Here is a 136889-nt window from a genome sequence, read left to right as displayed (position 1 = left end):
CTTTTCAATTTCTTTCCCTTGCTTTTTTTCCTACTCTTCCTTTTTTTACCATTTCACTGCCACAATTAGATTCACTTGAGAATAATTTTACTTTATACAACAGTATTAAGGGCAGCAATTTCTTTTCATCACCTCCTTTTTCCCCTCCTCCCCCTCAAAATTTGCTTTAATGACTTGTCCTAATTAAGTTTGAACAAATTCTTTATTATGTTCCCAGATTTTCTGTGGTGTGATCACTTAACCTGCAAATTATAATTGCAGGTTTGGTACCCATGCAGACTGATTATTATAATTGGTACCTGCTACCTTCCTTTTAGTTTTCATTATAGCTTTAGAGTCAAGGAAGCTAAGACAGTTCCATTTTAGGAATAAACAGGATACACTGTCCTAAAAGAACCATGTTTGTTTTCCAAATCCATATTGCTTTCATATAATGTCTTTAACTTTTAAAAAGAGAATCTGCTGAGTAGTATCTGGGTAAGTGTTTAAGAATTAGACCACAGTTTAAAATAAAACCAGTACTTCTGAACATATTAGAAATGGACCAAAAATCAAACCAATGTTTGTGGGGCCAAAATGAGTTATTCTAGCTGAAAATTTGACCAAAGTTATTTTCAAGAGGCAGCTCTGCCTCACCATTGCATTGGTAAATCTAGTCCTCTCCACTGAAAAGATGAGTGAGGGATGGTGCAGGCCTCCTTGCAGTAACTTAACTTCCTTGCACCGTTCCATATAATGAAAAGAGCCATTTGAGACCTGAGCTAATGACTTCATAGGAATGCCCTGCAATGCAGATAAAATTCAAACCCAATTGATCTGAGTTTGCTTTTTGAAGGAAAGGATGAGCAGAAAAGTGAAAGAAGGCTCTAGAACAGTCAAAATAGGCTCCAAAAGCCTGTGCGTTGTCTTTAGGGAAGTGCATAAATCCTGGATATGGATGTAAGCTTCTTGCCCCTGCAAGGCTGGTTGGCAAACACCATTAAAAACTGCCACTTCTTTTTTAGAAAAATCATGCTTCTGTAAAAAGTTTCAGACATGAAAAATAAATGTAGTAATCTTCACAGAACTTGGCTTAAGTTTTAATTGGTGAGCATTTAAGATTTTTTTTCCTTTCATTCACTCTGAACTCAGGTAAAAGGGTTGAAGAAAAGTTACTGAATTAGAAAATTATTTTAAGCTGTGATATTTTTTAATTACCAGCACATCACTGATGCTGGATAAAAATAGAACCACATTTTCATCTGCTATAAATGGCAGAAGTCAATACAAACTGACACTGCTCTATTGCCACTTAATAGTCTGTATAACCAAGACATGAGGAAGTAATTTACAACATTTTTTATTTTTGTCTTTGATTGCTTGTAGTACCTCTTGTGCATTTAACATTTCATTCCCAATAGCACCCAGAAACCAGCTTAAAAGTTTTAAAAGTTATTGACTTAGTGTCTGTACCTATAGTCCTTTATTGACCTAGGTCAATAGTCAGTAGACATTTTGCTCTGATTTAATTCCAAACTTTTTTCCTTATCAGACCTAGCCTGACAATTTTGCTCTGCATTCTCATTCCTGAGAGTATGTTTGTATTTTATATTTCTGTCTGTATTCACTCCTGTGAAGTGCAGACTTGCCAATGGAACGGAGAGTTGCAAAGGTCTCCTACAGCCTTCACCCACACATCATTTCCAGCAGCAGGACTCTTAGTTTTGTGCAGGCTTGAGTCATGTGGGGCTTTTGCTGCATACTGCTATTGAGAAAGGCAGTTAATCCTACTGGTGAAATAGTTCTTGGTACCAGCACTAGCTCTGCCCTATGGCCATTTTATGTAGTGTATTCCCAGGTTAGTACAACTTTCTCAGTGCAGTCGTAACAGGGACGTTCTGCAACTCATCCAGCAGAGTCCAGCAAAGCAGTACTATTTTCTCCCTTCCACATTTCCTTTTCTCTCCAGCTATTGTCCTCCCTTCCTAGGGAGCTTGCAAGGAAAATTCTTTACCTGTTTTTCCTTCCATTCCCTTTCTGGCTTGCTAATTCCTCCTTGCTACTGCCCTGATGATTGCCAGCTAGCACACTATTCTCTCTCCTTTTCAGCCTTCCTCCTCCCTTTCACCCAGTCTTGTTTATAAGCTCTCTGGGATATGGAATCCTCCCGTTAAGTGTTTGCACAACATATTGCACTTGTGATTGCTGATAATTGTTGCAAGGCTATTGTTTATAATGCATGCAGTCATCCTAAGCTATTTGCAAGGTCAAAAATTCCCTATTTTATTGCATATTCACAAACTTTCAGCTAGAAAGCATCCCTGACTGTTGTTACCATGGCTTCGCATCACGGAAATAACAAATCACCCCCATGGAGCAAACTGTTTCCACTGGTTACTATGCTACTTTAAAAGGATAGAGACCCTGTTGCATCACACAATATGTCTAGATTAATTTAAAGCTGTAACAGTATAGCCACTGCCAAGCCTTTCACAATGGGTAACATGCTAAAATAATAAAAATTAGAGTGGGGTGTGAGGTCTGCTGAAAAGTTTATCATCTTAGTTGTTGTTACCTAAGGGGCACCCATGTCCCAAGAACAGAAAACCTTAAGTGATGCTGGGGAGGAGGCTTTCCCACAACCAGGGGCACAGAGCTGAAAGTTCCCTTTGTAACCCAGGGAGGGCCACTGCTGGGACCAGATGAAAGGCAAGCGATGGCAGCCTGGAGAGGGCCAGGTGGGGAAAGCCCAGCTGCCAGCAGAGAAGGAGACTCTGGTCTAGCAGGTCCCCATGAGTGAGCCACATGGCTGTATCAGCTCTTGTTGGAAATGGGTGGCCACCCCAGTACAAATGAGAGTGTTCAGAGCAGATCTACACCCTAAGAAGAGCCATGTTATTTAAAATGAATTAAAATACAAATCAGTGAAGCCAGACTTGTGCCAACAAATGGTAAAAAATGGCTGAGAAAGGCCTGATATCCACACGTCTACAAAACAGTTTCCTTCAGGAAGAAGTAGGCTGCTAGGTCATGGAGCTTGGTTTACTGATTGTATTGACACTGGCTTACTCAACTAATTAAAATCCTCATTAGTGATCTTAACTGAAAATCTGCTATTTTCAGGTCAGGCTTCTGCCTGCGTTCATTTGTCTGATCCTGGGGTCAAAGCGCAGGGACTCAGCAGCAGAAAATAGCTCTTCCCAGCTACCTCACCCTCTTCTGGTGCGTCCTTGATGAGAGACTTGATCTGTTTGACTTTCTTTGCCAGGTTGTAAATCTGAAGGCAAGAACTTCTCACTTGTCAGACACACAGAAGCTAATTTTCTCATATTTGAAAAATAAGGTTTCGGAGAAAAAGGGATTAGTTTTATTTATTCAACTATTGACATAAGTCTGACCAGTTTGTGAGCATAAACAGGGTGACTGGGTAAGTCAAAGCCAGAAGGCTTTGTTGCAATAGATTTTAAGCTGTATACACACAAGTGATAACAGAGCTCTAAAACCTATGACTGAGGTACCTGGCAGTAATACTGCTGTGTGAGGCAATACAGACTTGCCTGATTAAAAAAGGAGAGTGGAGGACTTGCACATGGAGGTGTACGGGACTGTATAGAATACTGTTAGAAGTCAAGTACTGAGTCATCAGCTTCCCCTAAAGCACACTGATCAAGTAAGTTTTTCGTGGCTTGCTGTCTTTAAAGGTCTGAACACCCTTGTGTTCTTCAGATAATCCGTTCACAGTATTGTGTTTCTGCAGTGCACTTCAGGATTTCTGCCTTTAAAGAGGTTTTTCTGAGCCACGTTTATTAAATACAACTGCTAAGATTCATGCTGATTGAAATAGATGAATCTCCGTCAAATATGCTGAATGTGCCTACTTAAAACAGAAATGGTACATTAGAGTATATGCCATCTACCTCCTCCCCATTCTTTTATGAACAGAGTTTAAGCTAGGTCTAAGAATATTTGATAAATTTGTTTCTGCAGTGAAAACCTTACCCTGTTATCTCGTCACCAAGGATGTTTTGCGGTTTGTTTGACCCAAGTTCGAATATGTTTAATCCACAGTTGCAAACACGAAAAACAAAATAGTGAAGAAATCTTCCCTTCTTTTTTAATTACTATATGGCTATAATGTATGACATCTCTTTAAACACTGCTGACTAATATTCTATTTTCTAATTAAGAATTATTATCAATTCCCCCTTTTAATAAAGGGAAAGTGCTAGTGTAAATTGCACTTTTATAGTAAATAGCTTTTTAGATGTTGCATTACTGGAGAATAATTGTATAGCACTCAGCTAACGGCAAAACTACATGTTTTCTATTGCTTTCTAAACATGGAAAAAAAGCTCTTTTCCAGATTACTGTCCTAGTTTCAGCTGGGGTAGAGTTGTCTTCCTAGTAGCTGGTACGGTGCTATGTTTTGAGTTCAGTATGCGAAGAATGTTGATAACACTGATGTTTTCAGTTGTTGCTAAGTAGTGTTTAGTCTAAAGTCAAGGATTTTTCAGCTTCTCATGCCCAGCCAGCAAGAAAGCTGGAGGGGCACAAGAAGTTGGCACGGGACACAGCCAGGGCAGCTGACCCAAACTGGCCAACGGGGTATTCCATACTATGAGACATCACGTCTAGTATAGGAACTGGGGGAGTGGGGGCGGGGGATCGCTGCTTGGGGACTAACTGGGCATTGATCGGCGGATGGTGAGCAATTGCACTGTGCATCATTTGCACATTCCAATCCTTTTATTATTGCTGTTGTCATTTTATTAGTGTTATCATTATCATTATTCGTTTCTTCTTTTCTGTTCTATTAAACTGTTCTTATTTCAACCCACGAGTTTCACTTCTTTTCCTGATTTTCTCCCCAATCCCACTGGGTGGGGGGGGGAGTGAGTGAGCGGCTGCGTGGTGCTTAGCTGCTGGCTGGGGTTAAACCACGAATCTGAATACTTTATAACCCTATATGGGTCATCTGGAATTAAACCTTTTTTAATATATCTCAGGTAGGCTATAATGACCCAGACATATTCTGAATCATGATTTCAGAGCCCAAAGAGAAATATCAGTCAGGGAGGGATGGAAAAAAGCCCTGAGTGAATAGAATATGTACTTTGTCACTAAGCTAAATGATGTATTAGAAAAATTATTTGCAAAAGAACAAGATGAAGTGTTTCTTCAGTCAAATATTTGTATTTCCTTATGTAATATTTCAACAGTCCTAAGTGATAACATTAAATTTTAAAAGCTGCATGGTAGCATTAAAAATGCCTATATTCTATTTTATTTTCCTTACTGAGTGTTTTCTACCCATAAACCCTAGATAAGAAACATCAGTAGAGCTGCATCAATCAACCCAGGGTTGTCAAAGGGGCTGAATCCCTGGCTGATGTAACCGTACCGGCCATTTCATTACATCAGTGTGAGATAAAGCCTTGCCAGTGCAGCGGTGCTCTGGAGCCAGCAACTACTGCATGCCACAGCTTGCAAGGGAAGCCATTCCTCCACTCTCAGACAAACCCTCAGCAGAAACATCCCCATGTTGCCCTGGGAAGGTCCATCTCAAAGCTTTAGGGCAAAGTGGTGACTGAGGACTGGTGCAGCCTGAGATGGACAAACCGCACAATGAGATTGCAGTGCCTGCATCCTCCTGAGCGTGCTGGGTGGGTGTGCTCAGCACTGTGTCCTGCACAGGATGTAACTATCTAATACGGCAAATTCCACGTCATCTGGGATATCTGTCGAGGCTGGGATCTGGCCGATGTCTGAGCCATCCTCCACAGCCTGAGCCCAGGCCCTGAGCTCACTGTCCTGCCCATGGGGAAGGAGAGGACCCTCAAGGGTGTCACCCTGGGAGAGCCACTGCAGCTATAAGCTTGAGGACTGCTTGTTTCCAGAGACTTTGTCTTCCAAAGACCACTAAGAATTAATCTCATGTTATATGCTCTATTAAAGATACATCATTAGCTTTACAAATGGCTTTCCACAAAGTATGTCTCCACTTGGAAGGAACAGAAAGACTCTGGTAGAGCCAGATGGAAAATATAGAAAATACTGTGGGAAGTTTTGTTGTGAAAGAATACATAATTTTAAAACAAAATGTTTCTTCTCAGTATTTTGAAATCAGACTATAAACTACAGGTCACAAGAGCTTTTATTCTTGGATGAGCATTTCCTAAATGCAGAGAACACCAGCACACTACAGTACCATTATTAAATACATCAGGCTTTTCCATGTTTCTCATGTTGCTGTAGGATCGAAAAAAAGGAAAGACATTTTGGAAACATATTGTCCCAGCTGGACATAAGAAAGTTCCACGGTATGACTTGATTTGGATGTGGCTGACTTCTGGTGAGAAGCAGAGAATGACACAACTTCAAGGTCAGGAAGAACTAGAGATGAAGAACTGCTGCAACTCCCCATGCTGCATCTTTATTATTATTAATTTTCCTGTGGAGAAGTTATATCTTTATCTTCCCAAAAATCCATGGTCTGCCCAGACTTCATCTGTCCTTACCACTCTAAGCTTTTAACCAACCAACCCTCAGAAAAAGTGCTGCCCAAACTTAACCCCAAACTGGTAGTTCCTGGGATCAGTAACCAGAGGCTCCCAAGATCCTTCTCTCAGATGTGACACAGTGAGACCATTTTCACTGCCATTTGCAAAATACTAGGTCTTTTCTCTTGTGTTCCACTAAGGAATACGACAGCTTTGTGGAACTTCTCCTACAAAGAACTTCTCCTACTGTCATCCCCAAACCCCGAAGAATTACAAGTGCTCATAGCACCACTTCAGTAAATCTTCTAAGTCTTAATACTAAATAATATTGTTAATATTAATCAGTTCAATACTGACATTACAAGCATCACAAAGGCAAACTACCCACCTGTACTATGTCCTCCATGAAACTCTAAAGACTTCCCTCTTGTGGACAACTTGGTCATATAAGGGCAGAATATACATCTGGAGATTCAGGGAACAAGAATTTGAGGAAAACTTTTGGCTGAAAGAAGACATCATGGGACAGCTTTAGGGAAACCAAAGAGAACTGGATTATAAATCATTACCCAAATAGAGGAGGCATTTCTTGGAAAAGGCCAAAGTACTATATACAGTTGTCTGGTTATTTAGACACAGATTGGATTCCCTACAGTGAACAGGACAGTGTAGGCTGTTCACTTAAACAGTATAGACATTGTATTTCAGCATTGCCAGTAGTCACCAAGAATCACCATCAGTAGCAGAAGTGAAAAAGGTCAAGATGTAGATGAGGTTAACAAATGTTAACAATGATCATACATTGATCATCACGTTGGGCTCCTAACTAAACAAAAAGATTTAGGGAGTAGGTTAAATGCAACACTGTTAGCAAATCCTCCCCCACAGAGTGATTTAATCGGTTGCATAAATGTCATTTTAACTATAGTGTAATCAACATACTTGGCACATGGTGACGCAGACCATACAAAAGCTAATGTTAGCATCATTTATCCTCTTTTCTTGCCGCTAGGACCTGTTATTTAAAAGGCAAGGGCATATTCTTTTTGTTTGTATGTATTAATAATTTGATAATATTTTATCAGACTGACTGCCACAAGTAGAAAAGCAAGATAAGCTGTCGGATACACACAATGTTGAAATAGTGTAGTGGTAGCAGAGTATCATCAAGCTCTTACACATCCTTCCCACTTGCAATTTCATGTACTGGAACCTACACAGATGCAATTGTTGAAAGATTTGTTAGAAGAAAGTCCTGTTTTGAAACAGGGCTCTCCAGAACCACCCTTCTAATTATGCAGGTCCCAACCTCACTAAACCCATTATGAGAAGCAAGCTGCCTGTGGCCAAAACAAACTAAATATATTTAGGCCCTTCCCAAGTAGAAAATGTAACCAACATCTCTCCACTACCAGCACAATAAATAACCCTTAACACAGAAAAATGAACTCCTATGCCTGTACTTCTGGGGACATAATACATTTCATCAAGTGCGTCAAATGCTTTCAGGGTAACTATGCAGGTGAAACTAAGCAACTGCTGTGCACCAGAAAGAACGAGCATATACAACACATAAAGGACAGAAGCACCCAGTTATCAGGGAGGGAACATTTCTTAGACAATAATCACTGCATTTTGAATGTCTTAGGCCTGAGCCTCAAGGAATCCTACAGCATTTTCCAAATTAAAACTTGGGTGCTTTCACAAATCTGCTAGATACCAAAACCCATGAACCCACAGAGAGTGCTTTTGTGAGATTAGAATCTCCCACCACCTTGATGTCTCTCTTCCTCAGACTCCTCTTCCTCTCTCTGTTCCCTCCTCTGCCATTCTCCTCTCTCTGTTCCCTCCTCTGCCATTCTCTTTCCTTCAAAAACATCAGCTACCTTCTCTTTGAGATGGTCTGAGACACAACTAATGTAATAACTATAAGGCAATGCTCTCAGCTTGTACTTAGCTTTGAAGTCTGCTGCTTCTATTTCAGACCTGAAGAAGGACTCACATGCCCAAAAACTTGTCTAATTTTGCCAGTGATACAAGCTGTTCTAATAAAAGATATCACTTCCACCAACAAAATCTGTCTTGATTATGTCTTTAGGCTGTCATAACAACAGCACCACCACCATTATTCTTCATGTGACACAGTCAATCAGTAGATATTTTATTTTTTGTCTTTCCATAAGTGATGCATAAAGCTAAAATAAACCAGGCACTGTTTTTTTTAAACTTACGGTTCAGAGAGAGAAGAAGAGAGCACTACAAATAGTACTCCAACCAGCAGAGCTGTAATTCAGACAGAAAGTGTGTGGGCAATGAAGGGGCAGGGGTGCGGGAACTTGTGGTTTCAAAAGAGATATGCAAACACCTGAATTAAAAAATTAAATTCAGAACCAGAGTAAGGTGAGAACAGAGAGGTATGTTCAACCAAGGACATCTAAATGTCAACTAAAGTAATGAATTAAGTCAGTATTATTTGTCGGAAACTTGTTATAAAGTTGAACTAAACTGAATACTATTCTTAATCAAACATAGAGGGTGTAAGGTTGAATACTTTTGCTTCCAGGTTTCTTTTTACTTCTTTTAAAGGCTAACATCTGCCAGAAGTGTCTTTTTGAGGAGAAACAGAAGAGAAAACTCAGCTGTAACAAGAGGAGGAGATCATTCGCCAAACAAACAGAGAGAAGAACACAAGCAAAGAGTGAAAAAGGACATAAGCAAAATAAGGCTGCCAAGAGAGGCAGCCTGTCAGCAGTGTTTGAATAAGTACACACTGGGGGGAGGAAATAAAAGACATGTAAATATTTTGACTAGATGTCCATAAAGACAAGAAACTGGTGACTCTTAGAAACACGATGTAGATCAAAAGGACCTGGTGAAGGAGATGGAGGGGAATGACACACGGCAGCGTTGTAACCTCCATCCAAGACCATACAGCAAAAAGAAACATAAATAATAGCTTTACTAATTATGCATCAGAAACAGAAATTTAAGAAAGCTGATTTTTATCTGCTGTTTTCACGTAATTTTTGTTAGAAAATGTTAAAATTTAATCTCAAGCTTCAGTGGATATTATAAACCCCACTTGCTTCTGGACCTGATAACTGTCTCACACATTCAGATTAGTTTAGTTCATTAAATGCCTGATCTGCTAAAGGTAAAGCAAACCCTATCACATGAAACTTCTTTCATTGACTACTGTATTGCTTTTAATGAGTAACAGAGACCTGTTTCCCAAGCATCTATTTCCTTGAGTAAGACGCCTATTTAAAGAGGTGCATGGGGTGATCTTCACACATATTGTCAGACGTCCAGCTTGGATCCATCAGAGTTTTAGTCACACATTCATTCTTCAGCCTTCTTTAAAGGGCAGTCATAACAACCAGACATCTGAATTCCAGCATAAGCACGTATCTGTACCAAGCATCATCTTCTACCCAGGTGCAGTTGTACTTGATAAGGAAGACAGAAGCAATTTCACAGCACTGTCAGCGTTATAAAAAGAGGATTAGTCGAAAGGATCAAGAATGCCTGTTTCAGTGCTCCACTCCATAAAGACACAGAACTCAAAACAAAAGCTTTGAGATGTGCATTACCTACTGTATTTGAAAGACTGTTTTGTGCTCTTCCTCAGGGTATTTGAGACATCAGTCCTGAGCTCCCCAACACTGTCTGACCAGCAGGGAGGGGCCAAGTCTTGAAAAAGGCACCAAACTGATCAGTGAGAACACAGTATGATCACAAGGTTTTCTGCATTAGTATTCCTCCACAAAATAACTCCCCTCAACTGCCCTGTAGGCGTTTCTTTTGTCTGTTTCAGGTACAGTAACCCTTGTCTTTGATCTTGTTCCTTTTCACATATTGCTTTGAACTGCCAGGAGCTCATTTTCATTTCTCATTTATATTTCAAAGTTTTTACACACTCATCCACACCGATGCTTGCTAACTCTCTAGCATCCCATTTACTTTTTTGAAGTTTACAGTTCTCCTGTAAAAAAAAAAATTAAAAACCTACAGAATACCTAGCCTTGATGTCACGAGTCTAATTCCTTTTGTTTCACCTCTTCAATTTTCACACCACCTAAAAGCAACTGCAATGCCTACCTCATTCTAAAACCATATACTGAGAGTCCCCCAAAACCTAAACTTTGTGGATTTTAAATTTTTTAAGTATTGTTGTTTATATAAAACTATGAACTTTAACCACAGTCTTGCCTTATGAAGCCTCAGCATCCTTTGTGACTACTGAGTCTAAGTTTTATTCCCCTGCAGCATGGACAATCATCAAGAGAGGGCCTGTTGAAACCCTACTGCATGTATAATCATTCTTTCTGTGGTTAATAGTGTCTCACACATCCCCACAGAGTAGTGAGCTAACTACACCAGTGGGTTAATATAAACCATTCAGCTTTTTCTCAAGAGACTCAACAATTGCTAAAGATACTAGCATGTTACAGAAAAATGTCTACTTTCCTAAAATAACGCTCCTATTTCTTGCTTTGTGGCCTATTTCTCTATTGATATATCTTATGTGAATTTCAGATGTAGGTAATTTTAAAATTGCTTCAATAAGACTGTTTTTAATGGTGTATTATGTGAATATACATCCTTAGGTCATTTACACATCCCTCTCAAAACTACGTGATGCCACAACAAAGCACATACAAAACCATAGTCTACATGCTGTGTCCTCAGACATGTCTAAGCAAATAAAGAGTTCAGAGCAAAACAAAAGTCCTTTAGGTGACTCTGAAAATTCCATCCTAAATCTCTTCCCTTTTTAATATTGAACAACTTTCATGCTGTACATTTCTGAAACTTCCAAAGAAACTCAAGAAATCTCATCTCTTGAAACATCTTATGCTTCCCCAAGGTCTATAAAGTTAAAGCATGAATAAAAAATCCATATTGTCATGGAAATGCATCAAAAAAGCTTTGCTAAAGGCAGACTCCTGCTTTAAACCTCCATGGACTTGGTTTCAGTTGAGGAGGAGTCCCTAGGTAGTAGCCCTTACTGGTGTCCCCGGGTAGCCTGTGCTGGACAAGACTACCACAGGCTTCAGAAGGACCTCTGCTGGCCTAAGGAATCCAGTGTCAAATCAGACAGATAGAAGTCATGATTTTATTTCACCACTTTTTAAGAACGCAGAACAGCCAGAGCCATTTTCTGGAGGTTTGGGGAAAAAAAAAAAAAAAAAAAATTACATTTAGCCAATTCATTGGCCGGTGTGTGGGGAGAAGATACGGCCTCTGGAAAACTTGAAAGTGTTTTTTTCATAAGAATTCCTGTTGGATTTTCTGGTCATGCTTCTCATTTTCTGTTCATGTAATCATATATTAACAAATTACTCTGGTAGCAGCTTTCCTTCTCAAGAATGAAGTGTCAACTGAGTTCATTCGTAATCTGAAATATGTCCACATAGGAGCCAAGCTTAAAAAATGCTGTATTACAATTCCAAAATCTTGCCTTGAAAATGACTTCTGGAATTCAGCAATTGTATCAGCTTATTACAGTAATGCAAAGTCTGATTGCAAATGTATGATGTCAATTTTTAAAAAAAACTATTTTGGTAAATTTTGTATTCAAATTGAGACAATTTTTAACAAAGATTTCATTACAGGTGCTCTCAAAAATGAAAAAGAAGCAAACAAAATATCAATATTTTTGCTTTTTAGTATTTCAAAGTTATGTTCTTAATGCTGAACATCCACAAGTTGAACAGTCTTGTCATTTAATATTTATAGAAATAAAATTAAACTCTTAATAATTCTGTCAATATAATAAACATTTTACTGAGAAACATTTATTTTTATGATCATTTATATCTTTAAACTGTGACATACAATCTAATTAGTTCAGGTCAGGCAACATGACAAAATTTAGCTCTCCTTCATTAGCTAAAATCTGTTTATGTACGAGCTCTTTCTTGATTGACATACATTAAAGCAATTAATGTACAAGAGAATTTCTCCTTGCTCATTGAAATGCACGTCTGTAATAAGACTACTATGCTGCTCTCTCTTAGGTAACCAAGCCACAATAATGAATAACCTTGTTTTCTACCAAAAAACAGATGAAGCTTTTTCCTTTTTTTGCAAGTAGTGTCTGTTCAAACAGTCATGTCATAATGTGGCACCTGATGAAAGGAACATTAAAACAATTTTGAGATTTGCAGTGGAAACCTACTGCAAATTGTCATGGCTTACCGTGCCACACAAACCCATAACACAAATACAATAAAAAAGTGGCCTGCAGTGGAATATGGCCCCAACATCAAAATTCAGCATTTTCTGTTCTAAAATGAATTATTAGCAATACTTGCAGAAGAGACTCCTAAGTTACACCTTTTGCTACCTTCCTTTTGAGGAACCTGTTGGTATGAACATGAGTCTAACATAAATAAGACTTGTGGACTAAAATCTGAAAACACTTGTACCAACAGCAGATTTAGGTATTGACATTTGCGCAGCTGACATCTCATTCCTGTTTCTGACCATGAGCAGACTGTGCAACGATGCATCCACCAATTAGATTATATTTCTTACTTAAAACTTATGATTAAGCTCTATTGATGGGTACAGACAGTTCATCGTTATTTTGTTCCTACCTGGCTGTGTGTAACTTTTTCATTAAAGGAGTGTTGTGCTTCTGCTAATAATGGCTTCTGGAGAGCAGTGCTTAGACACAGCCTTTCATTTATACAGCTGTCCTGCTTTCAGACCAGAGCAGAATTAAAATCTGGCCACCATGGACTATGAGCAGAGCAAACACACACCAGTTTCCACCTGCTTATCTGGATATACCATTTTATTTTTCCACAGTGACAGGAGATGCCTTGTCACATGCATGCTTTTTTTTTTTCCCAGGTATTTGGCAAAGCATTAAAACTGAGGGTCAGTAAAGTAATATTGTAGTAACTTCAATAAGGACATCTTTTGCAAGCATAATAAAAAGTAAGACTCAAAGGCTGCTAAGGCTGATAAGACTGAGAATCCTTACAAAAATGTAGTTGCTTAGACCAGCAAATCTGATATGGACATAGTTTTTATAACATCCCTCAGTTTTACACAAGTAAATAAAGTTTTGGCAATATTGTTCACTTGATCTGTCTAGCCACGGTGACTTTTATCACCTTAAGCACATACTTTCTATCGTGTGCACTTGTCATCTGGTTGAATTAAACAGATTAAGTTATATCCTAGTGGTAGTTAGTTTTGTTACGAAGCTATAATTTACTACTAAGCTGCACTTGCATGTCGTATTTTTCTCATTACTCTCTGCTCCAATTTGATAGCTCTTCTCAGAAGATGGGATTTCTAGAAAAAAACCAGATTCCAACTGTTTCTACCAAAAGAAGGTCTGGATTCAAGGAAAAAAAGTGTTTACTAAACACCAGTTACTACCAACTGCAGATTTGGTAATTTAAGATGAGCTCAGCTGACTTGTATGAAACAACAAATTGACTTACGGGCAAGAAAGACTTCTCACAACTCCCTGGTCCCCAGCTGCCCTGTTAGCAACTGAAGTAGGGTCAATGGTTTGGTTTGTTTCTCCAGAGGAGGGAGAGGGAAGGAAAAGGAGAAGGGATGTTAGTAGTTTTTTAGCATAAGCCTCCAAAAAGAAAACAGAGATTTAACATACAGAGGACTAGTAACTGGAGTAAAGTATGCTACTATTTAATTATAAATTACTACAGACAATATATAATGTGAACATAGGTTTAATAACAATGACTACACACTGAAAACAAAGGTATGCTGACCACACCAGGGAACCAAAGGACTTACCTGTGTAATAGAGTACACAAAACACAGACAAGGATGTTCGTTCTGTAGTAGGACCTCCATTGCGAGTAAGACACTTCAGTATGTCCTGAGAAACTTGGAAATGAAAAAAGTCTCTTCTGGTTAAAAATTATTAATTTTGCAATGAGTGTATTTTTTTGCTAAAGAAACTAATAGACCCTTTAATCAGCAAGTATGGGAAGTGTTAAAAACCAATATTGAGAACACTCCTTTTATTGTCAATTTGAACAGTATGTCTTACTTTACTTTCTTCTTTCTGGGCTAAACACCTCTTTACTTACGAGGTAAGTGGTACTTGTGCACCAGTCAGTTGAAAAGCCCTGTGATCATAAGACCATGAGATTTTCCAGTTATTTGAGTCACATTAATAACAGCTCAGCTAATTAGCAATTTTAAAAGGATCAACCCACTAACAAATTAAAAGAAGTATCTGTATACAAAGAGAGATTGTTCACTTTGGCTCCAGTCTTGATAGTAATAAATAAAAGCATCTATTGTGTGAAAGCAGGGAAATGTCTCATCTGTAGCGATAGGGATTCATTTTGGAATGACACAGTGGCAGTTTCTATTTTCTCAGTGTTTTGTGGAGTATGTTTTGGTTTCTGCTTATTGAGAGTGAAATTTGAGGTCAGAGGCTAAATGATGTCAAAATGCCTTCCAATCATTTGATGTGACAAGGCAGCTAAGCTGTTCAGGATGTGTCCCAAGCACTACGAATATGTGGCATTTAAGGGAATACTGTTGGTGGACTTACGGTTTCTGTCTGCAGCTTGTTATTCAAAAATAAAGTAACCAACAAGGACATCTCTGAAAATATTGCCATATCCCTCTAAAAGTGGAAATGCTTTTATTCTAACACAAAGAGATTGCCATAGAAAAAGTGATTCTAGAGGTATTGGCTGGATGCCCCATTGCCCCAAGCACTGTGATGTCTTTCATGGATGCTATGAAACATTTCAGTTTGCCTTGGATTAGGACACTGGCAGTACAGAGCATGTGATCCCAGCCTCAGCAAAGCATTCTTTCTCTTTGGGATACAGCTATGGAGTGATTTTTCCTAGGAGATTAGATGAATCTAGCTCGGGCATCTGCAGTACTTTTTTCTCTCACATAATGGAAAGCTTTTAATCAGAAATGCAACACAAGCTAGTAACAGGAGCCCTCTTGGTTTTCTCAAAGCAAAAACAAAGAAATCAAACCAAATAAACTCATTCCCTAAATATACAGCAGAGAATTCATGTAACTCAGAGAAAAAAGAGCCACATGTTCCAAAAAGAGATTGTTACCACACGTTCAAAAATTATTCTACAGGCAACTATGCAAGCTACTTGCTGGCATAATGTTATCCTTGTATCACAACTGAAAGCTTGTTAAAATGACTTCAGAATTGCTAGTCTGAAAATATCAGACTAGAGCACAGCGCTCTGACTTCCAGGGGGCTGGTATCAGGCACTGTGGAAATAATAGACGGCCAAAGCCACAGGGCCTTAGTCTGTAAGCGATGCCAAGAAATTATGAAGTCAGTAAATTTTGTAAGTGAACGCCAGAACAAGATACATAGACGATACATCAGCAACTTCCGAGAGGAAGATGATGGAAATACATTGCTTTTCCTGTATTAAAAGCTATGGTGGTCTTTCATTCAAAAATCTCTGTCATTATCTGCCAACACCTGTGATGAGACCTTTCTGTCATTGTTTCATGCTGAGCGCAATAACTCATTGCTGCTATCAGTAACGCCACAGTAGAAAAGGCAAAATTTTGGCTGGTGGATCTCCAAGGACTGATTTTAAACTTCCCACGAAGAGTCCAAGCACAGAGAGAGTCCTGTAGGTTTTGATTGTAGTTGCAATGATGTGCACAGTTATAGTCTGCTAAGATAAAGAGAGAATTTCCTAATGTGATGAAGTTTTGTTGTTCTCAGTTAAAGTATTTCTAAAGTGTATGTTAGATAAATCACGATGAATAAAAGCAAATAAAGGAAAGGTATTATCACGAACAAGAAGGAAGAAGAAGTCCTGTAGGAAAGTAAGAGTTTAATAGAAGTGACCTGAACACACATGTTCATACGCTGGTGGTCTGAGGGAAGAAGTCAGAGAACGGGATTGGAGAAATAAAAAAAAGTTTTAAAGCAGAGAGGAGGAGGAGGGTATATCTGACATCTAAAATTAAAGCACTGCCATAAGTATCTTCAAGTATTTAAACCAAAGTCACGAACAGCTGAGGCTGAGTGGAAACTTTTTTTTTTATAAAGAACGTAGCTTAAGAGTGAAAATAAATCAGTCCATATCAGATAAAGCAACTTTTGGAAAATAAAAATACAAGTACCATATAATCATATAATATCCATACAATCAAGCAACTAAATGCATAAAAAAAGTCTGCTTTTCATACTAAGAATTATCAAGATGAGTAATTGTAATAGTAATAACTAGTGATTCAAACTCAGAGAAAAAAAATAACACAAAGATGAAATTCAACACAGATAAAGCATGGCTTTTCTCCTTCTCCTGTTTGTGATTTATTTTATACCAGCTTTTCAATGTAGAATTTACAAGCATAAGCAGGTCAGGGACCCAAAATGACTACAAGTGCAAATAACCAGACTCTACACCATTTACATCACAATCTGCTGAAAATCCTTTGCTCATTTACCAATGTCTTTGCTCCCCAGCAGAGCTGCATAAGGCAACAGTCAATAGGAAAGATGATGCTTTTCATTAAACCAGCTGATACAGCTGAGGCAAGGAAACGTGACTGGCTCCAGCTCCATTGATGCAGGTTGCACCTAACTGGACTCTGCAGGGCAGGCAGCAGCTGGAAACCACTCCTGATTCCAGTCCCAGGCGGGTTATAGGAGCTGCAGAGAGTCTCGTACCTTCCCTACTCTGCCAGGTCAGTGCAAAATGAGCAAGCCTAAATTCTGCCTAAGAGGCCATGGAGTTTCAGCAAATTTGAAACAATACCTCTTCTGTTTCACCCGAATGTGCGAAAGCAAAATTGAAATGTATCTAACATGTAGTTTTGCAAAGATGAAGTCACCGATATTGATTACAACAATGTGTATTTCTGCCATTCTGCAGTGTGGGTGCATCAGGGGTATGTATTCAGATCCTGCATTCCCAAGTAGTTCTGGTTTATGTGTACTGAAATGCTAAATGCTTGCAATTGTTTGCTCTAATACACAAAGGCCAGTTGGCCAGCACGTAGAACAGTTAAGCCTTTATAGTTACTAGACTTAACGTTTTCAGCAAGGTTGAATAAAGCTATTATCAGTGTGACTTTCATGTGTTGTTTCAGTAATATAGCATGGGGCTTTTTAAGCAAATGCAGAGACCTATGCGTATTACTGAGGCTGAGCCCAAAACAAAGTTGTACCAGAAACATTAAGCCACTTAAGAGCATGCAAAATTAAGAGCCTTGTCTGCTTCTGTGCCAATTGTTCACAGTAACTTGTCCCAAGAGATTTTCATGCAATCCCACTGAGGAGCTAGACGACTTTATTTCCATCGTGCATTCATCCAAAAATATTCTTTGAAGATGCAAATCAGTACATCTGGTTACCAGCAAACTGTATTTGACTACTGAGATAAATACAGTCTGGGGGATGTAACAGCATCGGCTTTTATCTGGTACTGAATGCTGCTTAATCATTTAAAATATAATTATAAATATGTCTCCGTGTTGTAGTATTCCCCAAGATTACAATCCGGACTAAGGTATAATAGCACTAGATGCTGTAGGAACAAAGAAGAAAACATAACTTCTCCCTCAAAGTCTGTAGAATTCAGTACTCGAGTGACAAAACAAAGGACAGAGTGATGAAGATCATCCTGTAAGCACTAGAAAAATATATAATGTCATAAGCATTTTTAAAGCATTATTATTAAATATCCATTAGATTTCATTTCCCTACTTTTTCCATCAAATTAATTGTGTTTTTTTTTCCTTCAGACATAGCTGCTAAGGTGAAGCAAGTCTTACTGTTGGGGACATGTAATGCTTCATGGTTCATTTTGATTTTCTTATCTAATTTCACCATCACTGTGTTACTCATGCAGATTTAATGCAAAAATCAGATAGCCCGTTTGGGGGTGGGGTTTCTTATCTCTCTTCCACTTCTTCTAAAGTTGTTTGCGCTTCCACAGTTGAAGATTCCCTAAAGCCATAAAAACTACACCATCAAAATCACACGTTTCAGTCCCAAAACATGAGTAGGAGGTGGCCAAATGTTTAACTTTGCTCTACAGCCTGCTGAAAAAAATAAAGATTTTCAGTGGTGAAACTGCTTATTTTGACAGACTGGAATGCTCTCTGATGAATGAATGTCCTTGTATAATACTGACCTTTAAGTTTCTAATGAGCAGCTTTTTCTAGGCTTTCTTTTTGGAATTTATGACAGCTATTGCAGGTGGTCTGTGTTCTGGTTGGTATTCTGTTTCAAAAACATGTGAGCTTAGCAAATATTTCCTACTATTCTATTTTTCCTTTGTCTTACAGATTCTCTAGTTTAGATGCATTTGCCACTCCTCACCTTTGATATTAAATGCCCTTTGGTAAAAGAACGTATGAGAATAGTATTGCGTCAGGTAATTTGCTTGGTTTTAACAGGCTATATAATGCTGCCTTGAAATGTGAAGGCTGTAATGCAAATGAAAAAAAAATCAAAAACATATCTATACCAAAACACATCAGATGTACTCATGACTTAAAAAAATATGTAGGACTCCTCTTTTAGAAATTGTGATGGAAAATTTTACTACATAAATCTAAGGAGGGAATCTGACAATATTTGGATCCAAATTTTGCTATAAATTATATCCCTTAAGGAGCAAAACTGCATGAAAGAAATTGTGGCCCTTAGCATTTCACACTGAGAGGTCTGCGTTTACTCTCAAAATGTGTCCTTGAAGTTGTAATACATTCTGCATTTTCTCTAGCTTGAGGTAAAGAGGAACAACTGCACTGGAATCCACTAAATACAGCACATTTTATGCAAACTGCTGTTGTATTTACAGCAATGAGAGAGGAATAATCACGCATTCAGACAAATAATCCTTTAGCCCTCGTACAAGAAAATCAAACACAGGGACAGAGACTTTTAAAAAAAAGAAAAAAAAGATAAACTGTACCTCAGTGGATTGTGGAATAAACCATTTATTCTCAGATAGGAAAACATATAGTCAGTACTTATTTATTTATGTGCCTTTAGTTACAGGTTTTCTCAAATTGGTCCTTAAAAATACCCATCTAGTGCACTACATACTTTCTTTAGAAAAACAAACAAGCTATGAGTACAGTTATTACTGGCAAATGCTTCCAAAAATTTTGCCAAGTCACCACCCAGGTCAAATCCTATTCTATCCTCAAACACATGTAAAACGTAAAACCAAGTGCAAGCTGCAGACCGTTCCTGTGGTCTGAAAAACAAGACAGGACACAAAACAAAAGATTGAGTTACAAAAGAGTGAGGAAAGTTATGGTTAGGCAGGCTTATGAGAGGTTTGCTAATATATTTGGTACAGAACAGAAAATCCTATTGTTGTTTCTAAAGCTTTCTGCAATACCTGTTAATTGGCTGGTTTGCTTTTTGGACTGGATTTTGTAATTTTTTTAGGACACCTATGTGTAGCTAAAGCACACACATGCACATAGGCCATGTGAACTCCCTTTTGGTTCCCTCTCCTGTAACCTGCAGCCTCCACTTTCTACCCACTTATCCTATTACGGACTGGTCACACCTCTTATTTCACTATTTCAATTCCAAGATCCTTGCAGTCTTATGCCTTTTACAGACATGAAGCAGTTAACTGATGTGACAAGTAAAATAGCATGATTAAAAATAATAAGGCACATTCATATACAACTGCAAAGTGTGGTCAAAGTGTTGTCGCTACAGAGGTGCAGCTGTAACCAAACTGTCAGCGGGTACTCTGCTCTTAAAATTTAGAGATCTAACTTTTAAACGGATAAAACCTTTTGTATGGCTCTTCTTTTGGTTTCCTTTGGTGCCTAATGGAAGGAAAGGCAGAAGGTTTGAAATATGTATGTGGTGGGTGTTGGGTACTGTGAAAAGTGACTTCCCTTAATTTTCAGCAATTGCATCTCCCATTCTGTGACAAAGCTGCAAGCCACTGGCAATAGAGCAAAAATCCCCCTACGTTTGTCACTTAATTATTATTGGTCAGCTTTAGGAAATGAGAGTGTCAGAACAAAAACAGAGACTAACATTTTGATCATCTTGCAACAGAATCAAAAAAGCATTATGCAGCCCTAGCTACTCTCACTAAAAGTGAGATTGACCGCTACTTAAGTGGTTACAAGGATTAGTGAAATGCCAAATTCACAGTAACTGTACTTTTCACCAAAATATTTTGATCATCTAGTCTTTTTTTTTTCATTCTCACTTACAGAATTTGGTTTACAGCACAAGTTGAAAGGCCTAATCAGTAACAAGGCTCCAGGACAGCAGTGCCCACCCAAACACACAAGCACGCATCACTCTCCTAAGAATGTAATCACAAATAAAATGCTACAAATAGCTGTGGCAGATAACAGGGAAAACAGGAAAGAAAAAACAGCTCTGATTCTAAGACCCTACAAGTAATTACATTGCCCAGTTCAATGACTGAAAGCTTTTATTTTCCTTTTTAATTAAACACCTTTAAGACCTATTCCTGAATGCTCCACCTTTCACTACTTGATACCCTTGTTTTGTCACTCTCTCCTTCACTTCCCACTTGGGCAACACAACAAAAGTGTGATTCAAAGAAATGTGTGAAGTAGCAAAAGCAAAAGGATGCTTGTGACAGCTGGATTTTGAATAGATTAAAGGAGGGAGGAATGCAGAAGCCACAGCAGAAAAAGTAGGTTGGAGTACAATACACTGCAACCTATTGTAACTGAAGAATTTCAGCTGTTTCAACCCCTGGAGTTTTGTCCTTGTTTTGAAAACTATTGTTATCATTCTTTATATTATTCTTCAAATCCCTTGTGCCTTCGTATATGCCAGCCTCGAACAGTTTGCTTCACACACAATCCTCTCCTCGCCCTTTTCAAACACCCGTGTGAGTACACAAAGCTTCCCCATGGATTTGTCGCTGTCCCTAAGACACGCAACCTGACTTTCCTAATAGGCAGGTTCGAGAGTGACAGGCAACAATCTGTGTGTTTCATAGCAGAGGAACTGAGAAACATGAAATTCATGATGAATTCCATTGCAATTTTGACATCTTTAGAATTGTATTACTCTTTTTCCAACATCTCCTATGACAAGCCTCAGTCCTCGACACAGTGTGCACCACTGACACGGAGAAGGCAACATGCACGCACTGGCTACTGTCAGGAACAAGCTGCACATTCTTACACTTACATAAAAATGCTGTTTGCATCATGGCATTATATCTAAAAGACATTAAAGCAACACAACAGAGCTAGTCCCAAGTATTTAAGAAATTATGAATCAGACCTACAAAATACATGGAGTTGAAAATAATTTATATTTAAGGAGTTACTTTTGACAAAGTTTTGGTGCAATCAGAAGTATGACTGAGACACATTTTCCAGATGTTTGGGTGATAGAGGATTAGATGCCCTTTATATAATAATTTGTCTCCAGGAGCTGGACTTTGGTAAAATAATAAGCACAAAGAAAAATCTGGCAGTACTGGGGAAGGGGTAAGTTCTACTCTTTTAGAAAATACTTATTTATAAATAAAAATGCATGTCCTAGAGTCTGTATATATAGGAAAACTGTGAGGTAATAGGAAGCCTTTCCTAATTAAAAATTGCAGAATTGCTTCCCCAAAAATGAATGTGCACCTGGATAGTTATATATGATATAAAGTAGCATTATTAGTTGTTAACATTAATATTATCAGTAAGCTTAGGTGGGATTATTTACAGAATAAAACATTTTAAATGAACAACATTAAGAACTACTAGTTGTATGGGGAAGATATCTTTACAGGAATTTTGCTACAGGCTCAAAGTATGCTTTCATTTTGCTCCGGTTGGGTACTGAGCTCCATCCAACCCAGTGCTTCCACAGATCAGCATAAAGATGCTACCCCAGCACAGCCCTTTGGTTGGTTCTGTGTGGGCTGTTTACAATACTGAGGGTTAAATCTACTAAATATTTTGTTTTATCGTGGACTATCTAGTTTTTACAGAACGGCCATTTGGTATCATGTTGCTCTTGGAACAAAGTAAAACATACTGTGCAAAAATACAGAGATTAAGAGTTATCTATCAAATAAGGAACAAATATATATTCTCTATAATACCTATGTGAAGAACACTAGTGCAAATTTATCAGTGGGATGATACCGTAAGAGGCCTGCTTCGTCATGCTTCAGTGGCCTAGAAGCATGGTGGCATGGTTTGCAATTTTGGCATAGTTATAAGCATGTCGTTAAGATTGTTTGATAGCAAATTGATTAAAAGCAAGCCATTGGTCCAAGTTTCAAATAACAGTAATCCACAACCACTTTCACTCTGCTCTGTTGTTTTTGAATTTGCTCCTGTACTGCAGCATTTTGTATTTCAGCTCAGATACAGAATGCTTTTGAATAATTCATTCCTCTGTGCAGACTGTTTTGTCATTGTTATTTTTCCTTAACATAATACAAAAATAACCTAGACTTGGAAGGGCAGATGTTCATCTGTGTATGTAAGCACTGGCATGCCTCTGATTTTTTTCTTGCAAACAATAAGTATCTTGTGCTTATTACCAAAGGCAACTAAAGTTACAGCTACATCTAGGAAAGACTCAGAGCTGTCTGACTGCCTACCAGAAACAGTGTGCTTGTATTAGTAGAATAATCCATATACCCAGTATTTTCTATGAATTCTTTTTTTAGCCAACTAGGCCTAGTTTTATGGTAGAACTCTTAAAAACATAAATGAAATACATCTAGGCAAAATAACTTGCATAAAAAATAGGACAAACAAAAGTGATATTTATAAGAAGAAAGGTAGATTTGCATGAACTGATAATTTATTATATTTTAGGTTTAGAACATACAGTCAGTCCTGGTCAAATAAATAAAATAGAGATGCAACATTATGCAACAAACTGACAGTGTCTTTTCATAGAGCAATTTAAAATAATGTTCATATATTTTCCAAGTATATTTTTCATGAAAGCTTGTTGTTTTTATACAGGCAGATAGTGCCAACGGCTCCTTCAAAGGTCACACTAGAGAATTATAGAACTGCAAAAGGCAACAGAACTTCCAGACTAATTATATTTCCAAAAATACCATTTGCATATTTTACCTACAGTGTATTTATTATTATAATTAGAGAGGAGGTAACAATTTTGCTCAGAAAGAGGAAATTCTCTAAATAAAACCTCATATTCATTAAAGGCTGTAGCTAGTTAAATGTATGCACCATTAAAGACACAGCAGAACACAATCTTTACTTTTTACTTCCCTGGACGCTTACTCTTACTTGTATTACTTTACTGTGGATAATTTTGTACACTTACACCAGAGCAGTTCACAAATCCAAAATTAAATACAAACTGTACAGAAGATTCACGTGTTCTACTGCTGAAACAGTTGCCTCAGGGATTAAATTTATAAAGTTTACAGAACAGGTCTAGTATATGCCATAGGATATGTCCTCAGCCAGATCTTTGTACACACATGCTTATTCTTGCAAAGAAGTCTATGGCAATTTTGAATATATGCCTTTTGCCTTACTCAGGAATATGTCATAAAGTTTGTTTCATGCCTTGCAACATGCTGACTTCCACACATTTGTTGGAACCACCAAATTCTCCAGTTTCGAGTCTGTAACTTCTGGCCCTACTACTTCTCACGAGTCTTTTAAGCACTGGAAGCTGCTTGCTCCTTTACATCCTCTTTTCTGGCAGCTCGCCCCTTCCCAGTCTCACTCAATGGTAACTAGGTCCCGGTTAGCTATTCTGCCTCCCAGCAACATCGTCTTTCAAACACACTTGAGGTGTACTTCCCATTGCGGCAAAACAACAAAAACCTTTGAATGCTCAAAGATGATAAAGAATATCCAGTTTTCTGTGACAATTAGCACAGAGTCTGATTGTGGGTGATTTGACAGGCTGGAGTGGGCCTGCTCCTCCCCACCCCATTCAGTACAACTGCAGCCAGCTCCCGCCATGCATTCCAGCACCGGCCATGAGAAGGAGATAGCTGCTATTCCGTTAAGCGCAAAAGGAGACTGACAAAGTTGTACCATCTGTAACTGGAAAATCTGGATTTATCTTCACAATGAAGTTCTCTCTCTGCATTTTTGTGCATTCTTCTCTCTAGGTATTTGTAATCAGAATGTTTTTTATAATTTAACAGATTTTTACAAGTGTCTATACTAGCAGGTTTTCATGCCAGTATTCATACCTTTAAATGCCTCAGGAAACTGATGTTCCCACGCTCGCCGACAGTCAAGCAGCTCCTAGAAGGTTTGGCATCACTCCTATTTCATCTAAAGTCAGGTAGCACAAACTCCCAATTACCTTGCCACCATCTAATGCCTATTTAGAATTCTCTTCCTTTACCTTGCAAAAGACAATCACAATTGACTTGTTTCCACTAATACACAGAACACATTAACTGCTCCCACAGAGGGTTGGATCTATAAACTCTTATGCTAAATGCCTAGAAGACGGACACCATCAGCAGAATCCAGGCAGTTAATCCCTCCCATGTCCACCATTTTCCAGAGATCGTTTATGCCTCTACCCATCTGTCACATCATGATCTTTCAGGCTTTCTCCAATCTGATTTTATCCATCTGTTGAAGTAGTCCAGTGCGGTGCTAAGAAACGCCAGCTCCTTCCACATGCTAATGATGTTATCACAGCTATGCAGTTTACCACTGGCTGGGAGTTTTGACCTTGCATTGGCAGAATTCTTCTCCTATCCTATCATCAGAGAATACTACATAGACCCCTTTTGAGATATTCAGGCAAATCACTCTCTTAAGTGCAAAAGGCCTGTAAAGACCCTCCTGTCAATCCTTCTATACTAATAAGTTAATTCTTTGACACAGAAATTTCTGCACCTTTATTCTCCAGGCAAACTCTATTTCATTAGCACTTTGAAATATCTGAAGAGAACCACTGAAAAGAATTTTATTCAACAGGTGATGAAAAGATCCCAGGAACCTGGCAGATCTGCTCCTTTAAACTTGTTCCGTAAGCGTCTTTTCTTTGTCCCTCTTGGCAAATACCTTGATTTTTTGGCAGGATCTGTTATATCTGCAACAGAACTTCTTGAGATTCCCCTGTCTTTATCGTTCTTTTCCCTTGGCCAGGCAGAAAGTTGTTTTGCAGCTAGATTTCCTAGTTGCCATTTTGCTTAGCAGTATTGAGAGTAAATAACCTCAAGCTTTCCTAATCTCTCCCGGCCTTTCTTCAGCACCTCGTACTTCAGGATGAGTGCCACAGGCTTGTGGCAAACTTTCTGTTTGCTCATCTCAGAAAAAGTTTCACTGCACTGTTGCTTGCTGGGTCTTGCGGTTTGTACATCTTTCAGAGTCATTTAATGTTACAGGGAACAAGTTTGTTATTGATGAGACATCTGTCCTGGGTAAGCTCCGGTACTGAGATACTGTATTATTTATCCAGACAGAGTTGATCATATTCCTGTAAGTGACATCTGAAGCCTTGCAGGTCTATTTTCTACTTAGTTTGTACTTTAATCTCCTATTGCAGTGGGTGGAGGCATGGGAATCTTACCAAAATGTTGCAGTCATTTTCCTTGTTTCCCATGCTGTATTACAACGTGGGGGTTGTATTCAGCACCCAGTTGTTGTCGTTCTTCAGTTACTGCCCATGCCGCTTATACTGAAGAGGATGAAGCTCTCTTTTTCATGCTGTGTATCATGGCTTGAGACCAACACTCCCCTCCTCTGATGCTTCCATCTTATGTGTCCACAGGATTTTCAGGAATTCTGCAGTGTCAAGCTGGTACTAAACATATTTAGTTATCAGTCAGTTGATGAGGAGAAAGATTATGCTACAAATGTTAAAAATACCTTTGTGATTAACAAAAAAGCTATCTGTTTAATGTATTTTCCAACATCACTGGCTGAGATAATGATTTGCTGAGTATTTGGGGAAGAAAAATTTTTTACATTCAGTTGATTTAAAAAAAAATTATTTCTTGAACAAATGCACAATTTTATTACCTACATTAGTATAAAGAGTGTTAGCGAAAGAGATTTAAATTAGCTAATAGGCTAGCATGATTTAAAATTTAAAGATCTGGAATATACCTAGCAGCCAATAACTGCCTGAACCTGTTAACAGAAATGAACAGAACAGGAAATACAAATCCCTTCAAAATGTGATTTGTGTTTATATATGGGAAGAAATGTTTGCTACGGCTTGGTGTGTTTTATCCTCTTCTCATTTCTTGCTTCCTTTGTATTAAATAACTAAGACAAAGGTACATCTGAAGAAAATATATTTTATCGCGAGACATGGATTTGAAATAAATCCCAACCAAAAAACTAAGACATTTGAAAAACTCAGGCTAATAGGTAGAATTTCAAGGAACAATAACATTTTATTTCTGGGAAAAGCATATAATTAGTTAGAACTCAGGCCATCTATGCAGAATACCATTTCCAGAGAAGCCCCATGAGTATTTGTTAGGTTTATAATATACCCTTTTTCCAACCTACCTTCTCCATATCACAAACTTAAGGTCCAGTATAACTTTTTCTATTTTAAATGTAAAAGCATGCTGGGGAAAAACATGTCCTGATCATAGGTGTGGACACAGGTGTGGTTGTTTTTCTCTTCTACTCAAGGTTATGTCCACAAAGATATGGGCACAAACCAATAATAGTACCAGTATAGCTGAGGTTCTGTGTTATATTCTAGATAACCAGATTTGCTGATGGCAGGAAACAAAGGTGGCACTTAAAGCCAAATGTATCCTTAATGTGTTGCTTTTGAAGTCAATGTCATCCGACCCTGCCATCAAATAGCTAGTGAAACCTGGAAAACTTTTATTTGGCTATAGCTAGTTTCCTTGAAGCACGAGGCCCTGCAGACCTGGTGTTTTTGTATCTGGGAGGAGGCCGAGTCCTGACTATGGGCAAAATACTATGTGAAAAAAACTTAAGATTGCCTTTCAGTTTCTGTTGCATTTTTCTGTAACTCATTGTAAAGGAGAACACAATTTTAACACAACAGTATGAATATTCAAGTAGCATGAGTAAGCTGGTCAACATATAAATCATTCATGTAGTTTCTTGAACTGAAGGAAATATTTTTGGGTATAGAGTAAGCTATACACAGCTTCAGGTTGTTAATTCTGGTCTAAAGACATACCCGGTGCTGGGTATACTTGAAGAACACTGTGTTTAACCGGGCATATATCATCCTTTCTGAACAGAGATTTCATATCAATATTCTGTATTTCCTCAGGGGTATAACTCAGCTCCTGTGTTCTTTTGCCCTAAGTTTTTATAGAGCACATATCCAATAAACATAAAGCCATCCTTTCCAGTGAGAACCAGACCGATGCTATTAAACAGTAATTATTTGCTGACTAGTCATGACACTCTGTTGAACGAACGACCTAGCGGTGAACTGGACTGTCAGCTACCAACAGCCACCTCAGATACAGTAACTCTACAACCTTGGAAGATCTTGGTATTGTGGATTTATGGAACAGATTCACAGAGAAGACATTTCAAATCGTCAAGTTTAACTGTGTGAAAGGCTGTAATTGTTCAATAAATAAACAGTCATAGATTTTATTAGCATTCTCCCTTATCGCTTAGTAGACTTCAAGAGAGAAAACGGGTGTAAAGACATGGGCATCTCAGGTAGCACACCGACTACGACGAGCGGAGGCTGAGAAAGCTGGGACCGTTCAGCCTGTGGAGAAGGGTCGGACGGATCTTATCCATGTCCGTAAGTACCCGATGGGAGGGAACGAAGACGACAGAGCCAGGCTCTTCTCAGTGGTTCCCTGGGACAGGACGAGAGGCAACGGGCACAAACTGAAATAGAGGCAAATCCCGCTTGAACGTAAGGAAACATGTTTTCATTGTGAGAGTGGTCAAACACCTGAGCAGTCTGCTCAGGGAGATCATGAAGTCTCCATCCTTGAAGATATTCAAAACCCAACTGGCCGTGTTCCTGGGCCGCCTGCTCCAGGTGGCCTTGCCTGAGCAGTGGGTTGGGCCAGATGACCTCCAGAGGTCCTGCCAACCCCAGCCGCTCTGTGACGAGGGAAAGACTGGGTAAGAAATGATTTCTCCCCAATAGGCACAGCTGCCAAGTGTTCATGGTAAGACACAATTTAAATTAGCTAACAGAACTCCCATGAAGTGTTCCCAAATAGGTGGCTATTAGTCAAGCGGTGCCTCGAAGCTTTTTAATCTGGTTCGATTCCTGTCAATTTCCTCATGCGCATTTCACGTGTGAAACCTGACAGGGCACAGCAGGAAACTCCGGGCCGGGTGGAAGGCGGGGTGATCACCGCCATTGCCGCTGCCACCGCGGCCTGCCGTTAACTCACCTCAGTAACCGGAGCCCCCCCCCTCCCAGCGCCGCCGGCCGAGGCGAGGCCGCAGGTGTGCCCCTGCCGGCGGCGGGAAGGCGGCGCGGCCTGCGCGGGCAGGACCCGCGGCGGAGGGGCGGCGGAGCGGCTACGTGGGCCGCGGCGGGCAGCGGCCCTCGCCTTTCCCAGGGGCGGTTGTGTGCCTCTGGGGGGCCGCGGCGGCCCGAGGAGGTGTCTCCCCGCCGCCGCACCGCCTTCCCGCTCATCCTTCCTCCGCGCCGGTGCGAGGCCGCGGCTGCCCTCCCCTCCCCGCCGTGCCCGGGGGGAGGCGGCGCGGCCCGCATCCTCCTGCAGGCAGCGGGCGCGGCGCAGCCGCCCGCCTCGGCGCACGGGGCCGCGGCGGGGCCGGGAGGAGGAGGCGGCGCCCTCCGCTCCCCTCCGCTCCCCTCCCTGCCGGTGCTGGCGGCGGCTCCTCCTCCCGCGTGTGACCCGCTGCCGCATGTGAGCGGGGAGGAGGGACGGCGCGGCGCGGGCCCCAGTGTGGCGGCAGCGGCAGGAGGAGGAGCGGGAGCCGCGGCGCGGCGTCCCCCCGCAGCCTCACCGCTGGGCCCCGCCGGCGCCCCGAGTCCGCCGGCGCTCCCCATGCCCGTGTGGTGCTGCCGCTGCTCCTTGGCCGGTCACTTCAGGTGAGGCGGCGGGGAAGAGCGGCCGCTGGGTCGGGGCGGCTGCCTGCCGCCCCTTCCCCGGCGCGGGCGCCGGGGGAGTGGGGTGAGGGGAGCGGGGCGGGGGCGGTGCCGAGGAGGACGGCGAGACCGGCGGGCGGGCGGCGAGCGCGGCGCTGCGGCCTCCGCGGGGCTGCTGGCTGGTGGCGGGCGGCCGCGGCGCTCCCCGGCCCCGCACGCCCACCCCCGGCCCCCCCGCCCCGCTCCGCCCCGCTCCGCTCCGCCGGGCCGGCGGGCAGAGGCGCTTGGCGAGCGAAGCGCGGGGCCGGCGGTGGCGCCCGGGAAGGCGCGCTGTGACCTTGGGCGACGCCGAAGCGCAGCCTGGGCTGATGCTGGGGTTCGCTTCGGGCTTCGTAGCGCTGCACCCGTCGGGGATGCCGGTCCTGATAGGCATCGCTCTTCCCGGCTACTTAAAAAAAAAAAAAAAAAAAAACAACAAAACCCAAAACAGCCATCTGAGAGTGTTACGTTTGCTTCCCAAAGCGTCGACTGGAGACCAAATTTAAATTCCTTTTATATAACGAGTTTTCTGTTAACCACCCACTACAGTCAGTTTACTTAATTTTTTTTTTTTTTTTTTTTTTTTTTTGCTAAAAGTATGTAGGGAATTCTAGGATCTTTCAAAACTGCTACCTGGAAAAAGCATCTTTTATTAAAATAACTTGCAGCAAATTAAGGCAGTTATTATGAAAGAATTATTTTCTTATCCAAAGGGAGAAAAACGTTTATGTATGTGCTGTGTTTTTTTCTCTTAATGGGTTTTTCACATCAGTTAAAAATAAAAGTAATTAACTGAAAAGCACTAAAAAGTAAAAAAAAAAAAAAAAGATGAACATGTTTAGAATCTAGATGTTTGACAGAACGTGATTCTCCAGATTATCTGGTATGACCAGCAGCAGGTAAACTAAGCACGAGCTTTGGAACTGGCTCATCTTTGTGCCCACTTGCATCTCTGCAGGACTAGAGCCGTAGACATTTGGACCAAATCCCCACCACTGCAAAGCTATCCACCATGAGTCTTTATCAAGATAAAAACTTCTGGTACTTGGTATCTTTCAGTATTGTTCAGAGGTTAGGAAGAAGGTGGCCCCTAGCTTAAGATCTTACTGAGTTCTGGTATGATTTTCTTGCAAAGGAAGAACGTGCTCCCGACAACAGTCCTTCATCTGCTTTGTCTGGATGATAGCTGAGAAACTGCGTGTTGTATGTGGATGTTTCTGTGCAAAATTAGATTCTGTGCTAAACCAGTTGGGTAGTTTGTGATACACTGTCTAAGCTGCACAGAAGCAACATTTTTATTGTTAAAGATTCTTTTGTAGCCTACGGCACTGTGTATATATCCCATAAAAGAGGCTTTGAAATGTTTCTTTTGGTTTTTATCTTCCATCTAGCACAGCAAGTATATTAAAACCACACTAAAACATGCATGCTTCCTTTCAGCCTGTCTTTTGCAAAGCATAGGGTAGCATTGCCTTAGTTAACTTTGAGCAAAGGCCGGAAAATAATACAGTCTACCTGTGCCTATCTAAAAGCAGAGGTGAAAAAAGCAGTGTGATAATTAGATATCCTCTCTCTGACTTCTGCTCGTCTTCATCTAACTCATGCTGGTTGCATGTTATGTGTCTCCAAGATCACGAAGAGCTAATGTGCAGCTGTAATCAAACAGTAAGCACTTAATTTGCAAACATTTTTTGTTGTAGTGCAGGGAATGCAGGTATCAAGTACTTGCTTTCTGTAATAAATACAACCTTAGAATAGCTCCCCACTCTTTTTAACATGGAAATAACCATCAAAGAGATGTATTACATATAGTGTGCTAGTGCTGTTATTACTGTACAGCTCTGTCTCGAGTTTACTTCAGACTTCCCCATTGAGTAGAGGCTTTTGAAATACGTAGCAGAACCTTCGGTGTTGTGGGAGTTGAGATGGCGCATAGCGTACCTGGCTTCTTGAAGGCCATGGGAATTGGATCAGTGTCTTACGCTTTTGGTCCTGTGTAGAAAATAATCCCTGAAATCCTAGAATAGCTTTAAGATATGCAGGTTCTTAGGAAATAAGAGTACTTTTATTTATTAAGTTAATAATTAAACTGTGTTTGTAAAGAGAAAAATGTTTAGATTGGTTGACTGGGGTATTTTTAATTAAGAAGTTGTTAAGTTTTATTTTGAAGACTTAATAAAATAACTGCCAATAACAGACTATGTTTAATTTTCCCCTGCCTTTCTGGCTAAAGTGATAGTGTGCGCTTCTTCAGTGGCCTGGAAAGGCTTCAGAAAGGGCTCCTAAATAATTAAACAGGAAACAATATAAAACAAGTCTTCGTAGTCTAGAAGCACATTTAGATGGTGAAGAGTTATGAGGGGAACCTGAGTAGATGTTGCAGAGAAAGAACTGAGATATCTAGGAAGGTGAGTAGGGGTGAAAGCAGTCTGCCGTGCAGCAGCTGAGCTGACTGCATGACAACTCCTTTTACAAAAAGTTTTCTTTTAACAGTGGTAAAATGGGCTGTGTCTAGGGCTTACAGGGATCACACTTTTCTCCATCTTCAATGCCACTGCCAGCTTAGCAGGTAGGAAGGGATGCGAACGGCTGCTGTTGTGCATTAGCTGCTCCTTCAGCCTTTGGCTGGCCTTAATGTTGTTAATTGGCTAGGCAGTGTGTATCTCTCCTCTTTTGATAAGGATAATGAGGATGAGTTCTGCTGTGTGTGGGATCAAAATAATGCTTGTTGGTTATACTTTGGCTTTGTATAAACTGAAATTAGAAATCTGCAGCTCTGCAGAGCCATCTGTGCCTTTTTTTTGTCCTTCTGTAGACTTTCTAGGAGAAAGTGGACTTTTTAAAAATCTGCTGTTAGAAAAGCTGTGCTGAAGAGTAAAATTTTGTAGATTGGATGAAGCCTATCTGTTTTGGTCTCGGTTTTGCCAATTCCGTAGCTTTTAAAGTAAACTTTATTTTTGAAGAGACTGTTCTGACAACAGTTCAACTGTTTCATTTTAGTTTTCTCCCATCTGTCCTTCTTAATTAGAAGTTACAGCGGCCCTGAAACTGAAGGACAGCTTTTGAATTCCTTTGTCCAGTATTTTGGTGACAGCCTTGGGAGGAAGATTAAAAGAATGCCATTAATTGAAGAAACTGTTCTGCCTGGAGACTCACTCCTTACTCTGCCTGTAGTAATAATAGGTGAGTTTTTTCACTTTTAAGGTTCTCTGTCACTGCCATTGCCTTTATAGACCTTGTTGCATGAAGTCATTTATAGTTAAATAACTAATGCTTAGCATCCTTACAGTGAAGACGTTTATTAGAGTAACACAGTTGTTATGATTAATAACAGTACCATAAAATTATGTTAAGGGACTTGCTATTGGAGTATATTTTAATTCAAATTGTGCTTTGACAAAATGAGCCACATTATTTGGCAGCAGATACGTGAGTCTTAACGGAAGAACTGTTTTGATTCTAGTCTTGATCACATAGGGTTTGATTAATGTGATAGGTCTACTTCAGGTTGCATGGAGGTTGTTGATGGTGCGCCAGTAGAAGTTTGTGGGGTCAGATGGGACAGTGAAAAGCATCATGTAAAATGTCTGCTGTATGTTGGTTAGATGCTAACCTCTCTCATTAATTGCCTTTTTCTTTGTTGCATCCATCACTAACATCTGAATATTGTCCCATCTTTCCCGAATTGAATCCCAGTCAGTTCAACCAGTTTAAAACAATAAACTGTAGTCTTAATTAAATAGTTAAAGACTTGTGCTTGCTGAATGACAGGATAGCAGAGGGAGCAGGCTCCTTAGGTACAGAGCTTAATTGAGAGTGCCAGGATGATTTGTATTGGGCCAAGGTTTTTCAGCAACAGCTGCTCACCAGCTCCTTACTGCCATGACTTGATGAAGGGATAAAGAAAAGATCTGGAGTAAAGGAGGTTTTCAATAATCTAGTCCAAAGCTGTTGGGACTACAGCAAACCAACAGCTTTAACTGTACCTGCAAACAAGCAGAGATTCCAGAGAATGATGTTTCAACGTAATGTGCTCGCAGTAAATCTCCACAACTTTGAAAGACTGGTGTTTGTACAGTGCCTGTTGTCAAAGCTCTCTTCATGATAGCTTAAAATAGTGCTCATGTAATAGACTTACGTGGATGTGACAGACGTGAATCGCTTGCTGAGTTCTGCATCATAGTTGAAGAGCAACAGTTTCTTGGCATTTTGTCAACCTTAGTATAGGTTTGCCATATGGTTAATGACTCAGTTTTCACTGTTTAGTTTTTCAAATACGCATTATGCAAATACCTGTGCTCAATACTTATTTTGTCTAGAATGCCTTTCTATGTGCTGACACCAAACACAGCTGCCTTGACTATTTCTCCATGAAAAACAAATACATTGCCCAAACGCTTTTTCACAGACACGTTTGAGACACTTCACAAGCTGATCTTCTCCATTGGCAGCCTATTATCAGTAATTAATTGGCTGTCTGAAGAGCCTTAAAAGGGATCTAAAATGATTTAATAATGTAGTAGAAGAATACAAAAAGAGCTGTCATCCCCCCCATAAACACACACTGTCTACTGGTTTAATCTTCTCTGTGTGATTCCTGTACAGCTGGAGTTAAACATACTTTTAGCTTCCTAGTGCCGCCATCTTCTCATTGCACTGTTTTATTAATCAAAAAGAAAAAGATGGCATGTGTAAGCAGTTAACTTAATGATGGAGCAATAACTTTTTTTAGCAAGTTTTTTAGTAAGGGGAGCAATCCCCTTTTTTTAACTTCACCATCCCCTTTTTCCCTGTATGATGCCCAATTTAAGATTTGATTCTAAGCTTATGCTGCATATTGTACTGCAGTTCTGCATAGAGTACTAAGCTACTGTGGTAATATTAAGTAACTTCTGTGCTGTACCTGTCTTCAAGAAATTCAGAAGAAATGGATATATTCCGTTTGAATGAGTTGGGACTGAAGAATCCCACAAAATCCCACAAAAGTGGGAGCTTTTAAGTCTAGAGTATGTTCTGTGCTAAACACTTTCACCTTCTGCACTAGTTTTGATCATTACTGTGTAAACACTGTTTTAAATTTTCATCCAAATAATGTGTCTGTTACAGTGTTTGATGTTGATTATTTGCTTTAAATTTAGACACATAATGTAAAAATGATCGTACCGTAGTTTACTGTTCATTAGGAGAAGCTTCTGCTGGTATTCAAACAAAATATTAACTGCTCCTTAAATGAACAGGGCCATGGGGTTTTGTGGTATATTGATTGTATATCTAAAGTTTGTATAATTGTAGTATCTCTCAGTTGCGATCTGAGCTGTTATTGGAGGTATTGTGTGTAAATAAAGAGCAAACTCCTCTGGTATAAATTTCTCATTTTAAAAAGTTTTTGTTTGTTTGTTTGTTTTTTTCCCCAAGGATTTTCTGAGAAAATCATAGCAAGTCTAATTGCAGACCTTGCAGCTGAATCTTCATCTTGTGTGTTCTTGAGAGCATATCTACAAGGGAATTTCTTTCCCTTGGACTCAGTCTGCTCAAAGAATAGGAGCTGCGTTTGGATCGGCTTTCTGGATGGTCCCAGGGGAGTGGCTAGGGAGCTCAGTGACAGTAATTCACCTTAACATAATCCCATCCTCAGTAATTTCCTTGGCCCTTGCCAGTCTTTGTTTTGCAACTTTTGTTACCCATTTGGTTCTTTTTAGTCTTGCACAGTAGGAATAATCTTTAGCATGGCGTCCTTGGATATGGCACGTATTTTCCTCTTTCCATTGTGGATTAGCTTCCCTTACAACCTACTAGGAGAAAAAACCTAGCTGTGCACTTGTAAAAAAACAAATTTCTTTATTGTGCACAAGATGTAATTCTAAAAACGGGTAAGAATTTACTCAGTCATGGGAATGCTCATGAACTATTGGTATGATTAGAATGTTTTCACAACTTCATATGATATTGTTATGGATGGTTTCAGCGTATGGCTGAGGTTCTCTCGTGTCCATCTTATGTGGCAAGTGGGTGACAGGAGGGGGGGTTGAATCTGTTTTAAGCTTTAAATTCCTGGACTGAAGCATACCCAGCTATCTCATGCTGATCTAGTTGTGGGAGGGTAGAACAGTGTGAGAGTAAGGAAGAGCGTTTTCACTGTCTGAAAGATTCTTTATGGTCTTTTTTGTAAATGGCAAAATAGGAATCAAAGTGGTTTGGGAAATAATATAGGCAGGATCACCAATATTTAAACGTTTTATTACAGACTTTTGATTTAACTGTCTTGAAGATCCCAGTGATGGAAATCCATGGCTTTCCTAGACAGCCTTTTTCCAGTGCTTTGTGGTCCTTACAGTACACAGGCACTCTAATGCCTTTATTTTTGCCTCCATATTAGGATGTAAAAACTAAATTGTTTGGTAGGAGCCATTGTGCAGTCTCACATACTTACTTGGGTTCTAGGCCTTCAGAGAAAACATGCTTATTGAAGATTTCTTATAACTTAGCAGTCTCAGCCTTTGAAGAACTCATCTGTAGTGAGCCTAAATGATTTTCTCATAGCCCATGGCTGTGACCGGTCTACGCACACAGCGTTGTAATAAAGTATGTGATATACTGCCACTGGGGACCAGAGTGATGAGTGTAGCCTGGTGGAGGAGGAAGAAGAGATCCAGTGTATGAAGAGACCAGGAATGAACAGGGTCTCAGCAAACTGATGGGGGATTTAGGGACTGGGAAATCAGAAAAGGGAGAAGAGACAGGCATTGGAGAAATGGGATTCTTAACAGGTGATGGAAGTAGTGTCTGCAAAGGTGATGGGGAACAGGAAACGGGTAAACTCTTGAGATGGAGAGTTGAAAAGGTAGGAAGTAAGAGCTAACATCCTAATGAGTGCTATATAAAAACATAAATAAATTAGTAACTTTAGCTCGGGATTTGAATAGCGTCTGGTAAATGCCATGTGTGCCACTCTAGATGAAAACAAAGACAAAATACTGAATACTGCCTCATTAGGAGAACACTGTGCTTTTCATTCAGTTAATGAGGAAGAGGAGCTATAGGAATAACAGTACATAGTCATGTGTTTAAATTCTGTATCATACCACATACTTTTCTGACTTTAGCTTTCCCTAGCTTTCGATATCTGACTTTACAACATGAACATTACTTCTTTATTTGCATGTTATAAATATGGTCCCCTACTTTGTTTAATACTAGTCAGATAAATGGAAATAATTACCTTATGGTAATGTTTTGGTCCCATCAATTTCACATCTTTAATAACATTTTGAAAATACGTTAGTCTATTAAAATTGCAATAATGCACATATGTGAATTATAAAGTGCTACAGAAAGGATATAGAAAGATGTTTGAATTGATATTGTTGCTGAACGATGAATGTGGTCTTACATGAGTTTCTTGTACTTCACCACTTATCTACTGTATCTGTCTTCACTCAGCTTTTACATTGCTATTATGCTGTGTCTGTAACTTCTCATCTGACTTGCAGTCTTCAGCTTTCTGCTTGCCTCTTTCTTCCTTTCATTTTATGGGCAGACCTGAAGACCATATGCTCTAGATAGTCTTTCTGTTCTGTGTTTTACAGTACCCAGTGTAAATGGGAACGCAAAGTTGTAAGATGGCAATAATGTTCGGGTATCACTTTGATTGACAGGCAGACCAGATCTTATCCGTTGGGTCATTTTCACACAAGAACAGTGAATTTGACATACTAAATTATGAAACTCCTTTATATGCATTTTGTTTCATGGTGTAAACAGTCATATATATGTTCCTTGTTATCTGAAAAAGATTTTGCTCAGTGTATTTGGAAGAAGTTCTATGGTAGGCTTTATTTTACTCTGAAGTTTATAAGCTGCTTTGAATCAGGACACTATGGCATTATACTACTTCAGTATGATTTTGTTGCTGCTTATTTAGTGACTTACAAACTTAAGTTATTGACATTTTTACTGAAGCAGTAACTTCTTTCTTTAATAGGAAATGGACCTTCGGGAATTTGTCTTTCTTATCTGCTCTCTGGATACAGGCCATATTTATCTCCTGAAGCTATACACCCAAACCCCGTTCTACATACAAAATTAGAAGAAGCTCGACATCTTTCCATTGTTGATCAAGTAAGCTTTGTTTGCCATCTTGTCTAGCTCTTTTCCTACTGCAAGCTGGATTATGAAACAGTAGGCTTTCTTTAATGATCCTGTTTAAATGCTTTTGCAACTTACATAAGTAGTGCCACAGACAAGAAAAGGCTTAATATTCTCACCCCACAAAGAATTAGACCCCAGTAAAGCTCGGTAACTGTGTGGCCTCAAACAACTAGCTTTATCTCTTGGGCTCTCTTTTTTCTATCTGTAAAATAAAGAACAGTATATACCTTCTTCAGTAGCTTGTTACAAATTATATGTAGAGCACTTCAGATGAAAAGCAATGCATTTTAAGAACTGCTTATCCAAAAAAATTCTGCAGATTGCATTGTGAAGAACCAGCCTACTTACCTAATCTTATTTCTAAGGCATTAATAAGTTATTTTGTTATTCTATTAATTTAAATAGAATCAGCTCATGACCATTAGATCCAATCCTGGGGCATGTGGTGGTTTTTGTGGTTCTTGAGGGCTCTTTGTCTGTGGTGTTTTTGGTTTTACAATCTGCCCTTTGTTGTGTTCTTACTACTTGCCTAAAGTGTCTAAAGCACCACTTGGTCAGTGAGTAGCTGATGCAGGAATTCCAGCTTTCATGTCCTAGGATGTTTGTGTGCTATCATCAAAGAACACATGCTGCTAACATACTTCAAGTACACATACTTCAAGTTAAAATCTTACTAAATAGTGCAATTCTCATTAAGGCTTCATTTTTAGTAACATTATGGACATACATCCTCTGTAAACACAACCCATTTTTCTTTCCTGAACAGTATGCATCCTTCAGTGTTTGCGTTGCACTCACAATTGCTCTTGTGCTGTATCTGTTATCCTCGTATACATACAATTTTTCTGATTTAATTAGTTAAATTTTCTCCATTATTTTTCTCCGCACTTGTCCATTTGTTTGCCATGTTATCATTGATTTCTACTCTACTCACTATACTCCCAATGGATTACTTACAATGCTATCACTAAGTGTATTGCCTGGGTGACTAATTTATTTGAAATACAAACATGGATATGTGTTTGTAGTGGGGAGGTAGGGGTGGTTTCGCTTTGGGTTTTGTTTTGGATTTTTTTGTTTGTTTTTGTTTTAGTGCTGTGCTGTTTGCATGTAATGCTTATCTTAGGTCTCAAGTTTTATTTTTTTGGCAGGAGAGTAAGTTGCCCAAGCTTTTCGCTACAGATGTTTGTTTCATGTATTTCATCCTGCTGATATTTTCCCAATGACCTGCTGATATTTTCCCAATTTAGGAAGCTAAACTGTCCTGTCTTTGTTAGCAAAAATTGGCCTTACAGCCAATTCTTTCTTCAAATCTTTATTCTCTCTTCAAATATTTGCTATTACATCATGAAATTTTTAGAACATGGCTGATTAATAGCTGCTGAAATGTGAACATTTTACAAAGTTCTAGAAATTGTTCTCAACATTAACTGCTTTGTAAAATAAGCCTAGTTTTAATTAATTTTTAAAAATAATACTTACAATACCTCCATTATTTCAAAATATAATAAAGTTAGTGTCAGAACTACCTAAGAGCTGTCAAAAGAGCTTTTTGTACTTGATCTTTAAAACTTAATGTTTTTAGATTCCAAGTTTGCTTTATCAAAATGGGGCTCCTAGAAATACTAGCAATTCTTTGCTAAAAGCAGTCCGCTAGCTATAAATGTAAATGTTACTAAGTTGCTCTGATCTCTGAATGTTTATCCCTGTATTTCTTTTTCTACAGTGAATTTGAAATACTGACCTGCCTCGGTATTACTGTGTTATTAACATGTAATTTTTAAATGAGTGAAATGTATTATTCAGAGCTATAGAAGAACTGAATCATGGCAGTTATTTCTGAAGTGTTTTGACTGAATCTCTACATTATACTTTACTTAAAATGCAGCTTGAACTAACTGTGGTTTCTGTTGAAATTCAACTTCATGGTACGTCAGAATACCATGATGAACAGTAAAAGTTGCATGAACATACCACTTTTTTTCATACTTTAGGATCTGGAGTACCTGTCAGAAGGCCTCGAAGGACGCTCTTCAAACCCAGTTGCAGTGCTTTTTGATACATTGCTTCATCCTGATGCTGACTTTGGGTATGACTACCCGCCAGTTTTGCACTGGAAGCTAGAACAACATAATTATATTCCCCATATAGTCCTTGGTAAAGGACCACCTGGTGGGGCTTGGCATGTGAGTAAAAATTTCATACCACTTCTAGGGTAACTTGATAATTTTATGGTTTGGGGGTTTTTCTTACTGCCTAAGGCTGTTTTAGATAGTAATGGCAATTGCAGTTTCAGTTGCTCAATTACCAAAGCCCAGATATGTTGTGGAGATGAGAAAGGAAGGAAAAAGTTGTCCTTCATCTGGGGATTTGTGAGCATGACTGTTGTCTTATGTGGTTTATTACTGGTTTTAATTTAATGAATTATAATGAAGAGTATTTTCTATGACTTTTTTCTCGTCTGCATTGTTTCCAGGTGCTTTTCTACAAAATCTTAAATCTTAATGTGTTCATATGCTGTTGGTTTCACTTTTTTTTCTTCTTGTTTTGTATTTTAAATAACTTTTAGTTATTATTTATTTAGTTCCCCTTTCACTTGTTCGCTCTTCACCTCTGCTTTATTAGATCATGTAGTTGCTCATTAAAATAGTATCTAACTGTAACACGAAAATAGTTCATCAACACTTCATGTAATGTCCTGGTATTATGTTATGTCTGGTATTTTATTGCTCTAAATGAGTACAAGGAGAACTTCACTGTGTTTTACATAAATGTATCCATTTGAAATGTATCTGGTCATGCATCTTGGTTTTTTCTCTGTAGTCCATGGAAGGCTCTATGTTAACAATAAGTTTTGGAGACTGGATGGAATTGCCTGGCCTCACCTTTAAGGATTGGGCAGCTAGCAAACGCAGGTAAAGATATTGCATAATGTATTTGGGAAACCTAGTTGCTATAAGAATCCAGATAACATTAGTTTATGAACTGGAAAACATTCAAACATCATTGTTCACAGGAGGGCTTCTTTTTTTGTTTATGAAATTGCCTGATGGCACTGGAAATTATTCTGCTGTGTGTACTCTGATGGAAAAAAATGAACAATGGTTGGCCAGAGTAATTGCTTTGAGTGCATTGAAAGCATACATACTAGCAGTGGTGTGTTTTAGCAATGTTTCACAAAGAAGCACTGTTACTGTAAGCAGTTTCAATCAGAGTTGAGGGAAGATTGAGGGAGGAATTTAAAATCTACAGAAGTATTGGAAGTTCCTCTTTCAACATGGATGCAGCTTAAAGTGCTGTGCATACTAGATTTCTTGTAATTCAGGAAGTTGTATATTTCAGTATTTGCTTTTACAGGCAAAGCTGCAGCATCTGAAATGTTGCTATCTATGAACTTTAATTTTAAGAGCATAATTCAGTATTTCCCAATGTTATTTTCTAGTATTAAGTTTCTTGGAAAAATTTCAGAGACAAAAAATTACTGTCTTGTACAAGCTCACTGTTTTTATTTCAGTTATACAATTAGTTCACAAAGGTCTGTGTTAGCAGATGAACCTAGGAACACTACATAAGCTTTTTCTAAAATTTTAATTTTCCTGACTTTGTTCTAGCAAAATCAAAGGAAGTTGTTCTTGTACCACGTATGGCAAAAGAAGTAGAATTACTTGGGCATGTGTCTTTAAGGACAGACTTATTTCAGGACAACACTTATAGTGAAGAAACCATACCTTTGTTCTTTAATCGCTTTCTTAGATAACCACAGTAATCTTGCCTCCTTATTAACTGAAATCCCATAAGCTGCTTATTATCTGAAGCTAACTTGTTTATATTAGTTTTCAACAATACTAAACCAGAAATGCTGACCTGTTATACTCCAATTAAACATACTTAAAAGTATTGATCATAATGAAAACTTCTAGTCATGTAAAATAGTTTCCTAAGTTTCATTCTGACAGGTGTCACACTGTCGCATTATCCTCTTCAATAAATATCTCATCAGGCTTTTCATAGTAACCTGAACATTTAAAGGTACATATGCTATTACCTTGTTAATCTGTAAGAATGCGTAGCCCGATTTCTTGTAAATATGCTTTTAAGTGTAATTCAGTGGCAATCCTGATGTTCACTACTGTTTCTTTTGCCTTCTTCCTAGAGCTTACTTCTAAAGCAGCAGCAAAATTCATGCACCTGTTCAAAATAATTACATTTTCAGCTTATTTTTTATAAATGAGAATGCAATAAACATGGCAAAAGCATAAATGTAATACCAGGATTGCAGTGCAAAAATGTTTTTTATTGGACACTTGGACATCATCATCCTGTTTATGTAGTTGCATTACAGTTTGTCATACTTGCTTTGTTCATTCCTGTGATATGGAGCTACTTAATTTGGTACTTACTGAACTTATCCGTACCCAAGGGAGAGGTCTTTTGCAAGGTATAATGAAGAATACTTGACTCAAGTAATGTATCAAACCTAGCATTTCAAAATTAGCACTTAACAATTACTATGATACTTAATTACTTACATCCTAAGTAAGTGTATTCTCACTGAGTACAAGGTTAGCCAGTATTGTATTGCTCACAGTTGTGATGCTAAACTGGCTTTGTAAAACACTTCCATACAGACCTACCGTGATACTGTAGAGTTTTGTTATGCTTAGCTTGTTAATCACCATAGCACTTTACATTGTAAAGATTTACAACTATTAAAAAAAAGTTGGCTTGTCTGGTGTATCAGGAATCAAGAGAACAAATAAAACAAATTGAATGCGTTTAAAGATATGGAACTCGGTGTCAGTTACACTGAGCAGATTGAATCCTCTTAAATTTGACTGTCATGTGGTATGTCATGTATGGTATTCAAATTACCGATAAGGTCTAAATATTAACTGGAACCATTCAATTTTGTTTCAGAAATATAAAGAGTGATCGAGTAATACCAGAGGAAATAGCTTGTTATTATAAACACTATGTTAAAGTCATGGGCCTCCAAAAGAATTTCAGAGACAACGTTTACATAACATCAGTATCCAGGCTTTACCGAGGAAAGGATGATGAAGACAGAAATCAACTACATGAAAGTATTTCAACACGGCATTTGGAAATGGAAGATGGACAGAAATCACTAATTAAGAGAAACTGGGAAGTCAGGGGTTATCAGCGAGCAACAGATGGTTCTCATGTGCCCTTCTGCCTCTTTGCTGAGAATGTGGCTCTTGCCACAGGAACCTTTGATTCTCCTGGCCGACTACAAGTTGAAGGAGAAGACTTTCCTTTTGTGCTTCATTCCATGTCTGACTTTGGAGCTGCTATCAGCAAAGGAAAGTTACGTGGGAAGACAGACCCTGTGTTAATTGTGGGTGCTGGACTTACAGCAGCCGATGCAGTACTGTGTGCCTACAACAACAACATCCCAGTAATCCATGTGTTTCGTAGAAGAGTTACCGATACAAGTCTAATTTTCAAACAGTTACCTAAAAAGCTTTACCCTGAATACCATAAGGTCTATCATATGATGTGTACTCAGTCCCATACTGTGGACTCTAATCTACATTCTGCTTACACTAGTTTCCCTGAACACAATGTACTTTCCTTCAAGCCTGAAATGAAATGTGTTCTTCAGAGTGCCTCTGGACTGAAGAAAATTTTGAAGTTTTCTGTAGCCTTAGTTCTGATAGGTTCTCACCCAAATCTTTTCTTTCTAAAGGACCAAGGGCATGGCATAGGGCATCACTCTAATCAGCCCATCACATGCAAGGGCAATCCTATAGAGATTGACCCATACACTTATGAATGCACTAAAGAAGCTAACCTCTTTGCTTTAGGTCCTCTGGTGGGAGACAACTTTGTAAGGTTTTTAAAAGGAGGTGCATTGGGCATTGCACGATGCTTGGCAATAAGACAAAAGAAGAAACATGAATTGATTGAAAGTGGGGATGGAGGAGGTGATGGCGTACCATAAATGAGATATTAGAAACTTTCACATACAGAATTACAGACGTAGTCTAACAGAATACTCACTGACAGCGAAAGTTGATAGCGGTCACATTTCTGTTGTATACAAGTAACCTGCGCTTGTATTGCTTGGTAAAGGTTGCTGATACTACAATACTTCACCTTTTCAAAATACAAAAAATTGATCTGCTATTATAGCTGATCTCTACTCAACTGGAATTACTTCCAGATAAACAGCAAATGAGACTAACTTACATTGACCTGCCTGTCATCTCTTGCTCACCTAAAAGAGCAGACTTCTCTGGGAAAAGCAATGCCTATCAGAGTGGCTTTACATTTTAGTGTCAAATGTGACAAAATATTCTTACCATGAAATTAAAAATAACTTCTAAAAGCAGAAATCACTTTGCTTAGTACGAAGTGATTCTTGGTCCCAAAGCAAATTTGGAGCCTTCTGCTTGAAACAAGGATTTTATTTATTTGCCATAGTAATACAAATACTTGGAATGAGCACTTAATAAAATGTTTTTTACTAGATGAACGATTTCTGTAAGGAAGGAGTATTCCTCAACAGTTATATATTATCCTATTTGATAATTGGAATAAAAGAATAAGCATTCACATTTAATCTTTAACGCATGTTTTGACACAATTCATTAATGTTTTTTCACACTCTGCCTAGAGTCGGGTGAGTGTAGAAAGACTAACATGAGATGTTCCCCTACAGTGATATGTATATTTCTGAGAATACTCATTAACATAAACAATAAAGTACTGATGTAAGTGCTCTTATTACAGTGTCAATATAATGAATATCTAGTGTACTACTGAAAAATTAAGTACATGAGAAAACGTAAGGTTTTTTTGCTTCCTAGCTCAGGAAGACTGAATGGGATCACTTGACTGATGAAGGTGGGTGATATATATTCTCATCTCCCATTTGACCAAGTATTGGTTTATTTCTTTTTTTTTCTAGAGCAGCACGTAACACTAAAACTATTTTAGCCTGCAGTTTTTGAAACTTGAAAAAGGGTTATATCTCACAGCCAGCTAAAAAATAAACAAGCCAAACCCAAAACAAACATGCTGTAGTTCTATAAATCTTAAAGCTTGTTATGAAAGACAAAGACTTAACTTGTACCTACCTCTGAATTGAAGTTTCACCTTTCTGCTCCATAATGTAAGACCTAGATTTCATTTGCTGGGTTTTAGAGTAGTTTACCTAAACACACTCATGGGTTATTAACCATAGTGAGGTAAGCAACAGCTAGTTAGAAAACTTAAGTTATCTTCCAGAACTCTCAATAGACAAAAGTGCTTGGTTTTAACTGATTTATTACCAAACATTTTAATTCAGGTCCAATGTGATGGAATTAATGTTATTTAATTTTTTGTTTGGGGCTTTTTTGTGTCGAAGAACATCATGTTAGTTTAAGGTACTGTATTTGCATGATTAAAATCTCCGTATTAGAACTTAAATAGATTTTAAAAAGGAAATTAGGCTTAGACTTTGTGAAACTGCTAGTGCTTGCTGGTTTCCCACCTGTCTAACTTTCCTAAGTTGTAGATACCTATATGCAATAAATGCCTGTTTTTCTGTGCCTACTGAATTACGGGGTTCTGTGGCTACTGCAGGCCTTTATGCATCTGAGTAAGTTACTCAGACTTTGGACATAAAAGTTGAAAAGGTAAAGTGTGCAAGGATTAAAATGACTGTCTTTTCAATCGAAGTCCAAAGTAATTTATGAAATGATGCTACTACTAATAATAAATTTTTGTTTAGAGCCAACTTAATAGCATAAACAAATGAAGCAACATTTATATTAACTTCTGCATTGCCTACATGGTTGGATTTAACCATGCATTGTCAATACTAGCTAAGATACTTTTTTATACTGATATTTGAGCTGGTTTTAATTATGCTAAATTCTAGTCTTATTTTCTTCATAATTGAATTGAGATTCTATAATTTGCCTTCTTTGGCAGAAACTGTGTATATATAAATCTATCCTAAACCTGCGATACCTAATAATTTTAACGGAGAATCAGTGTTATAAGTGCTAAATACTTGATTATAGAACTTTATTGCAGTTAATATATTGGAAATACATCTGTGCTGTGATTAAATTACTTCAGTTTTGTGTCAATATAAATGTCCCAATACAACATACCGTGGCATGTTACTGATTTTTCATTTGTCATGTGAAATATTTAAAATGCCAACAAAACAAATGAAGCAATTTACTTAAACAGTTATTTTGCAGAAAGGGGGAAATAGCTTCAAACAGCCAAATCTCTAGCCTCAGCTGCTGCAGCTACTTACAAGCTGCGTGTGTTGTAGTTGACAAATTTGTAGCAGAGATTTTTGTCCTGTTATTACACAGGTATCTTTACTGCAGTATTACAGCACCTTGAGGTTCAACTGTTTCTGTTTTGGGGTTTTTTTGTGGTTTTTTGTTTTTTTGGTTTTTTTAATCAATCTTGCCAGTATATTTGAGATTAAAAAATCACATGTGAGACCCCTTAGTTGGGTACAGAAATTTTCTTAGTGGTCATGTTTATTAAGCCAGTATAAACCCACTTTTTTTCAACCAAGTCTTTACTAAAAAATCATCCTGTTTATTCTAGGAATTGCTAGGTTTAAAGTTGTAGCTGGACTTCCTCACTTTTGAGTTTCTGGGTTTGAGAGAAATTTCTGTTTCTCTCCTCTTTGGTATTTTGAGAGAGTAAGAGATGTAAAAATTCAAGCTTTACCTTAGGGATAGTTTTACCTAAAGCACTGTATCATACTTACTGCATTTATTGTGGATTAGATGTTGGCACTGAATAGTTGTCTTTTGGGGAAATACTTTGTTTCTCAGATTTAAAAAAAAACCCAAACATTTCAATTTCCTGTATGTTATAATAGTTCCCAGAAGGGAGACTGTTTGCTTCTTTCAGTGAGAAAGATAAGCTTTTAAACATTACAGATTTTAAAAGGATGCTTACTACTTAAGCTTTATTACTAAAATACAGACAGGAAGAATGTAATTTTTAGCTAAAGGAATTTAATTGGGATTTACAGAATTTGTAAAGGTACATTAACGCATACTGTGTATTTTCTCATAGGCTAGTGGGAAAATGTCTCTTACATTTGGGTTTCGTTCTTAATGCCGAACGTGTCTCCTAGCTAAATTATTGCCAAGATTATTTTAAGTAGTATCCAGCGTTGAACTGGGACTAAGAATTGTCACAGTAGCTTTCCCTAACAATCTGACTCCTATGTGATTATTTAACAATAGGTGCATGTTAATGAAGGTACCTGATGGGGCAGTAGGAAGCAGCACAGCCTTTCTTTTGGTTTCCAGTAGATGATTGATTTCTGCTTAAAACATTTTCCACAAAAGAGTAAGGCTAAGTTTTACCCTAGTGAGTAAACACAGAAATCCTTTCTGCAGGTAATCCAGAGAGAGTGGTGACAATAACATCGGATTCTTCTCTCTCTCTCTCTCTCAGGAAATTGCATTGCCTTGGGCTAGCAGCCTGGGCTTGCCAGTCAATGCATGGGAAGAGTATAGCTACACATTGAGTAAGGGACACCGAAGTGCGTCCCACAGCTGTAGGTCCCTAGTCCTCAGCATGTAGGGAATTGTTGGGGTATACTGTATTTTCCTTTCGGCCTGGTGAGTGTAGGCACCTTTTTTTTAATGATTAATTTCATAGAGTGATGGTTGCATAATGAAAAGTACTAATTTTGTAGAAGGAGGTGGCTGTAGTTTCTTTCTCTCACAGCTCAAGAACTGTGAAAAGAAGGCGAGAGCCAGAAAGCCAGAGTGCTTATTCAAAGCTGGAGGAAACAATAAATTAAGACTCAAACTTTGAGGCAGGCCTGACCTGCATATCCAGTTGAAAGGAAGAAAAGGCCATTTTTAGGCCAACTACACGAGAGAAAGAAAGGGTGTAAAATTTGCAAACTTCTCTTGAGTCCTCACTAATAACAGGCAATGACCAGTGAGGAACGATGGAAGCAAAGCAGCAAAGAATCTGAGCAATATGAACTGCAAACCTATAGGTGCTGAAGTGAATCCATGCAATGCTGATAGGCTGGTGGTCTCTCATCCTCCTGTGTCAGATCTGCACACTGCAACTTTAGAGCTCTGTCCTGGAGCTGTTAGTCTAACATGTTGCCATATATTTTTAATTGGTTATTAACTGAAGTTACGCTGAAGTGCAACACATACGTATGAACTACAAGCAACTACGGCTGGATCAGTAAGGTGGTGGCCAAGAGATGAGACTTGGTTCCTCTGGTACCATGTTTTCTACTTCTGAGAAAGCAAGCAGTTATTTTCATGTAATAGTGGAATCTATGCTTAACAGTGCTATCTCCCAAACATTTCTAAACAGCAAGAGGTAGCAGACATATGCCTTAAAAGCAGCAGATTATTTGATTTCATTATCATCCATATAGTAATGACTTAATTTTGAAGAAGTTATGGAACAAAAAAATGCTAAAAGGTTTATACTGTCACGTTTTAATTTAGATAATATTTTAGAACCTTACAATAACAATGTTCTGTCATCATTCTGGATTATTTTTTGAGGCGAGAGCAGGAGGGGAGCACAGTACCTCAACTGGATGCAAAAGCTTTTTGGACATTTACTTTCCCCTTTTCCCCTTGCCCAACCTGAAAGAAAAGTCATGCTTTGTTTGAAATAATCATAATACCTGATTCTATTTAACAGAAACAATGGAAACTAAAACATTCTTTCACAGAGAAAGGAAAGCTTTGGTGACGTAAGGGGCACAAATTTGAAGCAAGGATATTGAATTATAAACAGCTCTTCTTCTGAAAAAGACTGTATTTGGGGGAATATGGTACACTTAGGGTGTTTCAGTTTAGCTAATTTTTGAAGCTTGAATTATACAAGGAATTGTGAGGTCAAGGATGAATTTGGTGTAAGGAACAAGGATTATGGGGAAAGAAAGCATTTATAGTATAATTTAGTAATTATAGTGAAGCTAAGCACTAGCTTAAAGATGGCTTTGTCTTTGCAGACACTAGAACATTTCAGCTCAAGCAAATGCTGAATTTGAGATCACATTACACCTGTCTGCATGCTAGGTGATTTTCTAACAACACAAATTTTCTACTTATAGGGTATATTAAGCCAACTCTTAAAACCTAGTACTCATAAAAACCAGGAAAAAAGCTATACTTCATATTTGAAGCTCTCCTATCCTTTTGAAATTACTTGTTTTGGAGACTAAGTTAATCTCCTCCATCTCTTTATCCCGAAATCACTGACAGTGTGTGTCAGCCTACACTGGATGTTTCAGTAAACTAAAATTCAGCTTCCTGTTCCTTGACACCCTCTGTAGACTTACGTACCAGCATAAAAAAAATGAACAACTAGGTTTGTTATGTATTCACAAAATATTATGAAATCCTGGCATTTTTAGGTTCTTTTTTAACTAGGTGTATGAAGAAAAAATAGTTGTCCACCAATACAAAGCTAGAGACAAGGCCATCAAAGAGATTTGATACAGTACCAGGGGATACTCTGAGGAGAAAGAAATGGTTCATTTTTCAACCATTTGGATTCGAGGACCAGCTTCTATGTGAACACAGTTATTGCTGTTCAAGAACTGATCCTGCTAGCTTACATCTACCTGGCACAATTTGGAAAGTCAGTACTGTGATCTTGCTCATTTCTCTGTTAGGCCTAGTATGCTGGTTGCGGAATTCCAGTTCTAAATGAGATAAAGGCTTATAGTCATCTACCTAGATGTTTGTTCATGCATGATCCAACCAGACTTGGAGATATATGTAAATGTCATTTCTGTGTCATGCCTCAGCTTTCTGCTTTTGCTGGAGTATGCCTGGGTCGTACCCTTTTTTTAGATGAGCAATGTAAACGTGTACAGAACATTTGCAGTTAGCTGAAATTTATTCTCCTTTGGAGCTGCAAGCAACTTGTGAGCAAAACCTCAGCTTTGATTAGATGATAAACTACCTGAGGTTTGCATGCTAAGCTTGTTTTATCTTCATGTATGAAAAATGATGACAGGCTGAAGGTTAAAGGAGTAATATTAAAACAGTTTCAAGTAGTAGCCAATTATTCTGGTTTGGAGAGGTGGGGAACTCTTGAAGCCAATGGAAAAAAACTGGGGAGGAAGAGGCATTCAGAGAGCTGTAGTGTTCAGAAAGAGGGAAAAGGTGTTGGTTTGCATGGATCTGGTGTAGCCAGTGCTTGAGAGAGATTCTGATAGTCAAAACTGGGGCAGAAGACTAAAGCAAGTGGCAGGGAAAGTTGCTAGTTACGGAGATCTGTCTACAATTTTTATAACTATGTCACTGGGATGTGGTGATAGTGGTTATCAAAACACTGTAAGAGGAAGAGTGAGGAATAATGGTAAGGAAGACGGTTCAGGTTTTGCCATGTTTGGCTTAAGTTTTAAGGAGATACCAGAACACAATTAGAATTTGGAATCAAACACCAGCTGTGGCCAAATGTGACTGAAGCTAGATTCAAGAAATGGAACACAGCAAGAGAAGGGCTAGTTTTATGGGAAGGGAGAAAAGACAGGGTAAGAATAAGGACTGAGAAATCACCTGTACAAAATGGACTGGCAATAGGAGAGCTGAGAGGGGGTTATAGGTAGGTCTATAGCAGAGACTTCATCTACTGTCTCAGTTACAAACTGATGTTTGCTGGTAAACGTGTGGAATAGAGCCTCTCAGATGCATCAGGACTGGAGGTAATGAAGGGGGCTTAGCACTCTGCAGGAAGTCAATGGGGAGGTCAGTGGGCACAGGAAACTGAAGGAGAAAAACAGGTAGACTCACAGATGTGAACGGACAGAAATAGAAAACAAACTTCAACAGTGGGAACATTTTGGTAGTCTTGCCAAAAAAGGCAGTGGCTTCCCCAGCTGATGAAGGAAAGATGGGAAGTCAGCCGAAACTGGTGCAAGTTAAACTGAAAATTAAGCATGTTGTTCCTGCAGGGATACAGCACCCATCTGCTAGTTTATTGGTGCATGGATTAATTCAATCTGCTTTAAACTGTGTTCAGCTAAACTGCTGGATGCAAGACTGTATTTTAAAAGCCTTGCTAATAAAAAGTATATTTAGTTTATGTATTGTGTGCATCTTCTTCCTGTAAGCACGGTGAACAAATACATGCTATAAAAAACCAATCCAAACAAACCCTCAGACAAACTTTGTGTTACACAGAAAAATGCAAGAAACAAGATCTGAAGTTTCTATTTAGATGTATTTTTAGGTGAAGAGCATAATTTCGTCAAAAAGGTAGGTATGCTTGCAGATTGTGGTTTGAGGCAGATGAAAGAAGCCTTAGATGTCACATCTGAGTTACTGAACTTTTTTTAACCTTCTGATGAATATCAATAGCACAGAAGTTCTCTCAGAAAACTGGTGAACTGAATGTTGAAACCACAGGGCACAAGCCCCACAGAATGAAAATGGAGCATGCAGCAAAAGTTCTGCAGAATGCAAACTTAATGCCCTTGCTTGTGCTCACAGCTTTTGCTTTACCTATAAAACTGCCTTTATCACAACCCATAGAGTTTTCCTATTCCTACCCTTGATTCTCTAACCCAATCCTGCTCGGCAGGGGGGAGCACATGAGCAGCTGTGTGGGGCTTAGCTGCCTACTGGGGTTAGCCCACAACAGTATGTTTTACAAAAGAGACATCAGATCATTAATGTAATAGTTCCGGGGTAAGGCAATACTGATACAGTTTATTGGATATTCAGGCTCCCAAGACTTGGATCATATAATCATGTCCTTTATCAACTACCTCAGAAACTTCACTAACAAAAGGTCCAAACCAGTAAGGCAACAAGCATGTTTCCTCTAATGTCTGGAGCTGAAAATCATGACAAAAGTATGCTAAAATGGAAGGAAAGCTTCAGTATTATGAATAGGATTTATTACACGAACTTGGAGTTAGAATTCAAGCCATGGGTAAGGGGTAGAGGTTTAGATGTCTAAGCTTCTTTCTTAATGCAAGCATAACTTCATGTTGAAACAGCAAAAGGCTCAGGTTTGCTAATCTACAGGCTTCTCATCAACCAGACAGCAGATGCAACTGAATTAGAAACCAAACTATCACCTATTGGACACCCTCAATCTGGACCCAAAACAGGAACACACTGGGTGTTATCTTTAGCCAAGTGCTGATTCTGACTTTTTTTTTTTTCCTTGGCACCACTGTGGAAATCCCCACAATGCCCTTCCCTCTCGAGAGCAGAGCTGCCTGTGAAAGACTGCAAAGAAATCCGATGATGATGTTGGAAGTGTTGATACAGAGAAGACATCTGAAGATCTATAAATCAATCTCCAAGTGTTTGTGGGTGCTCTCCCAGTCACAGGGTGGGTGAGTCCATAAGTCCTAGGTCACTAAGTAACTAGAAGTATCGAAGCTGCTAAATTCAACTGTCTGGGGAACTGGATTTGAAGAGCCCCCCAAGTCATATAATGTGAATAGAAGAGTGGTCTCAGATGTGCCACCAGGGTTACTTGAACCCTAGCAGACTGCAGTCTGAGCAGCAAAGGACTCAGCATTTACTTTCTCGTAGAAGGCCCCTGTACATTGTATCTTTTGAGAATTTCTAAGATGAAATGACAAGTTCTATTTTTCACAACTGTAAACACAACCCTTCTGAAGGATCTTGTCCATTGATATTCTGCTATCCAAGCTATTTGCTTGAATTTAGTAACAGCAATCGAAAAGGTCATCCTCAGCAGTCTACAAGAGCTACCCTGTTGGACCACTGGGTCTTCAACAGGAAAAGCTGGAGATTCTCATTGTGACAGTAGAAAAACTCACCTGAGGGTGCAACAAACAGCAGTCAGTACATCTCCTCCAGCAAGTATTTTAAAACTGTTCTTCAGTGGTTGAAAAGTATTTGGTAGACAAGATTTGATTTGCCCTGATGCAAGTTACAATACCAAAATACTCTCACAGCTATTGCTGAACTCGGAGATATTGGTCTTGCACTTTGTGTATCACTCTGGACATCCCTGACCAAGGGATCAAGAGGATGCCACAGATCTCACAATGCTGTTCTTCAAATCTGATACACACAAGTGGCTTGAAACAGCTCATCTCATCTTGCTTGCATGTTCTGAGCTCTTGCCAGAGGAAGTAGTTTTATTAAGGAGTACTTAAATTCAATTACATCAACCAGATTACTTCCTCACACACCATCCTGCCTCTTGAAACAGCATGCAATGGAGCTACTGTCCTCTGTAGGGCATCTTCCTCTGCATGTGATGGCTTCGTACAGCTGAGCAGAAAGTCTGGAAGGCTTTTTTCACTGTAGTTCCATGGGAATCCCTCAAATCCAAATTCTCAGATCACTAAGATGAGCTCTCCTAACCCAAAAGTGAGTAGCTATTTCATAGCTTTCACTGTTGATACAGATGATGGAATTATTTTGAAGGGCAGATTTTTACATAGTGATTGCAAAATTTAAAGGCATGAGAGAAAGAAGTGGGTCAAATAATTTAAAATCCCAAATTGGGAGTGCAGTAACTCTTTAAGACTTTCTCTGGCTTGGAAATAGCTTTTAACAAATGGACATTCAAACTGATTTAAAGCTGCAAATGAAAATATGTTTAGGCAAGAGAAAAAAAGCTGGGCTCCCCCTGCCCCACCATCCTTGAATCCCAGAAACTATCAAATTCAGTCTTCTCCCCCTCTAACTTGAATCTCATTACAAATAAAAATAGAGTATGAGACATCATTATATCAGAATTTACACTTCTGAGGAATGTGCAAGGAAAATTTCTCATTTAATACTATAGGAAAGTACACAGACTCTCATAATCTGACGGTTCTCATCATGCAGCTTTTGGGCTTTCTGTATACATCTTTTGTTCTTAAACAGTGAAACACAGCTCTCTTCTGTTTGCAAAGGAAAGGAAATATGCAGAAAAAGAAACTGCACTTGATTCTCCCTCCCTTCCCAAGAAACCAAAATTAAAATGCTTGTTGCTCCTGCAAAATTTTTTGGTATCTTTTTTTGAGTTTGTAAGAGTGTTTCTAGTCTAACTGTTGGCTGTTGAAACAAATTTTGAAGACATAATAGGGCAAAAATCACTGCATTTTAGAATTTAAACATTAGTTTCAAATCTGCCATCACACAAAATTGGTGGCTGAGTAAAAATAATTTGATGTCACCAACTTCAAAAATAGGAAGAAGCTTGACCATGTTGATATTAAATACTTCTTGTTTACTCAGATACAAATTTAAAGTTTGCTCTAACTAGTTTATGAAGTCTTCAAAAACCTCCACCTCAAGACAAAATTAACAATATACAAAAATCTAATTAACAAAGCCTTTCTGAAAAGAAAAAAGCCTGATGCTAGCTTCCTTTTTTCCCCCAAATAGTACTGATAAGCAAAGACTAGAAATAAACAGCTTAAAATGAAATCCTAAGTATCTATTGTATTTTACTGATCATTACTCTGAAGCAAACTATGTTAAAGGTCTTGAAAATGTGCAATCTGTAAGCACCAAGCAGTGAAAGAAACTTTTCTTTAATAAAAGCAAGACTTAAAAACAAGTCTTACAGTAATAGACAGCTCAAATGTTCATATGTAGGTATATATTACACACTGTAACCAACAAACCTAAGGAACAGAAAGCAGTTTTTGCTAGAGAATCACTGTAAATTCAGGTCACATTTTATCTTCTCCTTTTCACATTAGGATCATACCTGCAACAAAAAAGAAAATTTGTCACAAATAATGAAAACCTTATGATATTCAAAGTTAATGTTATGTAAATAGCTTTATTATATATTCATAACAAGGGATTGGTCAGTGTTCAGTCCTTTCCGACTGCACTTCTATAATTAACTACAGTTGCTACAATTTGACCGAAGCTAGAACCTGTGCATGAACTAGGGATAACCTTTACTAAAATTTTCACTGACTTCCTAGCTACTTAAAATCTTTAAATCTGATGCATGAACAAGTTTTTCCAAGCCTTTAATGTCCCAACATTAAGGTCCTTACTAAAAAAACACCACAACAAAAGGGGAGGGAGGGGAAAGGGGTACTGTGTATTCACAGCAATGACAATATTTGGCCACAACTCATTCAGACAAAACCCTTCTGCTGCTTCCCACTCCCACATAAAGCAGTTCCTTGCCTTACCTTCCCCTTTATACAGCTTCCAATTGATTTTTAGTAATTTAGATGTACTTTCTGGATATACTAAATAGTTACCTGATCTACTGCAATATGCTTATATTTTTTCTCTGCTTGACACTGCTATCCCTTGGCCTTCTCTTTCTCTCCATTTGTGTTTCATCTCCCAAAATCCTGTGTCACTTCTTTGAAATTCTGATGTGTTTTGTATTCATGTATGAATAACTTATGGACACAACTGAATGATCAGGCAGTTTTACTTCCACTAATTCTGCTCTCGTTCATCAAGACTTTTTTTGCTTAGACAGGAAAATGTGACAACCTGTGAGCCAAGTTACATCACCACGTAACTAGAAAGGTATTAGAAGTCACTGCTGTTGCTATACAAGTCAGATTTCTGGCAAAAATGAAATGCGTAACCTTTGAAAGAAATGCTCTATTATTAACTGTTAATTAGCAGAACAAGCTGTTAATGCAGTAAGACTTTCTGAATGCTCTTACACATGCTGATATGCAGTATCATTTTTCTTTGATAGTGATTTGGACAAAAACATCCTTCTTTACCATACACATTTTTCTACCAAAATGCACAATTTTTAGTGTTTGTCAAACGCATGGCAGGTGAGAAGTCAAACATTGGTTGCTTGTTCCTTCACATAAAAATTAAGAAAATAATGAAATCTTTGCTAAACAAAATGAGATCCTTCTATAAAATCTCAAAGCATTTCTTTGAATTCATTGCTATAGCATTGTAACACATTAGTTCTAACATTTAAGTATGTCCTGGACACCAAATCCTATTTGGGGGGTGAGGGGAGGAGGAAGACGGGGGGAAAGATAGCAGATAGGAGAAGGGAATGATACATGATGGAAACCTGCCATCAGGACACCAACAGCTTCAACACTGTCTGTGACTTTATATGGAGATGCTGACACCGACAGTCATAAACACCTTTTTCAGTAGTCTCCCCCACCTCATCTCCAGCCATTTTCCATGTTAAATGAAGCCTGGATGATGCTTTCCAGACAGAAAGAAATCAAACAACATTATCAGAGAAAGGAAACCGTACAGTGCCTGTGGCCTGAAATGGAAGAAGGACTACAGAGATTCCACAACTGTGAGTGAATGCACAAAGAAACAAAAGACCTTGCTGGGAACAGGGAGTGAAGGATACAAAGGGCTATTACTGAACATAATCCATTTATCTGCAGTCTTAGCAGATAGTATGATATGCCTTCCCTTCCCCCTCTATCTCAGCATGTACTCAGCTGTAGTTGAGGGCACAGCTTTTCCTTCTAGCTCACCTTTACCTTGGGAGTAGTGCATGATTCTTTCTAATGGCATCTTCAAATGCAATTTCCATGGGAAATTGCAGCTCTTAACATTAGCATTATGCCAAGTAGTTTTACTCAGGATTAAGGACAAAATTAAAAGTAGGTTACAAACTGCTGAACATTAAATTGTGTGTTTTAATATTTTTGACTGTGGAAATTTCTTTAAGTACAACTATCCTAAATAAATTGGAGTTGAGGTAAGAACTTTTCTAAGCATGAATGCATGTGAATTATCTAAGTTTCCACTGCTGTGTTTTGAAAGGCTGAAAATTAATCAAGATATTTTGAACCAGTTAATACTGCAGCACAGCAATCAAGCTGCAACATGTTTTTATACATGTCTTCATAACTGACATATATTAAAGGCTGTACTGCAGGTGTGAAAACTGGATGAAACTTGGCTAAGAACTTTTTTTAATTAGAAAGTGGTTATTGTTAAATTAGGATTGCAGCTGAAAGTAACTGGACAGGATATCAATTGAATAGGACGATTCTCTCTTTAAAAGAGAGATTAGGAAAAGTGGTAGACAACTGAAATTGTTGAAGTTATTGAAAGAAAATTGCTGAAACAGGCTGTGTTTTAGTGGCAAATGTAATGAGTTATGGCAAAAAGCAATGGCAAACAGTCAAGGTGAACCTGGACCTATCAAGGAAATCTCTCAAACTCCTGTGACATAAGCACTGATTAAGACAGAATTAATGACTTCACTACACTGTCAAGAGCATAGAATGATCAGTGTGAAAATGCCTCCTCTCCTCAGTTTGAAAACTGGAAAGATGGTTAAGGCATTGAGGAAGTTTCTAACAAAAAAAAAAAAAGGTAGGAGCTCTTTCACTGTGAATGGGTTTGAAAGCAGCTTAAGGTCTCAAAGATAAGGGACACTGAAGGGCCATACTGAAGGATTTACTTAGGTTTGTGGTTTGTTTGGGGTTTTTTAAATTTTTGTTTTAAATTCTGGGCATCATTACTTCAAAGATCAAAAAAAGAGAAAGAAGTCCTGCCAATCACTTTTTCACAGAGCTAGTATTCTGTTGCTTTAGCTCCCTCAAGTGACTCGGCACAGGGACAGAGAAGTGCCATGGCCAGAATGAAAAAGTGGCAAACCCCATCACTTCTTCTTCACAGTTCAGATGACTGACTTAATTGTAAGACCAAAACACTTCATTAGGCTCTAGCAAACACTAATGTTGAAAAGCCTGACCCCAGAATCTCTTCTGGCCTTTGTGAACAATCAAGCTTGTGCATATGAGCCAGGAAATAGCAAAACTTTTGTTTGAGAATTTTCTTATTAAAAAATTGTAGCAAGTATGAATGAAATTGAAAGTTTAAGGCATAAAAAATTTGAGAGAAGTTGAGTCATTTTGGGTATATTCCATACATGGGAATACATGGAATGTTGAAAAGAACAGTCAAAGTAGTCTTTTCCAAAATTGGAATTTGTCCAAAAAAAAAGATGTGATGCAAAAAATAAACATTTTCTAAGTACAAACATAAAACTTACCTAAAGAGATCATCAGCAAGCGATTCTTCTCTTGCATGTCGGTTCTGTTCCTGAGAAAGTAAGTTTATTCAATATTTGATGTTAAGGATGAAGCTAATGAACAATACAGAAGAACAATATATCCTGCACTAACACAGCTTTTCTTGAAGAAGTAAGTTTTCTTTAAGTACTCCATTCAGTGCTTATTCACATTAGATAATATATTTCACTACTCAAATTTGGCTACTGCTACCAACTAATGGAATGGATTAGTTTGTGCAAGATATCAATCTTGGTCAGAAATACGCTTTTTGTTTTTTAAGCGTCATTATAGGAATAGGGAGATTTTTATCTGATTATTGGTGTGTAAAGGGAATTTTAATTGGCGTTATCTATACCCAGGGATTAAAAAACAAAGAAGATAATAAAAAAGTATTGAAGTAATGGGGTCTTGATCAGGCTGTGGAAACACAGTATGACCCATCAGCAAGTATTTTTAAAGAAACTATTGGCAAATGAAAGTGCTAGAGAACTGCTGTGATAAAATATAATATTGTTTAAAACTTTTACATACAAAGGTGAAGATTTTTACAATAGAAAAAAATATTTAATTTATTCTTACTGTGTCTCTTGAGTATACTCCAACAGAATTTTACTCAGGTATTTTCTGTTCTGTTCAAGAGTAGAATATCAATTGTACTGTGTAACAATTTGAACACAGCTTACCATATTGAAGTTCTCCTAGCTTCCTGTCACATTTTTAGAAGTCACAAGTTTCCATAATGGTTATTTTGCTTATTTAAAAAAAAAAAAATCATTCTCTTTTAGGTTATTGATTTTGTTTTAAATCCATACTTCTGATTATATAAATGTTGCATGTAAAATGAATTCAAATACTCAGCAAAAAGATGAGCCTTACCACTGACCTCTGACTTTCAGTAACTTTTCTAATGTGTATGTTCCTATGAGCATATGTGGACAGCTAATTGGCTGAGCTTTTATTTCAAAAATAAAATTCTGAAGTATTTCAGTAACGACCACAGGTTGGTATGACCACTTACGTAAGTCACGCTTTTGTCTGATCATCTTTAAGAAATAATTCCTTACCTCCATTTCTTGCCTTAACCATTCTTCTAGCTCTGAATTCTTTTTAGCATGGTGAGCAATCAAATCTGATCCTCCAATAATGTATGGAAGTTGTCCTGCCCCTGGATAAGCTACCTGTCAGACAATAAATTCTTATAGTTACAATACAAGGTAAGCACACTGCAAGTAAAAGGTCTGTTTTAACAAATTCAGAAAGTCTATTCAGATAGCACAGAAGAAAGTCAGTCGGTCTTCCTTTGAATAACATTTGTCAGAGATCATATTTAAGACATTGAAGTGAAAAAAAAAAATTTAAAGAAAGCTATTAACTCCCTCCTTTTACCAAAACAAAACAAAAAAAATCTGACAAGTTACACATGCTAAATAAATTTGACAGTACATTAAAAGGAGTTTGAAAACATTATGAACTGATTTTTACTGATAATTCTATTTTATCATCAGAATGCATAAGCATCTATCACAAAATGGTGGAAAAGATACTATCAGAAATTTAAAATGTTATCTGAGAGTATACTCCCAGAAAGCTGGAAGTTGCATTATGTGATTCCCGCTCTCTACATAATATTTTACTGAAATGCATTTCTAGTAATCTTATACCATATATATATATTTTATTTTTAATATGAAGTGGTATTTTTACATTGAACACAGAATCTTCTTGAAATTATCTTCAGGACCCAAGCAAGCAATAATCTTACTTTTATAAGATACTAGATTTAGTTCTATTTAGAAATCTAAGATTTAGTAGATAAAATGCAAGATTCTGAATCAGCATATGCTTTATACGTAGGTCTTTGGAGAAGTCAAATTGCTAGCTTTTGGAGGTACAACCGGAAGTTATGGTAGGCATCGCTTAAAAACTTATTCCAAGTAACAGCTTGGAATAGAGAGTACAAGTATATTTAAACAATCTAGCACGAGGTAAGCCTTTGTCAGCCTGGTACTTCTTCAGTCAATTTAGCAAAATATTTGTTAACAGTATAATATGGTATTTAAATTGTTTCTTTCTGTAGTTATTATTAGTTTAAAAAAGAAAATCTTTCATAACATTTTCACAATCTTAAGGCAATACTTTTTAGTATTTTTAAATAGTGCCATCTTGTGAACATTTCAAATACACACTAACCTTTTTGAACATTTTGAAATTTTTCTTTCCCCCATAGCTGGTATTTCCAGTAAGCTGACTGTTCTGTCTCGGATGGCTGACAACCAACGATCTAAACTCAGTCAACAGAAGTCTGCTAGGAAGATTGCTGGAGTCATCTTGCAGTTTGTTGTGGTTCTTATGTGGGAAGAAAAAGGAAGGAGCACTTCAAGTGTATAAACAGACATACAGCATATCTAACAGTATAAACTTCAACAAAAAAAATTTATGAACACAGCTGAAGCTAAAGTTAGGATTACAAAAGGGCAAGGGGAAGCAGGAGCAGTGCTAGAAGCCAAGAAGATGGATGTACTTCTCAGCCTCCTATTATACTACCAATAGAGCTGGGAGCTCAGTAAATTTATTTCTCTCATATTTACATCTGTTGAAAAGATAGGATCATTAAGAACTGCAGTAATAATAATGAAGTCAGTGTACCTCATTTCACTAGGATTTTACTTCAAGATAAAACTTCAAGTAAGAATTTTTTTTTTTTTTTTTTTTTTTTTAGTTTAGCTAATATCTAAGAACTACTTCTCCTCTTCTCCATTTTGCCTCTTACCTGGACTAATTTAATCAAGTATGCTTACTCTAATGGAAACTCCAGCTAACTCAACGGAAGACAAAGCTGAATGTCTTCAGCTCAGTTCTAGCCTACAGATTTACCATTTAGGCCAAATTTAGGGCTGTAAGCTGGATCTGATCAATGAAGCAACTTTTTCTTGTACGTGAAAATGCTCATATGCCATCAAGTTTGCATGCATGCTTTGCTGCTTGGGGCTAGATCTATGTGGATTAAAAAGGAAGTCTGGGTGCAGGACAAGTTCACAAGTAACATTAAACTATCTTCATGGACAGCTCCAGCCCAGATGCAGTACAGTGGTTTTATAGCAAAGTATAAACTAAAAGTCCCTTAATCGGAGCTGACCCTGCACTTTGGTATGCTTCCCTCTTCTTGGACTGTTTTCTGTATATATGTGAAAAGGTTTTACAAAAGCTTTTATCCCGCCCCCCTTCTTGACTGGCTACACTCTCCTTTGTCTCTTCAGAATCTTTCCATTTCAGTTTCATTTAGCTTCGTCTCATTTTCCTCTGCCTCCCCTCCTTCCTTCACTCATCTCACCTATAACAAAGTTAGGACACTATTTACTGTTAATCAGTGTATGTTAATCTATTTTCTCAATGGTCCATCTCTTCCATTCTAGTTGTGATCTCCCTAGAGCAGAGAAGGAGATTACACGTTCTTGTCTGGTCTTTAAGCAGTAACCTAACAAAAACACCAGTACAAGTATTAACTGGATTGAAGGGTTAATAAAATTACAATAGGTTTCTGTAGTTTCAGTCATCTTAAGTATTCATCCAAATGCCATTACAAAAGCATGCAGATGAACTACAGTTCGCTCCATCTTTTCACAATCAGTAATTTGGACTGTACTATTCAAATTTACAGGGGATTATTTTAAGGAGTACAATCTTCAGAACCTGCTTTACTCTGAAACAGGATCCAGGAATACTGTGTTCTTAAAAGCAAAATTTTGATGCATTTTCTTAATGCTTCTCAAAGTTTGCTGTTCAAACTTATAATTAACTGGCTTCTTACCAAGACTGGTGACTCTTGCCTGATCTCACTTTTCATTTCTGAAGTTAGAACGGATCCAAGTACCTCTTTTTTCTATTTGACTAAAGATTATTTAAAATGTAACACAGAAATTAAATTCAATGCAAATTTAATTACCTAAAATATTTTCTGCTCTTTACAGTGGAATAAGCATTTTCAAATCAATTTAAATATTTAGACAGAAAAGAAACTGCACGGTACTTTTAAGTTTTTATGAGTTTATGTAGACTGTAACAATTGTTGGGGGTTTTTTCCTATTAAAAAAAAAATCACTTTTATTTTCTCACTTTTTTTTTCTTATACCATTAGCAAGTTTTATCCATGTGTACAATCTTCAAAGTCCTGCCAAGTTCTGGAAAGTAACCATAAAAGCTTTCGAATATAAAAAGTAGCATTTTCAATTTCATATGTTAAGTGCACATGTGTGCACAAAGGACATTTCATTACTAGGATAGGAAAGTATTCTGCAGGTTGCTTTCCTCCTATACTTTAAAACCAGATTTGGCTTTCATAAATTATTTTCAGTGGTTGAAAAAAATCATATCAGCTTTATGCACCCTGTAGTTTTTGAGTCAATTATTCACATTCTCTGTCTTGCCAGATATACAAGGTACATCTACACTTAAAGAAAACAGGTAACATAAATATGTCCATGAAGCTCTATCATGAAATCTCCTTCCTATTCCACTGGAAATACAATTTACATGAATAAAATAGGTCACTTAATTAAACTATTAGAAGACTGTTTGTCAGCAAAAATCTTTAAGTGGCCATCTGATAAAGTAACAGTTTAGTTATGCGTAAGAATTTGTTTTCCTTCATGATCCTGACAAGAAGTTAGACTAGAAAAACTTCCCAGGCCATAATAAAATTCAAGACTATTCCAAGGAGCCATTTTAGTCTCTCGGTACAGTCAGACCTGGTAGAAAGCACCTCCTCAAGAGCAAGAAACAAAGATTCTCTATAATTGTAAAACTTACTTGTCTTTTAAAATTTGCTTGTTAGTAACACAAAAAAAATAGCATTATAACAAAGTTCAAAATTCACACTTTGCCAGAAGCAAGTTCCAGTAAAGTATCAAGAGAAGACTGTTAAGCTGGTCTGAGCTAAGGATGCACTGACAATTACGAATTCTCATCTGATAAAAGGTATCCTCCAAATTCCAGTTACTCAATCATACATTCAAACTTTATTATTACAGCATTTAAACACTTCCTACACTGTAGAAGAACTGACTGGACAGTAAGCTTTAATATACATGTATTTTTAAAATAGACAATAATTAAACCTGTTCCTTCCCTCTTATTCCCCTCTGCATAGTTCATAGTTACTTTGCTAGAGGTCTCAACATTGTTTTCCTCTACAAACCTGCTTTTGGTTTTTTTCTCTCAACAAAGTGCTACTGTTAGCTCAAAATGTATCGTTTTCTTCATTTCTCTTAGAAAATTGCCTTATTCTCAAAAACAAAACCAGAGAAATAATCAAGAAAACTAATCACAAGCTGTTGTTTTGGGGTTTTGTTGGTTTTAGTTTTGGTTTTGTTTTTTTTAAGAAGGCATTAGTGATTTGAATTGCCTCATACAGGAATTTTAATAATCTTTCACATGACATCTAGAGATTCTTACTTTAAAGATGTTGGACACTACTATGGTATTCAAAAGAAGAGGGCAACTAAACGTTTCTTCAGAAAATTCATTACATTAAGATAATATAATTGAGTATTATTTTAGTATAAGTATCAACATTATAATTAACACAACAATATACAATATAAGAAGTTTTTCTTGGGCCAGGGATATATTATGCTGTTCTACCTACAGTACTTCAAGCAAAAAGAGAGGAAAACTTTCAGAATACAAGCAGCTTTCAATTCACAAAGAAACAATGTCCCGACGAATGAAAAAACATTTAGATAGGTGTAACACTGCAATGTTCACATGTAATAGATACATCATGTCAATTTTTAGTTCAGAGTGATTTGAGAGGTTTAAGCAAACAAACTCTACAAAGCCACTTTCTGCATGCAGGCAGCCTCATCCTTAAAGGACCTATCTGCAACCTTCTAACACAGCTGTAAATTTCAAGATTAGGCACATGAGAAGAATATAACTTACCAATATTTTATTCTCCTCTCTCTGCTTCACATTTGCTTCTTGAATCCTGCTTCCTTTGGCTTCCAAACATATTTTTTTTTGTGTATTTCCTTGAGCTTCCTGGTCATGATCTGCCATTTGTTCTTCCCAGTCTAGGTCTCTGCTTCCAAACACAATTTCTAGTGTCGCTGTATCTTCAGGTAAATCATTCAACTCCTTTCTCTTCTTTGGTACATGCTTTTCACTAGAAGTAGCTTTAGTGTCTGTTTTATCACTTGCTAGTTTGCCACTTTCCCTCATAAGCTTTATACCTGTGTCTTCTAATGCAAAATTTGGGTTTGGGGCCAGGATGTTATTTTCCTTTTGATGCTGTTGTGCTTCACTTTTCCACACTGATGAAGCTGTTGGTTCAATGCACTTGGAAACAGGCGATGACCTCTCCTCCAGTTTTGCTAGCTTGGGTAGAGATGTTTCTTCTCCTTCTTCAGCTCTTTCCCTTAGCCAGAAGGTAATTACAAAAGAAAGAAATTACAAAAGCATTTCTGAATATGCCTAGCTTCATCCACAACATAACAGCTTCCTGGGTTTTTTGTGACTGCATTATGAAATTTGAATATAAGTACCCTTGAGGAAAAGCTTGCCATTCTAGGAAGCTGACCTAAAATTACCTTTTTAAGTATGTTTTGAATTAAATGTACATCCCTTAAGTTAAAATTATTTTCTAGAAACAGCACCAACATAACAATAAGGGAAGTAATGTCAAGAACATTTCAACATACCTTTTTCTAGCTACCTGGAAGTAATTTGTAATTGAGTTAGACTGGTGACGTGAAGCATGCTCACTAGGTTTACCAGCTTCTGAAATTTCAGATGGCGAGACAGGATGACTTTTTTGACTAAACCCAGATGTTCTGTTCACTCTAGATATCGATGTTCCTGCATTTATGGCGCCACTTGTGCTAAGGTTTTTCTTCACAGCAGTTATATCTTGGAAAGCTATTTGCCCTCGTCCATCCATCTGGGGAGTATCCTCTATCTCCATACTACATTACAGAGAAAAAAATATGAAGTGAACACACAAGAAGTTATCACAGAGACACACTGTAGAATATCACTTTTTTAAAAAAGCTGTACTTGTACTTTGAACATACTTATAAACAATGTACGTGTGCTAAAAACAAATTGTAAAATCTGCTATAATAATATTTTTATAATTATGAAATGGCTTGAAAATTTGTAATAGTTAAGACAGTCTAATCAGATATACAGTATCTACATTTGTATCTGAGTCACACAAGTCCTATGTGATGTCTTCAGTTATCTACCACTCAAAAGCAGAAATAGCACTGCAGACAAGTGGCAGCAATTTAGTAAGTGCCATATCTAACACTGTATATCTTTGTTCACAGCAATGATACAGTTCCTCTGCCACAAAAGATTGCTTTACTTGCAAGTATTAGCTTAGAAACTATTTCCATGAATACTTTACCATGTCTGCTCTTCTATTTCTGTATCAGCAACATGTACTGTGCTGTGATCTGCAGCAGTTAGCATTATGGTTTCATCCACAGCCAGACTCTGAGAAATGGCTCGCCCTGCAGCAGCTGATGCAGGAGTACTTTTAGTTAGAGCTGCAAGATTAACACAAGAGAAGGATTAAAAGGTTATTATCAAATCTGTGTTTCTTTGCATGTGTTATCAAACATCGGTAACTGATCAGGTGAGATTTTTGTAAAATTGTCTTAAAGCAATTTTAATCAAAAAATTAAGCAGATTTATTAATTTAAAAAACCTGAAAGAAACAGTTCTAAAGGACCATATTCTGGGATTCAGTTTTAGTTAAACATTCCACTTAATTAGGTCATGGAATTTTAATTAAATAAAAATGAAGCATAATGGGAAATCGTATATTAATATGGACATAATATAATCAATAAATCATGCAACACATATGTTATGCATAACTATCAAGAGCACAAAATTCCTTACATTTACTGCTTTATTATGATCTCTAACATGTGCTTATTATATTTGGGATTATGTCTACTAATACAGAACCAATATTTGCTATCAAAAAAAACTTAGAATAAATGTTTTCTACAGCCAATTTCTCATAATCCCCATAGTCAGGGGATTGCCTTAAAACATCGTTTGCTGCTATTTACTTACATTATTTCTCTGTAAAACAGAAAGAAGGAGCATATACAACATCTTTTATATTGTCTGCCCTTTCACTTGTCCTTGTCTTCATACACTTATGTCTCCTTCAAGCCAAAGGATACTAACATTTACTATTTAACATATGTCTCTTCGTGCTTCTAGGTACATTTTTTTTTTAAATTACTACTCATCTCTCAGCCCTTTACATTATTCCTACATCTCATTCTGACTGAGACTATGATGACAGTATTATCCTTTCAGAAAACCCATTCTTTATACATTCATTCATTAATTTTTTTCTACCACTGTAACCTGTAGAGGAATAACCCATAGACACACCTAGGGTCTCCTACTCGAGCAACTATGTATTACACACATTGCTATTTGTTGTTCTGAGACAAGATCAGAGGAAGTCGTCTTGTTTACAATCCCTTTGATTTTCAACACACACAGAAGTTTTTATAACTCCCAAACAATAGCTTTTGCTCCTTCTTAGCAAATAAACTCTAAGCATAGCTACCTTTAAAAGCCTGATAACACAGTCTGTTTACCCAATTGAATCATGCAGCCTGGAAACAAGAATCAGCATGTCTGATTTGTTCAGATGTCTGCAGGGTCAATATCTTTAAATTTAATCTGAGAATTAATTTATTTTGTATTGTTTTCTAAACTAACTGGATAGACAACAGATCATACACAAGTTATTCATACAAGAATACCAGTCAACCAAAATATTTTTCAGAGCTCTGCCAGTACTGCATGTGTATCTTTCTCTCTTCAAAATACATTTTTGAGTAAGAAATGTTCCTGTAAAGTCAAATCTATGGGGTTTTTGTTTGATTTTTTAAGAATTTGTAGGATTTTCTACCCAATACAGCACTTCGTAGAACTGCATAGAACCTAGAATTATACACATAACTCTGACAATTTTATAGAAACAAAATATAGACTAACAATTTTGGAAGAGGCATGAAAAGAGAATTAGACAAACAAAACCTCTTTCTGTCTCTCAAATTTTTATTACTCCTGTATTAGCAAATACAAGTCAAGTTTCAAGTCGAGATTTGGAATGTCCACCCCCAAACTATTACTTTAGCAAATGTGGCAATCATGTCTCATTGGTTTTACTTCTTATGTCAAGATTATGTTTGATTTTGAACTAAGTGGGGTGTGGTTTAATTTTCCTAAAGCAAATTCATTTTTGTGCAAAAAAAAAAAAAAAAAAAAAAAGCAAGCCTTCACAAATTAATTCTGTCCTTATTCTCTCAATTTCTAACATTCATCTTTTACCTCCCTATTACCCCCGTCTTTTCATAAAAGATAGGAGAGCATGGAATTCAAACTACCACATCCATACTAATTCAGTGGCCACTAAAATGTGAGCTTCAGAAGCTTGTTTTCAAGTACCTTTCCTTTAAAGATCAATGTACTATGTGTCTGCTTTTTATGCTAATTTTAGATCTGCTACTTTTTTATTTACATCTAAGAGTCATATAATTTTCATTGCAGTTTATTGCAAGACCACTAAAAACCCATTATCTCTGCAGACTTGTATATGTTTTTCATACAGTGTCATTCTGTTTAGTGGTCTTGAAAAACAAAACAAAAGAACTTGAACATTAGCAGTTGATGCCGCTGTACAAAAAGAAATACTGCCTCTTTAATGCTGTTAACTTATTACTACCCTTGTTCCAATTACCTTTATTACTTGGCTGCTTTTGAGGGTTGCAGTATTTTTCTGTAGACATGAAGATAACTGCCAATCCAATTTCTGCCTCGGGAATAGCCCTGAGATCCTTGCTGTTAATATACAAATAAAATAAAGACAAAAAAATAAAAATGTTTCTCAATACAAATTCAAATATGAATAGGCAAATGGGCACAGATATGACAAAGTACAAAATGTTCCATTCCTCCTTTCGTGAAACATCAATCTACACTACAATTTTTCACAATACAGCAAGTCAACATAATTATCCATCATTATACCCACGTCTTATATGTATGAACTTCCACACTTCCTGCTGCTGTAGCTGTTGCCCTAAAAGCTGATTCGTTACCCTGTGTGCAATATACAATCTCACACACTCAGGAGAGATACTACTTTTTATTCAGGTCTGGGTGCTCAGTGGACTTTCCCCAAATCAAGCACACCAGATTCATCAGGTGTGTCTTTTATACAGTAACAATTGCACATAGTTTATTAAACTACTCCTACCTAGTACATATTCAAACTATCTAATGCATATGCATAGGCTTATATAACCACAACACATCAAATGCCTTCTCTGCATGCGTGGGGGTCTCAGGTGGTCTTTGGTGGTAATCTGGGGAGGTATCCCCTCCTCACTATGACCGCTAAGTTGCTCTGTGCCAGGTCAATGGTTCGTTTTCCTGCCAAGAGGGACGTCTCATCAATCAGGAAGAATAGAAAGGGTCAGAATGACCTTGGCTACTTCTCTGGGTATTATTAAAATTGTTTGAAGTTGAAAATTATTAACTAACTTAAAACAGGATTTTCTAATCTGCAACAGGATTTTCTATATCTGACATCATAGCCACTGTCTAGTCCCACTAATCTGGCCAATGCATCTCTCCCTACCCGATTTCTGGGCATTTCACCAACTGTGCTCTACCTCTGATTCAAAAACGTGTGTGAACGGAAAAGTGACTTGAAAGATTTGAGCACTTCTTACAAGTCTGTTAGGCACCCCCCCCCCCACTACAGCCATGAGAAGAACTTGAATACAGTTTTCTCTATTTAGGAGGAAAATTCAGGGGAACTAGGTTTATGTATCAGGTTAAAGATTAGGATTTTGCTTTCTTTCACTGTTTTAATCAAATGGCATCATGAAAATCCTAACATCTATAAAACACGCAGTCTGCCCTCTCAAACAAAACCTACCACCACAGCAAAAACTCATTTTCATTAAACAGAAGCTGCTCTTCAGAAACACTGTATGCAAATAATCAGGCAGCAATGAACCACACGACCTCAAGGTGCCATCTCATCTGTTTCCCGTGAAATAAATACATATATTTATTGAAAAATCATAGATGATCTATCTTCCACCCTTAGAATATATTAATTTTTAACTTATTTTAAACAGTGGAAGAAAAACCACTTGCTGTCTGTAATTTCAAAGCAGCTTCATTATAATAAATTTTTGTAGAATTGGGTCCTCCAAAAAAAAAAAAAAAAAAAAAAAGAAGGAAAAAAAAAAAAAAAAAAAGGAAAAATGTCATGCTTTAAGCCCAGCCAGCAACAAAGCACCACAAAGCCGCTCGCTCACTCCTCCCCACCCCCGGTGGGATGAGGACGAGAAAATATGAAGAAAAGCTTGCAGGTTGAGACAAGGACAGGGAGGGATCACTTGCCACTTATGGTCACAGCCAAAAAACAGACTCAACTTGGGAAAAAAACAAAATCAATTTGATTTACTACTAATCAAATCAAAACAAGGATACTGAGAAGTAAAACCAAATCTTAAAACACCTTCCTCCCACCCCTCCCTTCTTCCTGGGCTTAACTTCACTCCCAAATTCTCTACCTCCTCCCCTCCAGAGGTGCAGGGGGACAGGGAATGGGGGTTGGGGTCAGTTCATCACACGCCATCTCTGCCGCTGCTTCCTCCTCAGGGGGAGGACTCCTCACACTCTGACCCTGCTCCAGTGTGGGGTCCCTCCCACGCGAGACAGTCCTCCATGAACTTCTCTGGCATGGGTCCTTTCTGCAGGCTGATCTTCAGTCACAGGCTGCTCCAGCACAGGCTTTCCCATGGAAACACGGCCATCTTCGGGGGCATCCAACTGCTCCGGCGTGGGGTCCTCCCCGGGCTGCAGGTGGGCATCTGCTCCCCCGCTGCCCTCCACGGGCTGGGGGGGGACAGCCTGCCGTCTCACCAGGGCTGCAGGGGCATCCCCTCCTGCGGCGCACCTCCTCCCCTCCTTCCTCACTGACCTCGGTGTCTGCAGAGGGGTTCCTCTCACGTTCCAATCCCCCTACTCACTACCGGTTCCCCTTCTTAAATCTGTTCTCCCAGAGGCGCTACCACCGCCGCTGATGGGCTCGGCCCGGGCCAGAGGCAGGTCTGACTTGGAGCCGGGGGAGCTTCTAGCAGCTTCTCACAGGAGCCATCCCTGCGGCCCCTTCCCCACTACCAAAACCCCACCAAACCCGAAACAAAAAATAAAACAAAAACCTCATCAAATCGTCACAGAACTGCCAAGTCCTTTCTTTCCTGCTTCAAGAAATTTTAGTTACTATGCTAAATACTTAAAACAATGAAGAAAATGCCCTCTTTATAAGCATCCCACTGCTTAAATATGTATGCAAACACCGTGACTAAATCTCTGCAGAAATTCTGAAATTAGCCTACCGCTGTACAAGAGAACAATGCTGTACCTTTGCAAGACGGTCAGAATGGAATCAGTCCAGTTTCTCATGGAGTCAGATCCTGCGATCTGAGAGTTCGTCAACCCCACATCAACAACACAAACTTCGGGAGAAACTAGTAAAGATGTTTCCTTTCTTCCTTCTGTCATCAACTTTGCTTCCCCTCCTCCAAGAGTAACTGCTGGACCCAGTTTCTTGTGCTAAAAAGAGAATGCAAATTAAAAAAAAAAAAAAAAAAAAAATCTTAAAATATAGTCAGTTTAGAAGTATCAGCATAATGAACTATCAGCATAATGCTTATCACTGATGCACTAATGCAGATGCGATGTGTTCTGTTTCTCCCCCTCTATTTCACCTTGCTTAGGCCATTGTACTGTAAGACAATAAATACACAGAAATACTTCTTTCCTGATGAACCCAGAATGAGTGTAATCACAGAGAACAGAATCTGTGTTTAGCTACCCCTGCAACATTTTTGCAATGTAAAGCTTGATTACCTGCTTGGCAGTTAGAAATACAAAAGTCTTTCCACTGAATATTTTTTTCCTTTCATGATGCCCAGATAAATCCAGTTTTTCAGTGCCAATGGAAGGCTCATCAACTGGAGGATAAAAGCTGCAAGAACAGAAAATTAAAGTTAAAAATTCATATTTACCTACCAGTACTGACTCATAGTCCTTTCCATTTCAGAGTAAAGCTCTGAAGTTAAAATACTGCATTGCTTTTAAAACTATTTATATAAATAGTTTTTCGAGGTTGTTAAGAAGAAAGAGAGCCTCTAATTTCTTGACATCTAAGGTAAGACCAACACTTTCTACTTCAGTAACTAAGAGGACAACACTTTTAGGAATGCATTCGACCTATCCACTGTAAGCATCTGCTGTACACATATCCACATTCTCCACTAACAATACTGACAAATGAGACTGCAATCTCATTCTGCACTTACTCTAGCAAATAGTAACCTCCCCCCACAAAATTACTCATCTTCCTTCCTCTAGCCTTCAGGTGGGGACAGCCATCCCTCCTTCTCTTCTATTGAATCAAGAAATTGTGTACCACCATACTAGATGACAACTCACTAATATGACAGAAAATAAGTACACTTTTCTTGCTGGTGGGATAGAGAACTGAACTGATTCTCCCTGCAGATGCTCAATTGTTTTGTCCAATACAAGAAAAGTGACCAGTGCAGCTGGGGAACAGATGAGGCAGAAGTGAAATTCTACCCTGAAGCTCTCATTTTTGTCACAGCCTGTGATCTCAGCTCCAGTTAATGATGGCATGCCCACATCATAAAAAGCCTCTAGAGTTAAGACAAGCATCTAACTGATAATTTCAGGATAGTATTTACAAGATCTTTGAGCCATATATTCACTACTACAGCAGTTCTGACAGAACAAGGTGAAGGCACATGCTAGAGAGAAGAGAAACTATAGGTCAATTTTAACGATATTATACTATATCTGTACCCAAACAGCAGTTTATGTACGTACTCTGGCTGATCATAGAACTACTTACCTTTATTCTGACTGGTGATTATACGTCCTTCTCATACTACTACACAGGAAAAAAAAGTGCTGAAACACACTCCCAAAGTCTGGTTTAACAGCACAATAAATTACATATATCCGCGTATACATACATATACATGGATATGTTTTAAAATTTTTTTCTAATTTATGCAAAGATGAGCTGATTCTAAGCAAGAAACATACTCCATGAAATGCTGAAATATTTAGGTTTCTGAAAAAAATGCACTATCTGTAAACATATAAACATTCTTCAGACACTGTGACTATTCACATACTTATAGCTGAACACAAGAATAAGCATGTGAATTTTCTACTGTAACCAAATATGGAATTCAATTATGATAGGCTAAAACGTACTATATAATTACAGATAATTTTAAATAATCTTTGTTCTTTTGTGTTCTTCAGGATCAATTCCTGAAGCTTTATGTACACAATGGAAATTAACCAGCCTAAAACCATCAGGTTTGGAAAAATGAGCATTTGATAAGTTTCAGCAACCTATACAAGTCTGTTTACAAAAATATTGTTGCATTGAATTTGAAACAGATATGATAAAGTCTACTAGTTGTAAGAAATAGGGTAACTCGGATATTAGTTATCAGGCCAGAAGACTTCTGATACTAAATCCCATAGTGACAGTTATTAACCTAATACAGGGGACAAAGTCATCTTTAAAGACCAAGGGATAAGTAAAAAGAGAGAAACAGAAGTTTCCATTACTTTGGAACTGGACTATAGTTTCTCTATAAATACATTTCAAACCTCTGTTTTTTAATTTCAGCAGGAAACTTCAACTGATCATCTCCTCCTCAAAGAAACCTTTGATTTTCCTTTGAAACTCTTATCCAATGCTGATCTAAGCTTAAAAGGCAAGTCTTTTTCAGTCTTAGGATTCTGAAGTGCTCCTTGTACACTCTCCCCATAAGATTTGCAGTAACGCCATTATCCAGAAGAGACCCTCTACAGTCTTGAATCTTTCAATAAACAGATTTTGATTCTTGATGAGTTTCTGTTAAAGGCTCAGTTACTTTCCTGCTTTTTTAAAGCCCTGCAGTATTTACACTGGACTGCTGTAATAAAACATGTTATTTCATACAGGGCTGCATTTATGCAGCCATTAGTGAAATCTTCAGTTATTGTTCTTCCTTGCATAGGTTATCAGAGAGTACGAGAGGTAATATACTTCACCATAAAAAGCCTCAAGTAAGAAGCCCCACATTCATATGCAAACTGCAGGTTTGCATTTCTGTGAAGTCTTAGTATAAACACAAAGAAGTTTTAATTATTTTTTTTAAAGTTTTTATTTCTCTAAGATTTTGGGGGGATCAGATCTACAGTAGTAATCAAGATTTAATTAAGTGTCACCCTGTATTACCACATCAATATACTTTTCTTATTTCATACCCAAACTACTATTGCCCAAGGTTGTTTAGTGTCTTGCGGATGTACCAGCCCAGGTCAGCTCTAGCTACAGTGCACAATGTAGAGATTCCCTGTGAAAGTTAAAAGTATTTTGGGAAATTGAATGCAAACAGCTGCTAAGCAAATTTTCAATATCTTCCCACAAGCTACATCTTAAAAATATCACCTATTTAAAATACTGTAATTATTTTAAATATAGATCTGCGTATTACACCAGCTGTCTCATTTAGCTTGATGCAGAACTCTCTCTTTGAAAGCTACATAATGGATGTATTACTACTGTCACTAACATTTAGTCAGCTCAATTCCTCTGAGGGTCTTAACAGATAGCAAAAATATTTAAGAAAGGGAAACATATCCATCTGGTTCTATTCTAGGGAGCACTTAACAGCTCAATTATACTGTCACTTCTATATTAAAGGACAGGACAACATGCACCCCAGTTTCAAGAGCCCAAGCCACTGTTTGCTTGTTACTGTAACAGACAGTAACAGCAGCCTTACAGCTAGATAACATTAGACCAAGCAAATTTCGGATTGCACAACCAATTGCTAGCTTTTGATGGTTTCTACTACTTGTACTTAAAAAACAAAAATCATCCAGAAAACCTTACGTCCTATATTTCAGAGAGGACTCTAAATAGTTTGTTTAGTTTCCTCACGTTCTTATAAAACAATGTAGAAGTATAAGAAGAAGGAAAAGTTACAGTTCATGAAGATTCCCCCTTTCTTCTAGAAATGAAGACCAGATGAGCTTTAAACCACTCACAGATGACTGATTTGACATATTACATAAACCCCAACAAATGTAAAATCTAGTATCTAGAAACTAAAGAATATTTGCTACCAATTGCTCCAGATTGGCACCTGTATTGTTCTAACAAGATACTGTCACATTCTGTGAAATATATTTTACCATGTAGCAAGCACAGCTTATTGCGAATCCTCTGCAGCTTTGCTTCCATTACCATGTGTGCACCACTGAGATTTGCTTAGCTGTCCTTTCCCCCCCACCTCCATTCTTCAAACTATGCTACCGATAGTTAACAGCAGACCCACTAAAGAAAATAAATTAAATTGCTATGCCCTGACAAATATGTATGTATGTATATCCATACATATGTAAAACCAACAGTGACTTCTATTCTTCTTCACCACTGCTTTCCCCCAACTCTTATGTCTGGTGTCCAGCATCCACCTAGTTAAAACAATACATCCAGAAAAATCATAATGTCGTGAATGCATTTAAAGTAATTGCACAAATTTTTCTCCCTGTTAACTGACATTAAAAGTTCAACATGTTATTTTTCAAATGCCAAGTACTCTAACAATTTTCATTCATTATGTATTTCATTTCACAGTATCTTCCAAAGCATGCAAAGAACAGAAGTGATAAAAAAGAAGTACCCATGCAGTTTACCTTTCAAAAATACATGATGGAAATTTCTCACCTACATAAATCATGTGTTCATATAAAAAAACAAACCCAACCCAAAAAACAAAACCACAAAAAACCAAAACCCAAAACACAACTGTCTCCCTTTTCAAGGTAGAAATAGTAGCAATACAAGCTCAGATGAAATTCTCGCATACAATAATGGGATTATTTTACTCTTTTCTACATAGAGAAAATAACCAAAAGGGCCATTCTGCAGTATGGGTTTATTCCAAAGTAAGAATTCCCTTTTCAAGTTAATTTAACCACGAAAACAGTGAGCATTTTATTCTCATATAGTGATGACCAATGCATATTAGTCTCACTTCATCTCCTAACAGATAATTAAAACCGCCTGCTATTTCAGGGAATTCAATGGTCAGGCTAACTCTGTTTTGACCAAAGTTTACTGTATATAACAGTATAATAACAAACTGCGTACTGGGAAAACATGTCTACATAATGAAATAAGCTTGGTATAATTTCTTTTATAAAAATATAATTTTCTTTATTTAAACGTATTAACTACCAAAAGAGTGTAAATGTTGCTTCAAACATATCAACAAAACAACTTCCTATTTAGAGCCAATAACATCTCTAAGCATACAGACAATTCCAAGGACTCATTTTATAACTCTAGGGATGAGAGCAAGAAAATTGCCTGAATATTAAAATGTGTGTCATATTAAGCATTCTTCCACAAATAAGGTTACATAAATCACATATTCTGTCAAGTATGATCAGATAAGGGTGTAGTTATTTGATAATCTAACTCCCACAAATTTAATTGTGACATTGAAAACATGTTACTTACCTTTCATGATTTGGCAACTCTTGCCTGGACTGAATAGCTTTGATTAATTCAACAAAAAACTCTGGTTTTATAATTGGTCGACCACAAATCAAAGCACATATAGTCTGAAAAGACAGAAAAATATGTATTTACTGTATGGAAGAAGTTCAGCTAGAATATGGTTCAATTGACATAAGCTTTTTAAGACCTTACAGGTGGAAAACATCACACAAACAAATAGAACAATACTGAATTTTGCTACTGAAAACCAGGATAGTTTTGCTTTTAATTGCCGTCTTGACCAAAGTTATGAAAATGTACAAGGCAACTGCTGAAAATCAGTAACAGTCTTCAAAACTGGCTTTTTTCATTTTCTTTCCCTCCAACTTCCCATCAAATACACCTCTTTCTAAACTTGGAAGAGTTGACTTCATGGCTTTGTACAGGAAAATCTTGAGCAGGTCTAGAATTTAATTCGCATTTATGGGAAAACTGCAAAGCAATGCTATCAATATGCAAAAGCTCAACATACCTTAACAGTAACTTTTACTGATACCATTACAAGATGAGTACACTCTTTTGTCCATTCATTCACTACAAGACCTCCAAGCTGCTGGATGGCTTGATTTAAAGCAGTTTTCTGAGCAACATCTAAACATGAGGAACAGACAACCAAAGGTTCATACTCTACTCTGAAAAGAATAAGTAGAAGAGAATTGCTTTAGTTATTTCAGCCAATCATTATGATGAACAGACCTGACTTTAACTATCATGTTTGTATCTCAGGGAAATCGGGGCGGGGGGGAGACGACAAAAAAAAAAAACAAAAAAACCCCCACCAAAACCACCCCATAACTCTTATCTAGATCAAAGACTGTGCTTTAAAATTTCCTGAAGAAATTAAATACTGATTTTTACTCGAAAAATTGACAACATTTTGACTTGATGTCTGAAATATTTCTAACAACTTTTGGGTCTTTCACAGACATCACATAGAATTAGTGCTTCAAGAATACCGTAAGGTGAGGGAATATCAGAAGAAATTGAACACGTGCTTCCAAAGGCAAAAGTATGCTCAACAGAAAAGTCCACAAAAAGAGATTAGTATTTAAAAAAATGTAAGTGTTGTAGAATGCAAGTTCAAGTAACTTTTTTTCCTAACATTGCCATTACCCTTGACCTTAAGCCTACTTATATTTGTAAGTCTTCTATATGGAATTACAGCATGTAAAATTCCATTATTTGATTTGGTTTAGTCTACAAAGCAGGAAGAAATTTAAATAATCTTTCTGGTACAACAGTCAAAATGTATCTGGTCTCACAGCATGATTTCTGTACCACATTTCAGGTATGTTGATACAAAATACCAAAAATAATTTATTACAATAAGTGGAGGAGAATGCCCTTTTTTTTTTAATCATATAATACCAGCAGCAGTGACAAAACAGTCAAATTTTAAGGAACAAAGCCAACTTCTGGTTGCTTTAAAATTGATTTTAATGGTCATTAGTATTTGTTCTATCTACCTGCCACTTTACTTGCAGGAGTGCTTCACATATTCAAACAGATAGCACTGACTACCATGTTAAATTTGAAAAATTAGCAAATTGAGTTCACTAAAGAGAACGCAGGCATACGTCACAGCAACAAGCATTCAATAGCTAGTGCTGCACAAAGCATCCTCCAGCTATCTCAGTTCTTTTCTCATTGCATTATCAACAGCTAACAAGGGCTCAGACAAGCTCTCTCACTACCCTAAACTTTCCTCCCTTCTTTAGAGCCATTTATGTTTTAGGATTTTGTTCGTTGCCTAAGATAGCCTGAAAACACTCACTGTACATGATACATCTTCTAAAATGCCAATGCTTTACTATGAACAATTTTAATCTCCTAAGTGTCAAAATAAATTACATTATAAAAATATGTAATGGAAAACTATTGCAGAAGCAGGTATGGAACACAGGCAAAATATTACTCATCTCCTTTGCTTTCTAAAAACTCATCATTGCTGTATCGCTTGTCAAGTTGTATGATGTGCAAAAACACTCTTTTCAAAACTGCAATTTTCTACCTGATATTTTATAAACAAACCACTTACCTAAACTTGCTCTCAAAGACTCCAAAGTTGATTCTGTCACCAGACTGCAAAGACACTGAAGTGCCATTGAGTTTCGACCCATTGACAAAGGTACCATACTTAGATGTATCTGTTACTGTTAAAGTAGGGACTGAGAGAGATTGGCTCTGAAAATAAACATAAAAAAGCCATTATAGTTTATCATAATGAGATAGTTTTATCAGAAATGGGTTACTACCACTATGGATCAAAGCAGTAGATAAGTAAGAAAAAGCCCACAAAATACCACACTAAATAAAGACCTTGGACAATGAGGCTGGCTATGTGTAATTATCCATCTTCTGGTTTTCACTGTGAAGGAATGAGAGTAAACACACATATTTTTAGCTTCAGAACTTTTGTGCTGCTTACACTCACTCTTTTTGGAGGCTGTGTAGGCAATCATTCACTGGCCCAAACCCTCTGCTAGTGTGATTTACCAAGGCTCTGAGATTTATTATTGCTGCTTTCACCTACTATTCAGCCCTTGCATACGTGCCCAAGTCACTTTCTCTCACTTCCTTCCACAGGCACTGCTAATCTTCCACAAGCTGCAGGGCATAGTGACAGCAGTTATGTCTTGAGAAGAGGTTAGACACTGTCATATTTCCCAAATGGTTCACCAGCGAATGAGAACACTGTCAGCCTGTTTTTATGAAACTTTTGCTATGTAGTTATACATTATTTGCAGGATTAAAAGGACAAATAAATTTTATGTATTTAATTTCAAATTCTATATATGGTTACATTAATGAAATTCCTGCTGACTGGCTTCAAAATGTCCATAAACATTGCAACACGTAAGTGATCATAGAATGGTTTGGTTTAGAAGGAACCTTAAATATCATCTAGTTCCAACCCCCCTGCCATGGGCAGGGACACCTTCCACTAGACCAGGTTGCTCAAAGCCCCATCCAACCTGGCCTTGAACACTTCCAGGGATGGGCCAGCCACAACCTCTCTGGGCAACCTGTTCCAGTGCCTCACTACCCTCACAGTCAAGTACTTCTTCCTCATATCTAAATCTACCCTCTTTCAGTTTAAAGCCATTACCCCTCATCCTATCACTACACTCCCTTGTAAAAAGTCCCTCTCTGGCTTTCTTGTAGGCCCCCTTTAGGTACTGGAAGGCTGCTATAAGGTCTCCCCAGAGCCTTCTCCATGCTGAACAGCCCCAGCTCTCTCAGCCTGTCTTCATAGGAGAGATGCTCCAGCCCCCTGATCATCTTCATGGCCGTCCTCTGGATCCAAACCTAGAGGTTCATGTCCTTCTTACGCTGGGGGCCCCACAGCTGAACACAGTACTCCAGGTGAGGTCTCATGAGAGCAGAGCAGAGGGGCAGAATCACCTCCCTCTTGATGCAGCCCAGGACATGGTCAGCTTTCTGGGCCGCAGGCGCACACTGCCAGCTCATGTCCAGCTTTTCATCCACCAGTACCCCCAAATCCTTCTCCGCAGGGCTGCTCTCAATCAACTCATCACCCAGCCTGTATTTGTGCTTGGGATTGCCCCAACCCAGGTGCAGGACCTTGCACTTGGCCTTGTTGAACTTCATGAGGTTTGCATGGGCCCACCTCTCAAGGCTGTCAGGGTCCCTCTGGATGGCATCCCTTCCCTCCAGCATGTCGACTGCACCACACAGCTTGGTGTCGTTGGCAAACTTGCCGAGGGTGCACTCGATCCCACTGCCCATGTTGCTGACAAAGATGTTAAACAGCGCCGGTCCCAACACCAACCCCTGAGGAACGCCGCTCATCACTGCTCTCCACTTGGACATTGAGCCATTGACCACAACTCTTTGAGTGCGACCATCCAGCCAATTCCTTATCCACCAAGTGGTCCATCTGTCAAGTCCATGTCTCTCCAATTTAGAGACAAGGATGTCATGTGGGACACTGTCAAATGCTTTGCACAAGTGCAGGTAGATGATGTCCGTTGCTCTTCCCTTATCCACCAATCCTGTAACTGTGCCGTAGAACGCCACCAAATTTGTCAGGCATGATTTGCCCTTAGTGAAGCCATGTTGGCTGTCACCAATCACCTCCTTATTTTCCATATGCCTTACCATAGTTTCCAGGCGGATCCGCTCCATGATCTTGCCAGGAACAGAGGTGAGACTGACTGGCCTGTAGTTCCCTGGGTCTTCTTTTTTTCCCTTTTTAAAATGGGGGTTATGTTTCCCCTTTTCCAGTCAGTGGGAACTTCCCTGGACTGCCACAACTTCTCAAACATGACTGATAGTGGCTTAGCCACTTCACCCACCAGTTCCCTTAGGACTCACAGATGCATCTCATCAGGTCCCATGGACCTGTGCACCTTCAGGTTCCTCTCAGACCTCATCTTCTCCTACAGTGTGCAGTTCTTCATTCTCCCAGTCCCTGCCTTTGTCTTCTGTGTCTCAGGCGGTGTGGCTGGAGCACTTGGTGAAGACTGAGGCAAAAGATGTGGTCAAGTACCTCAGCCTTCTCCATGTCCTGGGTAACCAGGCCTCCCATTTCCTTCCAGAGAGGGCCGACATGATAGTAAATTGCTGCTTGCTAATTCTCCTTGGGACATTTTTATTTTCAGTCCCCTAAGCAAGTACAGAATGAATGATGTGAAGTGAAACACAAACTAAGCCTGCAGTAAGATAACAGAAGCACTTTGCAGAAACAAGACCTAAAACTTGCCTGTGTAATGAAAGTTAACTGCATAATTTTCCTGCTATGATTATTTTAATACAAATTCCTAGCAACTCTCCACTCTGGGATAAAAGGGAGCTTGGACCAGTAGAATTATGCCACTAAATTTCTCAACACAAGCAAGCAACCCTGAGAAAGGAAAAAAAAAAAGTCAGGATTAAGAAAAGACAGGTGATCGGTGGTTCTACTCCAAGCATAAAACACCAGTGAGAGCAAAATGAGAGTATGTATGGTCATGGCAGCCTGAATTATCCACATAGCATATTGATAATGCAGTAAAATGCTGGCTACTTACAGGGGTTGTTTCAGGACGATTTACTGTCAGAACTGCATGACTTCGACTGATGGACTGATCATCCTGAATTAAAATTGCACAGTTTTTGCGTCCAACAACATATTCTGTACCACTTAAAAGCCGATATGGCTCTCCTGAAAATAAAGAAGAGACAGAAAAATATCAGTTTACAAAAACCTCCAAAATACCCAAAGCACTTAGGAAACATTCAGAAGTTTGTAGTATATCCGAAACTCAGCTTTGTCACACATCATTTATTAGGCTGACTAGAATTATGCATTTAGTTTATAGACAAAATCTCTTTCTTACCCTTTCCCTCACTTTGTCCATTATAAAAATGATACATTTTATGATAAACAAAGCAGGTACAAAAGTGGCAGCACACTTTTTTCAATGACAATATATTTTTACTAATACTCTGCTACTTTGCTTATCTCTTGTATTACTTGTTGAAGACTGTTACACAGAGAAGGGAAAGAAAAAAAAAAAAAAAGACTATGATGTAAGATAGCTTTTCCAAAACACAAGTTTTAAGGGTACATAATTTTTTGAGGGTACGTAATTTATTTACATAATTTATTAAGAGGTTCAGAGGAAAATGTCCTCCTAATGAATGTAAGGAGATCTTACATGTAAAGATCTTACATGATTTACATTTACAATGTAAATCAAACTGATAATAAGTTCAGTCTCTGACCTATGCTTTGGCTCATTCTTGGTATCGGTCATCTAGACCACATGGTGGCTTTTCAGTGAATGGCTTGACTACAACCAAAAGGTGTCTGTTACCTACCGGTCAACGGAACCAGAAATGTTTGATGAAAATGAATTAATAACTACAGATCAAATTCTAGTTATCAACCCTGGGCAAATAACTTCCCAAATATGAACTGCACAGAAACAATTATCCTGAATACAACAACAATACCCGTGTTTTGGCTCTTGCTCAAGAGTTTTCCAGGCAGTAAGAGATAACTCACTTCATTTCAATAGGATTAGGTACCATTGCCAGTAGGAGATAAACCAAACATCCAAAATTCACTCCCAATGAATTAGGAAATAAAGAGCAGATGCAGTTGTGATAGGACTGCTTGTTATACAGAAGACAAAACATTTAAGTCAAGAAGAAATTTGTATATTATATGATACCTATTATGAAAGTTATCAATGTATCAAAGCTCCTATGGATAAGGAAACTGATGAAGAAAGGTACAGCGGTAACTCAGTTTCAAAACTCTGCATCCAAGAAACAGTGTGATGCCTTAAGTTCAACACTTGGTCCCTGAAACACCAACATAGTATTTAGACATCTTTTCTGAAAGGAGAGACTCCTGAGGTTGACTTCTGCCTCAGGTATTTTAAAGCAGCACTCTGTGACCTGCTTCACTGGCTGCAGCAGCACCTGAAGACATCCCACGTGGGCTGGCAAAGCGAAAAGCCCTATTAAATTTAACGGGGGCTGTGGTCTGCAGTGCTCAAGGGAAGAAACGGAGGCTCAGCCGTGGACAACGCCCAGAGCGACGAGGACTTGTGTCACCGCTGGTCCACACCGGACCAACGCAGCTTTGCCCGAGGAGCGCGGACAAGCAAGCCCGACTGAAGACCCCAGTGGAAGCCGAAACGCCGGCTCCCGCCGCCGGTTCAGCTCGGCAACCGAAGGGAACGGCCGGGCCGGCAGGTTCCGGCCTCCCGGGCCGCCGCGAGCCCCCCCCCCCCGGCCCGGGGACCGGCAGCGCAGACGCAGGCTGAGGCGGGGAAGGGCGGGCGGCCCGCGGTGCCCGGGCGCTCCCTCACCTTTTCCTGCGGCGGGCACCAGCTTCCACATCCTGCAGAGCGGCGAGGGGCGCCTCAGCGATGGGCGCCTCAGCGCTGGGGCGGGGGGGGGGGGGGGGGGGGCGGCTCTGCCCGGGCGAGCCGGGGCAAGGCCGGGAAGGCAAGGGAAGAGAAGAGAAGAGAAGAGAGGAAAAAGCCCCCCGCTCGCTGCTGCTGCTGCTGCTGCTGCTGCCGCCGCCGCCGCCGGGACCGCCACGTCCCTGCAAGACCCGTGCCAAGGCTGCGGCCGCGCGGTGGGAGGGGCGGGGAAGGGAAGGGAAAGCCGAGCGCCGGCTACCGGGGGCGGGGGCGGGAGCAGGAGCAGGAGCAGGAGCGGGAGCCAGGGCAGCCGACACGCATGCGCAGCTGGAGGGGCGGCCTCCGCAGGCCCGGCCTTGGTCGGGGGGGATGTCCCTCGTCTCTCCGCAGCCCCATTTGGGGCTTCCCCCATTCCCCTGTCCGCGGCCCAGGGCCCCGTTTCAGCCCCCGGGAGCTGCCGGTCACCCCCTGCCCCGTGACAGCTTATGCCGGAACTGACAGCCCCAGGCTGAACCGAGGGCCCCGGGGCAGGGTGCAGGTGGCGGCCCCAGGCGAGGCTGGGCAGGGCCGGCAAGGCCTGAGGAGCACCCGCCAGCCCGGCAGTGTGTCCCTCTGTCCTACCCTTCATAGTGCGCTAATATCCCTAACAAAATACATTGCATGCGGAACAGGAAATACTACACAGATTCATCTCTTAACTGACAGCAACTTTTGGATGAAAAGAAGAAATAAACTTACTAGAATTAGTAAAAGAAAAAATGCCTGGGAGTTTAAAGGCCATTTGGCCAGTTACCAAAGCCTTGCTACTCTGTTACACTGAACTTTCTGGAAAGGAACAGCAGAGGACAGGTATGGAGAAGCCATACCTGCGTGACTCCAGTCGCACGCATTAGAGGTACGGCTCAAAATACCCATTTCTCCTTGTGCTATGCAGCTCACAAGGAGCAGGGTGTCAAATTCCTGATGTCCATAATCATATCAGCCAGCAGTTGGAGAGCAAATGTCTTCCTATTGGGTAATCGGCTTGCTTCTCAGGTAATGAATATTGGTAATTGTTTGCCCTTTATCTTTGCAAAGCAGCAAAAGCTTTTGGAGGTATGTCCACAGGTAGTTAAGAAGTTGTAGCATCAGAAAACCCGTAGAGTTGAAATGGAGTGGGGGAACTCGGGATAACATTTTTCTAACAGGAAAAGATTAATTTAAAACATAGAGAAATGTGAATATGAGCTGTCAGTCAGAAATGTTGTTTCTGTAGAATCATAATCTGTTTAATCTCCATGTGTTAAGACTTTAAGCATCCTTTGTCCTTAAATGTTCACTTAGATACTTTTTTATAGTTTCTCTCCTACGCTTCTCCTAAGATAAATGATCCCAGTCTCCTTAATCTCTTTTCTTGCTAGTTTTCTTCATCTTCTTTGCTTGTTTTTTTAGGCCCTCATAATTTTCCAATTTCAGCCAGTTTTTAGCTAGGGTGACCAGAAATATAGAGCGTATCCCAAATGAGACTATTTCTCAGCTTATAACTGTACTTAAATATTCTCTGTATTGTTGTCATTATTCTATGTCTTATTAATGCTGTTGGCTTGACTTTTGTAATCACAACCTCATATAACAAATCATCATCGTAAGAAACTGTATGAGTCTTGTAAACCCCATTATAATGTTTATACTTTCAATTTCCCTGCATTTATCCATTTTTATTTTATTTTCTGGTACCATGCTTTCCCATTCATTTACCTTCTAGACTTGAGTTCTTGCTGTCTCTCTGATCCTGATTGACCCAACTGTCCTCTAATATTTGTTGATTTTCTACTTGTTCCTTTTTTCAGTTCATAAATAAATGATTCAGCAGAGTCTGAAACTCAGAGACTATCAGGGCAGAAAGAGGCATTTCAGATCTTCATATGGACTGCAGGCTTAACTTGCATATAACTGGTGATATAGTACCAGAGTTGACTAACCCCTGCAAAACAGTATCTAAACAGAATATTGAGGTGATCTATCATTAAACTTTTGCCCTTAACCTGCAGAAATGCAGGTCTGTGTTGTGTCCATGCTGATATTTTATCCCTGACCCAGGATTTTTTTTTTTTTTTTTTTAGTAGCCTTTTGTGTCAAAAGTCTCTTGGACTATTTTTAAACTTTATCATCAGATGCTATGCATTTTTTTCAACAAGGTAGTTTGAGTAGCAAAACCAGCATTTGCATGCAGGTTTTCAATCAGGACTCAGGTTTCTGCTGAGCTCGATGTTATGCCACTTGGCCAAACCCTTGAAGTCTAAATTAAGCCTGCCAGCTCTTATATATTCATTACCTCTCAGGCATTTCTGTAAGAGATTATTGAGACATAATTATCTTTGCAGAAGACTAGTGCTAGTCAGACACTTTCAGATCATGCTTTTCTAGGTGTTACAGTGTTTAATTACTTTTTCCTCTACAGATGTTAGATTTACAGTCTTATAATTTCTCATGTTACCCTAGAAGGTTTTTTAAAAAACAGGTATTTTCTGCACTTTAAACCTCCTGACATGCTTTAAACCAGAGACTGCATCTTAAACCAGAGATTGCATGCTTTAATGTTTCAGTTAACCTATTCTTAAACTCTTCCTAAACTTGTAAATAAGTATCACCCAAACTGAAGCAGGATTTTATAAAGTGGAGTAGTAGCCTATTAAGCCGATTTATTTTCCTTGCAAAATGCAGGTAGTCTGCCTTCAATTATATTTTTAGATCATGAGACATGAAAGTGTTACTGCAGTTTTTTAAATTTGTCTGCTTCCTAGTCTCAGAAACCACCTTCTTCTTATTACCAAAAAGTAACATGTCTGGTATAGAAATTGCACCTCGTCAATGAAAGTTGCTGAAAAACATTTTCTGAAATTTAGTTTGGTTGTATCTTCTTGTTCACTTTTACCATGACAATATGATGATTCTTTCAGAGGCAGCTGTTTGGCACATTTGTATCTTCCAATGCATAAAAGGTTTGCTTTTGTGGTTTGTTTCCTCTTGCCTGTTAGCTTCATTCCAGTGAAGCTTCCTAAATTCTGTAGCATTTGTCAATTTTGAAACATTTCTTGAACTATATTCACTCCCTTTCTCCAACTTAGATTTTTTTGTTCAGTGATTACATAACTCTTGAGACTCAGTGTGTTTTGAATTAACTGATTTTAATGAAATGTTACTATCTAAACCTTACAGTGACTCTTTAACACCTACCAGATGTTTGACATACAACTTTAATGGTATTGTGGCAACTACTGCTTAGTGGTGTGGCACTATTCCTTCAGTGGCTGCCAGGCAGTATGCAGGACTAATAATGATATTATGTGCTGTAGAACTTACCGTACCAATGGAGCATCAACATTTTTTTTCCCTGAATGTTGAACATTGAGCTGTTTGACCAGTTTTATACAGGGTGCTGATGACTAAGCTGTAGGATTTTAATTCTGATGCTTCTGAACTCCCATAGCAGTGTGTATTCAGTTTGCCCTGAATTCTTAATTCAAAAGTTGATAGTGACAAGTTTGTTGTCTTTCAAGCCAAGTTTTGTAACTGCGTAGATTCATTGTCGTGGTCTCTTCTCCTCAAAACCTGCAGCTTTATCGAATCCATAGGTTCTTACAGCTACCATGCTAGTCCCCCACCTCCTTTCCCTGCCATTCCTTATGGCCAGATACGACTCTGCAGGCTTCTCTGCCGTATTACCCAGGCTGTGCAAAAGGGCGGGTATCAGTCAGTCATTACCTTTCCGATCAGCCAGTCTATGTGCTCAACACAGGTAAATCAAATTTGTTATCTCAACATAATCCCCTGTAGATTAACATGGGTTAATGTTCACAGGCTGCTCAGGCCTTTTCTGAACTCCATTGACAGTGCTGAATTTGAAATGAGGAATCTTGGTCTTTCTAGTAAACCTCACAGCAGTCAACAAGATGAAAGGTGTTGGTGTGTGCGGTGGAGCCAGCATGCAGCCCCTCTGCTGCTGCCCTCAGGGACTGATCTGTGGATGCGCTCAGCACAATCTCACCCCAAATCAGGCCGTGTGTTACCCACCCCATTTGAAATCCCAATGAGCAGACTGCTGTGCCATTGCTTTTCTCGTATTTCTTAAACAACCCTTTCCCCAAAAAACACGTGCCAAGAACTGGCAAAACTGGAGAGAAGCCATGCTAAAGGCAAAAAAAAAAAAAAAAAAATAGTTATTTAGTGTCCTTCAAATAGCATTGAGTAAATAAATAATTTGCAAAAAACCCCCACCCCAACCCAGTGAAGCATATAAACTGAACCGAGCGCAATCTGTCGCTCGCCGCTGGGACGCGAGGCCCCGGGGCGGTGGTAGTGGCCGGGCGAGGAGCGCCTGGGGCGGCCGGCGGGGCCACGATTTCGTGCTGCAGCGACCACCTCGCCACGGGCAGCGGTCCCCTGCCTGCCCGGGGACGGCGGGCCTGCCCGCCGACCGGACCGCCTCCCGCCCGGGGCGGGCGCTGGCCCCGGCCACGGAGCAGGCGCACAGCTCGGGGCCCGCGGCAAGGAGCCATGGCCGCCGTGGTGAGGGGGGGGGCGGTGCGGCGTCCGTGGCGGTGTCGCGGCCTGCTTCGCTGGCACCGGGCGGGTAAGGCGCTCCTGCTCTGGTGGGGCCGGGGGTAGTCGGCCGGCGCCTACGGGTGTGCTCAGCGACCCGCTCCCCCGGGGCTGTCCGGGCGCACTTGTCCCCTCAGAGGGCACGGCGGGGACCTGCGAGCGGTGCTGCCCGTCGGGCCGACGCCGCCCGGCCGCCTCACGGGCTACAGCCCGCCCCCCCCCCCCGCCCCGCAACCGAAGCGATGTCGAGGGGCGGCCCAGGCTTGAGTGGGGCTCCGGCTGCTGCGGTTTGGGGAAACAGCCAAAACATCTGCCGAGGGTGGGGACGACCCCCGGTTCTCCTCGGTTCCCGGCGCAACCCGCGCTGTCCCTGTCCGCCACGGAGCCCTCGCAGAGGTGCGGCCTGTGCTCCCAGGGATAGAGCCCCCTGCCCCGCCGCGGGGCGGTTGCCGCTTCTCTCCCGTTTCGGTAGAGGCTGTGGAGGCCTTGTTACCGCCCTTTGATCCTGATAGCAAAGTTATGCGGTGCCATTTAGGTGAAATGGTTTGAATGTTGCCGTCTGTCCGAGCAGTGCCACGGCTGATCTGTGTGGGTGTTGCAGGAGGCCGTTCTAGTGAGTTCTGTCCAGGCACAGTGCTTCTTACCAGCGAGTGCTTGTGTACTTCCGAGAGGGCCTTCTGCGGTAATTTCAGGATTCTCTTCCACCCCCTGGGTGAGGGTGGTTTTTTGTGTTGTTCGTTCTTGGGGGGTGGGGGTGGGTTAAAGCTGTTTCCTGGCTTCTTTATATGTCTGTTTACACCTGAGGTTTAACTTAAAACCTTGACCTTAAATAGTGGAATGATTAAATTGAGTGGATCCTGTCACAGAAGCTGCTTGTGCAAGCTAGTAATGAGATGATAGCAGTCTCATGAAAAGATTGCTGAATTATACCAACTTTACTGGCTGCTTGATACCACTACAGTACTTCATTAGTCTTGGTGCAGTCTTCCTGCCTGCCTCATCTTCCTCCCCCAGGCATGGGGAAAGCTGCTTGCATGGTTTCTGTAGTGGTGAGCAAGAGGAGTGGGCTGTGTCCGTCACTAACAGAGCACCTGATCAGGGAGACTCAGTACCGCGTAGGGATTATCCCCGGTTACCTCCTTATACTGGAAGAAGAGGGAGTCCAAATCCCGTCTTGGTTTGCATGAGCTGAAGTTCTCCAGGGGGAGGAGCCCTTCTCTCTCCCTGCATACCTGAAGAGAGAGGAGATGAGTAGGGGACTACTGAGAAAGACCCAAAAGAGAATCTTCACACTCCCCTTTCCTGGAGGTTTAATAGTATTCTGGTACTCCGTGAAAATACGCAAATTTTATTTTCGCTGAGAGAATTAAAAAAAAAAAAAATCATCAGTATTTTACAGACATTCGGTGGCAGACCTGATCTGTAGGATTTTGTTATTCCAGAAAAATGTTGTGACATTCTTTGGATTTTCCATTTGGTCTGCTTGTGTTCCTTAGAACCACCACCTTTCATTTATTTTTTATTTTGTGAGAAGCTGTGGTGTCCAAGTTCCAGAAAGAATCCCTGAAGTACACATTTAATATAAATGCTGTGGGACTTGCTGCACTGCTTTACTTTTGTGATAATTTTAGCTTTAGTTTGAGCTTTACTTTCTTAATTTTGTTCTACATAATGCCCACAACTCTTCTTCATTCTTAGCTTTTGTTTCATCATTTCTTTGGAACATCAGCTTCATTAAATGGGCAGTGTAATTCCATGATTACTCTCTGTTTTCACTTGTTACTCATATGCAAATGTATTATCACACAGAAGGATTCATATGCACACTTTCTCAGGCCAGCTTTAAGCTCTACGAAACTCCCATCCCTGTGCATTATAGCTGCGACATGTACAGATTATGCATAAAGTACAGTACATATATGAATCTGAAACCCAAATCCTGCTGGAAATCTGTAATTAGTTGGTAATGGTTTTCCACACACTTTAGTAAAAGTGACAGACGTAAGAATAACTAACTTTCAAAATAACAAAAATCATGATTAAAATATTTTTTCAATAGTTCTTTACTTGCAATAGAACGTCTAAAAATAGCTTAGGTGCTTTCCTAGTCTAGTATTAGCATTTATGTGAAGGTCGGTGTGTTTTAGTATAATACAATGTAATTGTTCTTACATTCAGTTTATAATAAGGCAGTTATGGTTGTTACTTCCACTGTCATCAGAAAATCTAATCTTGTGTAACAGTCCTGTATACAGAAATGAGAAAAAACTAACTTTCCTCCTTTTTTTTTTTTTTTTTCCCCCCCCCCCAGTTTTTCAGCCGTGGGCCAAATGTGCTGCATCAAGACAGCAATGCACCCCAAGCTGCATTCTTTTCACCTCTTCAGAAGGTGATGTTGCCACCAAATACCTTTCAAGGAAAAGTGGCCTTTATAACTGGTGGAGGTACTGGGATTGGCAAAGGGATGACAACAGCTTTGTCCAGTTTAGGAGCCCAGTGTGTTATAGCAAGCCGGTAAATATTAATGGATGTTTTAGAGCTTTCATTTAGTACTGAGTGCTGAACAGATCTGTTTTCTTCTTCATAATGGATCTTGTTTTCTTCTTCATAAAATGGGTAAATTTATTCTATTTACTCGGTTTCAGTACACTTTTAAATTATAATGTCATATTGCAAATACCAGAAACTTGCAGATCATCTACAAGTGTCTAATGGTGTAACCAGCAGTAGGAAGAAATAAACTAAATGCATTTCCATGAAATGTGGCAGCAAAATAAACAACCTAGAATATTAGACATAAATTCAAACAAAGCCTAATAGAGAACACAAAATTGAAATGGCCATTGTTGAACACTTTGAATGTATTATTGCAGGTGTTCTTGATACAGATTTGAATTGAAGTAAAGAATTAAAGCCATTCCTCCTAATTCTTGTGACTTTAAAAACAGCCCTGATTTTCTCTTAATGAAGATGATCTTTATACATTTCTCTTAAGTAGCACTACAGTAAAGACTAGAAAAAAATCTCATTTTTAATCAAAATAAACAACAAAAGTGTCGTGACAGTTGTCCAAATGGTGGTTTATTTATTTAGTTTTAAATCTGAATATGCGTGTCCCTTCTAAAATACTAGTAGAGTAGTAGCTAAAACTAAGTTTGTTATGCTCATGTACTCGGAATGAAAATATTTTTTCTAGCTTACCATGTTTAGCTTAAGATAGTCTTTTATTGTAGTCACCTCTGAGTTGCTTTCAAGTAGCAGTAACCAGAAATTACTTAGCTTTAAATAGTTTTCTTTCAGAAAGTTAGTGACTAAGTATAGTTTCTATCTTAAAGCGCAATTTTCATGAAAATTGGCAACATGCATGCGCGCATACACATATTAAATGGTATTTTAAGGTTTAGCTCGTATTTGCTAAGAAAAAATCACCAGATTTTATTAATCTGAATTGTAATTGCATTTAATTGAAATTTAGTGACATTGTATACTTATTTCTAGGAAGCTTGATATTTTGAAAGGAACAGCAGAAGAAATTTCTTCTAAAACAGGGAATAAGGTAAATTTTTACAGAATTGTGAATATGTCAGTTATTATGCTTTAAATGATTATAGGATTTTTATGCATTTATGTGCTTCTGTGGGCTTGTTTAATTTATAAGTGATATGGGTTTGAAGTCTTACAGCTGCCTTTCTTTTATTATATAGGTTCATGCCATCCAGTGTGATGTGAGAGATCCAGTTTCAGTTAAGAATGCTGTTGCTGAAATAATCAAAGTGGCAGGACATCCTGATGTAAGTGTTCTAGTGAAAGGAAAGAACTTTAGTCTTCATTACTGAAAATACTCTGTATAGTAGGCATGAAGAAAATGACTGATAGAAAGTTAATGGAATCTAAAGAGACACTAGACAAAACGTGGCTGTACTTCAAGATAAAGCTAACATTCACAGTTAGACTGGTTACTGTCTTCCTGTGGTTCTTAAAATGCTTAGCGGCCAAATAGACAAAACGTTGTTGTTCTTACTCTAAGGACTAACAGTTTCTTTGTAAACAGTGGGACAATTATGATGGGATTCTTTGAATTAAGTGAATGGAATATTGCTGTTAAATCCTCCTGAAAAGGTGACTTACTTGTGTTGGTACTGGATTACACCTGTTGCTTATTAACAGAATGTTTCACAAATTAGAAATGGAAGTAATCATAAACGTCTTCTTTGGTTCTTGCTTAGCTTATTAAAATACACAAAGAAGGTTCCAACTTGAAAACTAAATTCTCATAAAATCAGGAAAAAATCTTCAGTCAAGCTAAGCATCTGTTTTTTAATAGTTTGGCACAAAATACAGAGCTCTCTACATCAGACTGTTGCTTTGAGAAGAGTGGTCTGGAGGAGTCTGAACAATGATAGGCACCAAACTCTGATTTGATTGTGAGAAACAATTCAGATTCTGCTAGCTGATAGAAAGTGTGATGAGAGTGTTAACATCTATGTAAAGGATAGTCAGTGAGATTTAAACTGTTTACTGTAGATTTATAACTGTCATCTGTGTGATGTAGACACTTTGCATTCACCAATAGCTTCCTGTGGACATGGAAGAGTACCTGCTGAATTCTAAATGTGCTAAGAAGTGGAGAAACTATTTCTCACAGCTGTATGCTGTAACAGTGCTGTAAAATAAGACAGTTTACTGTCCTGATTTTGTAGACAAGATACTCTGGACATTATTTTGACTGCTAGTTACTGCAGTTTTTGGTCAAAGCACATCTGTCACCATGATCTCCAGGTTTTAAGTGCGTGTAGAGAGGGAGGAGACTTCTTCCTATATATTATGTGTTTAGTACACCAGTAATTTTCTGAATAAATACTTCCCATGACTTGTTCTTTACAAGCATTTCCTTTCTCTTTAATTTCACATATTCTGTGTGTTTAAGAGAGACTGCAGAGTAAATTGAATATTCAGTTCTTTTTGTCTGGTTTTTGTCTTAGTGACAGACGTGGCATGTAAGTTTATGAATACTGCAAGCCTGAGTGTCACTGCCACTGTGCATTTAAGGTGAGGTCTCAAAGATAGAAGTTAATGGCAGTATCATATTCCTTCTATCTTTGTTTTGTTCATTCTGTCCCCAAGACTGTTACACCCAATTAGAAAGCAGTCATTCTTTTGTCATATGGATTGTTTGGGCAGTCATATGTATCTACATACCTCAAAGACTGTATCATGCAGTCTTTACTTCACTAGTTTTATTATTGTGTCTTTGCTGTATTTATTCAGTGATTCAAGTAACCTCGTCAGTATCTTGAGGTGTTTGGATTTTATTTTATTTTTTTCTACAGACTGTAGGGAGGCCTTTAAATTGTATTTGCCATCTAGATGTATAATTTATGGCTGTTGTATTGTATTTGTTTTATATTCATGCAATATGTACTGTGCTGTGTTTTGTTACTGAAAATTCTAATGTCTTAATTTAGCCCAGAACTTCTTCAGGACAAAGACTTGGTTTTATCTGCAAACATCCATGTATCTAGGTACTATTCCATAAGTAATACACTGTTTTATTGCTTCAGTACATTATATTATTATTAAATACACAAGATCTGGCCACATAAGTTTTGGTTTAAAAACTGCTTATGTGATGCTTATTCCCCTTAAAAATATATATCTAACTGCTAGCTTGAAGGGCTAAGCACAAGATATATCAAAAGTATCCTCTACCTAATTATTGTTAGTAGAAAGGCAACAAGTGACAGTTATACATCTATTTAAAAAAGGTTTTGTACTAGTTGCTTGCAGTTCACTAAATCATAATATTCTGTTTGTCATGACTGATTAGACTTCCTGTTATGGAACAGTCAGCTAATCCAGACTTTAGTCATCAGGTTACCTGGACTTCTTTTGCTTTTATTCCCATGCATCCATTACATTAAATATGATATGTTATCTTGACACTCGATGGGGACAAATTTATCTGTTAGGATACACCTCAGACACTATGGAAAATAATGACTTAAGTCACTGTCTACATTTAAAGTTCCTCAGTACTAGACTAGTAACTACAGCAGTTTGGAAATACAGCTCATTTTCTGTTACTGATACATATCTATGCTGCAGATGTTAAAATTTCTGATGGATTATTTTCTCTCTCTCTCTCTCTCTCTCTCTCCCCTCCTCCGGTACCTTGTTTGATGAGGATATTTTTACTTTTCTACCATAAACACTAAGAAGTTCCTTCTAAATTCTTTGCTTTTCTCTCAGGAAGAGTTGGTTTTAGTTAACTCTTAGGTTTTCCTTCATGTGTTTCAGGTTGTGATAAACAACGCAGCTGGAAACTTTATTTCCCCTTCTGAAAGACTTTCTGCTAACGCATGGAAAACAATAACTGATATTGTGCTTAATGGTACCGCTTTTGTAACTCTGGAAATCGGAAAGGAGCTCATTAAAGTACAAAAAGGTATCTTAAGATAAATGGTAACTAAGCATTGTGACATAGTATTATTACTTCCTTGCCTTGCTATTATTATAGCCAGTTTTGAGAGTTTGAAAAGAAACACAATCTTTAACATTCTACATATTTTCTAGAAAGAAACTTCATTTTCAGTAAAGCCGTACTTAAATATCACACAGTAGAACTGGCTAGCAGTTACTTCATTGTTGAATCTGCCCTTAAAATTGGATCCAGAGGCCAGGAGGTTGAATATAAAAATCTGATTGCAGAGTTTGTACTAGTAAATGGTTTTTAAAATTTAAAAAATAAGGCTTTGTTTAAAACATATGCTGTTATTTCTTTTGAGTCTTCTATATCTATGTTGGTTTCATTGAACAATTGAACATGTGGCATTTACTTAAATGAACAGCAAGTCAGGATATCGCTTTGAATTTTCCTCCTACACTTCAATAAATAAAATTCACAGCTGTGTTATATGACTAATTGCACTAGAGAATATTACCTTTGAGATAATTTGAAAAAGAATTTCAAAATTGAAATCAGTGTTAGGTTTTATTTTCTCAGGTATAATTCTTAGTTCTAGACTACCTAGAAGTTTAATCCAATATTTTAGCTTTACCTTAAAAATACGATAGTTCTTTGATGTACTATTTAGCTAAAGATTTACTTAACCAGATTATTGCCTTTAAGGGAAAGATACTGTATGCCCTTCTGTGTTATATTATAGATATATACAAAGAACTGCTTTCATTTTACATTATCTTCTAGTTATGAATTGAAAAACATTGAGCTTATTTTTTTAATCAGAATGATATAATCTCAAATAGCGTTTAAAAGCAGTGAGGTATATTATGGTTTTCCATGTGCCCTCACTTCTGAATCATGTTTTCTAGGTACAGCCACTGTGTTGAAATAATCCTTTTGTGCACTGTATTTCTCTTAACTCCTGAATTAGTTGAATTTCTTCAAAACTCCTCTCCAAAAAGTACTCTGGGTTTATACTATTTAATGATAACAATATAAAGTTGTTTCAGTAAGTCTGTAACAGTTTTGGTCAGTTGACAAGGTATTCCCCGCATATATTTTAGCAGCACATGCAAAAATCCTTTCTGCCATTCTAGTGCTAATATTACCACATTAAAAACCCATCCCCAACTCTGACTTACTGTATTGGTATGACTTTATGGCCTGTCAAATGCATGCAGTGTCTCCCTATAGTAATGTGAAATACAGCTTTAAAAATGCCTTTGTCTCTGCTGCTGTTGAATGAAAAACTACTTTTCTTGCTTCCACCCTCAAATTTGGCAAAATCCAGAAGTCATTCACCTTCATGTTGTCTCTCTTCCTCTCACTTCTAAGCTTCCAAAACGTGAATTTCTTTTGCTATTACTTGCATGCCTTCTTTCTAGGGGATTGCATCTGTGAGCAAGACTTTTTATTTAAGGCTTTCTTTAAGACATATTTTTGCAAGTAAATCAAGTGTACCTGTTTGTCCTGTCATTCTCCACCTTCATTTTCTTTTTACTTGCTTGTTTTTTTTAAGTTTGAGCAGAGACCTTAGTTTCTGAAGTGATGGAGATGCTACCCAATGCAAATATTTTAGAACAGTCTGTGAGGATGCTATACATCTGATAGTTTCTAGAAGACTGGCACATCCTTTAGGTCTGCAGTATGATCTGTGTTAAACCTAATTTAGTAAACAATAAAAGTGCTCTGCTTTCAGACTCTTAGGTTTGTACTGGTATTTAAAACGGATTTGTAATCTGCTAGTGCGTTATTTATGCACTAAAGTTTTACAAAATGAGAGGATTTAATTGGTTAGATATTGTCCCTTTTATGATTATAGGCTTTAAAAATAAAAATTGTGCATGAACTGAAGTGTACTTTAAACTTCAGAGCTGTAAAGTTATCAGTCATTCTTGCTTCTGTGTTAGGTTCACCCAACTCACCTCTATTTAACCTGTATTTTAAAAATTCTATGGTTTAATTCTGCAAAATGTATAATTAACAATCAACTCTAGATAACTTCAAAGTTGTTCTGTGGTTTTTTGCCTGTGTTGATATTTCTTTTCAAAGTCTCTTGCCGTAGACTATTTTTATAAAGAGGGTTTCTGGATATCTGCTGGCATTTCTGTCAGTGCTTGTTTATGGTTCCCTTTAGTTTCTCTTACGTAACATTACTGTAATTTTTTAATTGAGTCTCTACTTCATCATCACATACATTCTATAAGTAACATTGTTTTAGAAATATCCCTTGGGAAGCTATTCTAATTAAATTATTTTTAAAATACAGTAAGTAGAACAGTTATTTTAGATACTGTGGCGTAAGTAGTGAGCTGTTGTCCCTTGTCCTCCATTTCCAAGTTAGAGTAAGTTCATGCTAGTCATTGATCAGACAATTAGAATTTGCAGGCTTCTATAAAAAAAGAGATTAAATAAACAGTTGCAGTTTCCATTATTTTCCATAACATTTTTGCTAAATCTGTCATAAAATTTAACATATAAAAGAAAGCAGTCTTTTTATAATACAGTTTGTTGTGATACTAATGGGAGAAAGTTATGCAGGTTAACTTTGTCGTAAGCTCTACTGTAGAAAAAGCTTCTGAAAACTTCTTAAAAAAACTCCTCTTTTTTTCTGCATAAACTTTAACTCAAGGCCTAAACTGTGTCATTTTAAGATTATGCCAAACCTAATTGTTCATGCTGATTTTTTCTATTTTATGGTTTTTTTTTCAGCCAGGAATTGAGGAGATTAGGGCAAATTACCTGGTTAGTGACCACTAGGCTAGTGCACCTTCTAAAAAGACACTGTAAGATCTTAGGCCTTCATTCCACTTAGACTGATTTGCACACATAATTCATTATCAGTAGAAGTCTGAGGGTTTAGACCTTTGGAAGCCTAATCAATAGCTATTTACACTTACATGGAATAACTCTTAACATTCATGGAAAAGAGGGAGCTGAAATAAAAGGCTTGAAAGCAAGGTTTCCAAGACTAGATTTTTAAAATATCTTTTTACAACCCAGGGTGAAATGGCATCCCTAACACTTGAGCTGCAAACTTCTGTACCACTGAGGTTGCTTTTACCTTAAGTTCAGAGTTTGATCTTCATGCATTTTTTGTTTGTTTGATGTGTGGGGGGGTTTTAATGTTTTTGCAACTTCCAGGAGCAGCATTCCTGGCTATTACGACAATTTATGCAGAGAGTGGTTCAGGATTTGTGTTGCCAAGCGCCTCTGCCAAAGCTGGTGTAGAAGCAATGAGCAAGTGAGTAATGTAGCAAAATGTGTGTTCTGCTTTTCACATCTGTGAGGTAGGTTAATTGGTGTATAAAAATGGAGCTAGTTGGTATAGTCCTCCTGTTTCACTGTTTCATAGAAGAACCTCCCAGCCTCCAGTATCCTAGCAAGAAAATAGTATTCTGTCACCTTACAGAAGGAAGTATTAACTGCTATTATTATGACGATTTTTATCACGAGGATGAGTAGATGATTTTTATCACAAGGATGAGATAGGGGTAAGTGGAACTACTTTTGGCAATAGCAAGTTATAGAATTTCAGTTACAGAGTTTCAATAAACAGATTTTCTTGCATTCTTATAGGCGAGCCGGCACTTAAAGACAGTTATTAGGGCAACTGTTCGAGGTCTATAGTGCCTTCCACTTTCTTTTGTTTCAGGAAAAGATGTGCTTGTATTTGGATGGAGTATACTGTTGCTTCACCTATCTAGTTTCATAAAGAAATGTTTCCTGTCACTATTTTAAATTAAGGTCTGCAGTTATACTTAATTCAGAACAGTATCATGTGACGTATCCATGTTACTCAGCAAACAAAAGGATTTCTATCATTATTAACTATAGGGCAATCCTTCATAGCAAATAGATCCTCCTCTGCACTTCAGCAGAAGGAATTTAGGCAGCCTTTTAGTAACTAGCATTCTTTATCCAGAAAAAAATGAGGGAATGAGTGATGGTCTTGTTTTCTGTTCTTTAGAGCTGTAACTGAAGTGTGTACTTTTCAGAGACTTTGACCCAGCTAATTCATTCACTGTAGTAGATGATCTACCTGGAGTACTGCTTATGCAGAGAAAATGTTGCCATAAAGCAAAATTATTCTACTGGTCCGATTTTAGAATGTAACCTCTGCTTAGTGTTACTTCAACACATCTAATGTGAGAGCTATGTTGAAAATGTTAGGAATGTATACTTGTGGGATAATCTAAATTACCAGAGAAAGGTGGTAGCCTAACAGTTGTTTGTCAAGGAGTTTAGGTGCCAAAATCATCTGTATGATTTGCGAGGGAGAAAGAATTGCTTCTTAATGTTGCTTTATCTATGATGCATCTATTAAATCAGTATTCCTCTGTTTATGAATGTGATTTTTTTTTTCTTCTCTGAAATGTTTTTATTAAGAACAAAAAAAACCCCCTTAAGTAGAAAAGTCTGTTTCAGGAAAATCCTAGTATTTACACATTTGATTCAGTTTTGAATACTTTTTTTTGCTGAATAGCATTGTGCTTAAAATACTGATGTATTCTGTTAATGAATTTTAGGTCTCTTGCGGCTGAATGGGGTAAATATGGCATGAGATTCAATGTGATTCAACCAGGTCCAATTAAAACAAAGGTACATAGCATGAAGTGAAACACAGCCTTGAATATGCTTTGTAGTACAGACTTAACTTTAAGATAGTCTAACCTCTTCTATGACTGTTAAATTCAAGTATGATTTCCTTGGTAGTCAAGACTGTGCTGGAATATTGAACACACTACCTCTCAATTTTTTTGTAAAATAGAATTTCTTGAACTTCTGAAACCTGCTACTGTCCCTTCTACTACACTAATATAAATGAAACCTTTTTTTAGTGTTTTAAAGAAATGATACATCAAAATATTTAATGTTGCTTCTTACCAACTCTACATACCTAGTTTGTCAAGTGAAGTGAATTCTTAGACTTGTTGGAGTGTCTATTTCTGCCTGAACTCCTAATTCTTAAACAAAACAACTCATCAATGCCAAAATTTCAGAATCTCTTTTAGGTATATGAAAAGAGAAATTCACTAGTTTTGTTAAAAATCACAAAACTAGAAAGAGAAAAATAAGTCAGCAAGGAAATGTGAAGCTTTGATATGAGTGAAAAGGACTGGAGAGTTTGAAGGAAGTAATCCAGACCAGCTGGAACAGGAAAAAAAAAAAAGAAAGTAGTCCTGCAAGAGGGGAGAGGAGGATCCATTTCACATTGAATCAAAATATTACAATTATGAGCAGTAACAGCTAATAATGGTATTACTACTGCCTGTAAAATGTTTCACAGTTGGTTTTGCTGTTGTTTTGGGGGTAGGGGTACAGGGTTGCTGCTGCTTTTTTTTCTTTTTTTTTTTTTCCTTTTTTCCTCTTGTCAGTATTAGATGCTACATTGGACAACTCAGTTTTCCCTTTTTTGACTGTAAAGAAAGGTAAGTGCAGTATCAGCAGGGTTATAAGAATGTTGAAACAACATGACAGATCAGACCACAAGTCCTCCAGGCCTTGTATCTGGTGAATTTTTAGGCAAGAGTAGAAGAAAAATATTTCATGACATTTCTTCTTTGTCTCCAGCCTCCGGCAGTCTATGGCCCAGGGAGTTTGATACAGTTGGTATCTCTTCATATTGTAGTCATCTTGATGGATTTTCTTCTTCCATTAGTTTGTCGTGCTCCTTTTGAATCTGTATAAACTTTTGGCATCCACTATATCATGTGGCAAGATCACTTTGATTTATAGATTCTTATAATTTTTGGCAAGTTAACTGCTTTAAATGTCAATATTGCTACCTCCCCTTAATGTTTCTGATTTAACTTAATAGTGTATATCCCACTTGAGATGCTGTGTGTTCATAAGAAAGTACTACATTTGTCATACTGGTTCCAAGTTAAAATTTCCCTGAAAGCATAAAAAGGCAGATAGGCTTTACTTAAAACAGCATATTGCAAAATCAAGGCTTTCTGTCTTATGGACTACATCCATGTCTTTAAGAAACACTGTTGTGAGTCATGATAGGAAAAGAAAAAAGTGTACAAGTGCAATACTGTTAAGCTTATAAACTGGCATTTAAAAACATGGCAATAGAAGACTCAAATGGCATGAGTACAGCCATGATTACATAAATTACAGTGTGCTTTAACTCTCATAACTGAAGTAACTTAACATAAATGTTACTAACACATTTCTGATTTTGCCTGAGGAGGTTGTTTCCTTGTGGAGGAGCCAGGACGAGCAAAAAACCTCTTCTATTTCCCATGCCATTCTAAGCTATTCAAATACTAGAACTTCCAGTGACTTAGTTTAGTTCTAGCCATTGATGCAATTTAACTGAACTTGATATTTTTTTTCTTTCCAGTTTTACTTACTCGATGTCATGTATAATTTATTTCTGTCGCTTTCCTGCTCCTCTTCTCCCCTCCTTCCTCTCCCCTGTCCATGGAGCAATTTTGAGTCTTGCTTATTTCCTCAAATGTTTATCAAGGGTTTTTAGGAAACAAAGATTTCATAGATAGATGGTGGGTGACTGTCCCAAACATGTTAAATTCCAGCTGATATTTCTCAGTAGATGCCTATCAGTGCAACAGGGATAAATTATGTTTTGTTTCCTACTTTCTTCTTTTTCATCCTACTGACAAACAGGGTATAGACTGTTTATTCACAAATGTTAACTTCCATATTGTTTATGTGGAGTCAAATCTCTGTTGGATTTCAATTTCTGATGTAGTTATAACATTCTTTTTTTTCTTTTTTTTTTTTAATGTTTCTCTTAATTCTCAGGGTGCTTTTAGCCGTCTTGACCCAACAGGCTCATTTGAGAAAGACATGATTGAGAGGATTCCCTGTGGTCGTCTGGGAACTGTAGAAGAAATTGCAAATCTTGCTGCCTATTTCTGCAGTGACTATGCAAGCTGGGTTAATGGAGCAGTGAGTTTTGGTTGATCTTGTTTATACAATTAAACTGATGATGGTCTGAGTTTTGCTGATACTTTTTAAAGCCCTGGTTTCAGAAATGAAACAAAACCAGTTACTTTGAAATTCTGTACCAGGATTATTAACCTTTTAATTGTAATGCATAGTAGTTAGTACCTTTAAAAAGAACTTCTAAAAGTGATTGAATTACATTATTTTGAGCATGGGTTTTTCTGATCCAAATCAATAAAAATTACTTTCACAATTCATAAGAAAGGAATGCTATAGAAAACTTACTATTATTAAATACACTGTTTATGCTTTTTCTAGGTTATTAGAATGGATGGTGGAGAATATGTTTCTATGGCAGGAGAATTCAATGATTTGAAGAAGGTATTCAATTCCTTGCTTGCTGTTTTACATTCAGACAAATACTTAGATGTGTAACTATTATGTGGAATTCCAATAAAATGTTCTTTTCTTTTATTAGGTTACCAAAGAGCAGTGGGATGTGATCGAAGCAATGATTAGAAAAACAAAAGGCTCTTGAAGTACCTAACTGTATGGTGGAGTTCTTTGGAAATGAACCATGACTTTTTCATTAATATTTAGAAATAACCAATTGAGAAATAGCCTTCAAAGTATTTTGTATGCTAGTTTCAATAAGATATTTTGAAATTGTCATATTTTGAATATAGCACGTGTATTTTTCCCAATCTACAATCTAATCTGTTGCCACTAGTGAACAAAGGTTGTTCACTGAAATTTTAATTGTTTTTTAGATTATGTCTTACATAGCCATGCTGTGGTCTACAATTAGCTGCCTTTTTTTTTTAATATTTTGGAGGGGTGATTTGTTCCTCAGATATATGCAAGTGTCTCTTAATATTGTAATTCAAATAGCATTTCAGGACTACCATAACTGAATATGATTGCTAATCTGAGGAAAAACTAAGAAATGAAGTCCTAATCTTCACACTTCAGTAATAAGTCCTAAACTTGCAAATAACAGAGTTTCAATTTATCAGCAGGACTACATACACGGAGATAGGATGTAACTCCTATGGTTACTTACAAAATCTTGAAATGCATAACCATCTTGGTCTCATCTTCTGTTGACATTTCCAGTCTGTTAATTATCTTATCCTGAACTTCAAAAATGGCATTTAAGGACTAGCAGTGCCTTTCTAAGGAGCTTACTCTTTGTCATGATTAAGTTAATGTTCTTGAAAATGAGAAAACAAAAAATCATTTGCTATTAACGTGTGACTAGGGCAGTCTCTCCATAAAAAATGGTTTACTTAAGACTAATAAAGGACATCAGTAAATTGGGACTGAAAGCGTTGAAACCTCATTGTTTCATTTGCATTCACAGACTGGTACTAAAGAAGCTTTAAGATGTCATTACTTCTGAAGCTAGTCAGTTTATCCATCCCAAATAAGCAGGTGATTAAAAAAAACCCCAAACCAACCAAACAAAACCAAGCAAGCAATGTTTATTGCTGTCCTTCTTTTAGTATTAATACATTTTCCAGATTAGGGAGTTGCCAGTTGTCTGTCCCCCCTGCTTCAAATGATGGATGGAATTCTTCAAAGAAATTAACAGGCTCTGGCCTTTACAACCTGAAATCCATGCTTTTTTTTTTTCAGTTTAAACCAAGCTCCAGACTGTCCACACATACAAGCATGGACATAGCTGTATGTGCTTTGAAATTGATGCAGTGATTTGAGAGTCAGGAATATAGAAGCAATTCAAGGATGTCTTCCTTCAAGTGCTGGCATTGCTTTACCCACACTTCAGGCCATGCTTACATTTGCCAGCATCTGACTTTTGAAATCATTTGATGCCTTAATACAAAGCTGAAGCAAGCTAGTATATGTTCTGCTGAAAGGGTGGATTATATTAGTGCAGGCTTCCATGTGCCAGCTCTCCCTTGAGAGTGGTGGTCCTGTGGGGGATTGAACAGCATCTGTGCCACTGATAATAAAACAAAGCAAATGTGTTTATCATAGCAGCCTTCAAGGTGTCTCTTGAACATAATGTAAAGCTTTTTTATAGCATCTTGGGTTTTGGTAGGTCTACTGTCAAGATCAAATTCTGACGTGATATCCATGTCTTTTCCCCAAAAAGTGATTTAATTGGGAAGTTAGGCTCATACATACTGTTCTTTGCTCACTGTTCTTTGCTTGTTGTCCTTTGCATTTACTTACGTTTTCTCTTTGTGTGGGACACTGTTGCATATATAGCTTTGACACTTGAAAAAAAAGTTTCAGAAAAAAAAATTCAAAGGTATGTTTGTGAGCTGTGGTATGATCAAGTATTCCTCTGTGGTATTTAGTAGGGTATCCTCTGGAGATGGGCTATCAATAAAAAATAAGTTCCCACTGCTCTCTTGCATCCATGGGTGTGTACAACTTCTGCTATAGGAAAGTTTGTCATGTGGTTGAAGTATAGGACAGAGATAGGAGATAACCGTGTTCAGTGTCCAGCATTGTCACAGACTTTGTGTGACCTTAAGTTATTTCTTTTGCATCTGAACAGCAGTGCAGGTGCACTTTGCAGCATTCCCTCAGGAACTGGTCATCTGAAGCAGGGAGACTGGCACATTTCCTTTTAGCTCACAAAACATAGGTCCTGGGTGGGACACAGGTGGCAAAGATCAAGAAAAGAGGCACAGTTCCAGTCTCAACATTAAGTTAGGATCAAGTCTATACTTGGCTTTGGGGGCTGGGAAGCACTGCTGGCTGCCACATATTCTTAATCCATCTCCCCTGCATATAAAATAATAGTAACAATACTACATTTTTTTTAATCTTGCATACTTTTTTTTATATTCCTACATACTATTTAATGTATTTTTTAGATAGTGGAAGCAGAGGCATTTTTTTAGTGGGGGAAGGGTGAGATGGAAAAGGAAGGGCAGAGGAGAAAAGAGGGATAAGCCTAGCCCAGCTACAATTATTTTTTTCCAAATATTTCAGCAGTCGGTACCGTGGTGCTTGGATGTAGTGCCTACTGATACAGTAAATGCCAGAAATCCATTATGTGGCTTTAAACACATAGACCCACTATTCTTTGGCTTAACCACCATTATAATACTGCTTTGCCTGCATATGTCCTTTGTTTAGAAAGTAAACTTTTTGGAGCTCAGTTCAAAAACGTTTCTCTTCCACAGCAAAAGGCAGTGGGCTCCTATGCAAAAGTGCTTAAAGAATTTCAAGTGCTTTCGTAGTTTAAAATGAATACTGCTTCTTGACATGAAATTAAAAAATGAAAAGATCTTTGACTTTCCTTCATTGCTTTACTCATCAGAGAGATTCATGCCATCTCTGCATCTAGGAGAAACTCAATTTCATTCATAGTGAACCTTTCAGGGACTGAAGTTCTTTTCTGAACCATCAGAGTTACTGGAACATGTCCTTTAAGGGTGGGTTTTTTGGTTTATTTGATAAGGTCAGAATATTGAAGGGAGGCCTCTTAAAGCCTGTCTTGTAAATAGATAGTGGATATTTATTCAATAACAGAACATTTATCACTTACAGAAACAGGTATTGCTTCCGAAGTATCTTCTTCTGCCTGTTCACTGTCCATAGCTAAATTAATTATTAATTGTAAAGTGACAACAAAACATTTTTAAAACATACGTTCTTCAGTGATAGAACCAGAAAGTACATTTTAAATTTTAATGAGCAACTATAATAAGAATAGTGTCTATGTTATCTTACCTATACCAATGACATCCATTTCAAACTGTGCCAAGATAGTTGCTTTTAGATTCTGAACATTCTATCTTGACAAGATGTATACAGTGTATTGATGCAGGTTTTAGAAATGGCATATAATGTTTTAAAGAGTTATGTGTTACGGCATAGTTTATAAAATATTTCCTAGTATATAGACTTAGTTAAGTGAAAAAACTTAACTCGGATCTAGCCGTCGATTTCTGCAGGAGAATGGAATAGTCTGGCTTGGATTCATTTCCTTCATTAAAAAAATTGTTAGACTTGTTAGGGACAGGAGAGGAACATTACTATGAAGAGGTGAACCTTGAACATCTCAAGTTTATGTTTTACCTAAATACAATTTAATTGTTTGTTACTAAAGTAGCAACACATGACATCTGAACTCAGGGAAAGAACAGGAGAAAGTAGCTTTGTAGTGACTACCTAACCCAGGCAGTGTCTGGCTGGGCTTGGAATTTCCAAAAGAACCTGTTCCTAAAGGCTCATGAGGATCAGACTGTCCTGAAAGAAGCATAAAATATCCCTAAATCCCAAGAGGTGCCCAATCCATAAGCATGCTCTGCAGCTGTACATTGCGCACACTTATCACAGACCGCAATAAAGCATAGTCATCATGGCTACTTTATTCCAAACATAGCAAAAATGGCAGGAGATTGTATCCACATTAAGCACACTGTCTTACGCTGACATATTTACCCTGAGACCCTTACATTCCTGACCCTACCTCAGATTGCCAGTGAGCCACAAGGTAAAGGGGAGTATGAAAAAAGTACTGCTATGCGGCATAATAATTTTATGGAGATGAAGTTGGAGGGACAAGAAAGTGGAGAAAGGAGTCAGAAATGGTGCTAGTATACATTGGAGATCGCTAAAGGAGTCAGTAGGGTTGCAGAGGCAGTTTAATTTTCATGGATCACAAAGAAAACTTCCCTGGAATCCAAATACCTTTTTTAAAATTACTTCTGCATGACCCGTCAGTCAAAAGTGTTAATGCTTCCATGAACTCAGATGAGAGACACTTGCAAAGGAGGATCCATTGTCTATTTTCAACTGGAAAGTACATCTTGTCTGCCTGATTAAATCTTGAAATCACCCTTTTTATTTCAGCTGATGATTTACTGTCTTTGAACTTGTTACAATTTCTTAGATTGATTCTGTGCTGTAAAAGTGGTATTGTATTGTAGTAGAGGCTTATAAACAAGTTACGAAAATCATTTGAGGTTGCAAATGAAAGAGATTAGTTATATTGCCTCTGCGCGATGATACCAGAACTGCTGTCAGTCTTTGGTTCTCCTATATCTGGGAATTCCCTCCTCTTGAATATTTCAACTGTTGTTGAGAATATTGCTATTATTTACCAATTCGAGAATCTGCTTTATAAGCAGATGACACTATTTGAGGGAACTATGGGTTCCTACCTGTCACACTAACTTTCAAGTTCATTGGTACATGAACTGCTCATTTATCTTTCCTTTTTTTCACATGCTGATAACACCTAAGTAAAGATGCTGTATTGCAAGGAAATTTGCACCTTTATCTAACTCTATGGAGCATCTTGTTTTGTAGCTGCTAAACATGTAACCTCACTTTAACTGAGGTAACCCCCTGATCTTTTATGTGATAATTTAATTGCAGTAAAATAAAATGATCTTTGGGATTTTGGTGCATTGGCCTGCTTTTAATTGGTGCAGAACAACTTCAGTTGATTTCAGAGGGATTTGGAGGTGCTCAGCACTTCAGAAAATGAGGCCACGTAATTTGGGTGCCTAAATATGGATTCTGAGCCTCCTCATAGACACAGCAAGTAGTTGTGGATTTTGGTATGCCGCCACAACCAGTGATAATAACCATGATTATGATGAGGGCTTAGTATAAATGCACAAGATGTCAAATGGAAATTATTCAGAAAAAGCTAATGTCTAATGAAGCAAACACTTAATCCTAGTTTAAGTGCAGTTTAGCAGCAGCATGTGCGTATTTTGTGGGACGAGGTTCGTTTTATGTAGAAGCGGTGCCAGGTCTCAGCACCCTGATCTGTATTTGACATTTGCACATGGAATAAGCCGTTTAGAAATTTTGTGAGCTTGTGTGGGGTAATCTTTTCACAGATGCGTAACGAAGTTGCAAATGGGGGATTTGACCAGTGCTGCGATACCGTGCATGAACAGTTCAGGATAAAACAGTGCAGCAGTGAACAAAAGCCAAATTGCTCACTTCAAGGCCCATGTTCAATCCCGATTAAATCGTCGGTGAAAATTACCGTGATACTCTCCATAATGGGCAGTGGTTTGTATGTATCACAGCTGCTAGCTGAGTGGTGGTAGTGACTTCAGGTCCGGCGAGGCCCCTGAGGTGCACTGAAGGACTGTGTTATGGGCACAGCTGGAAGCAGGCACTCACTATGCCTGACCTGCTACTGCTAAGGCTTACCTCTGTCAGCAGATATTGCATTTATAATGCAAAAGGTTTCTCAAGGGCCTAATAGTTCCTGGAATTACTTTTTTTTTTTCAGCATTAGCAATGCTGCTTTGTGCTTTAATAGAAAATCGCCTTACTTGATTTGAATAGGAAGCATTGCGTTGTTTTCATCTGTACACCTCTACACTAGAATGGGCTAAAATTTTGCACAGCGTGCTTGTTTGCAATTTGTAGGACTGTGTTTGAGTATTTATTAGCTTGAGTGCTTATTAGTTTAGTATTTATTGAAATAAAATACATATTTTTAGACAGTAAAATGGTTAACTTCAGTAAAGTAGATCCCGTGTAGCTAGCTGTCAGCCAGTTTCTCTGTTTAGCTGGAATATGGCATACCCACACTACCTCATGTAATTTTTGTGCATGCTACTATTTTACTTTCAGCCTTTTTTTGGTCACCAAATGTCTACCAGAAGAAAGAAGCTTGCAGTCTTCCCTATCATTACCTCTCTTACTATTTCAAGCCTCGTTCTGGCCTGACCCTAACCCAGGAGTGTTTTAGAGATTTTAAAACCTGGAGATTTTACAGCAGTTTCGACTTACCCGTATTTACTACACTTTGCTTTGCACTGACAGAGTAGACACCTTTGCTAGAACTTTTTTTTTAAATTTCTATCTTTTAATCCAAGTTCTATTTATGAGAAATTACTGCAAGAAAACTTCTGCCTGTGGGGGACTGAGACCTGCTTTCTGTGTTGTGCTCAGCAGCAGAGCCAGCTGGTGGGCAGCAGCAGTGGTAGAAGCGTGGCTTCAGAACGGATCTCTGACAAATAACTTTACTCATGTTCAGGAAGACAGATTCCAGTTTCTGTGATGACTTTTTGTCAAAACACTTTAAACACTTTATCTTCCACTGTAATGATTTTAGCAAACAGTCACATCATATTTTTACATACAAGTTTTGGGGTTTTTTCTTTACCTTTACACTTAAAATGTTAAAATAAGGCAAAATCCAGGGGTTTAAGTGCACGGTGTGAACAGTATCAATCATTTATTGTACTGATAGGCAGATTCACTGTTTCTTCACTTAACATACACAATTGTATTTCACGTTGCATAGAGAAAAGAGGGGAACAAGCAGGTGAGAAGTTAAATCACTGTGCATGGAGTGGGCGTAAAGCAGTGAGAATGAGCTAGCTTAATCTTACTTTAATTTTTTTGTGGTTTTTTTCAGCAAGACCCCATCCAGCACCACCTACTCCTTAACTTTCCGAGGCTCAGACTGGAGAGAACCCAAGTCAATTAGGGCTGTCCTGAAATGGTATTTAGTTGCCTGAGTTAACCTGAGGAATTCAAGGATTCATTTTAGTGGGAGTTAGGGACTATAATCTTGAAGGATCTGAGCCTCATTGTTTGAGACACGTTTCAAATAAAAGGCATTTGCTTCTGCTTGTTAAATAAGACACAGAGATGCATCTGAGAAGTTGTATGTAGCTAATCTGCTAACCTGGAATTGCTTCTGAAACAGCTGTACATGGAGACAACATAGGTTTATCGGCTTTAAGACACAGCCCAATTTCCTTCCTACACCTGTACATACTGGGACCAATGGCCTGGACATTCATGGAGTTGTCTGGTGTAAAACCGGTGTAAAGTAAAAAGGGAGCCAGTCCAATAAAGTAAAGATGCAAGAAGACAGGGCTGTTTCTACAGTATAGTTCTCCATTTAAAAAATACCTGTCTAGCATAATAAAAAGCAGAGCCCACCATGTAAAGTAAATTATTAAATTGGTATAAAATCTGTACTAGATCTTTTTCTTCCTTTAGTGTTAAATTTTAATACTGTTGTTATAGATTAGTGATTCAGTGTAAGATCCAGGGAGGCACATTTTTTTTCAAATAGTTGTTTTGTCCTTTACATGGTACAGAAAAAGAATCCAGGAGATAGACAAACTAGACACCGACAATCTTAGGATATTAAATTTAATTATAGATTACACAGAATATGATGTAAAAACAGCAATTTACTAGAATAATTATAACCTGCAAAATGTGAAAATAGTTTAGAAAATGGATTGTCATATTCTCTGACACAGGAATAGTCATGAAAGGTACACTTATAATATCATACGTTAATCTGTGTATTAACTATACTACCTGTCATTTAGCCAGGATTCCAAGACAGATTACAGGCATTTATTTCTGAAGTGCCTATGTTTAAATTCAGTAAAGTTAAACAGCTAGATTGAAAACACTATATTTTTGTCAACTATTGCGTGGAGATCTATCCCGGATAAATGCTTTGTCTATATGCTATGAGTTCGTAATGAGAAGAGTAATTGAAAAACTGCAGAAAGCACAGACCTGTAAGTGAGTGGTTTGACAAGTGAAAATAGTTCTTAGTGCCTTGTTAAATTTTGGAAATCAGACATGCCAGCATCTCCTTCCTATTTCAGACCTAGAACGTATTTAATCTCAATTCATGTTTTGCATTTAAAAAAACCCACTTAGTTGTAATGGGGAAAGATATCTGTAGACCTTTGTGTTATGTAGTTCAACAAGAAATGTTGCAAGTGTCAAAGGATATGATGACCACAGCAATGTCAGCAGGTTTAATTTTTTTCCAGCCATGTTTATGAAAGCAAAAAAAAAAAACCAAAACCAACCCCGACATATTTTAGTTTCTTTTTGAATATACAGACTGGCCCAAACATAGACATTCTCTTTATCAATCTTATTGTTACAAAAACTGTACATTACAAACAGTATAGAAACAAACTGAAAGGAATGTGCCACACGTCCTGGCTAATTTTCTATATGCAGTTTAAAAATACAGCCTACTCCCTTATAGTGCACAGTTATTGTGTAGATAGAGTACATCACTAGTTAAGTGGACATGATAGAAGAGTTCTAGTTTTCCTCAGCACAGAGAATAAGAGCCAGTTCTGCTCGGTAAAGCTTTCCTCCATCAGACAAGGCCATGATGCTTTTCTTGTATGTCGCAAGGTTGTTAATGTCTAATTCCTATTTAAAGAACAGATAATGCTTTATAATCCTGTTTAGTTACCAGCATCAACAAGTTTGCTTCCCATGGCAGAAAATGAGAAAAAAAAAAAGGGTATTCTCAGCCTGGCCAACAGTAACACATTGCAAATGTTGTTTATGTATTTATATGTTATCGATATTATAGCCATATGTTAGATTGCTGATAGCTGATGTCTCAGAAGCAAGCTTTTGACAGTGTCGCTATGTAATCACAACTCCCCTAGTTCAGGATTTACAGTGGTATGACTTCAGCCAAGATTTTTAGTTGTACTTTGACTTCAGGAATTATGACTTAGAAGCTCTTTATTTATCTTAATTGGGTGGATTATAGTGTTCTTAAAATCAAAATTAAATCTAAACTCCAATGGGAAAAAAAACCCTCTAGGATTACCTTTTTGTTCTTTTCACAGAGATCCTTCAGTAGTGCATCAAGTTCATTTTCATCTATATAGCCATTGCCATCCTGAAAAATAACATGAAAGATAATTTTAAACATTTATTTTTCATTTCAGAGGTTATGGCTAATTTTTCACAAATTCAGAAAATAAGTGCCATCAAACTACGCAATTAATAAAAAGGTTTTTTGAGACTTACTTGATCATACATCTCAAAGGCTTTATTGAATTCTTTTGCACACATTTTGACACCCTAAATGCCAAAAGGAAAACAAATCCATTAATGACACCAGTTATGTGTGATGGTAACAGGTTACTTTAAGAATGTGAATATTCATACCTGAAATTTAATAAGAAAATTTTCCTGTACAGGGAGTAGTCTTTGGAGAGAGAAAACAAAGGTCAAAATATTTCACTGTTTCCATAACAGCGATTGGTACATGATACTTGTTGTGAAAAGAGACAGAAGACATACCTGGCTAGTTCAGTAAGCTCCAACTTTCCATCATTGTTTGCATCAAACATCCTGAGCTGAAAAAATATATTATTTTACATTACTAATCAAAATTAATCAACTTAATGAAGAAAACACTTCTTGGAAAACTTAAATTCAACGAAATTTAGCCTGTATTTCATGCTGAAATGATGGCCCCAGATTTTGATCTGTCACATTTGCTGTGTAATACATTTATTTAAAGTACCGAGGAAGTAATTTATAGTAATTAATTCTACTCCAAAAGCCTGGTAAGAAACCAGATGAACAACACTGATTAACCTGCTGTAAGGTAGGTCTTAACCTGCCTACAGTGATGAATGTCCCATATGAGGAATGCACATGTAATTATTTATAAATGAGAGGAGTGTTGACATGGTAACATTTTACTTTTGACTTCATGTCATGATCTGATAATAGCATCATTATTCTCTATTCATAAAGGTGAAACAACAGTCGGGTGAAGTTCAGTAGAATCCAAGGCATTCAATTTCTTAGACGGAAAACAATAGACATTCAATTGGCTGCTAGGTCTAAATATTTAAGTAAAGATCACCTTCTGTTTCTGTGATATATTTCATTAAAAGAGTGAACAGACGCTGTAGATGATCACATTTTGTTGATGGTATGAAAATGGGAAATTAAATTTCTCCAAATAATTATAATTAAATTACAGGAATAAATATATTAATGTAATTTGACAAAATAAGTGAATACTGTTTCTAATAATTTTTAATCACCCTATTGTATTAAAGTGTTTTCCTTTGAGGTCTTGAAAGGATGAGCTCCTGCTGCTTGAGAGGCACAAACAGCTTATATTCGCTGTTAGAAGTAGATGGAGATATTGCACCTGCGTGGGACTTCCAGTTTTTATGTCTGTATAGTTCCATTTGTCTACTTTCAAGTATTATTTTGCCTTTTCTGTATAAAAGAGTCACAAAAGCAGCAAACTGTACAAACATTGTTAGACATTGTACTGAAAACACCACCACCCACGCTCCATCCCATCACTTTCAATCACAATAATTTTAGATGTAATTTTTAGATGAGAGGAAAAGCGACATCCTGTACTGAGATAAGTGTATATCCTTTTAAAGACAGAATTAATACCTTGAAAAAAGACAGTGTTTCACTTGGTTAATACACAATAAATGGCAAAGGAGACCAGAAAAGAGACCAATTCTATAAACATTTATTTCTACGTAACACCCTGGTTCCTTTTAACACTTCCTTTCCTTGTATAAAAGCATCTGCCTTGCGTTTCCCATGAAAGGAGATTTGCATTTGGGGGAGGTAAGCAGTGGCAGCTGTGAAGTCAACTTATTTCGTATTTTGATGGGTTGTTAGTGGCTGGCTGTGCCTGCCTGCAGCTGCTCAGGACCGTATATTTTCTATTAGTCTTCCTTTCTACTTTCTGAGGAGATTATGGGAGAACTGGCCTTATATCTTTTTTCTTATTGCTGTTAATTCTTTGTCATTGTGTCTCTCTGCAGAGGCCAGAACTTAGAGCATGCTTTAAAATGAAGGTCAAAAATCTCCCTGAATGAAAAGGATACATGTTACCTTCACCAGTGAATAAATGGTGACAATTCTAGGTAAATGCTTTATGCTGGTACAACAAACCAGCAGACTTTTTCCAGGAGAAACACAAGTTTTGATCAACCATTCTCAGGCCAGTTTGAGGGCTAGTGTGTTTACCTAGCACATTTTTGATTGCTAAAAATATTTTAGGATGAAACCAAACTGGTGAAACAAAACCTGTAGTGTTTTGTATTTCCTGAAGACCAGAATTGTCTTGTCTCTTCTTGAAATGTCCACTCAGAGGCCAATGCTGGTCCTTACCATAGAGCTCCATAGCAGTGGGATGGAAGGAGTGCCCCAAGGACGGGCTGATTTAAGGCTAGGGAAGCGACAGTTTGGTTCTAGTGTTTATCTATCTAAAACATCAGTTTCTCCTTCTTGAAGGGGAGGAGAAGGAAAGAGTGAGATGTTTATAAATCCAGCAAGAAGCCATCATGCAGTGATGGCTTTTAAGACAAGAGACAGACACTACAGCACTGTAAGAAGGCAAAACATAGAAAGTAACCCCAAATTAATTTGATCTAAACATAGTAATATAATTATGACAGGTACAATTTTTTTTCCTATGAACTGTGAAGACTTCAGTTTTACAACTACTGGCACAGGGAAGCAGAACAGGGGAAAATACTATGGTATGGTCTAATATTATATAAATACCGAAAAGATTCAGAATTCCTGAACTTTTTTTCAAGCAGCACTGAAAACTGCCCATCAAAGCTCTGTAGCTGCAGAAGTACTTGCAGTGCTAGATGCCACAGTTGTCTCTCTGTTGCAATAACATAGTTAGCCTGATTAGTACCTGGTGGGGCTCCAAGTCATTTGGAGCCTTCCAGTGGCTAAAGATAAAGAGTTTGGATTAATCCAGTCTTGATGAAACATGCCTGTAAATAATCTTACCATTATTTCTGTGTATTCTGTTAGCTTTGAGTCTTCAATCTGCTTATTTGCTTTCTGTAATAAATCTTTCAAGAAGCTCTGTTAAAATAAATAGAAGAGTAATAGGTAAATTTTTATCTACAGTATAAAATGCTTGACTTGCTAACTTCAGATTAAAGTAATGGGAAATACTATTTTACTCCCACTTTAGTATTTACTGCTGAAGTTCCAAATAAGTATGAAAAGAAGTAGTAATTAACAGCTAAGAATATAACAGTTTCTTTTGATCAATTCAAGTATATTGCACAGTTTTATTTGGAAAAAGTGACTCATAAAACTTTCTGCGTTATATGCCATTTGTTGTATTGTGACTTTGGAAAAAATAGTTTAGCTTTCAAGTATACTGCTTCCTAATCAGCTCTATCAGTAAACTAAACTAATTAACCTTGAGTCTCCTTGAAAACTTGGATGCCTAATCACTTCTTGCAACATAGGAACAATTTTACAGAAAAGATCAATGATTAATCAAGTTTTCTCCTTGCCTATGGCGGTACCCAATGCTAGAAGTGAACGTTAACCTATGTTGCTCCTTCCTACCTTGTATTTTAAATGTGTGCAGCCAGTTTCCTTGCATTTTTTTTAATGAGAATTTGATATAGGATCACATGACTAGAAACACCAGCCATTTTTACTTTAAAAAATAAGATTCTTTCCACCCACTTAGTGGTTTAAATTTCTGTACTAGGTCTGTGACATTAAAAAAGAAAGATATCAAGGCATTAACAAGGGTATTACAAGGCCTGAGATGTCTATATGCCTGTCAATGCTCAATGAAGTACCTAATTACTGTCATCAGTTGGAGTGTCATTATCTTTGTGGAATTTTGGGCAACACTTCAAGATAGGAAATGGGGTAGCTCATAAGAAAATCTATTTGTACATAGATGACATTCTTGAACTTGAATGCAACCATGTCAATAGTCATATGACGAATACCCACTATAGTTCTTCTAGTCTGGGCCCCTCCGTGCTGGAGGTCCTTCCTAGTAGCCTGTATACAAAGACCATGACTGAAATGTCGTAAATGGATGTTACAGAGACATGTTTATCTTGTGTGCTTTGATGGAAAATAGGACTGGAAAGGACATTGAATGGGTATCCAGTCTGTCTGCATGTCTCAAGAAAGGTTCATCTATATCTAAACTTCCTGAGTTACTGTCTGATCTGAGCTATTGCCAAACCTTTCCTAAATAAGGTAGTGATGGAGAACCTGCCTCCCCCTTAGACAACGTATTCCACTGCTGTTACTATTGTTAGAAAGTTTTCCTGATTTCCAGCTTAAATTTCTCTTACAAAGTTGTAAGTGGGTGTACTCCTCGCATAGCAAATACTTAAAATGTTTGGGCTTGTCAAGAAATACTGATCTAAAAATAAAACTGGACATGTATGTCTTATTTTCAACATGTTAAAATGGCCTGTTTCTCTAAGGCAGACAAAATCTCCCAGCACAAGAGAGATGGGACCATTTCGGATCCGGTTAAAATGTCTTCATTATTCAGCCTGTTCTCAATCAGTCCTGCCTTTTAAAGTCTCTTTTAAATTATAGTAGCTGGCAACAGTCCTTAAGGCATTGTCTCACGGCTGGAGAGTTCTCAAGTGCTACATGTGTGGCGTCCTCCTGATCCTACCAACTTTAGATACACAGACCTGCTGCGACCAGCCAGCAGAAGAATGGGCACGTATGCCTGAGGTTTACCTTGAGGTAGGATCCTTGGCAAACATCACACAGATACCAAACTCAAAGAGGAAGGGAAAAGGAAAAAAGTTGTGAATTGTCTGATGTGGATACCTCTTCTGAACAGAAGAGCTGTAAGGATTTCAGGTGGTTTGATCTCCTGTGCTTTAGTCAATAAAGCTTATGTAGTTCGTTTTAGAATACCACATATGGGCAAAATAGTCCAAATTAGATGGATAAACACTGCTATGTCTTTCTCTTGCTATGAATTGTTTTGATTCCTCTGAATTTAAAGCTGCAGCAATGTATCAAGTGCAATTGAACTGTGGAAAACAGCACCTTTCTACTCGGAGGCTCTATATGAGCATCTTTTCTACGAGGAAAGGCTGAGAGCTGGGACTGTTCAGCATGGAGAAGAGGCTCAGGGGGACCTCATCAACCTATACAAATACTTCAAGGGGGGGCGCAAAGAGGATGGAGCCAGGCTGGTGCCCATTGACAGAACCAGAGGCAATGGGCACAAACTGAAACACAGGAGGTTCCCTCTGAACATCAGGAAACACTTTTTCACTGTGAGGGTGACCGAGCACTGGCACAGGTTGCCCAGGGAGGTTGTGGAGTCTTCATCCTTGGAGATACTTGAAAGCCATCTGGACATTGTTCTGGGCAACCGGCTCTAGGTGGCCCTGCTTGAGCAAGAGGGTTGGACCAGATGACCTCCAGAGGTCCCTTCCAACCACTCTGTGATTCTGTGACTCCATGATTCAGCATCTACAAATTGCTGTTAGTTTTATGACTAGGAAGGTAAATCACCCTAGTTTTAAGGTTTGCTAACTCTGTGAGGCTGAGATGGCTAATGCAATAATCTCAATTCTGCTCTTATTTGTGCATATTAAAGCTGATACCAAAATCCCACCCAGCCCCTTGCTGTGTTAACCAAGCAGGGGCAACACAATTCCATTAGTGTTAGCCTAACAGTATTACAGTGGAAACTGTAGAGTTACATGGTACTTGAGAGAGCATGATCTATCCAGCAGCATAGTGATTAATGGTAGTGGTGCCCTTAGGGAAAAAAAAAACCAACAAAACAGCCCTCATATCTAATATACCAAAAAAAGAACAACATAGCTTTCAAAGGCCTATCTTGCTTTCTTAATCTTTCTTACTTCTAAGCTAAAGTACCTCCTACCCTGAGTCACTTGAGACAAACATTGATCTGAATTAAAACATGTTTTAAAAAACATTGATCAGATTAGAGTTTCACTTTAAATAATTTACTGGCAATAAAAACATCAGCTAATCATATTGCTTTTTGGTCATGTTTGAAATGCAAAAACATGCATGGGTGGGTGTCTGAAGTAATAGATAGCACAGGCTGTAATCCAATGCCTGTTCTCCTGTCAAGCATACTCATAGATATTGGTTTACCTTAAGCTCCTCAGAATCAATGAAGCCACTGTGGTCGCTGTCATATTTTCTCCATGTCTGCAATCAGAACGTGAATGTTTTAATGATGTCTTTATGGCAAGCGGGTCTTGGATGGTTTTACAAAAGGCAACATTTCATACTGTACCTGCATGAAGTCTTCACTTGACTTTAGCTGCTGGCATCTGAAGAACAACAGGAAATTCTCTTCCGTTGGTAATATCTGAGCAAGCTGTAACAGAATTTAAGAAAGATTAAGTTTTGATTCTTCATTAGGCCAGCTGAGCCTGTAAAAGAGCATGAAACTTTTTAAAAGAGTATGAAATTCTTTGTGCTCATACTGCCCTATTGTGGCCCCATAGGAAGCTTCTTGCTGTTAGCTGAAATGTTTGGAAGATGCCTCTGAAAGCCTTCTGGCTTGCAGCTTTGCCATATTTATCAAGGTCAAACAGAGCTGAGGTCTGAGAGAAGGGAATGAGACAGCACTTTACTGAAGGGGTAGCTGGGGAAAGACAGGAAGAAATTCACCCATGCAGAGTTAGGGTCTGTGGTGAAAACCTTGGAATCAGCACAAAGGGAAAGCATAACGCAAGGATGTTTAGAGGATAAGTGTGGAGGACCATGAATTAAGAAAGCGAGGAAAATAGACTACTCACAGATAACGAGGAAGAGGAGGAAGAGAGAGGAACACTGACATGAAGAAAACGTGCAAGGTAAACAGAAAAATATATGGAAAGGCCAGGAGAAAAAAAGAAAGCGGGGAGGGCAAGGGGATGGCAACCTGTGATCATTTGTCAGGCACAGAGATGTGTTCAAGAGGAGCTATAAATACCAGAAAGAAATCAAAAGGGCTTTTAGCCCTGCAAAATCAGGGGTGGTTCTTCCAATGCCTTTGCTCTACAAAAGGCTTTTTTAAAATCAGACATTATTGTACTGGTTATTGAAAATGTTCATTTACTGTAACTCAATTTTGGCAAGTGACAAATGTAGAAGATGGAGAGTATGCTGTACAATTTAATGTAAAATCATGATTTGTTTTTAACAAAAGCCCAATATTTTTTCTGTCCTCAAAATGTATGAAATGTGTTTTGATTAAAGAAAACTTTTTACTTGAAGAATAGACCAGCTGTGCTTACTAGAAAGAGAAAATGGAGAAAGACGGATTTCTTAGCTGCATTCTTTCATGAAAAATGACATCTGCAGACTTCCTGGAGCCCCATCTTAAAATTTTGATTCAAATTTTTGTTTTTCTGCATTCATTTCACACCCTCAAATCCCTCATTCTGTCTATTTCAGTGCTATAGCCTAACTAATTGCTCAGGCTTTTTTATTGGGTTCCAGCCACACCGTAGGTGCGTTCAGCTCTCCCTCTCACCCTACAGGTGAGATCATGAAGGGTATGGAGACGGATCTCTCATTTCTCTAAAAGTATCTGTGCAAGGAATCAGTTATAGTCTTTAAGTGTTGGTACAATTGAAAAGACACATCAGAGCACTCTCCTTACAGCAATGGCGCAGCTGATGACAGGCTGTCAGGCCCATCAGAGCGTTCAGAGTGCTTTTGCTAAATGGCTGAACACCAAACCCAATCAACTTCAACAGTGAGTTTTCATCAGCAGCTTTCAAAACTGACTCCATTATACGTACCATACACACATGTGGGTAAGTACATGTTCACATGTATGCAGTATCTAAATGTGTGTAACTTAGTACTGATTTATGGAAAAATTTCTTTATTTCTCCCATGACAGGTGTCCTGGTTTGGGCTGAGATACAATTAATTTTCTTACTAGGAGCTTTGATTTTTAGAGTAAGTCAACATTCCTACTCAACAACAAATGTTGAATGGAATAACTGATTATAATAATAAGCAGAGTTTGGGGAAAGGGACTGATTATGACAAAGGGAAGGAGTTTACGTGTGGAAATCATAAACAAGATGCCATTTGTGTGATGTCTATAGCTAACTGGTGAATTTTGCAAGGGCACTGTAAAATAGTACAAGGTGCAAGGGTAAATGTAAAATAGTAACTTTCTAAAGAAACGTTAACAGCTTACTAGCAGTACCAAACTGTATTTGAGGTACAGAATATATTACCTCTGGAAGAAAATTATCTTATTTTAAGTTATACCTCTCACCCTTTGTAAGTATCAGGGGAAAGCACAGTCTTTTACATTACAAAGATGTAGTAGCTCAATATCCAACATTAGCTCAGGCTTCCGCCAAAAAATGTCTTTTGCGTTTTCTTTCTTTTGTACCCTTTAGCATAATATAAACAATATAGCTAAAGGGAAGTCCCGTACTCCAAGCTCATGCATCAAGTAGCATTAAATTGCTTTTTGTGGAAAACTCTGCATTATTAAGGGAAGAGAAGATTGTATGGAAACCGGCTCAACTTCCCAGTCCCAGTTATACCACTACAGAGAAGAAAGATGGAAACTTGATGCTATTTCTAATGATGACTTCTTTGTGAGGGTGAGCGTAGGGGGACTCCGTGAGCATGTTTGAATGAGTGCAGACTGCTACAACTTCATGTATGGCAGCAATAGCGGTTTAGTGAGCATTTCTGTGAACTCTGCTGCTTTTATGGAGAATGTCAGCTATTTCTGCATCATGAGTAACAGAGGACAACCACAAAGACTGAGGCTGGCTTGACTCCTCTCTGCTTAGCTGCAGGCTGAGGTACGTCTTTATAGGTTACCTAGCAGAAAAAACACTCAGTACTTAAAACAATATCAGAACTATTTTCTAGAAATCATTCTCTAAGTAAATTCTGTTGATATTTAATGCTATTTAAAATTCCTTTCACCTAATAGAGTGAATCTGCTTTTTAAATTCCTATAGTAGAGAATGGGAGTACGAAGAACATTTTAGGTTAATAAGGAGTTATTTTTACGGCAGCAGTAAGCTTCAAATAATTTGAACGTGGAATTACGAAGTCCTGAGTTTCGAAACCTTGGGTTTCACATCCACATTTTAGTGAAAATGTTGGCCTGAATGAGTGCAAAAGGTGCATTCAAGGTCCCTTACACAATGACAAGCAAATGGACAGGTCAGACTCTGCCTTTAGCCAGAAGGCACTGGATAAAAGCTAGTGAACTAACTGCAGTATGCTTGCAAAGACAGAATCGACACTTAATCTGAGCTGAAAATCCACTCCTTCATCTGTGAGCGGCCTCCTCTTTATGTCAGTCACCAGACCTTTCTTGAAAACTTATTATGCGCTAGGACATTTTCCGTCAGATGCTGGGGTATTCATTATGATGGCTGGGAGTCTGAATGGCTTTACATAATGTTTTTTTTTAAACAACATGCATACACTTTTGCAGTGTATTTGATGTACTATGTAAATGGGAGCAATCTGGAATTACTGGACATTTTTATTTATAAGGAACGAGAATCAAGTTCAAATACCAACTTTAATATCATACTGCTCTGCACGTACAACACATTTCATCTGAGTCCCATCAGCACTTTCCAAATCAAGCTTCATGCTGATGTAAGTGAAATAAAATATAGCTATTGGCTTAGGAAACTGCTATATTAAGGGAGAAAGTCCCTTCAGTCACTGAACTGAGTACTGTCACTACTCAGTGGCTTCAGTAGATGTTGAGCATGCTTGGCACTTTGCTGGGGGTGGTGAGCACTGTACCGTATCAGGCCCTATCTGATCTGCTCACCTTTACCCATTAAGTTAATAGCAGAATCAGAAAGAGAATTTGAAAGGTAAAACTTTCAGTTATCTTTCCTAAGTGAAGAAACACAGTCTTTTTCAGTCACTGCCTATACATCCTTCTGGCATCCAATGCTTGCTATTACACATATTCAAAAATACTAAATTAAATAAGATTCTTCAATACCAAATGAATAAGCATTTGTTAGTCCAAACCCAAACAATTTGTTAGTCCAAATAAACACTAGTTCTTTTTAGGTGCAGAACTATTTGATCAATGCTAAATATCGTCAAAAGATACATTTTTAAAAAATCAATGATAGCTGCAAGTGAAAAAAACTGTTCATATTTCCATGGTAGTTCAGTCATAATTACATATGCATTTAAACAAGTATATGCAATTCAAACACCTGACAGAGGAGAAAAGATACCCTGAAACAATATATTATATCAGCAGCGCTACTTCCTATTGACTTTTACAGATTCTGTTCAGTCCTCTATTTTAAAATTAGCTACTGACCCAAAGTTGGTCACTGTAGAAATTTTGCAGACCTGGCTTGTTTCCAGCTGTTTCTTAATTAGCTCTCTAGGTCAGATTTCTTATTATCAGGAAAAAATATATAATAGCATTTAATAATGAAACTGCAGTCTCACCGCACTCAGAGTGACATAAATGAGTCGTAGGCTTAGGCTTGAAAAAGTGATTTCTCAAGCTGCAACCCAGCAAACTCTCCTTTTTGACTTGCAGCACTGAAGAGTGAAAGCGAGAGAAAACACAACGGTTCCCCCTCTCCTAGCAAGTTGTCTAAATTACACAATTGTTGAGCAGCTGTACGTGTGGAAGGGGTTGGTTATCTTTGCCCTCTTTAGAAAGCGGGAGTAAGGAATAGGGCAATTTTCTGTGTGAAGTTCTATTAAAGTTTGAGAAAGGAATTCATAAGAAATCCTGATCTTTCACCAGCTGGATCACAACTACTATTAAAAGTTTGTTTAAATTCAATGTGATGAACGTGCTGTCTAGCCATGTATCTATTTTTTTAGAATAGACTACATACAGTGATTGCCCAGTTGTGTTCACTTGTGTGTTATCCTCACTACAGGAGTGGTGACAGGGCATTAGTTCAAAATCATAGGTAGAAATAAATCACATTACCTTTCACAATTTAAATTTCTAAAATAGAGCTTTTACCTGCTTTGCAGGAAAACTAAATTGCTGTTGATGCTTATTTGTGCTGAATAAAGCATGCAAAGTTAAATGAAGTGTAGTGAAATGTCTGGAGAGGGGTAAGGAATACCTTACTTTTTGTTAATGAAAAAATTTCATTAGTGAAAAAAATGCTAAAGATCTTAAGACAGAGGAAGACATTTTCTGTGTAACTAAAAATCAAAAATATTTACATATTATACTCACATTGTTCTGTGCTAAATGTATTTTCTGCAAGTAAACATGTCAGTCTTTTGTTATAAAGTAACTGTCTTACCTCAACTATTCCTATTTTTCCATCAGTAGTCTTCCCATATTGGTCCACAAAAGCTTTCATTTCGGGTGTTAAATCCTACAAAGTTACAATGAGAGAATCATTACTTTAAGATACAGAAAAACATATGTAAACTTACTTGAATATTCTATTAGTTTCCAAATAAGGTACTACATTTAATGAAGTACTTGTACTTATTGCAGCTGGATTCCTCAACTTTAAATGAAATTGAGTATTTTTTTATCACGAACAACGTCACTGTGATAAATTTACTTCCTAAGTAATCATATTATAGTCAGTGTGAATGATTGGCATCTAAATACTTAGAACTCCTATTTTAGTTTACAGAATGAAAAAAATTATACAGACAGATGTGTTGGAAGATGTGTATAACAGCTCCTTTGTTTAAGAGGATGACAGTGAAGTTCACAGGCAATTATTAGTCAATTTTCTCGGTTTTCATTTTTATATCAGTAACCTAAAGGCAATGCAATATCTTGCAAAATAAGGAACATTTCAGTATAATGCATCTGAACACCAAAATAGCCTTTACACATCTTTGAGTGGATTTTTCCTGAACAATGGATTCTATTTTAGCCCTAGAAGAACACATCACGATATTGTATTTTTCACTGTTTAGTATTTGGTTATCATAGAAACAGTCAATATGTCACTGCTGAAATGTAGAGAGGCAGATTTAGGAGGGAGAAAATTTTGAGCAGTACCTTAAATCCAGCAGAGTGAAGTCAGCATAATTATTCTTCATATAAATTATGGTCCCTGCTATACTTCTGTTCTCTAAAGGCTATTCTCATTCTAGGCTATGGCAAAGGTGCCAGTCTTGGGGAGAATGTCTAAATATTTGATTTCACACTTCAACTTGACTTGCCTTGTTTTGATATGAGCTGCCATCAACCTTCAATACTGATTAAACTTTTAACTTTGTATTTCTTATAGATGTGAGCTAGTAAAACCATGCAGCAAGAATCAGGACTAGTTATATTAAAACAATGGACAATTCTATGGTTATAGATGAAAATACATCAGCCTCTGGAAATTAAAGGTTTAGTTGCTATATTAGATCTGATTATATAGGATCTAAGTGATTCTCTCAGTGAAGACCCAGGGAATCTCAGCTGTACAAAGTCTGTTGTAGTTTGTCCCAAATTTCAACTACCAAAGCTAACTAAAATGTCAGTTCCTTGTAGCTGATACAATCATGGCCTAGTATCCTATTTCTGTCAAAGTCATCCATGGCAGGTTAGTAATTTGTCATGGCTTTAATTAGAGATGTGGTTATTAATACAATGCACTTCAATGTCACCTTTCATCTAATGATCCCAAAGTGGGGACAAGTTTGCTTAGCAGATAGAATGGAGAATTTAGACACCTGGATTTTAATTAGTCCTGGTTAAATATTTTACTAATCTTTCTAACAGCAGCTCTGCAGTGCCAGACAGTGTCCAGCCACTGAAGGAGGCACAGCTGCTTACAGGCTAAACAAAACAGGATGCTCATTCTCTAGTATGTTATTCAGAAATGGGGTTTTTTTTGGTGTTCACTTCACCTGCTCTTGAGCTGCTTGATGAGTTATTGGAGTTATGCTATTCAAATAAATGTTTTCAGTCAAAAAATCTTGCCTAAATTTAACCAAGTCTAGTCCTAAACTTGATACAGATGCAGTGCTCAACTTTTGAAATTAAGAAACTAGCCCTTCACACCTCAGTCTCCCCTCTTAAAACTTAAGAGATACTTATCTAACCAAGTGGAGCTGTAGAAAAAAAATAGCTTTTTTTTGAGATGATTTGAAAATGTAAGGATAGATGGCACTACAGAAACACTTACATGACTGTATTAATAAACATCTATTAAATCACATATTTCTGTGGAGAAATATTGTAATCGTCTATACATGCAGAGAAAGTGAGAAACAGATGTGGAATAGCTCAGCCAAGATCCGCCTATTGACCCTTTATCAACCTCTGTGTTAGTCACTTATATCCCACAGTTTCTTTTGGCAATTGGCATACCTAAATAGAGAACATACTGCATAAATGTGGGGCACAGTAAATGGAAGCTATGCTTATATACTTATATAGCTTTTATCTTTAAAAAAAGAGGCAGTTCTTTCAACATTTCTGGAAGTATAACAGATCAATTCACTATCTACCATAAAGCATGAAGCAAAAAGACGTAGTGTTACCAAAGAAAAGCCCAAGCCCTAAAACCTCCACGTACACATCAGCCCTTTGGGGCCAGCATGAATCAGGCTGCATGCTACTGCTCTGTCTGAGAAAAAGCAACTGTGAAAGTACAGGCTTACTGAGTGGATTAATAAAAGAATTAGAATTAGAACATAATTAGAACAGTTCTGTAGTTGGGAAGAATACTGGGAAATGTTAAACTATCCTATTCGATGACAGAATCAATGTGATTCTTTAATGCATATGGCATGACTGATGTAAAATCCAGCTATGAAGAATGCATAATTGAATATTTCAAAAATAGTGAGCAGGAGAGTGACCTGAAATGCAGAAGTTAATGATGACAAAGAAGCTTTGGGGTGTTAAAAGAAGGACAGCCGAGGAAATGACATATAACCTACACTAGTTTCTCAATGTGTCCCTTCTGGCAAAAGAATAGAAATTCAAAGCTACTGAATTAGTATCCCGTGAGACGAGACACGAACTAATGAGATGCTTGTTTGGCAAATGAGCCTTCAAATCCAAGAATCAGCTTAGATTTGAAACATAAGATGACATATATCCATACTCCAGCACCAACAGACCAAGTACTGAATTTGATGTTGCTACTGTAGGTTGCTCTTTTCAGCAGAACACTCCAAAGATAGGTTTGAATTAGAGAAATGGGAAAGGAAAACTAATTAAACACTTGAGCATTTTTAAACTATAGTGTGAGATACAGGCAGGGGTTATTAAAAAAAAAAAAAGCATAAATTATGAAATTTGTAGCAGATAAGAGTAATCCTGCAAAGCTTTTCTGTGTTACTTTGAGCAGGCTCTGTTTTTAAGAAGACATGCACACTTGCTTTGCGAGAGAAAAGAATCCGATCTTAAAATGATAAATATTTTTTTCCTTGAGCTTCTAATTAATTTTTTAACTACTGAATAATATATCAGCATTTCTACTAAGAATGCCATTCATACTAAATATACACAGGCTTTAATATCTTCATTCTAATGGACACGCTTAAGTTTCCTGCACTTCTATATTGAAGAGAGATTTGTTTTCTTGCAATACTTGAAAGGTATTGAAGTAGTGTTTAATCTTTTCTGTCAAAAAAAAAAAAAAAAAAAAAGACTTTTTCCCTCTAAAAAACACATTCCTTTCCCAATTTTCTGGGGTTTTTTTTGAGGTTTTTTTTTTTTTTACTTTAGTTTAAAGTTACTTACAGTCATGTAAATGAGTGCCTACACCAACTGTAAGAAGAATTAACTGGTACCAAGACTGCGGTAATATTAAAGGCATTGCTGGGAGACAGATTTTCAAATGTGTGAAGTTTACACTCATACAATTAATACGAAGATACAATTTTCCACAAAAGAAATTATGATTCATATTGATTTTTTTTGCATTTACTTCCAAAATATACAACAGCTTTTAAAGCAAAGCTAATTATTGAAAAGCTATTGATCAGTTTGGAGGTATTCTTATATGAAGTATTAATCTATTTGCCCCATACACACATGCCATTCAGTTAAATTATAATTTCATTTTCTGTTACTTCAGAATTCTTTTAGTATAGATTAATTGAAATTGATTCCATAAGGTTATATATTGGAGTTTGATGCTAAGCGGCCTGTTTTAGAAACTGATTATTTTAAAGGCAATTTATTTGTTAAAAAGGTTCACTTCTGTTTTAATTCAAATCTTTACATGGAATCTTTCATTTCTTTCTTTCTTTTCTCCTTTCTTTCTTTCTCGCTCTGTTATTTTTTTCCCACATGGGTATAGTTTGGAGGAAATTAATAATTAGTGCTTTAATAACTCATCCACAGAATTGTTTTGACAACATTGTCAAAAACTTTGCTGTCTCCCTGAACAACTTAAACTACAAGGATTTGGTACTCATACTCCTGGTGTACAACACTGGTGAAGGGCAAAAAGTGGTTAGCAGTCATCTGCAGATCTATTAACTGGCCACCAAGGGGCAGAAATGCATTTCAGCCCGTACTGCCCATTAGGTACGAAATTAAAACTGAGTCCAGCTAACTTTAAGTGTTGGGGTTTTTTTTCTTTCTGTTGTTTTTTGTTTGTTTGTTTGTTTTTTTTTTTCTTTTTAGTATCAGTGCATATCTGGATCAGGTAAGATTAATTGCAATGGGATGAGGTCCCATCCAAGACAAAAAGGCAACGTCCATGCATTCCTTGACTTTTGTTTTTAAGCGCTGCCAGAAGTACCGGCTCGTAACCCGACAAGATGTGAGCGGGACCTGCTCTCCAGGGAGGTGGACCCGGCCTCACCTTTCCAAAGCAGACGATTTATTTCATTTGCGACCTGCTGACTTCTAACCAAGCTACTTCCCTTCGCCTGGTGAGGCAAAGGCATGGAACCGTGTGATGGCAACAGAGAACAGAAGGAACCGGGGCACTGGAGCTGGCTCCAGAAAAATCTTCTTTCCCGGAGAAGATAGGAAAGCGGGGCGAAACGTTAACCTACCAAGCCTGCCTTCTTCCGCGCCTGCTGCAGCTCCTGGATGAAGTTTTGTAGCTCCTTCCCATCCATGTACCCATTGCCTACAACAGAAAGAGTTACGGTTGCTGTCGCCGCTCCCCTCCGAACTCTCGCCGCTCTCCCGCCCCGGCCGGCACGGCTCCGGCCCTCCCGCTCCCTCCCAGCCCCGCGGCTCCCGCCACCCTCCCCAGCCCCTGACGGCTCCGGGCCGCCGGGCGCGGAGCGGGGCCGGGGGCCGCTTTCGGGCGGGGAGCGGTGCGGGGCGTCCCCCCGCCCCGGCCTCCCGCGGGCCTGCCCCCCTCCGCCCCGGGGTGGGTGGGTGAAGGAATCACCGTCGGAGTCGTAGTGGTGCCAGATCTCGAAGAACTGGGCGGCCGAGATCTCCACGCCCTGCAGGTGGGTCTCCGCCGTCATGGTGGGGGCGCGGGGCCGGGGGGGGGGACGGGACGGGACGCGGCGGGGCGCTGTCCGCGGTCCTGACTCTACCCGCGGCCGGCGGCGGCGGCGGTAGCGGCGGCAGCTGCGGCGACGGCTCCTCCCGCCGCCGCCCCGCCGAGGGCTATTTATGGGGCCGGCCCGGCCGGGCCACTCCCCCCCCGGCGCTGCCCTCCCTCTCCGCGGGCACCGGCGAGGCCTCCCCGCCCTGCGCTGCGGCGGGGGCGGGCGGGCGGGGGGGGCCGGGGAGGGTGCCGGCGGGCCGGCCCCGCCGGGAGACCCCGGTAGGGGTCTCCCGGCGGGGCCGGCCCGCCGGCACCCCCCCCGGCCCCCCCCGCCCGCCCCGCGGCTGAGCCCTCTGGGGACAGTCACCCCGAAACGGAGTGGGTCGGAGTGAGGGGTGTGCGGGTGCCGGCTGGAGGCCGCCGAGCAGGGGGAGCAGCGCCCGGGAGTTACTGCGGGTCCCTCGCTGTGGGAGAGCCTGCCCGTGAGACCGGGGGGTGGGCAGAGGGCGAGCTCCGTCTCCCAGTTTAGCCATCGGGTTTCCATCAGGGAAAGGGTCCTGGATGTGAGATGTCATGGGATATTGAGGCATTCATATTGAGATAGCGTGGGAACAGGCACGGTAAATTTAAATATACTGCCCTAGGAGGTAATGTCATCCCAACAGGTAAGTATGGAAGACTTCATTAGTAAGTTCTTTCTTTCCCAGTGCGGAGGTGTGAGGGGCACTACCACAGTCACTTCTGGCTGGGCGAGAATGGTTTTTTGGTAGACCACCTTTGCAGACTTGGCCTCCTATAGCAGTGGGTCAGTGGTGGGAGGCGACAGAGCAGCTTACCAAAGATCTTGCTTTTGTCATGGGGCAACATGGTATCGTACTACTAATAATGATTAAGTCCCTTTTGGGATGTCTCAGTTTAGTCACTAGGGTTGCCTGGGTACTCTGAAGCACTGAAACTGCCTTTGTCCTTCCAGCAATATCCCTCAGAGGCTACATTCTGTTAGCATGCTTTGATGGCCGAGGTGATCGGCTGACGGGACGTTGCCAAATACAGTAGGTAGTACAGTAAGGATGGGGGATAGGAACAGCTGGAAAACCCAGGGATCTCCACGTGTTAAGTGATTGACGTGAGCAACAGTAGGACAATAGTATGTTAAGACTCACATAGAGCGTGAGAATAAAAAAACAATGGGATAATGCAGAACAGAAGACAGCAAAATGCCAAGGGGGATGGTTAACCCAGCAGGATGAGAGGTGGATGCTTAGTTAAGGGCTGACATGTCCTGAGAGGGATTTCAGTAGATTGGGTGGCTGAAATCTTGTATGCATTATGGAACAAGATGTGGGCATAGTGATTAAGTAATCATGAGACCTTATACTTGATTCCCTCCATCTTTCCATTCTCCTGTTTCTCCACCTGTTATGTGCAGCTTTCTCTCATTCTGTTGCTGCCGTTTGGCTGTGAGTTCTTCAAGAGATACATCGTGTTGGTCTGTGTTTTGTGAGATGCTGAACAAAGCAGCAGCTAAGATGAAAGACACAAGAATCTGATAATTAATCCCTTCAGTTCAAAATATTTGTAAGTATTAGTGAAAAATGTTCAGAATAGCTTTACAGCCACAAATACCATTACACACTTGCAAAAGGATTGAAGAAATTTTAAGTATTTCTTTACAATCAAGCTTTGTGTTTCACCATGTAAAAAAGAAATAAAAAAACCCATGGCTGGGTCAATTTCCCATCTAGGACCTGTTTTTTGGGCATGGCTTTCTCAGAGTGGTAGACTTCAGTGGTAGCCAGATCCTGAAACTTCTGTAATCTGCCTACATCTTCTCTTGAAAATAAAAATCTGAAACTAATGCATTTCTATAAAGTAGCAATGATGACAAGAGAAGAGAGGATTTGTGAGGGTTTTTTTAGCAGGAGCAAGGCCATGGCAGAGCTCTGGCCTTGACAAGCGGAAGCAGAGTGACTCGGGCCTGGGATTATCCTTTGTGCTTGGAAAAGACAACGGGGTGCCAGTGACGCAAGGGCACTGGAAGGAGACAAAGGTGGAACTGGCATTTCTATCATTTTTAGATAGAAGAGGTCTGTGCCAGTGAGGCAACTTCTTACATTTGCCAAGTGTATTGAATTACTCTGTTCAGTGCAGAATTTCAGCTTCCAGCAATCCTGCACGAACGGAAACCGAGCACTGAACCTGTTTCAACAGTCCTCTGACTTGCATCTTACGTTGATTTGCTCCCTGCTACATACCATTTTCCAATGGCACATCAAATCTTGTGCTTGTTACTTTTCCCTGACCCAGAAGTCTATAGCTGAATGTGAGAGAAGAATTCAGCATTGTTGGGGGCCAGCCCAACCTTGCTCATCTGGCTGCTCAGACTTGTAAATGAACAGGAGCTGTAATGTTTACATTTTCAAAAGTCCTCAGAATAAAGTATTTTACATAGGTCATAAGTGGCCAGGAGGGTTTGAAGAAAGTCTCACATGAAGTTTCAAAATATGCTGCTTCTCCCCACCAGGAACATGTATAATTGTGTGCAGGTAGGACACTTGGACACGCTGACCTCTCATTATGCTAACATCTACAAAATCAGTACTGTCTACAGAACATTTATGTATCTTTGTGCATTCTTTGTAAAACAGTATATTGAGGTGAATGGGTTTGTATGTTCTTGCTGCTGCACTTGAAGTGATCCTGCATGGGCATAAAAGTAGCAGACATTTCCATGCCAAAATAATCACTTATATAACTAACTGCACACCATATTTTCATGATTAATGAATTACCAAGACACCATTCATATTTAATCCCACTGGACTCTGCTCCTTATGCAAAACTAAGTCGGAAACTGGTCATTTCGATTCCAAGAAGCTATTAATTTCCATAGAAAGAGGAAGCACTGGAAAAGGTTTAAAAATGGACATATATACAGGATATGATCCATAACCCAATGAAGTTCATGCAAATTTTTCTAGTGACTCTAGAGGGCCTTATACAAGGACAAAGTTCTTCATATTTTCAGAAATTATATGTATGGTGATATGCGTATATACACATTGATTAACGAATTACTTCACTGAGAAGCCTAAGCCTTGTCATTCATTTTAGCTAGAGCTACTTGAAGTTGTCCTTACAAAAAATGAGCCAGATCCATATCTGGCAGAAGTCAGAAATGCTACACTGAAGCCAGCTGGGAACTTGACCCAGAATCTAAGTGACTATGATTTTCTTTGAAAACAGTTGTTGTTCATAGCTGTTCTTCAAATGCTTTTCATTAATAATTTTTTGTATATGGGTTCTCTGAGACTTCCTTGTTCTGACTACCAGACTTTTGTCTTCACTCTCTGAAGAGCATCTAGCTGTAATATCCCAAGGGTTTCTCAAGACGTGTGGAAACCAAATATGCCAATTATAATAGCAATACAACCTAAAATATCCCCCAAGTAAAAGCAAGAAATAACAAGAAAAGTATTTCTCATCCAGAAAGCACCAATATTTCAGCATCACAAACTTGGATTTTGATTAGCAGACACCAAAAGAAACCCAAATGTAAGAACTTTCAAATGAGAAACATGAACAACACAAATGGTCTGCAGGAACAACAGAAGTTATTTACTCAGTTATTCTCAGTCCACCATCAGACGATACATCAAAGGCAGGGACTGTTTTCTCACCTCTCTTCTGAAAGGACAAATTCATGTGTGATCTTGAGGTGTAGCAGGACTTCCTTATCAACTTCTTTCCCATTTGATGCTTAGTGATTATCAGCAGCAGAGTCCTGAAAGATGTAGAAGGAAATTCTGATCCTTAGCTGTTATTCCTCGCCACAGCCCTGCCTTCCTGTAGAGAACCATTTTGAAAGAAGTGATTCCTTAGATTTTAATTATAACTTTTTCATGATTTTATGACATGGAAAAAGTCTCTCTTACACTTTTATACACTCCCACATTAAAACATGTATCTGAGAAACATCATAACTGGAAGGGGGATAAGGTTTTAAAAACTGTAACAGTGTTGGTATCTGGTTTGGGCTGTAGCAGAATTTGCAGAGGTAGCCCTGGGCTCTAGAAGGCAGCTTCAAGTTGTGTGCAGCTGCCGGCAAGCGTGGCTGGCGGTGGTAGAGGAACGTGTCTTTTCAAAATATTTGGATAACACTACAGAATAATTTATTGCTTATTTTCTCCTTATCTATATTTCATTCAGTATTTGTGTTCTTTAAAAATGAAAAAGAAAATGCAGCATTGAAGTGCACACTCTATCTTAAGCCATCCTAGGCTTATATAGTCATTATGGTAAACCACTATTTGCACAGAAAATACATTATATAAATAGTGATTTACATGAGCCTCCACTGTTTTTCAAAGGCAGCATTATACAGAAATATATTTTTCATGCACAAGACAAAATTGTCCGAAATAATTTTAAGGGCATGAAATGTATTTTAATATAAACTGCAAATTGGTGAGCCACTTGTAAATTCAGATTGCGGCACATCCCAAGCCTTAACCTTCTACCAGGTGAAGCCAGGGCCTAATTCATCCCTTTTTTACCTATATGATACCCTTACAGTCTCATCTGTAGCTTTCCAAGGAGCAGTGTGCTGATGACAAGGCAATGCTCAACAACAGAATCCTTGGTATTAGAAGGCCCAAAGTCCATGCAACCATACTTTGCCATGTCTTCCTGTCTGTAAGATCCTTGGAGCCATCAGAGCATTTCATTCTTCACATTGCAGCTCCCTTCCTTCAGGGACCACATGGATGCCCAGCACAGGCCTTGCAGGCGGCGCTGGACTTGCTCCTCCCTCCGGCCCAGCAGTTCCCAAGGGCAGGGAGCATGAGAGCTTGTGGCTCCGGGCATTGAGGAACAGCTTTTTTGTTTGTAGGAATCCAACAACACGTTAGTGCTATGGATGCATGAAAGGCTGTACTGGAGTGTTGATGTATCAGTGCCACCAGGAAGAGTGCCTGAGTTCGATGGGATCTGTTTGATGCTCTACAATACTATAGACCAACTAGGAAACCAAGAAGAAAGAAAGCAACACCATGGCAGGATTTTTGTATTTAGCTCCATCCTTTCCAAGATAATGCATAAGAGTGTTTTTTCTTGTATTTTGCAGGCAAATACCTGCCTCACTGTGAGATTTAGGAGAGCCTCAGGGATGACCTAACTCATACCAGGAGAAAGCAGCTTGGGGATGACCTAACTCAGGCCAGCAAAAGCAGCTCCTCTCACCCACCTGCCGTGATCCCGTAATACCTTTACACTGGCGGGGTGTGAGGCACTGTGAAGTTACCGTTAATGCCAAAGTTACCCCTGGCATGAGGAAATCTTCAGCTGTTGCCTTGAGCTCTCTGCATGGCACGGACTGAGTGGGGATGGGCTGCAAGTCACTGGACCCACTGCTTTCTCTGAGAGTCTGATCCAATGTTTATTAACATCAGTGTTTGTCCTTTTCTAGATTTTCAGTGAGTTTCAGTGGGATTTTTAGTGGCTTATGTTGCTGTATGCCAGACTGGGTTTTTATTATCTTTCTACAGTTTGGATAATGTGTGTTTGCATGCAATTCCAAGCAAATTCAGCACAGTTTAGTAGTCTAGCAAGTAGTTAACTGGAATCTTAGTGTTACTGGTGATGTCAGTAATTGGTTACTGAAGCTTTCAGAGACCCATCTTGTGCGACTTCTTACTGGGAGACTGCTGGAAATTTAGGATCCTGCTTTAGGAGGATTGTCTGTCTCTTGGGAGGATTTTAGAGCTCCTTTTGCTCATTTAAGACACTTTTACACTTTACCCATGCTAGAGGAGTCAGGCTGTCTAGCTTACGGGGCAGTATGCACGCTTTGGCTGAGCATTAGCTCCCCAACGGGAGGAGAGCTGGGTGTATGTCAGTGGTCCCTGTTCCCAGAGTCCTCACTTCCTGAGCACTGACTTTTTTTTTGAAAGAAACTCGAGCTGACAGCTGAAAGGAAACTCCAGAGTACACCCACAGGTACCGCAGTTTGGGTGAGTCGGGGGACCAGGGCGGCGGGGTGCACCCTGGGGCACACCTGCTCTGCAGCCCAGGCACATCCATAGGGCATTACTCTACCTGGAGGAAAAGCTGACTGTGTGACCAAAACTTGGGGGTGCAGTTTAGGTGTATGTTAGATGTAATGGGATCCAAGTGAAATGGTGTTGTGGATCAATCCCCTGTGGACAGAATGGGAGCAAAATTCTCCCCTCTGTTCTCCGTACATCCTCTTAACTGAACTTAATGCTCTTTAAGAAGAGCATGAATCATGAGAAACGCAGCCTGTGTCCTGGAGTAGTTATGCAGGATGAAAACATACTGTTAATTTGTAACTAAGAAATGCAGTGTTCTTGAGAAAGGTTGAATTAAAAATTTAAACTGAAGGTTTTTCTTGTTTGAGCTCAGAGCACAGCCCTACCCTGTCCAGTCTGTGTGCTGCAAGGGTCTACCACACCATAACAGTTGCTTGAAAAAGTATTCATTTTAGCAAAGTTATGGAATACAAAGGTGTTTAATAAGTAGCTTCAACCTTTTGTAAATAATGGAAAAACTTGTGTTATCTCATTCCAAATTCTTTTATTACAGTTATAGGTCAACCCACACAACTTCAAAGCCATGAAATTACATGGTGAGAGTCTCAAAGTGTAATATGGAAAAAACAATAAATAAAGCAAACAATATTATAAGGTGAACAGGTTTATCTTTCGACTCTGCTGAACTCAAAACTAGCTCAGCAAAAATTACGTAAGTGCTGCTGTAATAAAGATCTCAGTCACTGCATGCTGCTGCACGACAATGGTATGGACAGAAATCTGTGTGATAAATGATCACTGCAACTGGAAGTCTACAGAAGCAGGCATGTAACTCTACTAACTTTTTCCGTGCAAAATACGAACAACTGTAGTTCAGCTGTACAGTCCATTCTTATGCACGGCTCTCACTGAAGATCAATGGCTGGTAATCTTGCATATCAAAGAGAGAATAACTCTTCCATATGCTATTTATCTTCCAAATGATATGCACTCTTTTTACATAGACTGCTGCATTCTTCTATTTATTTTTTTACTTTTCATATTTCCACCAGCTTATCTCCTTTCTTACCCACAGATTAAAAAATATGTGTGAAAATAGAACATTACATTGGGAAGACAGACTTGCTAACAGTATTTTCCATCCCTCTGATCTATTTAAAAAAAAAGTTTAATGTTCTTTAAAAATTTAAATAATTTACTTTGTAGATGAGTTCAAGATCAGAAAAGAGAAATTTAGCAAGGAATCTCTTCATTAATTCTCCAAGGCATACCACTTCTGAAGAGAATTGACAGCTACTTTTAAGTAGCTCCTGGAAATGATTTCAGCATCTGATAAGCAAAGTGGCTTCTTGGAAGCTTGTAAATGATACATTAAAAAGCATTTATTTTGTTTTATTTTAAAATTCGATCCATTCCACCTGCCTGCACTAGTGTTCAAGATTAGAAGCTTTTCTTCCAACAATTCATAACATAACTACTTATCAAAATTGTCCAAGGTTTGCAGTAAAGTTATGATGAGCAAGTTTGATATAAGAGCTGGACCCTTTTCTGAGCAAAGATCAGGGCCTGGCCTCGTGATCGTGGAAAGAAGTGACATTTACGACATCCAGAGAATGGAAAATGTTAGCAAGTTAAAGCAAACAGAAGCTAAACATCAGGCTTTCACAACACAACAGTGCAGTGTGTCCAACCTGTTATCAGTTTACAACTTTAGCCTCGCAGCCCTCTTTCCTAACTCACAAAGTTCTTTGTTGCTTCTTGATCGAGATTGACCTGGATTGCAAGGCTATTCCCACCGTGCCTCATGTGATACCGGTGGGGTGGGAGCAAGCAGAAATTTAAGGGCTGTGCAATCCAACCTGCTGCATTATTTCTCATTAGTGAGTGAGAGTATTTAGTACCTGCCATGAAAAGGTTTTGGGAAGCTTGCTTTCTCTCCTCAGCTAAGGACTAGAAGTGGCCACCAGCAGGGCTGCCAGTCTGACCAGATGGAAGCAATGTAAATCAGGAAAAGTTCATCCTATATTTAAATAGCTACAAACTAAGCAAAACAATGACATGAAAAAGTATATGTTGTGGACATACCAACTGATCAGGTTTTGCACTCAACCATACAGGAAAAATGGGTCATGAATACTTCAAATGACCTCTGTCCTGTCAGGGCACAAACTTACTTGCCCAGATGTTTTTCTCTGTCTCACCTAATTGCAACACAAGACTGACCTCAGCTCCAGGTTTCTAGTCCCCCGTCTGTTTGTGAGAGAAGCATAGGGACACTCCCAGAAAGCCTCTTCTCTTCCACCGTCCCACCAGCAGGATTTTTGCACAGGTTTTCCTTGTGATCCACCATTAGGTGCAGTAGGGCTCTTCACCTGAAGCATGGAAATCCCACATATTCAGGTGCCTGGGCTGGCTCCTGGGTTCCAGTTTTTCTGCGATCAACCTATCCCAGGTTCACTGGGAATGACAATAATAGCCAGAGGTTTCCCACAACTTTTCAGCAGTGCCTCGCTGGCTATATTCAGTCACTTAGTTTCAGAATGACTATTTTGAAATGTCTGTCCCTCTGCTTCTCATCACCATCCTACTCTTCCCACAACCTGGAGGAGGGTAGGGAAGAACTTGGCTGTATGCCATGGAAGAGCATGGAAGGCAAAAGTGGTAGATAAAAGCTGTCCCCTCAAAATGAGATCCTCTGCAGCCTGAAACCATATGTGAATCTGTGGCCAGAATGTGCAGAGAAAAATCTCCCAGAAAGCCACAGAGAACTGAATAAACCAACTGAGAAATAGTAAAGCATGTGAGCTTAACACCAGCAACACTGCAATCTGACAGAGCCTGTGTTAGAACTGAAGGAGGCCCCAGGAAGAGATTAACCTTCTCCCTCCACCAGTATGGGGGTCACTTTCTCCAGCCATATGTATGAGGACAAACTACTCCCATTTTGGTGCAGACAGAGCTCCAGTAACTGCTCTTGAAGTCATTCTGCAAACTGAAGGACAGACGTGCCAGAAAGTAAGTATCTGTGCTGGCACTGAGCTCCGTTCAAGTCCTGCATTTGCCCTATGGAGCTTAAGCTTGACTAACCAACAGCTTGCTTTGTGGGTACCCCACATACTTTAAAGCAGTCTCATTCTGATTTTCCATTCAAAATTGCACTGTTTATTTCAGGAATAGCCTACATGCCTTTTGGGCTGACTCTTCCCCACTTCTCTGTGATATTATCTAGGGTACAGATAAGTGGAGGAATTAGGAGTGTTTTGCATGGCTGCTCTTAAGATTTTGAAACACTTAGAGCCTTTAGCTTTGAGAAAAGTTTGCTAACTTCAGCGAGCCTTTCCAGCACTTTTCTAGAGACTTACAACAATCTTTTTCACCATATATTTTCCATTGACAAGCCAAGTTCATAGACCAGGATTAATCTTTAATGTTTATAATTAACGTTTCAAGTAACCTGAAGATGTATTATTAAATTTTGCAAGCCACATTTCTTCCCTGGATGCCAGGGCGTGGCTTCTTTTAACTCGGAGCGACAATGAACATATGTATTTCTGGCTTGTTGATGCTTTGCATGTTGGTATAAAAGCCATAGTACAAAGGACTTCTCTAGTTTCTTACACAGGACTCATATTCTTCCCTTTTGCTACCCATAAATCTTCAAGGTCATCTGTTCCTAAAACTAATGTACAAAGCAGATACAATTCAAGAAAGTGGGAGGAGGCTTTGATTTCACAGGATGGCATAGTGGGCAGGCTGGATTCTTTAGGTGACAAAGTCGGCAGAACCTTTCTTCATGGTGACTCCTTCAAGGGGAGATCACCGGTAACAATGATTCATGATCTCCTCTCTCCACATATTTAAAAGACAGGCACAAGCAAGCAACAACAGCATGCTCCTAAAATGTTGGCAGCCAGAAGGTATCTGAGACTTGGGTGTGGAAGAAATGGCCCAGGAAAACCCACCAGAGGTGATCCCCGTGGGGGAGCCTAAGTTCAAGAAGGATCTTTGTACTTATCCTTAGTGCAGACCATAGGAAAGAGCTACTTCAGTCTGGGAGGGGTCTGTAGACAGTCCTGAATGTTGTATGAAGGTCTTTAAACCTTGAGAAAAGGTCTTTTTCATCAACTAATATGTACCAAATAACTAATGTACCTGGACCCATAGCTCCTGGGGCCTTATTCATCCTTCCCCTGCCACAACGGTCACAATGTATGTGAAAAAGGAAAAACATGCTTTTGGGAGGCAGAATGATGGATTCATTTAATCAAACTGGTCTGCTTGCTGGTTTTACACACAGGCAACCCATACCACTGGTGTGTGCAGCAACCTGTACACATGGCCATTTGTGTCCTGTGCCAGGGAGGAGCTAGCTGGGCCACTGGTGGCAGGAGCTGAAAGGACCAAGTAATGTTCACTTCCTCCCATCCCAGTGAGAAGGGCTGCTGCTGAGAGCCTATCTTATATCATGAGAAAAACTAAAGAGCGTGGAACTTAATTTTTAAAAGTTTATTTAAAGAAGAAAGGGGCCAAAGCTTGTTTATATAATAAAGAAATATCTTAAGACTGCTTCTGGACCAGCCACATTTTCTGCCCAAACTCCAGCAAACTAAAAACCTCATTTCTTCGGTGTTTGAAACTTC

At 38.7% G+C, this 136889-nt stretch overlaps 4 protein-coding genes and 2 long non-coding RNA genes across 10 annotated transcripts; 3 read left to right on the top strand and 3 right to left on the bottom strand.

Moving 5' to 3' along the window:
* Window positions 1-23258: 23258 nt before the first annotated feature.
* LOC115340131 lies at window positions 23259-28926 on the bottom strand. The gene is made up of 2 exons (XR_003922926.1): window positions 28410-28926; window positions 23259-28286 (listed from the first exon to the last, which is right to left on the bottom strand). It is a non-coding gene; the product is annotated as an uncharacterized LOC115340131 (long non-coding RNA).
* Window positions 28927-28964: 38 nt separating this feature from the next.
* On the top strand, window positions 28965-50739 carry OSGIN2 (oxidative stress induced growth inhibitor family member 2). Its single transcript, XM_030011130.1, has 6 exons — window positions 28965-29475; window positions 32540-32694; window positions 37493-37629; window positions 39654-39845; window positions 40483-40574; window positions 42577-50739. Exons 1-6 carry the CDS (start codon window positions 29432-29434, stop codon window positions 43622-43624), a joined length of 1668 nt encoding a protein of 555 aa, XP_029866990.1. The 5' UTR covers window positions 28965-29431; the 3' UTR covers window positions 43625-50739.
* A 3417-nt stretch (window positions 50740-54156) lies between these two features.
* NBN (nibrin) lies at window positions 54157-82485 on the bottom strand. Of its 3 annotated transcripts, XM_030011127.2 has the most exons (16): window positions 82312-82330; window positions 82196-82243; window positions 80402-80535; window positions 77407-77552; window positions 75841-76000; window positions 75330-75433; window positions 70619-70736; window positions 70131-70321; window positions 67425-67525; window positions 65055-65196; window positions 64345-64608; window positions 63587-64061; window positions 59837-59992; window positions 58711-58824; window positions 57625-57674; window positions 54157-54351 (listed from the first exon to the last, which is right to left on the bottom strand). In XM_030011127.2, the coding sequence occupies exons 2-16, from the start codon at window positions 82224-82226 to the stop codon at window positions 54321-54323; spliced, it is 2217 nt and encodes a 738-aa protein (XP_029866987.1). In that variant the 5' UTR covers window positions 82227-82243; window positions 82312-82330; the 3' UTR covers window positions 54157-54320. The 3 variants fall into 3 exon arrangements, with proteins under 3 accessions (XP_029866987.1, XP_029866986.1, XP_029866988.1); XM_030011126.2 differs by having other exon boundaries at window positions 82196-82485; XM_030011128.2 differs by lacking the exons at window positions 82196-82243; window positions 82312-82330 and having other exon boundaries at window positions 75841-75959.
* A 4261-nt stretch (window positions 82486-86746) lies between these two features.
* Window positions 86747-102593, top strand: DECR1 (2,4-dienoyl-CoA reductase 1). Of its 3 annotated transcripts, none has more exons than XM_041122959.1 (11): window positions 86774-86864; window positions 87435-87515; window positions 89145-89347; window positions 90332-90389; window positions 90538-90624; window positions 93131-93278; window positions 96441-96540; window positions 97826-97898; window positions 100074-100220; window positions 100536-100598; window positions 100696-102593. In XM_041122959.1, exons 3-11 carry the CDS (start codon window positions 89226-89228, stop codon window positions 100753-100755), a joined length of 858 nt encoding a protein of 285 aa, XP_040978893.1. In that variant the 5' UTR covers window positions 86774-86864; window positions 87435-87515; window positions 89145-89225; the 3' UTR covers window positions 100756-102593. The 3 variants fall into 3 exon arrangements, with proteins under 3 accessions (XP_029866966.1, XP_040978893.1, XP_040978892.1); XM_041122958.1 differs by having other exon boundaries at window positions 87435-87545; XM_030011106.2 differs by lacking the exon at window positions 87435-87515 and having other exon boundaries at window positions 86747-86864.
* Window positions 102594-108333: 5740 nt separating this feature from the next.
* CALB1 (calbindin 1) lies at window positions 108334-126306 on the bottom strand. The gene is made up of 11 exons (XM_030011108.2): window positions 126092-126306; window positions 125745-125821; window positions 121067-121141; window positions 116062-116145; window positions 115917-115973; window positions 112776-112853; window positions 110280-110335; window positions 110145-110184; window positions 110004-110057; window positions 109801-109872; window positions 108334-109388 (listed from the first exon to the last, which is right to left on the bottom strand). Exons 1-11 carry the CDS (start codon window positions 126171-126173, stop codon window positions 109275-109277), a joined length of 789 nt encoding a protein of 262 aa, XP_029866968.1. The 5' UTR covers window positions 126174-126306; the 3' UTR covers window positions 108334-109274.
* Window positions 126307-126712: 406 nt separating this feature from the next.
* Window positions 126713-132928, top strand: LOC115340120. The gene is made up of 3 exons (XR_003922923.1): window positions 126713-126864; window positions 127629-127777; window positions 131325-132928. It is a non-coding gene; the product is annotated as an uncharacterized LOC115340120 (long non-coding RNA).
* Window positions 132929-136889: the final 3961 nt, after the last annotated feature.

The sequence above is a fragment of the Aquila chrysaetos genome, chromosome 4 (genome assembly GCF_900496995.4).
Source record: "Aquila chrysaetos chrysaetos chromosome 4, bAquChr1.4, whole genome shotgun sequence".
In the NCBI taxonomy this organism is placed as follows: Eukaryota; Metazoa; Chordata; class Aves; order Accipitriformes; family Accipitridae; genus Aquila; species Aquila chrysaetos.
This window is presented reverse-complemented; position numbering and strand designations above follow the sequence as displayed.

What these genes read in the sequence shown, in the direction of transcription:
- OSGIN2 (XM_030011130.1), top strand. Translation starts at nt 29,432, where the DNA reads ATGCCCGTGTGGTGCTGCCGCTGCTCCTTGGCCGGTCACTTCAG. An exon ending in TCTGCCTGTAGTAATAATAG is followed by an intron (nt 32,695 to 37,492) that starts GTGAGTTTTTTC and finishes TTTCTTTAATAG; the next exon opens with GAAATGGACCTTCGGGAATT. An exon ending in TGGGCAGCTAGCAAACGCAG is followed by an intron (nt 40,575 to 42,576) that starts GTAAAGATATTG and finishes ATTTTGTTTCAG; the next exon opens with AAATATAAAGAGTGATCGAG.
- CALB1 (XM_030011108.2), bottom strand. Translation starts at nt 126,173, where the DNA reads ATGACGGCGGAGACCCACCTGCAGGGCGTGGAGATCTCGGCCGCCCAG. An exon ending in CGCGGAAGAAGGCAGGCTTG is followed by an intron (nt 121,142 to 125,744) that starts GTAGGTTAACGT and finishes GTAACTTTGTAG; the next exon opens with GATTTAACACCCGAAATGAA. An exon ending in GAGCTTACTGAACTAGCCAG is followed by an intron (nt 110,185 to 110,279) that starts GTATGTCTTCTG and finishes CTCTCTCCAAAG; the next exon opens with ACTACTCCCTGTACAGGAAA.
- DECR1 (XM_030011106.2), top strand. Translation starts at nt 89,226, where the DNA reads ATGTTGCCACCAAATACCTTTCAAGGAAAAGTGGCCTTTATAACTGGT. An exon ending in GCTCATTAAAGTACAAAAAG is followed by an intron (nt 93,279 to 96,440) that starts GTATCTTAAGAT and finishes TGCAACTTCCAG; the next exon opens with GAGCAGCATTCCTGGCTATT. An exon ending in CAAGCTGGGTTAATGGAGCA is followed by an intron (nt 100,221 to 100,535) that starts GTGAGTTTTGGT and finishes TGCTTTTTCTAG; the next exon opens with GTTATTAGAATGGATGGTGG.
- NBN (XM_030011126.2), bottom strand. Translation starts at nt 82,226, where the DNA reads ATGTGGAAGCTGGTGCCCGCCGCAGGAAAAG. An exon ending in ATTCTGACCGTCTTGCAAAG is followed by an intron (nt 67,526 to 70,130) that starts GTACAGCATTGT and finishes GTATATTAACAG; the next exon opens with CAAGGATCTCAGGGCTATTC. An exon ending in TTCCAGGTAGCTAGAAAAAG is followed by an intron (nt 64,062 to 64,344) that starts GTATGTTGAAAT and finishes CTTCTGGCTAAG; the next exon opens with GGAAAGAGCTGAAGAAGGAG.